The sequence below is a fragment of the Haemaphysalis longicornis genome, unplaced genomic scaffold, assembly GCF_048455015.1.
Source record: "Haemaphysalis longicornis isolate Haplotype H1 unplaced genomic scaffold, Haemaphysalis longicornis Haplotype H1 scaffold_3, whole genome shotgun sequence".
Lineage (NCBI taxonomy): Eukaryota > Metazoa > Arthropoda > Arachnida > Ixodida > Ixodidae > Haemaphysalis > Haemaphysalis longicornis.
The window spans coordinates 109543786-109687964 of NW_027526335.1; the positions used below are offsets into that span (position 1 = coordinate 109543786).

Genomic DNA, 144179 nt, shown 5'->3' on the forward strand with positions numbered 1-144179 from the left:
TCTGCTCGTCCACTGTGCATGCAATTCAAACAGTGCTTGTGCGGGCTGTTGAGTTAGATAACAAAGCTGTTTTTCTTTGTAATGAATTCCTTGCTCTGGCTTGTATTTTTTTTGTGTGCACTTTCATCCTTTCATGCTCTTTTATTACCTTTTTTGGCCCCAATCCTCCCCCGAAATGAAATCCTGGATACGTAACTGGTGGGTGGATGATGTTGCACCAAGAGATGTTTTTTTGCACCCCAACGCTCACGTGTCTTTCCCTTTGTGCTCCCATGCCACTATTAACTTGTAGTCCCTGTTTCGCAAACAATGCTGCGTGCATTTGCAGAATTCCAACCTTCAAAGGTCGTCATCAGTGGTACAACTGACAGCAGGGCATTTGGGCACATGTGGCAATTAAATTTGGGTTTTGTTGAATTTATTTTGAGTGTTTTCTCAAAATAAAGTTTTCTGAAGTTTTCTGAAATATGCCCAATTAGCAATTAGCTCGTGATATTTTGCAGCACTAAATTCACTTCAAGTAAATCCTATGGCTAGTTTAGAAAATGTTGAACTCCGATCGATCCGGAGGAGGAGGAAATAACTTTATGCGGTCGAAAGGGGAGGCCTATTTAGGCCTGTGGCATTCTAGACGACAGCCAAGATGCCTTAACACCTGGCGATGTCTTCCTTTGGATGGCCCACTGTTGGATTTCAGGCTTTTCGCTGTGCGGCACTGTTTCCCATTGCTCCTTACTAGTGATAATAAATGTTCCTTTTGAATTTTCGAACCCATGTCTCTGTATACTGGGGCGTTCCCATAGCATGCGAGCCAAGGTCGCAAGCTTTGGGCAGTGTTTACATCCAGCGTTGTCTATTTCCAAATGGAAGGGCCAGTACAGCCTTGGGTTTGGATAAGTGATCATCTTGAGACGTCTACACGCCACTTCTTGTTTCTTGGTGAGCGAGGGGCCAGCAGCCGGGTGGCTTCGTCTTTCCCCTTTGTAGTGAACAAGCACGTCTCGGCGAGAACAGACGCGATCTTTGGAGTTGTCTGGGGAATGTGTGCTGGGGCTCTTGGTGGGTGAGATCTCGGGCAGCCTCGTTGGCCCGTTCGTTGCCTTGTAGTGCCACATGTGCGGGGGTCTGGTGTTTTGGTTCGTCTCATGGCGGGTAAAGATCCTGCGCCTTCCACTGGAAATTCTTCCTTTAGCAGATCGCTTGATGGGAATCGCTAATCGTTTTCCGCACTTGGGTAGCTGCTATATAGGGCTAGGGCAAAGGCCAGTTCTTCGTCCTCCTTTAGTTGTTTGGGTGGAGCAGGGTTCAAGCACTTTTCTCGAGCAGTCGGTAGCGGCTGAAACCATAGCTCCGCGTGGCTGTGTCAATACAAACAACGTGCGGATTTCCTCAAGTTCCTGGACTCACAGCTCTCTCCGCAGGGGTGGAGATGTTGTCGCCGACGGTATTCTCGTATAAAATGCGCAGGCTGTCTAATAGGTGTCTGCTCGCGGCTGTCTTGGTGAGGTGCTCTAGGTGCGCATTGTGTTGCACGGCTTGCGCCTTGATTTGTTCTTCGAAAGTGTTGCGCACACCCAACGCGTCATATTTTTCGTTTGGAGCGTACATGGGTATTCCTAGGGCTTAGTCATGCTCATTTCTTGATGAGGCTGCTTAGTTTGCAGTCATTTTAAAATATTTACGGAATTGTGGAGTTGTTAGGGGTTTGTGTGAGGGAGAGGCTGGAAGATGGGTACTTGTTGTTAAGGGGGGGATATGGCGATCCACCCGCCCCAGTTGACTGAACAGTTCGCAAACTGGGGTAACTTAAAATCTAAGCTGAATAAACTTGCGCAAGCGCTGTTGGGTAATGAAATTGTAGGTTTAAAACTATATTATGACCCTTGATCTAAATTCCTGCGGAGGCTAAATAAGTGATGGGAAGCGGCAGCGTCTCGCGGTGTCCTACGGCTACGGGTCGAATATGACAAGCGGGAGGTCGGCGGGGGAGCGGGGGCGATGCTACGATATGAACTAGACACTTCTAGCTTCACTGTACCATCAGATCCGTTCGCCCCTAACGAGATCCGCGGTTTGTTTTGTTTTAATAATCAGTATCCTGGAGTAGCTGCCTAGCGATGATAAATAAGGGTATCTAAACAAATGGCGTAAACATGCACAGCAAACCGCGGTATGTACGTGCGTTGCTTAAAATCAGCTGCCGACAGTTTTTACCTACGATTGCCTTTGTGCAGTCGCGCGGGCGCCGGCTGGCAGCTTGTTATGTAGCTTTGTGGTTTACACAAATATTGACGCCCAGGTGCAACACACGACGCGGGGCGCTGCGAGTTTCTCGCGCAAGCACGACCATTACCCAGGTCAGGTTAGTTTTTCCAGACTGCTCTCACACTACTGAAGTTCGCGTAAATCCATATCGCGGCCTCTCAACGCCGAAAGTACACAACAAACGTCTTCGAATCGAGCACGCATTAATAAAAAAAAGTAAAAGCATTGCACGCACGTCATTGGACTCGCCGGCCAATAAGATGGCTCTAGCGGCGCCGGAGTGCGCGGTGTGACGGAGAGACCGTTTCAACCCCTTCCGCCATCCGCCGGGCGTTCCGGCCGCCGGAATGATTTTGGCCGGAACGGAACGACCTCGCCGGAGGTACCGTTTATAGGCCTTAACCGAATGCAGGCGGATCTCCCTACTCACTCTAGGCACGCAGGAATTGCTTCGTGCGCGTCTACGGATTGTGGCAAAACAGCGCGGCCGACAAGCTGGGCCAAGGAAGTGCGCGACTTGCTACCACAGCTATATCGGCAGCCTTCTCGTCTGGAAAAGCCGTCGTGAATGTCCTGCCCATACGAATCATGACCACTGCACAGGCGGAGGCATTTAATATTTTATGTTCTTTTTTACTTTGCCTCACAATATCCATGTGCCCGGCATTCCGAAAAGAAGATCGTTCCGGCTCCCTTCCTGAAGTTCTTTGCTATGGGCTACATTTCACGAAAATACAAAGACCACACTCTTCTGTGCACTGGTGGGTCGGTGTCATCCACATAACCCAATATCGGGATGTGGGTACCGTCATCATGCATCACGATCAGTGCCATGCTCAGCCACAGAACGCCAACTACGGCTACAGAACTTGCAGGTCTGCGGGTGAGTTTCGGAAACATCATTGAGCAGCCCAAACGAGAGTGTGCTATCTTCACAGACTCCAAGGCATCACTGCAGTATCTAGGGCCATTCTCAAAAGAACAGCTTGTGTTCTCCAAGCTATGCAAGCGCACCGTCACAGATACAGGGCATGCAAATTCCTGTAGACACCTACCCATTTCGAGGTAACAGGCAATGTGAAGGCAGACATTGCTGCATCTATCGCACATGAACATCGAGCACCGTAAATATCCATACGGTTCTCCAGGAGAGATGCGTCTGTCCTTGCATCTAGCGTGGCATGGAACATGCAGCATTCAACCTGAGCCGACGTATCACATAACTAAACGCCGCTATATTCGATTGATACAAACTGCACGTTCAAGATGCCACCTGGACTCTCCAGAAGCAATACTACATGGCAACCGGCTGAACGTCGCATACACGCGAAACTTCCTATTTAAGTTGAAACGGGCTACATCGCCATTGTGACCGCACTGTGATGTGCGAGAAAACCTGCCGCCCATGCTCTGTGAATTGGCTCTATGGGTGCACAAAGAGTGTTTGTTACTCGCAGTGTTCTTGGGACTGCCGCTTTCCAGTGAAGTTCAACTGAAGTACGTCTCAGTTCCGTGGTCATGTTCCAAACGTGCTTCACGGGTCACAAAAGCTTTGATCGCGTTTTGCAAGAAACAGATCTTGACCAGACTCACTAAAGGACTGGGCACATTCTTGCGCGTTAAATTCCTCTACATTATCCCCATCAACATTATCGCTGTCACCGCATTCATCTGGTCAAGCAAGTTAGCGTTTTAGCGCGGCTAACATCACTGTACTTCATTAAAAATTCAAAGATTCAAACATATTATTTCCTCAGAAGTACGAGAAGGCAGGCTGGGACTAAAGGCTGCAAAGCCTGACAGAGGCCCCAGCAACCTTTGGTACAGTACAATGAAGCAGCAAAATCAAACAATCTGGAAATTCTAATGTTTTAGTTATAAAATACAAGCAGCATATAGAGCAGAAGATATAAAAGAACAAAATGGGTAGGGCACAGTAAAGTACGTTAGAGTACAAAAGAGCAAATTAAAACAAAGTACAAGTGGACAATCAGGGTAGAACTATGCGTTTTAAAGATAGACACAACTACAAAACCAGGGCGTTAACAAGTCTAAACAACATCCACAGTTCTAGCTATTGAAGCACATATTCTGATTTAATGGGTGTTTATTGGCCTGTGTTTTAAATATGTTTCTACTGCATTTGAAATCAATGTGGTCTCCAACTTTGTTGTGTATGTCGGTGCGTTGAAACAGAAAAGGCTGCCTGCCTACAAAACCGCGCGGACCTATACACCTTCTGTCTTTGCGGACTACTTGGGTAGCCTTCACAGCGTTGCACTTGATGTATGAAACGGAGTATAGTGTCGTTACATTTGCCATGAATGTTAGATTTCTCTCTTTCTCTCTCTCTCTCTCTCTCTCTCTCTCTCTCTCTCTCTCTCTCTCTCTCTCTCTCTCTCTCTCTCTCTCTCTCTCTCTCTCTCTCTCTCTCTCTGAGCTGGCTTTTAGCATGATAGTCTTTCTTAAGCAACCTTAAAAAATTTGGTCTGTCTGTCTCTGTCTGTCTCTCGGTCGGTCGGTCGGTCGGTCGATTTCATCCACGACCCTTCTAAACTTCCGAAACTGTTGCCATGGCTATACAAACTAACATTGCTTAGCGCCGCAGAAACCTCAGCCATATTCGAGACAAAATGGATGTAACAACCTAGAGTGCCAGCGTTCTGTCAATAATCCATACACCTTAAGCTAGTTTTCATCATAGCAGATAAAAACAACAATGTCTTAAAGACAGTTTCAAAAAGACGAGACATAAAAGAAAACAATAAAATAATAAATATCCCCGTTGCTCATTCTGGCTCTGCATCCTCAGCGTCTTCTCAGAAAAAGTATAAAAGACGTTTTCCCAGCCTCCCCCGGCACACCACCGCGCCACGGTAAAAAAACATCGCCGCACCACTAAACAATTCTAGCCTATCCTACTTTTGTCGTCCAGTTACCCGCGTCCAGTAGGAGACAATTTTGCTGAATATGTGCACGCATAGCAATTCTTTTCTCCTAGAATGCGCAGTGTGCTTATCGTTTAAGTTTAACATAGACATTTTTACGCCGAAATGAGAACTGTTAGCATGAAGCCGGGCCTCAGGAAACGAAGAAATGGGTGCGAGAGCCGGATGGCTATATATGGCAGTGATCTCGCGGGTTGTGGCGCCGCTTACGACTCGAAAGGCTGAGCATGAAGCTGGGCAAACTGACGTACGGGTTGGCAAAGTTTCATTTCGATATGCAATTCTTCTGCATACGCATTTTGATACGCAATTCGTCTCCGGCTTTATTGTTTGGAAGCAGGTGTGAGTGACTATTGATATGACCAGTTTAATATGCCACATCTTAAGGGGGTCGTGAAGAGAAAATGCATTTGTCTTTGCTTAATTTTGTCTACTTGAACGACCTTTTAAGAACATAGGTCCCCAATATTTTCACAATTCATTGCTTCTGGAATTTAGGAGGCGCCTTTGAAATTCTCGTTTTGAGGCGCATCGCAAGCGACCATGCGCGCGTCGCCGGTCGGCAGCGCAACTAGCAGTGACGTCACGTCAAGTAACTTCGAGAATTCGACGAGTTCAACGTTCTTTGTGTATATTGTTCTGCAAAGCTGCAAACCCAATATTTTAAAAAATTGTGCATCCTTTATTCGTTGCCAAAAAACAGTTTTCTATTCACGTGAGCGGTGTCGTGACAGCTTCAGTGGTCTGGCAACCATTGTAGCAGAACTCAGACCTACTGGCTGTTTGTACAGTTTGTAGCCAGCATGCTGATTTTCACTTTGTTTTGCCGAATTCTCTTCGGAATCTTACCTTTTTTGCATGAAATCGCACAAAACCGCTCAAGCAAAAAAAAAATGAAGTGCCCCGTGTGCGACTCGAACTTGCGGCCGCCGTGCTAGCCAATCTTACGGCCAGTCTAGTCGGACACTTTATCCACTACAGTACCCACGTGAGGATCGCGCACGGCGAGAAACTGCTGCATAAAAGCCGCTTCGCATTTGTAACCCAGCACTCTGTCGTGTTTTCATAACTTCTAATCAACCCAGAGCTTTAACCGCCAACTTACTCCTGAACGCTTCTGCAGTAAGCCAAAAGTGAGCGTATACAATCAACGAAACAGCGTTAACAGCATTGTTTATTGGAGGAAAGAGGAAAGCAATCGAACTGCGTGATGGTGAGACTCGGCGACTCGGCGCTATATCGCTGCCTCCCGCTAGTTATTTTCGCGCTTGATGACTAAATGACGGATGGGTTTTAAGTTACGAATACTCGAAGATCCTTCGATAAACATGTTTATCTAATAAATTCTCATTTTAAGCCTCTGGTCATTTATCTCGTCTGGTCAGAAGTTTCACGTTCGCGCAACTCACATTACAGGCTACGTGAGACAGACGTCAGCAAACTTGTGCAAGAATATCGGCTAGCAGAACGACAGTTTAGACTCGTGCGAAACAGCGTATACAATTTACGAATACCCAGTTTACATTAAACGTGGTTACTCATGCCTGCGCCACTCGCCCGCGTTGTTGACTGAAAGTTCGACATTGTTGATCAGTCGTATCAGAGATCACACATCTCCCGTTCAGTTGTAGAGCGAGTTTCATCATGGCGCCTATGTTGTAGCTTTATCTGACCCTTTGCAAGCTAGCTCTATCCTGACATGTTGCGCAGACGAGGGGGAACTGTGATTGGCTTCCTACTGACTTACTGAAACGTCACTTCACGAGTTGAGGAGGAAAGCCTCGTGAAACCGTAACTGCATTTGTTTTCCTAGTTGCCGATATCGGGCAACGAAACGGGTATGCATTGTTTGTTTATCAAGGTTCCACGGTTGTAAGTGACCACACAACAATTTTTTTTTTAAATCTCTTCAGTCCCCTTTCAGCAATATGGACCACGCCCATTTAAAATCATTCGGATCGCTTGTGAGCCTGGGGAACACTTATTTTACATCTTTAACACTCAGGAGTCAGATCACTCTGCTGCATCTGTGACCATGGCTAAGGTGATCACCTGTTACGCACATGGTCACGGCTTCGATGGCTGGCCACAGCAAAAGCATTTCTCATGTCTCAATGGGAAGGGTCCCGTGTGACGAGGATTTTCGTCCGGGTAAAAAAACTTGGAGTACTCTGTATTAAGGCACAGCATTCAGCTGCACAGTGTTTCTTCTTTCACTCGTATATTAAATGTCTTCAACTCCTCATAGTCTTAAATTTTTATTTCATCCATAAACCGTACCGATGGCGCCTTGCTTGTCGCTTCTGTAACCCTGACGGTGAATGCTGACGGGCAGACATCAAAAGCGATGGACACGGCGCCGTCTAGAGTAAATGGCGGCGCGAACTGTTTATTTCGATCCTGGCCACGTCCAAGAGGAAGCCTTGTTGGTGCCCATACCAGCGCGTCATTTACGGCCGAACTTAGGCGCTATTGGATGCCGGTTCCATGTGAGAAGAGGGGAGGTACTGGGCTACGAGCGTTCGATCGGCGACCCGGGCAAGGTCACGCAGGTCAGGGATCAGCGCAGGTCGCGGGCGCAGCTTAACCACCCTGCTAACACACGTTTCGCCGGGCCTACTGTGAGGTCCTCGCCTAACAACCCGCGCTGAACTTCGAACTCGCACTCTCTTCAATTAGGCACACGGTGGACCCCCTCACGTTCGCCGCTTCTCGAGGCACGCTGGCCGCTTCTTGAGTCTGCCGCTGTTGGGCTGCTTACAATTTGCCACGCTAATGAGGGTCGGTGACCGGCGCCATGGTAGCATTAAAATTAATAATTCATGGGTGTGCGCGTTGAACGTTTACGTTGGAAATCTCGAGAACGGTATGCTAATTCATTAAAAACGAAAGGCGACCTAAGGGTTTCTCGGAGGGGTTGTTCCTCTGTAAGCGCGTGGGTTTGCGGAAACACCGAAACACGGTTGTGTGCCCAGAAGCGTGAGGCCTGTCTCACGGTGTGGGCACTCCCGCGGTGCGGCCGAGTCGTGATTGGGCCACTGGGTCAGTGAATCTGATTTGGTCACTTTTACGCCACCGGCTGATCGTATATAATTTTTGAAGATGTCGTGAAACTGGAGGCGTTTTGAGCGGCATACACTGAGAGGAAGCACTGACGCTGAGGGGTGTTGCACATGCGTATAGGGGATTTCGACTTTGACTTTGGATTTTATTGTTATTGCGATAGCGGGCTCTATGGCATAAAGCTTACATTACAAGTATATGTAAACTCCGGTTTCGCGGAGAAACGCAAGAAAGGAGGGTTGATGAGATCCCCATATCCACTGATGGAGGTCAGGTGGCCTGCCAGGGTGGAGGCCTGTGCTTCAAAGGTGTCGCATTCTCGCATCTTCCAATGAAGGGAACGTCTGCAGCAGGTGTTCTGTATCAGCACATTCGGCAGGAGATGTGCAGAAAGCGCAGTTCTCGGTGAACGGGGTATGATAGTGTGGTGGCCACTCCCTGGTCACAGCGGGAAAGAAGGCTGCACCAACACGAAGTCTTCGCAGCCAGACCTCCTCCCAGCCAGCTAGTCTACTGGAGAGGTCCGTACCACACGGTGGGATTAGAGCACGTGTGGCGCTACGGAAAACTCCTTTATGTTGGACAAATTGATCTGGGACGTCGATTGTTAGTAATGGCAACGGTCGTGGGACGAATGTTTGGAAGCAGGCACTATCCGCCGCAATGTGAACGGGGGGGCGTGTTGCGCCGGACGTATGGCAACCGGAGAGGGCAGGGGTACGTATCGAGCATCTCATGAATATCCCTCGATAGAGCAGAGTTGTTATTTGCTCGACGTAAATAACGCATGGCCGCCGTGTACTCTGTATAGAGTTGTAAAGTAGTACCTCCAGCGGCTCGAAGAATACTTTGGATTCGATCAATTGATTAAAGCGACGAGTTCACGTTTGCAGAGGCTGTGCTGTTCAATCACGGCGGTCCCTCAAGATGCTTAAGATTGAATGAAAGTTATCTCGACGAAACTCCAGATAAGCCAAATCCACTTCAGTTCTCTTATTTTAAATGTCGTAATACCTAAAGAACAGATTTGAAAGAGTTCTCAAAATGAATTTCAAAAATATAATACGTGACCGCGAGCATCACAGTCAGGGGTAATTTTGAATCTCTTGGATTAGTTATAGCTGCGGTTAATTTTGCGAGCGAGAAATACAGTTTAGCGCTAAGGTGGTTTTGTTATCTGAAACCACTACTCATCAAATGAGTTATTTTTCTTCTCGAAAATCTCGTTCACAGGGTGGCAGCTTCGTGCGCAGTGGTTTGTTGAGGGTTAACAAGAAGCGAATACTAGGCTCCACCTATGTTGTAAGGCTGGCCATGGTTCTACTCGGTATAAAATGGCGCGCTGCTGGACACCTTGCACTGGGTAGCATATGTAACGGCAATGCCTTTCATGACTTAAAAAAAAAACATATCGGGCTGCTTGGGAGCCAAAACAAGTGGTTGCGAAGCCTTGCATGGGTTACTTCATTCAAGCATAGAGCAGGACTACTGCAACCGTCGTTCCCTGTATCCGCTCTCGAATTAGATTTCACGGCGTTTCATTGTGTCGGACCAGTTTGGGACTTTTCAGTAAGACTTGAGTGCATAAGCATTGTACGTGAACTCGACACCTTCTGCTATCGCGAGTGTTTGCTTGTCGACGATCAGATTAAATGGGTTCCCTTCCGAAATTAGAGAGACAAAGGAAAGCAGACAACCGACCGTTATGGTGGACGGGAGCATACCGGTGCGACTGCGCATGCGCAGAGGTGGTGACATTGGTCGTGCGCGGGCGCAACTGCGCGGACCATAGCCCCGTTTACATTGACCCGACGAGGGCGCGTTGAGTTGAAATGAACAGGTTTTTTGGACTCTACGCACTCATGTATAAGCGGACGCGGTGAGTCGAAAAGCCGTCGGGGCGAGTCCGTTCGACTCGCAGGCAGGGGGTGGGTTGACGCGCTCGTCGGGCTGAGTCGGCGGGCGGTGGGGAGCTTAATACCGTATTTGCGCGATTATAACGCGCCACCGATTGTACCGCGCGGGTATGTTCGAGCAGGAAAATCCGAAAAAATATTTGGACGTCGGCTTTACCGCGCAGGTGTAAAATACATTACAATACTTACCTAGAAGAAGGAGATTTTATTTTGCGCGTGCAACTGTGGCAGCCAAAAATAAATTGTGCTTCGTAAACTTGCTTATCCAGCTCCTGCAGGGAATAAAACTATAGCGGGGAAACATTGAAGCTGTTTGCGATTTCAAGTGTCTTGAACTTCATAATTCTACGTGTGACGGGCTAATTGCAACTGTAGAAAAATGTGCAACAGCTGACCAAGGTATGTCATTCAGGAATGAGAGCGCCGAAATTCACTCACGTGATATTGACGGATTTTTGTATTGGATTGAGTTGGAGTTTGCGAGGAACTCGTGCCTATGGCAACGTTGCTGGCGGATTTAAAACCTGTTTCGGTTTTGAGCCCGATTTTAACGCGCACACAAATTTTAATGCTAGCTTTTAGCAAAAGAAGGAGCGCGCTAGAATCGTAAAAATACGGTAGCTCCTTCTTCGGCAATCCCCCGGCCCCCTTGCCTCGACTCTTTGAATGGAGCTTATGGATACGCGTGAGGGGTCGAGGTAGCTGAACCCGCCAGTCGACTCGACCCTCCCTTGCCGGGTCCATGTATCCAGGGCTCATGTGCCGGGCGCCATGCCGGGACCGGCAGGGCGCCCGGCACATGAGCCCCGGACCGGCCGGGACCTAAGCTATACCACGATTTCCCAATGCCCATTTCTCTAACTTTTGTAATCTAACATTAGGTAATGCTTAACATAGTAAAACAACTTACGCTTTCCTTGTGAAGGAGTGATAATTAACGACAGCTGCATTTTTAAATGAAACGGTATGGATGTCCAGCTTCACCGGCCTGCTATCACCGCACAGAGAAACGACTCCTAAATTCTTCCCCCGAAAGAAGCACATTAAAGTTTTCCATTCATATCATTCAAGCGTCACTCACCCCACCAGAGTCGGCCCAAGCGAAACTAGCTAACATTGAAAGCACGTCCAGCCGGACCTTCATGCGTTTCGCAACTTAGCGCAGCTAGGTGCGCAGACGGTTGGAAGGCAGATGCTTTAGGTTACATCGTACGTACAACGTTCTTATGGTACCCGCGACCCGGTGGGCTATTTCGGGAATCGGTAAGTACGCCCGTTCGGCGCCTTTTATTACAATCGTTGGCTGCGGCCTCTCGGGAGAAGGCGAGAGTGGAGCTGAAAGCGCAGTACGACCCGTGGGAAAGAATGCGTCAGCTTATGTGCGGGATGAGGCCGTGAAGAGCCTTCGTAAGAGAACCGTAAATGTTTCTGCGACTGACGAGTCGCCGCGCACTGGGAAGTTGGAACACAGAGCCGGAGACCGGAGAGAGCGCCTTCGTCCTACATGCTGCCGCAGCTTCGACATTCCCTTCCTAGATGGCGGCAGCATGCCGTGAATCGCTTTCATTTGGGACGCGTGCAATCGTGAAAGTGGTGGTAGCTTCACGGGCAGGGGGAGTTGCGGGGCTTGTTAGTTTCGAATTAAGCTCATCGTAACGCACCAAGTTGCAGTCTGGGCGAATTAAGGGTGGAGGGAGTTTGGTTCACTTTTCTTCCCTCCGCGGTACACGCTCGTGACTGGTACTCAATCACATTATCACAAAGCGCGCGCGAGACGTGGATGAGAGGCACAGAAACAGAACAAACAACCACTGGTAAAGAGTTTGTTTTTGTTTTTTCCGAGTGAAGTTTGTGTGTCTGCCGGTCCGTGAATTTTCAGATCTGTGGACAAAAATTTCCGAAGGTGCACGTGTCTTCGAAGCGCGAAGTGTTCTATAGAACGAGGCAGTGAAAAAAGAGCGTCGCGGTGTGTATCCTCTGCTAATGTCACTAGATGAGGTAACAGAGTACCGCCACTGTGGCAAGCAAGTCAGCAACGGCGGCCATTTTGTCGTTGATCAGTGTTGCGAGATTACCGCTTCTACGGCCTCGCCGCTATCTTTGAGCAGGCCGTTTGTTAACAACACTGCCGAAGAAGCACCAAAACTGCAGTTTCGGACACACTTCTGCTGCTGAATTGCTGCTACGCGCGTTATCTTTAATTGAGTCGCGTTCGGAACGACGTCAGTCCCGCGCAGCCGTTGAGCAGTGAGGATAAGCAAAGGCGACCCGAGTTGACTTACCAAAAACGCATAAACAACAAAATGGCGGTGCCTATAAACCTTCGCTGTATAAACAAAGTTCACATGATGCGAATTTACCAATGGTAGTGGCGGCTGCACGGAACAATAGGAGAAAAGACTGCCGATACTCTGTAAACCTATTTAGTGAAGCTATCCTCCGCTGTTTCAAACGGCCTATGATAGCAATGGTGGCGGCGCAGTAATGGAACTCACAAGGATATTCGTCCTCCCCACGAAAGGAGCTGTACACTGTAAAATTATCTACACCCTTTTTGTCTACACCTAACAACCTTACACACTATCAAAAAACAAAGAAAAGCACGATCATAAATGGGCTATTAACAATAAAACACCCTTTAGCGTGGTGTGTTCTTGTGTTTTTCCAAGGATGTAACCGCATTGTAAACGGCAAACACGCTAAAATGACTCTTCTTTTGTTCTAATGCTTGGGTTGGGTCGCTTTGCAGTGATTTACAGTGATTTACTTAGGAGTTAATTATTTTACCGTTAATTAATTACTCTGTACGGTCTTGGGCTCGAACGCGGCAGACGCCCGGAACGCCTAAAGTAAGCATTTATTTAACTGATGCTATTTAACTTACTTGCAGGATGAAATCGTCCGAGTACGGCACAGACGTAGACAGGCTAGGGTTTCGTGCATTCTTGCTCTGCGTTCACTGGAAGGACGCCTTCCGGCAATTGAGGCCGATTTTATCATCAATGCTCACCACAAAACGGCTGTAACTTATAGTGCCTTCTTTTAGAATGGGTGCCGTCAACGCTCAACAGAAATAAGTTGGCTCATGCCTGTAACCCAAACTGTGTCACCTGTATGCCGTTTTCTACAAAGACACATTCGCGGAGCAGAATGGCTGAAGATTTTTAGCTCCAGAAAACTCGGTAGCCACAGGGGCAGCTAAATGGCTGAGGCTCTGTGCTGCTGAGCCCACGGACGCGGGCTAGATTTTGAATGTGGCAGTCGCTGTTCTGGTGCAGACGAAAACGCTTGTGTGTAGCGATTTCAGCGCACATTAAAGTACTTGGGGGGTCAAAATAAATTCGAATTCCTAGACTACGGAACGCCTCACAGCCCGGTGTAGCGCCGCACAGTAAAAACCACCAACATTTAAAATTTTAAATATCGGGTTGGCCGGATAAGGGCGTGACTTTGCACATGCAACAAACTAGATTCAAACAAGAACAGCTGATTCGAAGGCTATAGGTCCCACCCACACGTGGTATCGCAACGAAACGGCAATACTCGTGCGGTATTCAAGTGGCTCATACGTTGTACTGCCGAACCCTCGAACGCGAGTTGGGTCTCATCCGCAGCGGCAGTTTTCCGGATGGATACGAAAATCGAGAACACTCGTTTTGTCGAGGTTTCGGGCGCACGTCAAAGATCTCCATTAGGTCAAAATTATTCCGTATTCATTTTTACGCTGCGCTTCGTAGCTCATGCGCAACTTGCTGGCATAAGGACATCAAAAATTGAAAAAAAAGGAGAGAAATCAAGAAGGAGGTAAACGAAATTGGAGGTGAAATAAAGAGAAAAGATATTCCGTTGTGGCATCCAACGCGCCAAAAGCAGTCTGCTTCTTTTCTTTTGACTTTTGTTCCTTGTTTGATGACTGTTCCTTGCAGTACTATGCGTTCGGCGGTCCTGGTTAGACATCTTTCCTTTCGCTTGGAATCTAGATTCTCTGGAAATGAAAGGCGCGGGAAGTGTTCTGCCGTCTTTACGTTGCTATCCCCCTGTCTGATTGGCGCTGTAAGCGGAAACGTTCCACGTGTAGAGCGGCTGGCTGCCGCGCCCCATTTTTTAAGGCGAAGGCTTTAACTGCCCCAATCTGCAATGAACAAGCGTCTTGACGCTGCTGCTTCTGCTGCTGTTGTTGCTGTTTTGCGTTATAGAGAATCGCGGACGCTTACAGCGTCCCCGATTAAACACACTATAGAGTAAATAAGAGTTGGTAGTAAATAGACTAAGAGTGTATAAAAATGGATGACGATTACTATACTGCCTAATGCGAGATTTGTGCGCAGCGCGAAATTCAGTCTTTTCGGTCACGGCGCATAGCTGCTGCAGCTCAGGAGGTGATCGCGTGATCAGAGAACGCACGGCGGCGCGCGCTACTCTGCCGTTATCTTGCAACGCGTCGCCGCCGCCGAGCATGTTGTTGTAAATTGTGTTTGAAGCTCCCGCGCTAATGTCACGTGGTTCGGATGAGCCACGCAGCGCGGAGGAGAGATAGAGAGTTGCTTTTTTGAAAAAGGCAGGAGCAACAAGAAGGACGCGGAAGGACTTATGCGCGCGCATCACGCAGCGCGGGCTGGGCTTCTGTGGCGCCGCCTCGGCATACCGCCCTCCTCCTCCTCACACTTTCGCCACACTTTCCTTCTCCGTTTTCCTTCTGTCGTCGGTGTTTTCATCGTTCACTTGGTTACGAGGCCGTCGAAGCCGCGAAACCACAGTAGCGGACGCTTTAGTGCTGCTCACTAAATACACTTGAGTTCATGTGGAAACTGCGTCCCAGGGTAGGTATCCAGAGTAGGAGCCTAGTGTGTTGTCGCAGTGCCCCCTCAACACGTCAATGGCGGAACAAGAGTTAACCTAGCTCGGACGGCCCTGACATCGTATTGCGTTACAGGTGAACGAGATGGCACGTGAGCAGAACAGGAGCACCCGAAGAGCCTTGATTATGGAGAAGCTGTGGCGTGAAAAGTGGCCAGACGAAGAAGCGGAGCCGAAGAAAGAGACGCAAATGCGATGTAGCATAAATACCGCTACTGGAAGCCCTTCTTCCTTTACCTTCAACGCACGTAGTAGACTTAAGTCCAGAGGGATTTTTTGTTAGTAAGCTTGGCTTATTGTTCTTATGGTTTACTGTTGTCAATTACAATGTTTGCTGAACAAACCGGACGGTCAGAGTTGTTAACCAGGTGTTAAAAGCAGCCCTTGCCCGATCGGTGAACCACGATTCATGACTCCGCCGCCTAAGTAAGCGTTTCCGACCTATTCAGGTCCCAATTAAAGTTGAAAGCGACAGGTATGCTTTAAAACTGTCACTCTTCAATTGCAGAAAACTGGGTAGGGTAAATGAGTACAGTAACCCAAGCGCGATTCAGTCAACTTGGTACATATACAGGAATGTCTGAAATTTGGTCGTAGCATGGGTGACGTCACGTAGAAGAGTCGGGAGCGCGTGCCTGGACAGAAAGCGAAAATGGGGGGGTGGGCGGGGGATATTTTCGCCTTTATGCATGCCTTTATTTCTTCGCTTGTTCGTCGTTTCCGTGTTTTAATGCGTAGCATTCTTTGCCGAGTACCCTCCCAGCCAGGACCGTGCAACGCCCTGCATTTCCGCAAGAAAAATGCAAATTTGGCGCGAGCAGCACATCTAAGAGTTATAACAGAGTGAATGAAGATAATTGGTCGGACAGGATTTTAAAAAAATTGCCTGTAAAAAACTCACACTCGAGACAAGCGGCATAAGAATGCTACGCAATGGTACAAATTTTTCCGAATTTCTGCAGATTTCTCTCTCTCTCTCTCTCTCTCTCTCTCTCTCTCTCTCTCTCTCTCTCTCTCTCTCTCTCTCTCTCTCTATCTATCTATCTATCTATCTATCTATCTATCTATCTATCTATCTATCTATCCATCCATCCATCCATCCATCCATCCATCCATCCACGTATCTATCTATCTATCTATCTATCTATCTATCTATCTATCTATCTATCTATCTATCTATCTATCTATCTATCTATCTATCTATCTATCTATCTATCTATCTATCTATCTATCTATCTATCTATCTACCTATCTATCTATCTATCTATCTATCTATCTATCTATCTATCTATCTATCTATCTATCTATCTATCTATCTATCTGTCTGTCTGTCTGTCTGTCTGTCTCTCTGTCTGTCTGTCTGTCTGTCCCTTTCTCCTTGTTCACATTTTTCCACAGCAAAGCTTGCAAAAACTTTTCAGGTCACTTAGGTCTGCTTACATGCTTTGGAGGCGAAGACCTGCCGATACTCCCGTCCGCCGTCGACGGGTGGTTCCGGTTCTGGTTGTACTATTGTAGGGCGGATTACAGTAGCTTTCATATATACCACCGCCCGTCGACACAGCGGACATGCTATTTACAACCTTAGTACCCATCATATCAGACCATAATTCCTATTAATCCACCTCAAAGTGGCCATGCAGACAAAATATACAAGTTAGTTTTATTCGAAAAATTTGATGTTTTATAGTGCCCCAGCAGTTTTTCAGCAGCAAACGATGATTCGCTAAGAAATAACACAATATAAATTAAAATTCGATTCTCCCTCAAAATTCCTTGTTTCGTGATGACTGCGAGGATGTGACCAGTACGGGTTTTCAAGCGAACGTTAGTGCGCTGTTTTGACTGCAGGAGACTGCGGAACGCCTTCTTTAGCGTCAGTCCTCCTAGATGACGCCACCATACGACGCAGGACCGCTGTTTGCCTTTGCATTGTTTCGGACAGTATTTGCACCTATCTTGCTTTTGTTACGGTAGGAAGTAATCGTTTCGTGAGCCATGGGGCATGCTCGACAAACAGGGTCACAAAAGACTATGTCCCTTACACCAATTGGCCCTTACACCAATTGTGAGACAACCCCAAAGTGCCGGACTGCTGTGCAGTTATAACAAGCACACTGTGCGCCTAGTAAGCAGTGCGCGCTGGTATTTCTTTGTTTACGCGTACGTACGTGACTTGAATTGTTTATCTTACCATTCTTACTTCTATAAAATGAAGCTACGTTGCATTTAAGCTAAAATAACTGGTTCTGCAAGCTTATAAGCCTTGCCTAACTTGCGTCTGATTTTGTCAGCCTCAGCCAATCGCAAAGCTGTGCAAAGTACGTAATATGTTTGAGTGCGGGACATGAGCTAGTGCATCGCTAGGCCATTCCCTTTTTTTCCTAATTATATAGCTTACATGAGCGAAGTTTGCCTTAAGCGTGGTATCAGTAATATTCTAACGAGGCAATCTTTCGAATAAATCGAACTTGTGTTTTATTTGCATGGCCCTTTTAAGCACACCCTACTGAGATGTAGCAGCAAGGCCTTCATTGGGTCGCGTAATATTTTTGTAGCAGAGTTTGTAGCGTTCGTTGTCGGCGCCAAGGTCATTCAAGGCGACATTCCAAAGAGACATATCACGCTTTCGCCTTAAAATAAAGCAGCACACTGTTAGTTGCGCCCAAACGTGTAGGTGTGAGTCTCCTCGATTGTCTGTCCCTTGTTTAACTATGCAGCGTTTTCCATTCCTATAAGTTGTTCAACATACTAGCGTTACGTCCATTGCCACATTAGCGTGGAATCCAACGCATTTATTGGTACGCCATTTTGTTGCGGTCTTGTGTGTCTACACTTCCTTTGAGAAGATTTCACGGAAGTTGTGAGCGATGCTTCTTTCAGTTGCATGCCAATTTTTTTAACAGCGGAACGTTTGTACAAACCGTAAGTTCGGTGTTGCACGAAAAAAAAACCCAAGAAAATGCGGAGCGCTCGTGAGCGCGTGCCCTGCCGCGATCACCGAAGCGTTGCCGGCTCGTGCAGTGACTTCAGCAAAAAGAAAAAAGAAAACAGAAACACAGTGTCCAGAGTGCCGTCCGACGGCACTCTATAGCGGATCCTTGCAGGCATAGCTAGCGTACCGTCCGACACCATTCGAACATTGATGACTAGGCTAGCACCTTCCGAAGCGCCTGGAACATGTTACCTTCACACAATTCTCAGTTCAGTACTCTGATATTACAGTGTTTCCGGATGTCATATTTCCCTGTTTGTTCTTTGTTGCCACCGCAGTCCCATTGTATGTGTACTTTGTGACTCAAGTGAAGGCACGCCTAAAGGTGGCTGGAGTTCCTGTGGCGATAGTATGTACGCGTACCAGCGTCGGTCACTGCCTCGAGCGTGCCAGTGCACTATGTATATATGTACATCTTTGTAAATAAAAGTTGTCCTTCGAAAAAAAAAAAGTCGTTGTAGTGTAGAGGATCCGTCTTAGCTTCTTGATCCCAAGGACGGTGGTTCGAGGCCGGCTGTTTTCCTCGGTTGTTCTTTTTTTTTTCATCTCTAAAAATAACCATAATTTTTCTGGCTTAGGTTGGTTTTGATGTTTTAAATAATTTTTTTGCGTACGTTAGGTTATGTTATGCTATGTATAGGTTAGGTTGCCATTCTTTACGTTATCTAGAGCGTTGTAGTGCCAGACGCGGGACGCGTTAGTGGAGTGCGTAAATACCGTCGGACGGCACTCTGACACGTCCAAAAAGAAAAGAAAAAGAACTCCAGCGCTGTCGCCAAGCGCTACTGCATTTATTGCTTGGCATGATGAACAAGGCGATATCGATGCATACGAACAATGACTACTACTAGCACAGTGGAAAACGACGACTGAACATGTGAATAAGCAATTTACAATTTGTACAAATGCGTGGTCGTGTGTCCGTAAGTGCTCGCGAATAAAGAAATCCTGCAGCTTCGCTATGAACCACGCCTCCCGCGACGTAGGGCAAGCTTAGCAAATTGAGCTCGTGGAAGTCTACAATGCTGAGGATGACTTTGCGTCCACCACTCGCTTCGAAGAAGGCGACGACCTCTTCGATGATTACGACGGCTATTATTAGCAACATCAATTGTGCAAATAACTAACGATAGGGAAACTTAACTATGTGCCCGGCAATGCTCACCTACAACAGCTTCGAAAGTCAAGTCTTGCGCGTAAGTGCAAGCTTCCCTAATTTTTTGTAATGTCTCTCTCTATGTATCTCTCTCTTTCTCTCTATGTGTGTGTGCGTGTTGGGGGAGGGGGGGGGGGGGGAGCGGATAATTTTGTCTTCATTATGCCTCAGCTGTCCTCTGAACTGAACAACCTTCCCACGTACGAGCCATGCGACCAGTTTCGGCAGTTTCGAAATGCCATGACCACGCTATTTTTTAAGGCAGAAATGGTTTTTGCAACGAGAGCTGGTAACATTTTCAACATAAAAATGGCCACGCATCTGCTTCTTTCGTTGCAAATGTCGACGAAAAGACGGTAGTCGACTGGCACCCCTGCCAAGTAAATGCCTCCTTTCGCTTTGCCGCTCACCTCTCATGCTGTTCCTCTCCCGCCTCGTTCTTTACAAGATAGCACGCTAGATGTCTGCTCAAGTCAATTTAAATTTACCGCGTTCCACTGCTCCGGGTCAGTTCTATGACAGCGCTGCCGGACGGCGGAGACGCGCGTGAATCGAGGCACTTTACTCCAACGTTTGTAGAACCACGTTGCCCTACCCCACGAGCGTCCCAGGAGGAACGTGAAACCTATCTAGTGGAACCTTTCGTTACTGTTGCCATTTGATTTCTTGAAAAGCCGCCAGGAGCTATAGTAGCGCGGGCAATAGCAGGTGACGGAGTAATTTTTTTTCTGCAGTTGACTTAGCTATCGCATAAGCCAAGCATCCATGAATTTTTTTATTTAATAAAGTAACACGGCAAATACCACTCATGTATTGATTTTATGCTTTAAATTTGCGTAATATCTTGTTCTTCTTAACAATGGTGACAAGTATGAATATTGCCACCTGAAGAAGACATTTAGATTTGGCTGTGGGTATAAAAAACGATTGTGCAGCTTCGGTTTCAGTTGGCTGGGTGGCTGAATCGAGTCACAGACAACCGATCTATAGTGATATCTCGCTGTAATAGTGGTTCTAGTAGTGTGTGTACTAGTGAACTGCGGAGAACTGTGGAGTGAATTCTTTGTATAGTGAGTGGTGTAATAGAGTTGTGAAGTGATACATGCAGTGTGTACGGTTTTTTGCTTGAGAGACCTTTTAGTATGTTCTATTTCGGCGACCCGTGTAGTTTATAGCACAGCGGGTCTTTGTATCGGTTATTATTAAAAACTTTTCAGACAGACAGACAGACAGACAGACAGGCAGACAGACCAAAATTTCTGCGTTTAAGTAGCCCAAGAAAGATTATGGTCTTTAATAATGACGTCAAAGAATAAGACACCGGAGTGGCAAAGCCAGAACTGTGACGCCGAAAGTAATTCATGCTAGATATCTGCCGAGGGTCTCCAGGATATCCTTCGCAACTAAAATATGCTCAGCCACGTACTCTCTGCTGGTGCTGTACGGGTTGGAGGCAGACGCCATTAAGGTATTCTTATTGTTTCTCAACTCCGGCTCGTGGGAGCGGGAAGTAGTGATTCAGCTTCCTCTGTTTTAAGTTCCGCGTACGCGATAAGGAAGCGATCGCCCGCTGCCTGCAGTGCGGCTGATGGGCCGGCTGCGTGCATCTCAAGTGGTGGCTATGGAAATGATTACATGCGAATGTTCCGACACGAGCCTGAGATCGCCACGACACTATGGCGCCCGCGGCAATTCCAAGGAAAGCAAAGGGCTGCCTATCCTTATTTCTGTATTCTTTCAACGAGCCCCTCATTCCCCATTCTTATTCGCTACATGAATAGCGAGGGTCTCTGTTCTGGCAGTCTTGGTGTTATAGCTAGCTTAAGAGGGCTCAACGCTGGTCGACCACTCTCGACATGTCGTAGGCACTCGAGTCACGGCCCGGGGGTAAAAAAGAAGGTCCCCTTCACCCCGAGTAGTCCGAGCGGCGCTGGTTATCACCCCAAAGCACAGGCAACAAATTCCTTAACTTAAACACCCGGGAAAGTGGAGGGGAAGACAGCCCCGCTGGTAGCGTAGTGGTCATCGCACCAGATGCGTATTCGGGAGGGCGGGAGTTCTGATCCCACCCGGCGGGCATTTTTTCTCAACTTTATTTATTCCAAAAATTCTTCATCTGTTTCTGTTTCAATGACCTACCGCATCCTCCCCTTTGCTTTCCTTGGCATTCTTGGCTGCCAGTCCTTATTTCTGTATTATATCAACGAGGCCTTCGTTTCCAATAAACGTAATCTGCCGAGATAACGGCAGTGATAACACATATCTGTTTGCCTCCCCCATATGTTCCTAGAAAGATAATCAGGTGGGGGACGATAGCAATATAGGATACCTTGTACATTTTTAAAAGCCAGATCTTGGAGTTAATACCCGTTTTTTTTTTAATTTGTATATTTCGAAACCGCCTGAAAGACTCCTCAGCTTCAAGCTGTGCGAATGAATTAACTGAAATAGTTCAGGCGACTTAATTACCGTTAGAGCTAGACCTAATGAAGTCACCGAGAACAGCGAATTATTTATTTCATTCGAGAACTTCGTGAAGTCGGGACTCACATTTTCCAAGCAGTTAATGCTGTAAATTCGATGTCTAAAGAGAGGCTCATCCAAGCACCTACCATGACATCGCAATGGCGACGGCCTCGGCGCTCGCCTTGCGATAAGTTAGCAATGCGGTAACAGTTCGCGGCTAAAATAATAGCAATAAAACGCTCCGGGTTCTGTGGGAAACGAATTCATTTTCCGGCAAAAACGCTTGGGATTTTCGCTTGCGTGCGCTTCGTTAGCAGTGGGCGGACAGACTTTTGGTAGCACGCAAGCGCGTTCAATGCGTCCTCGGTTCCTTCGTGAGCTCCAGCAAAGCGCCTGGGCAATTCTGTATCGTCCATCACCTGGCCTGGAGTGGGCACTGGAGCTCCAGGAGTTTCTACGTCGTCAGCATCCTCTACAACACCCCTTGTGCCACGTTAACTATATAACTGCACGACTTCGTTGTTCAATACCTCCGTCGTGTCGGCGTCTGCGCCTGCGTCGGCACTCAGGTACTCGTGGTAGCTCAGATCTGCTGTCATCTTGTTACACCGACGAAGCGGTTCCCACAAACTGGGCGGGATATCATTTTCTTGAGCGTACTTCCTTCTCAAAATACTTCGTTAAATCTGTAAACGCGCTGAATCTACTTCGTTAGTTCGACTTCTTACAAGCATTGAGCCGTATACTGTGGGGGAATCCGATTTTGTTCGTTAGATCGGGAAATTCGTAAGATTGGGTTTTCTAAGATCGAGTTCTCAGTATACACTGAAAACTATCTGTCGGAGATAAACTATCTGCTCGACAGTTAGCCCTTAACTACGGATGCGTATGCTGACGGTTTTATTTTTAGATTCTCCCGATAGTCAGGGAGGCCGCCATTTGCTAATATCACAGCGTCTTCCTTTGGGGACTACCGTACTTTTCAGCGCGTGTACGTTGCACGTGTGTTTTTCTGTCTTGTCGTTGGGCTGTGTTTTCTTTGAGTACTTCTCAAAAATAATTCTTTAGCGCAGCGCTTATTTCTATCCGCGCGGGGTGAAAGGAGCTTGGGTACACGTGCTGTAATTCCAGCGCGCACTTAAAGAGCCACATTCTCTACGGACAACCCGGAAACTTCCTGCTAAGGCATCATTATAATAATCCGCACATGCTCGAGAGTCGAAACCAAAGCTTGTAGCGCGGCATTTACCCGAAGCGACCTCACGTCTCATCAACAACCGCCGTACACAATTGTCCCGCATGCGCAAACTTTCCAGCCAGGATACAGCTCGGAGGATACAGCTCGGAGATCTTCATTTCAGGAAGGAGGACCGAGATGTCGCGTATGGTACGCGGACGGCAGCTGGCGTGTCGGCGATCCATTTCCCACGCGCCCAAAGACAATGCGCGGAAGACACTTCCGAAGACGACGAGAGATGCTTCTTAATGCCGTCACACGTATACGAACGTATGGATGCGAGCCACGGGTAAGCGCAGAGGCGGCTCTACAATCACGCGGTGAAGCGCTCAGACCGAGTCATGCGCACACGTCCGTCCACAAAAGCCCGGCGCCACTCCGCTGAGACAATAGCGACCAGGCTGTGTGTCCTTTGTAGCTGAGTCCGCGCCTTCGGATCGCCACCTTTCTCTCCTAGGAGAACATCAGCTGGCGACCGCGATGGCCCTTTTTTTTTGTTTTTGTTTTTCCCTTCGTAGGCCCTTTTGTTTCCCCGTCCAGTTCGTGAGAGATGGAAACGTGGTTTCTGGTTCGTCGCCTTTCTCTTCCTCTTGACCGATGGCCCTGCCAGCCTTATTCCTTTCCTGCACAGAGGAAACTCCAAGCAGGGAGGCACTGCGGACGCATCTTCGTCGCTGCGTTTCCAGCATCGCACACCATCCGAATACGTCATCGTTCCGGCTTGCCCCCGAGTCTTCGACCGCTCATTGTCGCCAAAATACGATTCCGATCTTTCTCCCCGGTGTCGACCCACTTCCTAGTCTTGTGTGGCGACAGTGCGTGGCCACCAGGGCGTTGGGCGTCGTCGCAAGCAGCGCCGGAAGGAAGCAAGCATGTACAGCGGTGACCTGAGCGACGTTTGGAAATTTGATTTGCGAGCGCTTGTGCAAGTTCGGCTGGCTTGCGACGCCGAGCCGCGGCTGCAATGCCCGTGCACGCGCTAAGGTATGCGTATGCACGCCCGCGAGCCTGGCTGGCCGCTTGCCATGCATAAGGGCCGAGCTGCAGCGACTCCGCTCTGCTGGTCTTCACACATCGGAGGGCGCTGTAATGGTTTATGATAGGCTGCGCACAAAAGCCTCTTGCGACAGCCGTAAACAGCAGCGGAGTCGGCGGCAGCGCCGCCGATGCGCCGTGGCTCTTGACCGCTGATGAAGACGGTGAAGACGCTGCTCGGAGGCGTTACGCACTGTGGACGTCGACGCGGCGGCGCCGCGATTGCGTCGCATGTACGACGCGTATGCGGTCAGCTCGGAGCGCCTGTGCTCCGCCGAGCGGATAGGGTCAGTTACGATTCGCGCGCGTCATCACAGATGCCGAATGTTTCAAGGTTCTGCGGCTTGCATGTATGAACACTTCGCAACGGCTACGCCTAACTGAGCATTGTTGCGTACTTGTATCGATTGCGCGGGAGGAGTAAGAAGTCGCGAGAGGTTTATCTACCGGACGAAAAGTCGAAGGCTGATAGCGAGCGTTTGACGGAACGGGTACGTGTTGGTGCAACACCCCAGACACCTTCAAGAGAATGCTGAATGCATAAATGTGCTTTGGGAAGGACAAATGCGGGAAAAAATGGCGAGCACAGTACAAACGACCTTCTGGCGTACGATGTTAGCGATAAAGTACAAAACACCCGCTGATTTTAAAAGGTCTTGCAAGTCCAACTTTTAAGGAGAAAGCCTGATATTCTCCTTGAGATTCTTTGGTGTTGTCAGCCATGAATGGAAGAAAAAAATTTTTGAAGGAAATGGAAGAAAAAATTAGAAGAAAAGAAAAGAAAAAAATAATTGCTCTATTACGTGACACAATCCTGTCTAGCTTTCAAACATAATCTGCAAACAGCGTATACGGCCAGCGACGATTGCAATATACTGGTGTCAAGATATGGAACCAGCTTCCTTCGTTGTCTTTAAATCAACATGCTTCCGATGTCACGGCCTATTTGAAAGCTTACTTTTTTTATGTTCACTGTCCTCAAATAACACTCTTTTTCACGGTACATATCGCTGATCATATTTATGTATCGCTACGCAAGCGATAATCCTGTTTTATTCCCTGTATTTCCTTCTATTGTTTCCATGGCTAGTCAAATATCTTGGTCAAGTGTTTTTGCATGGTCATACTTTAACTCTTGATTCTGAATTGTTTTCTGGTAATATTTTTGTCTTTCTTTTTGTGCTGTGCTGCTCACAGGCTGCTCACCACAGGCTGCTCACAGGCTGCTCACCACAGGCTGCTCACAGGATGCTCACAGGCTGCTCACCTTGTGCTGCTCACCTTTTTTGCCTTGAACTGTTGTACGCGTGCCGATACACCCCTATGTAAGTCTCTATGTTTTGAATAGGTCCAGAACTAGCCGAAGGCTAAGGACCCACACGTTGTTGTTTGTATTTTGTACCTGTTGAAGCTTTACAATAAACAAACTTCCATTGCAATTTCAAGAAAATCTTACCAGGAACACAATTGTGGAGGGTGGGGCGGGGGGGGGGGGGGTGGAGGGTATTATTGTATACAGGTGCCTTATCTTCCATAATGCGGTTTTGATGCTTGTTTTGGGGTTTTTTTAAGTGAATACTGAGCTCTATGCTGTATGCCTGATAAGCCTTACGTAGGCGCTCGGCGCCTTAGGCGAGTACTGCTTGGTCCTGCGTCGGTTTGTTGTTTACCACATGAAATTTTCCGACCAACTAGCGGTAACAGCCTCGCTGTAAAGCCGTGCCAGGAACACAAAACGAGAATGGGCCCCACAGGGCACTTTTCCGCGGTTTTACCAAAACTGCTACATTATGTCTGCGTTCCTTTGCGTTTCTTTCTTTGTGTCCATTGCGAACCAGACCACAGGCAATCAGTAAATGCGTACTGAGAAGCCGCGAAATATTGTTATGGCAGATTCATGACACCAGTACGAAACACACGCAGAACAGCAGTAACGAAATCTTTCATACGTATAGCCGAGAGGATGCTTTCGCTTTCAGAGCGCGGAAGCCGATCAAAGCACGTCGGGGAGTTTCTGGACGTTGTTTTGCCATTTTATCGAGTACTACTTCACCCGCTGTTCAACTGCTGGCATCCTATCTTACTGATTACATATTTATTTCATTATGTTGCCCACGTTAACAATTCGTTTTTAACTTGGCCGTTTGAATGAACAAACCACGGTATCATTGGTCTGTGTGGCGAGGTTTTAATTTCTGATTGATTGATTGATTGATTGATTGATTGATTGATTTATTGATTGATTGATTGATTGATTGATTGATTGATTGATTGATTGATTGATTGATTGATTGATTGATTGATTGATTGATTGATTGATTGATTGATTGATTGATTGTGGGGTTTAACGTGCCGATGCTTCACAGCCGATGAAGCGCGCCGTAGTGGAGGGCTCCGGATTATTTTCGACCACCTGGGGATCTTTAACGTGCGGCGAAATCTCGTACACACGGGCGGTTTTCCTTTTCGCCTCCATCAGAAAAGCGGCCGCCTGCCGGGAATCAAACCCGCGTCCTGATTCTAATCTCTGTTGGGCCACGAAGTTTCTCTCTTGTTCCACTGCATGTATAGTGTGTACACCTAGTGCACACATAGTGGGTTGTGAGTTTATGTACCGCTTTGTTATTCAGCGCAAACGGCTAACGGCAGTAGCGTGAAAACGCGTCACGGATGCATTGACTGCTGTCATTATTATTTATCGCTCCTTGGAGAGTGATGAATCGCCATTACGATTTAGCGCCACCTTTAGAATCACCGATCGATATTCACTAGGCGCACGAGGGAGAAAAGCGAGAAGAGGCAGGTAGAGAGTGAACTCGTTACGCCGTCCTACATGGTGACTACCGGGCCGCCAGCGAGCCGGCGGCCAGTCCGCGTAACCGCGCCAGTAATTTCTTCTTCCCCGAGGGCCTTAATTTTCGCCAGAGCAGCTGTCGGGTTTCGAGGCGGGAAAGAGAGCGGATGTTGTCGGGGCTGTGGGATCGTGTGTGAGCTTAGCGAATGCGCTTCCGTGAGTGTGGTGGACGCTTCGCGATCGCCGAGAGCGATACGCGTGCCCTGTACGAGCAAGTCTTCCAGTGGCACCTTGGCGGACGTTGCCGGAGGCGCTTCGGAACGACGGTTGAAAGATGATCCCGGAAACCGAGCCGCAGACGTACATACCTGTCACCGGCTCTGTGCGTGCAAAGGACGATCGTAGTTATCGTAGCTTGGTATGAAGAGTGTGTGGTGTCTTTCTTCTTTTATGTAGACTAATGAAATTGGAAAACCCGCGTGTCCGTATTTATTTATTTATTTATTTATTTATTTATTTATTTATTTATTTATTTATTTATTTATTTATTTATTTAATTTATTTATTTATTTATTTATTTATTTATTTATTTATTTATTTACATACTGCTGCCTTTCATAGGTACAAGCGGGGCAGTCGCTTTACAACAAGAAAACAACGAAAAATAACACCAAAAACCAAAAACTGCACAATAAACGTGACAACATCAAGTAAGGGAGTAAACACTACAGCATTGAATGTCAGCGTTTCAATCATTCGTCGCCGGGGGAAAAAAGAAAATTTGGATAGGTGGGAGCGAAATATAGCGTTAACTTCTCCGGGCGATCATGGCGTGTACACCCTCTTGACAGGGGGGTTAATTAATTGCTGGGGTCTAGCCAAAACTTTATATTGATAAGAAGAGAAAGGAATTCTAAACGGAGTGTCCTCCGACGTACCTGAAGTAAAGGAATCTTATTATCACGCAGTAAATCCGAGGGGCAGACATAGGGTGAAATTTTAGAATGTATAAACCTGACGGCTTTCCAGTGGATTTTTTCCAACTTACTCATGTTTGAAGATATAAACGGGCCCCAATTATACACGCGTACTCAAGCTTCGTTCTAATCAAGAAATAACAATTCAACAGCTTAGCACAGCTTATGAAATGCGGATGAACATGCGTTGTGAATGTGATCGTTCCATGATGAAGAATTTGCTAATGTCACACCAAAATATTTTACAGAAGTGACCTCTTTTAAGGGTGACTATCCCGACATGTAGTTGTAGCTCAACGGCATTTTCTTATGTTTGGTGCGCAATAGGACACTTTTATCCGTGTTTAAAACCATTCCCCAGCAGGAACACAAATCAGTTATGCTACTGAGATTTCTAGGAAGGTTGTCTTGGTCATTTGGACAGGTGACGTTAGAAAATAGTACAAAGTCGTCAGCAAATAACCGCAATTCCACACCGGCGCAAACTTCATGCAAAATACTATTAACAAGAAGTCCGAAAAGCAATGGTCCCAAGACAATTCCTTTGGGAACAACGGAGCGAACTTCAAGAAAGTCCAATTTTTCGTCGCCGAGCGAGACAAATTGCTTACGATTAGTTAGGTATAGTCCGCAGTCCATGAAACAATAACATAAGAAAGTCCAATATTTCCTAATCTTAGGATTAAACTGTGATGTGGGACCTTGTCGAAAGCTTTAACCGAAATCCAGAAATATTGCATCAATTTGACCATTGCTATGGAAGCGAAGAAGTGTAGAACGGACTAATTGTGTAGATGTTGAATATCCTTTCCTAAATCTGTTTTCTGATGCCTAATTAGTACGAGGTTACCTTCGAGGAAATCGTGTATGTGGTTAGCAATAATGCGCTCCATCATTTTCGGACACATTGATGGTAACGATATGGGTCGGTAGTTATCTATTGAAAACCGGCAGCCCGGGCACAACTCGGGCTATCTTCCACTCGCTTCGGAACTTCCCAGTTAACAAGAAAGCACGAAATATAATAACAAGAAAGTTAGCCAAATACTCGGCCTATCTGCGTAGGGCTACATTTGGAATATCTTCGGGACCTGGACTATGACTGTTTTCAAATCGAATGCTTGATGCGTGACAGTGCGATTGGGTGTTTGTTTTTTGCATTTTCTTGCTTTTCTTTGCGTTCAGTTGCTCATCAGTGTTTTGTTTATGTGTACGCTCTGACGATCTCCGTACGCTGCTCTTGTGTTTTTCTGTTATGCCTACCCCTGTGGGGCCTGACCAAAGCTCACAGTATCAATAAATAAACACTGTCGCTGCGTAAGCAAATTCTATCATAAAAAGGCGCTGCGGCCTTTTCCTTTGAAATGGGTTCGAATGTGTTTAAAAGCATTCCTACGCCTCTTAAAAAGTTCTTGGCAGAGCAATGTAGGTTTTTGTGCTGTTATTGCAACATGTCCAACTCATGTTATGCCGAAATATTCAGCGAACGAGTGAATTCGAGGACTGTGCACAGCGGGAGGCAGCGTCAAAAACAGGCCTTTATTAATAACGTTGTACAGACGATGTACACGATACTAACAAAAAGTATATTGCAATTTGCGCGCCGCGTGAATAAAAGTAAATAATTCGACCGATTTTAAACGACAGCGAATGAATTTATGCTCCGTTTGATTTAGAATAATTGGCCAGGGGTCGGCACTTCCGGTTTACCACGGGGCCCGGTAAACCGGAATACGGCAAGCGCTACTGGTGTGTTAAAACGTGTCCGCACCGCGAGGCCGTGGTTACCGCGATATTTCGTAAAGTTTAACCGTCTTCTGCTAATGTTGACACGGTAACTGTAGGATACAACTTCCTGTGTCCGTAACAGCATACCCACCCACGAGGTTGGACAAGTGACGCTGACAGCTGACAGCGAACGCTCACAGCCGATTCATCGATTACCTTTCCGCGGCGACGCCAACAGAATTTTAAAGCAAAGCTTTACCACTTTTGTCCAGCAGTTTAGCGGAGCATGCGCAAGTTGACCTTTTGACCGGAGACACACCCCCGGCGACACCCCCCTCGAAGCTCATCGCGTGATTCACCAGGCCCGCTATTGGCGCTGCGCACAAGGCCACATTTTAAGTCGTTCTGCTCACATCGCGGACGCTCCCGTTGGGACGGTGACGGAGCAGCCGCGCAGCTGATCGACAGCCGACCAAACCGGCAGCCTCCCAGGCATGCGCCGCTGGGGCATCTCGGGTGATGTGACTCATCTTGCGCCGCGTTCGCTGAGAATGAAAACGAGGACGGGCCTCCTTCTGTGAGCGTTGCACGGGACCGAACGTCTTTACGCCGTGTCTGGCAATGCAGCTACATCAAAGGTTAACCAAGCGAAACCAAGACTCAACCAGACTAAGGCAAGCTTTTGCTTTGCATATCCAAGGTTAGCTCAACTAAGTAGCTTCCATTTTTTTTTTACAATTCTCACTTACCCACTCAATGGGATCTGCGAAGACGGGGAAAAGTGACATCAGAAGCTTTCGGCCGATTCGCTTTCCGATGCCCATTTGGCTATACAATGCCAACATACTCATCCGCAGCCCTCACATACCCTGTCACGGCGATGCACTAGTGACGAAAGCAGGCGCCTCCGAAAGCCCAAGTCTGATTCCTCAGTTCCAAGTGACTGCAACGTGAGCGTGACTGCCTACAACGCTCACATACCCCCTCAAAATTATGGGCTAGGAAGGCTATCGCTTATAACGCATATAAGGTGTCTTATGTGTCTCTCTGCAGTTTTTCGGCCTTGATCCTGAATCTTGTCGACATGAAAATTAATTAATTAATTAATAAGTGCTATTAGTCCCACCCCAACCGAACTTTGGTGGGGTGTTTTTCTTTACATGTATTTATACAAATGCTATCGACTTCTAATAAGAGGTGTTTAATGGTTGTTACCGTTTCCCTTCCTGGGGCTTAGCAAGTCTCATTATTTGGCGCTCACTTCCTCGAAAGGCTCTTTATTCAATGCGCAAATCCCCCGTGACGCAAAGCCTGGTCTGCAAAGCACTTCCACTAGGACTGTGACCTTTTCTGAAGCCCTCCTTCGAAGGTCCCACAAGTTGCCCAGTAATCAGCCACTACTACTCTTTTTGCTTACCGCGATAGTGCTTCGGACACGGCACCAATCAAGGTCGACCCGCTGATACAAAGTGAATGTACGCCAAAGTAGTGAAGTCAACCAACGCAGCGATGGAACCCTGACTTCTCCGGAATAATTCCATCTAACTTCCTTCTAGTAGCCCCGACAATAAATCACGCTTTGTTGCTACTATTATTTGTCTCCATCATGCTTTCGGCACGGCACTAATCTGTACCCACCCGCTGGTGGGAAGCGCAATACATATACGCCGAGTGAAGAAGTCAAGGAACGAGGGGATGAGCTTACGCGCGCGATGTTGTGTTTCTTGGTGCTGCGACGCAAATCCGATCACCCATTACTCGCAGCTTCCATTCCGCATTATCGGTCAGTAGTGGTCTTATCACCCGTGACACAAGAAACCCCGTTGGGGTCGCAAACGCCAGTCAGCTTACGCTTCACCCAAACCTCAACCTAATTACCTCGGGAATGTCCTGGTTGTATAAAGTGCGCGTTCAGTGCGGTCATGGCTGGTACGACGGATACAACTCACAAGCATAAACTTGAGCGCACACTTTATTAGTACGCCAAACTCAAATCCAAAACGCGAAAACAAATGGTCAAGATCATGAAATTTGTTAGAAGCAGGTCGTAAATTGAGGTGTCAATTTTTAAAGGCTCTTTTGCTGTATTTTTCATCACTGGCAATCGTTTCTGACTCAAAATAGTGGCTGCCCATTGCGGAACGAACACTTCAGCCATACAGCATCTATGAAAAGCCTTAAGCTGCAATTTTGTGCAAGTCGTCTACAGTTCGTACAGTTATACCGTCGCTTCCCATGTTACTCGTATTACAGCTTGCGACCCAAATTACGTCTCTAACGATTGTTAGGGCTAAGGGAGCACCTCGCACTTGTACTTAACAGAGCAGTCCGCTCTTATTCTATTCCATAACTGTGTGTGATGCTTCTTTTTTTTTTTTCCCTTCGTATTAGTAGTAACACATTTTAGGGTGATGTTGGAAGTGGGAGAGGTCATCTATTCCATGAACCCATGAATTGAGCGGGCAGCCTCCGCTCTGGAGGCCAGGAATTGCTGGAAATCCAGATGGGCGCTGGCCACCAGGTTTTCCCACAGCTAAGAAGTCGGAAAGGGGAGTGAGAGCAGGGGAACATTGGAGTTGAGTTCGCACTCTATTATGATATCAAGTCGAGTGGCGAATGGAAAACAACTTGCATTCAGCGGTGGACTGAATGCGACACATGCTATTTGGGCGGACTGGCTGAGGAAAGGTACGTATTGCTTTGTAGTCCGCAGTCTGGTGAGTCTTCAGCCTTGGACAGTTTGGGGTGACGTAATTTTTTTTTTTTTAGAGTTACAGCTGGCTATTGGTTTGCCGCTTACCCTGTATATTATGCTGTTCATGTTAGGGACTTCCCGATCTTGCCTTTGTTATGTTTGTGCACGTTAAGGTTTCGTGGTGTCCATTTAAACCTTTGTCTGTAGGCACTTAACGTTCTTAATTGCCTTCTTGGTGAAATTGTGTTTTCTTTTTTGTTTTATGATTTCAGCTTTGCTCGTTTCACTGTGCGTTTTCATATTAACGTTTTCACACTATGATTTTTGTGACACAACTAATATTATTAAAATTAGTAGTACTAGTACCACTAGACTGCCTATGCAACGTTAGAAGTTGCATTCCCCACACCTTCGGGGGAGCTGAATCAGGTATACTAACGGTTTCATAGCTGACTTAACCTTAGCGCTTCTAATAGCAGCAACAGCAAAACTATTTTTTTAATTTTGTCTAATTTCAGCCACCATACAATATAATTCAATCTCTTTTTCCTCTTTCCTTACTGTAATCTTTCTTTGTCACGTGCAGCGCCTTGCACTTTGCGTGCTACTTGTCCTCTTAAATCCCCGGGCTTCAGGAAGTCAGGCGTTTTCCTTACATGGGTTTATACAAACGCTTGCGCGTTCTAATAAAAGGTGTCTAATAGTTGTTTCCATTTCCTTCTCTCGAACTTAGCACGTCCCAGTATTTTGCGCTTACTTCCTCTAAAGGCTAATATTCACAAACAGCCTAATCCAGGCTTAACAGGAGGGCCGCCACCCTCATGTTTATCTTCGAAGGTTTCCTTCTTGATATCGCCGTCCCTGGCCCGGCCCAACAACAATGAGCTGTCCTGTTCATTTTCACTTCTCTGACAAGGCTTCCTCGTCCTGTTTACTTCCCGTGCAGCGAAGCTGTCTATGCCAGGGTCCAGCAGATCGTCTCCGGCGAAAGACTGATCGTAGATCAAGCATTATCAGTGTATGTAAACAAAAATCTGCAGAAATTGAGAGAATTCTCTATTACTGCGTATCATTATTATGACGCTTGTCTTGAGTGCGAGTTCTTTACAGCCAATTTTTTGGTTTTTCGAAATAATGTCCGACCAATCATTTCCATTGACGCTATTATAGCGATTACAGGTGTTAATTTCGCCGAATCTGCATTATTGTGGAAATGCAGGTCGTTACAGGGTTCGCCATTTTCCGCCATTTTTTCTATTTTTTCTCATTTTTTAGCCTTTGAAAACTTAATTCGGCCAATTACCTCCGTTTACGCTATTTTAAGTATTACTGGCGGAAATTTCGCGATATCAGCAATATTCAGGGAATGCATGGTGTTATAGTGTTCGCCATTTCAATTATTTCTTGTTTTTCTTATTTTTTAGTTTTTGAAAAATTTGTTCGACGAATTGTCTATATTTACGCTATTCTAACGATTACAGGTGGAAGGTCCGCGATACATGCTTTATTGTGGAAATGCAGGGAGCTACACTGTCCTTGCTGGGGGGGGTATTCGGCGAAGAATGCTACGCATTAAAATCATAAAAATGCAGAAAGGGGTCCCATGACACCACATTTTCATATAATGCGGATGATGATGATGACGAAGATTATGATGATGATTGACAGTGGTATCCCCTTTGAAGTGGGGTGATATTACTGATGAAAGAATGCCTTCTCCACAATGCATTTGAGTTTAAGGTGAACCCGACTTGAGGGAGACCCGTATAAGCGTGGTCTTTGTAAGCGGGCTTTCCCACAATTCCGTGCTGCACTGTGAAGCGTCGCCATCTCCGGAGAGGGTAAGGCTACAGTCCCACTTTATATTCCTCTCCATCTCTGCCGCCTGTTTCTCCCTACTTCTCTTCCCTTACCTCCCCTGAGCCCTGGGAGAGAGCACTGACAAGCTCGTACCCTGAGGACCGGCTTTGGCTGATAGAAGGCCCAAGGCGCGGATGGTCTCAACGGGTCGTGTAATGAGGACTCTTCTTTAAGGCGAACTGCTTTACAGAGACGTTCACTCCTCCGCTGCCTCCCTAGTTGGGCATACTTCTCGCCACAAGCGGTGTCTCCCTCCCACTCCCCCTCCGCCCCCCCCCCCTCCTCCACACACACACACACTGCGCCTTGCCGCGCGCTGTTCTACAGCCACATGTGCGGCGCGCTAGAACCAGCGCCGTGCTTGGCGTAGCCCCGCTACAACAAAATGTCATTACAGCTTTAGAATAGGGGGCCCCAACGCTGTGGGTTCCCCAAGCGGCTTGGGGCGCCGTACTGCGCATGCGCAGATCCCAAGCCGTCCTTGGGGCTTTGGGTTTCCGTTTAGCGCGCAGGCTATTTTGCCGAAACCATAGCGGGTGCCCCATAGCTGGTCCGAAGAGGTGCTTGCGTTTCTTGCGTAGCTCTCGCAGACAGCGAGACGGTGCGGGACCACGGCTGAAGCGCAACCTGCGGCTCGTTTCCCGATCAACTGCGAAGATCGTTGAGCTAAATTTGTAGATTCCGCGCATCGTTCGCAGGCAATGGATAAAACCATTTTCTGCTCTCAGAAACGGCCTGCGCACACCCCGACCGCGCCTGCCCGCACCGCCCACGAAGCGGCTCGAACAGGCGCGCATACCACGGTAGCAACAGCTTGTCGCCGCTCTTTCAAATCAATCTGATCGCTAAAAAGAAGTTGCACATGCGAGAAAGTAGGTGTTGGTGTGGTGGCAAATTATGCTAGAAATTGTTATCAGCGCTGAGTTTTAAAGCGGCGATCAGATATCTGCCGCGATGCTAAACCTACGCTGACCAGCCGCGGATGTTCGACGGTCCGAGCAGGCACCGCGGTTCGGCGAGCGGCAGAAGGATGGCGCTACCTGCGGGAAGAATCAACACAGGTCACGGTAGATGCCTTGGTCACCGATCGCTCAAATGGCAATTATCGCGAAAATAAAATTCCACATGATAGCTTTAAAGCTGTGCCGCCGAAAAGCAAATCGGCCGTTCCGGTAAGCACTGTACTCTACCCGGGTACAAGCTAAGAACGGCAATAGCGCATGTAGTGTGTATCACTCAGTTGAACCGACGAAGTAATGTCTATGCGCGCGAGCTCTGAAGGGCGTTTGAGCTCACTGCGTGAAATCATCAGCTATTCGTACTAATTTTGCCTGTAATGTTTACGCTCGGCGGATGCTAGTTTTCTTTTTGCACCTGATTTCATTTTGTGCTAACCAAAGTACTCGCAGTAACGCACTACTTGCCCGGTGCAGTCGAACAGCCGGTTGTAGCGACTAGGCGCATGCAAGAGAAACTTCCGTTGTCGTTTTTAACTTGTAACCGAGTACAGGGGAATCCGAAGTGGGGTGGCGAAGAAGCCAATCGTTCGCTCGGGCCCGCGGGCGGTTCGACAGGCGTCGGTGAGCGGACGGCGGAGGCGGCGGCCTCTTTGGGCGTCCCGGCGTGGCGCCGGTCAACTGACCGGAAAGCGCTGGTGGCGCGCTAATGCTTACGACTGGATGCACGCACGCGCTGTGCCACGCAGCCCCGCGAGCACGACCCCGTGCCTCGCGCACGCGAGCGGTTTTGTGCGTGCATGCGCGCAGTGGCGTGTTATGCAACCGGAGCAAAGCTGCACACTCTTCCTGCAGGCTGCGTAAACGGCGTCTCCCTTTCTCCCCCTAGGCGTGAGCAGCGCCGAGACTTTCTTGAAGGATTCCCCGCTGGTTAGCGCGGGGTAGTCTCCCGCAGCTATCATTTAAGGCTTGCCATTTACGCTATTATAGCGATTTAATTCCATTCCATATTCCAAGTTTAATTCCATATTCAATATGCATTGCTTAAATTATGTGCACATTTCGTGGCATGGTTGCGGGACATGGGGTAGTTTTGTAAAACAAACGGAGCGAAAGGCTGCCTTATGAACCTCGTAGGGATGAAGCGCGGTGCGGCGGAAGACGCGATTGTCCTAAAATAATGGGGTTACAGCAGGGCCTCTCAACCCGGCAGGGGATACTCAACCCACTTCGCATCTTATAGCTACTAAAAAAGTAGGAAGTTTGCAATTGCACTCGCAACGCAGCTTTAAGAAATGCACCGCCAGTCACACCAGGGTGACTCCGTATACATCGACAGCTCCTGGCTGGCATGCGATAGTGTTGAAATAGAATTCTGCAAGGGTGTTCGCGCGCCTAAAAATATACCGGTTCAGAAACCAGAAAAGGTCATGTGTGACTGTATTTGTACTGGCCATTGACATCGTCCTCCATATGCGCTTCCAAATATATGCAGATTACACGCACGTGACGTGTAACCACACAACGGATTCGTCATTGCATTTCTAGCCCATTCGATGTGTGGATATGTGTCACGTGTGCGTAGACACGTTCCCTGGGCAGCAGGGCATGTATTTCTCGTGCACGGTCTTTAAAAAACGCATTAAACATCCATTAAACAAAAAAGCAGGCATCTGCGGCGTACGCTGCCTGCAGATACCTGCTTTTTTAAAATTATTAAAACCGTTAAAATTATTAAAACCGTAAAAAAAATTAAAACCGTTCCACTCAATGTGAAAGCTGTCGGAAGTGCAGAGCAGTGATTCGCCATAACATGCTGCAGCGCCGTTATCCGCTCACTGCTGCCGCCCAATGAACTTCAAATTTCCCGCCTTCGCAGGGCCCGCGCGCCCCTGCCCTGAAACTGCGCCAGCGGAAGTTCTGTTCTTTTTGTGCTTGCTTTAATTTCGTATGCTGGAGCTGTTTTGCGTCATTTCGAACGCGTAATTTATTTCTTGCGCGGCTGGAGCCTTTCTGCGGCATTTGGAACGCGCCATTGTTTTTCTTGCGTGGCTGGAGCCTATCTGCGTCATTTCCAATGCGGCATTTTTTTTTCTTGTGTGGCCGCTTTTTTCGCTTACCACCGTAAAAAACAACCCAACGAGTATTTTCAACTAAAGGAACGTGGGCACTGCCGGTTAATTACGTATATTTTGAAATGCACCTACAGTTTTCTTTGTGCTAAACAACGGGGAGATGTATGACAAGCGCCAGTGGTTTACGAGGTTCGAACTGTTATGACTATTTAAACCGCGTGGTTTTGGAAGCCTCGGCGTGAAACCCTGACGACGGCACAAGAGGCTATACTTGGGTCCGTTATCTCGCTGCACCGCCTGATTCCGGCAGTCGCATCGACCGTTAGCGAGCTACGACGACAATACGAGCCCATGTAGTGCTTTGCACACACAAAAAAAGAAAAAAAATAGAGCGCGCCCATTGGCTGGGACGTGTTCCATAGCGCGTGTTGCAAGAAAAAAGAACAAATAAAAGCACCCCTCTGGCATGCGCATCGTCATGGAAAGACGTAGGAATATCATCCTTAACAGAGTGGGAGGCTGCCCACTCTGTTAAGGATGAAGGCTGCCCAGCTCCCCATGTGCAAGAAGCCCTCGCCCAGTTGGCTGAAGACACCGAGCTCCCAAAACACCGGGAGCCCCGCTGTCTAGATGACTGAGCGAACAGCTCAGTGGTGCAATCACCACAACTTTTGGGCAAAATAAAGTTATTACTACTACTACTACTACGTAGGAATGGGTGGAGGGGGGGCACCTGGTTAAACCGGTTTTATTCCAGCACGCGTCGCCAAGAGCTTTTTACTACGCACAGTAACGGCCTTCACTTGAATGCTGAACAGCATTCAGTTGAACATGGACGCTTTCTCATTTGCAACTCATAAGTGCTTGGGTGTGTTCGAAGTTGTTAAAGGGACAGACAACCGATTTTTGTCGAGTGATAAATCTTGCCCTTTCATTTATCATCTTTATGATAAATGAAAGGGCATCGCAAAAAACACCTTAGCCCGATTCGGGTATGCTGATGGCGCCCTTGAAATTTCAAATTTGGAATTTATAGATCTACCAGCCACGCGCGGCCGGCCCGGTTAAAGTAATGCTGGCAACCATGACAGTGAGCCGTCGGCAACATACTTTTAACTGCACGTAAGAATAAAAGAGGTACCGTACTTACCCGATTCTAACGCGCCCCCGATTCTAACGCGCCCCCCATTTTCCTGGCAAAAAAAACAAAAAAACTTGCACCTCCGATTGTAACGCGCACGAAACTTTATAACCCAGACAAACGAATGCGGGAGAAATGGGCGATTTAGTTGCCGAAGTATCTCACTCATCTCACTCCTTGTCGCCTTCCGCTGACCACAACATCTCGTCCTCGGTGCCGCCAAGAGCGTTCGCGATGCCACACTTCTGAACGAACATTCAACCATGGTCAATGGGATCGTGGCCCACGCCTCGCACGCCCATCCCGCGAGCTTCTCCAGAGGTGCACGCTTCAGCCGACCGCTCGTTTTGAACGCGTCAGAGCCGCTGCTGCCATTGCTGTCATCAAGTGCGCAAGTGGAACGATTTGACGATTTTTGTGAACGCTGATAGAAAACCATAGGCGCTCATGCTTCCTCCGTTCAAAAAATTGTTGCTAAACATGGAGGAAGTCTTCTCCATGTTGCTAAAGGCTTTGGCGCCATCTTGAGATGGCGATGGCGATGGGTGGGACGAAATTTCCGCTTTTTCGGAAGTTCCGGTTTCGTATCCGATTCTAACGCGCATGCGATTTTTCGGCATATTTTTCTGGAAAAAAGGTGCGCGTTAGAATCGGGTAATTACGGTAGTTAAAACTTATTCCCGCCTACAGCAACAATAATGTGCAGCCTTTCGTATTTTTTTTTTTGCAGTTTTTGAAGCACACGTTGAGACCGAAGGAGTTGTTTGGGCCCTTACGGTAGCGTACCATTTAGACACTACCTGGCACCACCTCTCATACTGCAGAAGTTTTAGTGCAAAACTAAAATTATTTCATCCGGTTTACTTAGAAATTCCTTGCGGTTACCTTACCTTATAAAACGGTGCCTTCTTCCATGTGAGCTAGAGGACGTGCACTCTACAAAAATTAATTGTCTGTCTCTTTAGGCGAAAGCCTTAAGTGCAACATTCTGTAAAAAAACGTGTTATTGCTCGGTCGAGAAAATTGACCCCGCAGTTTTAAAACGTAAATACATAAAAACAGGCGTGATCTGATTGTATTTGAGCCCGGGTCTGCATGACAGCAGCCCAGTGCTCTACCAACGGTTTCCACCATCTTTTTTTTCTTTATTACATGGGCGAATGCGCTCAGACATGACAGTATGAGGACTACATAGTCAAGCAAACAAAATATTACACTGAATTTAGGCGAAGCGCATATATATCAAAATCCAGGCAAACACACACACAAGCGTTGTTCAATAGAGGGAACCAGTCGGGTGGCTGGTCAAGCGAATTATACACACTGTGTACAAATGCCACAGTTTCCCGCAAATATGACTTTGTTGATCTTGGTGGCTCAGCATGCCTATCACATAAGCGACATCGCCACACACTGTACAAGCCAATCAACACAAACATGTCATAGGGTGGCTCACCAGGACAGCCGAATGGCAGAAGTCGGATTGAGAAAGGCGTAATATCCGTGCCTTTTCTGAGCGTTCGCTGCAAAATGTCCCAGAAAAAGACAGCATTTCTTCAATCTACAAAACAGACATCAATTGTCTCGGGTCGAGAACAGAGCCTACTGTCTGTCGACCAAGCCATATACAGACCCCGGTCTTTCGTTCAAGTTTTGACGTTAATGAGATGTTGCAGCAAATACGTTGTTAATAAGTATCACCGGGCTTTCACCTTCGAAGCACGTAAGCAGAGTTGGGTTTCCCGAGCAATTTTTTCTTATCGTCGATATCTATGATGAATGCAGACTATCTTTCATCTCTTAAACCCTAAAACAAACCGCAAAGCTTGAATATAAAAGTGGACGCCATCCCGCCCTTCCAAAGTGGATGTCCAGCGCAGCTGTACAGTAAACCCCTACACATGCTCATGGGGGAGGGTACGAAATGTTCCTCGTTATCTCGGCGGGCTTGTCGCTTGCACTCTGCTTCTCTGGCGGCAAATGCTGGGTCCTGACGCATGCGCTCGGAGTCTTGGGCGAGAACTGCTGGGTTCGGCCTGGGTTTTTAAAGCAAAGCTTTCTACCTCTACCAGCCAACGGTTCTTTCGTGGCGTGCGCGACAGAAACTCACAACGCGGCTGCGGAGGGAAGGGCGGCTTTCCCTTACGAAATGACAAAGATGGTGCGGTCACTTTACCCAGCGTTCCCCGCTCGCTAACGCCGGCGGGCGTGTCAGCGCGACCAGGCTTTGTCGTCTGCTTTAGCGACGGTTGTTCTGGGCCTGTTTAGGCGCAGATTTGCGTCAATTGCGTGCTTCCTTCGCACTGCTTGATTAAATTGTTCGACAGCACCTTCTGGGTAACCCGGACACGACGGAATTAAATGGTCCTACGGCAAAGATACGTTAAAGATAGGTTTTCAGGGCACAAAAACAACATGCAGAAACCACATAAAGACATCTGGCCGCTAAACAAACACTACCTTTTGCGCCCTGCTTGCCACGAATGGGACTCCGTTTTCTAAATTGGTTTTCTAACTCCATTTTCTAAAACTGCCCAATACTCAAGCATAACAACTACCCAGGGGCGGTGGGGCGAAGTGCCCCCTTTCTTCGCCGATTTCAGTCCTTTTTGGTAATGTAAGAAGTGTCATGCGCAAGCGGGATGAATTTAATTCTGTCGTAAGTTCATGCGACGCCCACTTAATCTTTTTAACTGAGACATGGCTCAGTGCAAAAGTGCGCAGCAGCGAGATTTTTCAGGGGAATAAAAAATATGAAGTTTACCGCTGCGACAGGGAGGGTAGGACTGGTGGCGGTACGCTGATAGCAGTCTCTAAGAGCATTCCGTCTACTCATATAAACGTGACTTCCAACTTGGAAAGTGTATGGGTCTGTGCTACATTTAAAAGCAAAAAAATAATTTTTGGTGCCTGTTACTGTCCTCCAGATGCTTCCTCAGCCTTTGTTGATGATCTTCATGACCTTGTTAATAGTATTGTGTGCCGTTGTAATTCTTTGCCAATTGTTTTGTTGGGAGATTTCAATTTTTCGAACATCTGTTGGTCCGGTTTATACCCTGTGCTTGATCCGTTTCCGTCCGCCGGCCAAAACTTCCTAAATTTATGCACGTGTTTTAACTTTACTCAAGTAGTTAAACAACCCACACGATGTACTGGTACCTGCTCTAACACATTAGATTTAATTTTGTCAACGCACCCAGAACTTGTAACTAGTCTTTCGTACCTGTCCGGGTTGAGTGATCACAACATGTTGCATTTTTTTCTTGATGTCACCATCTCGCGTAGTGTTGACGCCATAAAAAAAATCCGCGATTACGGTAAGGCAGATTTCGAGAAAACAAACCAGAATATGTGTAGTTATTTTGATACATATTTAATAGAATTTGAACAGCGCAGTGTACAGGAGAATTGGGACCTCTTTCAGAACAAGGTGAATGAATTAACCGATGCGCATGTCCCTATAAAATTTATTCGCTCGAACCCGGGAGCACCTTGGTTTAACAGCACCTTGAAACGCCTATGCAATAAAAAGAAACGGTTGTTCCGCTCCGCAAAGCTACGTAACACGATCGATCGATGGGAGGTATACCGCAAAGCGGAACTGGAATATAACAAGGCCGTTTGTGAAGCTAAAAACCATTATATAACTGCTACTTTACCAAACTTGTTATCAAATGACCCCAAAAAGTTCTGGAATACCGTAAACCCAAAAAAAGACAACACAATTTCCTTGCTGAACGATGATGGTGAGCCTCTTCTGCCCGCAGAGGGTGCTTTATTGTTAAATGAAGTTTTCTCCCGTGCATTTTGCCCGCCATTGAATGTCCCTGTAGTTCGTGATGCTTTTGAGTATGAATTTCCTCTTCTGTTTCCTGTGGTTATTCAGCCCTGTGGTATTATGAAGATAATCGAGTCCCTCAAAATATCAACGTCCTGCGGTATTGATAATATAAATTCTAAATTTCTGAAGCAGACTAAAGTGTACTCTTCTCTCTTTCTAAGTAAGCTATTTGAACAATCTCTTCACCATGGCATCTTACCACGGCAGTGGAAAGTAGGAAAAGTAGTCCCGCAGTATAAATCTGGAAATAGGCACTCGCCACAGAATTATAGACCAATTTCATTGACCTGTATACCATGTAAAATTATGGAACACGTACTGTACACTGAAATTTTCAACTTTTTAGAATCAAACGGCTTTTTTTCTTCCGCTCAACATGGTTTCCGTCGTTCATTCTCATGTGAAACCCAGTTAATCCTTTTCACTAATTCCTTGCACGGCATACTTGATAAAGGTTCACAAGCAGATTGCATTTTTCTTGATTTCCGGAAGGCGTTTGACAAGGTTAACCACACATTACTAATGATAAAACTCCGTAGATTAAATTTAGACACCAAGATATTAACATGGCTTGAATGCTTTCTTACTAACCGTAAACAGTATGTAACTCTTGATGACCATGATTCCCCTCTAATTGAAGTGATATCTGGTGTACCGCAAGGTTCTGTATTAAGTCCATTACTCTTCCTTGTTTACATTAATGATTTACCCTGCTGTGTCTCTTCTCACATGCATTTATATGCAGACGACTGCGTCATTTATCGCGAAATCCATAATGACCATGACAAGTTGAATCTACAGCAAGATTTAGACAATATTATGTCATGGTGCGAAAATTGGAAGATGGAGCTAAATTCAGATAAATGTAAATTAATGCGTGTCTCACGTCTAAAGGAGGACCCCCCAATATATAAGCTAAACAATATTCACTTAGAAACCGTAAAATCTTACCGTTATCTTGGCGTGCACCTAACTTCCACATTATCGTGGAAACCACATATCGAGACCATAACAAGCAGTGCGAACCGCATGCTAGGTTTCCTGCGAAGGAATTTTAGCAGAGCCCCCGTTTCATTAAAACTACTTTTGTACAAAACGTTAGTTCGACCCAAACTTGAGTATGCCGCCGCCGTATGGGATCCATGTCACGCTAATCTTCATCAAACCATTGAACTTGTACAAAACAACGCATGTCGTTTCATCCTATCAAATTATAACCGCACTGCCAGTGTCTCATCCATGAAATCTACACTGTCTTTACCTTGTCTATCGCTTCGTCGGAAAGTTTTTCGCCTTAGTCTCTTTTTCAAGATATATAATCATGCCTCACTTAAACACAATCTTATCTCGCTGCCTGCGTACCGCTCTGCTCGTATAGATCACCAACATAAAGTCGCGATAACACAATGTCGCACGAATATCTACTTTTATTCATTTCTTCCAAATACGGCAAATGACTGGAATCGTCTACCTAGCGACATTGCGCAGATATCTGACTTTACTCTTTTTCGTCAGACTTTATGTGCTTTTTTCTTGGGCGACGATGCGGCATGACTAATTTTCATACTATTATGTTACGTGTGCGGATTAGCATGGCTTATGCTATCTTTTGGGTTGTTTTTGCAGTGCTGCTGTTCTGTCAATTTTTTGTATTACCAGTGCAACATGTCAGCCCACGTGTTTTTTGTGTGAGTGTTTTGTTAGTGCCGCAGTTGTGTTCCTTTACATTTTCTGTTTTTTTCTGTACCCCACTCCCCTCTACAATGCGTAAGCGATTGAGGGTATGTGAAATAAATAAATAAATAAATAAATAAATAAATAAATAAATAAATAAATAAATACCAATTGGGTCATGTTTTAACAGGTATTAAAAAAGGTGAAAGGAGCAACTGGTTTTGATAAATAGCGATTATAAGAGCTCACTCAGCCTTCTCGCAATTCCCGAACTTACTAGACTAACTAGTTTAAATCAATATAAATGGGAATCACTACGCTCACATGCAGAATTATTTCGGTATCCGCGCGCGTGTTGCACGGTGATGTAGCCCCGAGCTAGCACATCAGGATGGCTAGGTTCCGCTGTCTCACTCTTCGAATGACGCTCCTCGCCGTTGTCTTTCTGGTGACGCACGTCCGGGCTACAGCGGTGGCGTCCGCCGCTCTAGCCCGGCCATGGCCGACACTTTTGCGTTCGGAACGCCGCCCCTGCGAATTTTGGGTAACAGCAGGCAGAATCTCTGGTTTCACTACTTGTAGAGCCACGTGCTTGAATTCAAGTGACGTCGCATGGGCAATTGTTGTTCGTCTCGTTTAAAGCTTTGCTTTCCAACCACCTGCACAGCGTGGATTGGAGCCAATTTTTTTGTTTTCGACGCGACATTTTCCGACCAACAGCTTCGCTGTAAAAGCTGTAATTATACGTTGTGATACGTTGTTACACGTTGTTATAAAGAAAGACTCGTGGAAAGACACGTCCCACTTAATTACAGAAACGAGGGCTCGGACTGTAACCCACGATCCAAACCAGCAACCACGGCTTTTGTCCAGGTTTTTTTTCCTTGGAGGGGAGGCAGGAGGGAAACCGACGATTCAATAAAACGTTCAGCGATTTTCATCACTTCTTCAACGCTGCGGGATTGTGTTAACATCCCTATGCAGCATCAAATGTACACGAATTATACCTGTGGGTAAAAAACAAAACTAAATATCTAGAGAGCCCTTTATAAAGTGTAGTGGTTTCTGATAGAGCGCAAGAGAGAGCCTCAAAAGAGTGAAGCTGGCTGCACCCAGGATAATGAGTGCATTCTTACAGTGTTGGCGATTGATAATAAGTTTAGTTGTGCTCTGCTTGTTATAGAAACTAATGCCCTCGCGCAAAAAACTCTCCTGCGTTAGCACGTGGGCCGTGGCAGTAGTTTAAACAAGAATCCGTGATTATCCCGGTGAAAGGCATTACAGAGATCGATTTCCAAAAAATTACATTATTTATGGTAGCCACCACGGTTTAAGAAATTGACCTCCGAATACGAATGCAGGCCTGAATACTTCGCCCGCGAATACCGCGCGTTGGATGTTCACTCAAAAAAGAAAAATAACAAATATTAATCTCTTATAATTCGTGAGCACATATTCCATCTCCCTCGCCAACGTGAGTCCAGAGTCTAACCCACGACAAGTAGTTTCTGGAACGCCCCTCATGAAACGCGCTAAGTGCTTTGCGTTCAAACCGTTGCAGCGCAAATATTTTCCCATGTCGCCCACCCATGGCTCACCTAGTAATAAATGGGTCTATAACTCTCAATTCTGTTCTAATTGTTGCTATCTGGGGCATTTGTTTTAAAAACTGTATAACCCTTATAGAGTGTGAAATCTGCATGCCATTATTTAAACTCCCTTGAACACAATCAAGGAAAGTGACGCCGGAAGATTCGAAAGTGAATATGGAATTTTAATGTCAACCCATCTGGTCCACGAGTCTTTTTCGGCGAAAGGAATCCGATGGCGTAAAGAATCTTTGTTGACGTTAGTGGCGCGTCGACCATGGATTCTTTTTTTAACAGATGCGTTTCTTGGCAAGTTGAAATAAATGCATCGTAATAAAGGTAAAGGCTCAGACGGAGACGTTGTCAAAATTGGACAGGAATGGCTCCTGTTTTGTCTCTTCTTGTGAATCTGCACCTTCGCCTTTGTTGCAGTCTCTCCTCATCACTAAAATGCGGAAGTAGGCGCCTAGGCCTGCCTAATGGGGCAATTAAGATTGCTCGCATTCGTTGGATTTCTGCTGCCAAGCCCGTGCGTCTTAGAACAACAAAATAGCAAAGGCGCGAGCGGTAAGTTGTCGCTAGTGAAGAAAGGTACCCCATTGTATTCTTTAGGAGCTGCTGTCTGTTCTCCAGGTTATGCATTGTTCTCGTGTCACGACTCACGTCATGCAAGGCGCTTTACTCGTTATATGAGGCACCCTCGTGGAAGATTATGAAGAGGCGTAATTGATTTTTGTCGCACGGTAATGGAGAGCTCGTCTTGGTTCGACTTTTTCTTCCACAATTAGTGTGTTTCGCTCTTTCTATTTGGAAGGCACGCTACATACCTTCCTATCGTCTGTGGTAGAGAAAGAGTTGCTGATTACGGCGCACGGAGTCTGTTTTCAGTCTGTTTTCTCCTGTTTAAGCCAGGGAAGCAATCGTCATATAGCTTGATTATTATGATAACACTCCGTTTCCTGAGGAGGCACCGCATGAATAATAGGCATGGGAAGCCACTTCGGGCACAAATTTGTTTCTCTCTAAGCTAGCTGCACATGTACCCAGGGTTGTGCGCTTCCAATGTAACTGTTGGGTGGATATGCCGACTTGATCCGCCGAAGTGGGGTTTTCCCTAAATATTTTATTTGCGAAAACATTAAATGTAACGTCGAGCGAAAAAGCTGGTATTGCGGCAGAAGCGCGAAGCTGCTCCTTGGGAAGCTTTCCATAGCATGAGGCGCTCCACAGCGCGAGCTTCAACTTGGCTGTAGTGAGAGCCCTCTTCTACGTCATTGCACCGCGGATGAAGGCAGCGTAAGAACGAAGCCAAACGAGCGAACAGGCAAGCGGCGAAACTCGTAAAGCACTCTCCCATTGCACGGCGGATGGAACGAACCGCGGCGCAACGCGTTAGAGAGAGGTCGAAGCCACGAAAGCGTTATTAAGGCGCATCGCAAAGCAAAGCGTCTCAAGCGGCAATATTAAGAAGCAGTATAAGACAACGCAAGACGAAAGCAAAGCTTTTCACGGGTTCAATTGAGCATACTTGTTTTGGCACGCACGAGCCATCAGAAAAACTTGTGGGTCCTCGCAGATCGTAGGTTAGTTATTCCGGTGTTTTGTTATTACAGCACCTCTTGAATTGTCTGATTGGCTAAAAATAGTGTTTGGAAACGTTCCCTAAGCAGGAAAGAAGACACGTTGCCGAATGGTTACGATTACTTCTTCAGCAGCAGATGGTTCGATCATCTGAGCTTACGAACTGCGGAAGCATTTCCAGCTAACTGCTCGGCGGTACGCATATGCAGTGATATACCGTCGGTGAAAACGCGCCAAGTTAAACCGAGAGGGCATCCATCGGCGGGAACACGCCCCTAGCTGTGCCAAAACCTAAAGCATGTGTCCCCCTTCCAGATATATGTGAAAAATTATTTCCTGCTGGGGTGCAGCGTACGCTTGTCGACACAAAGTACGGTTAATACATGTTTTTCAAGCCTGAGTGACATATTCGTGGAAAATGTTAGAAAAATTGGTTCGGTTTAAAATTTCTAGGCCTTGTCGCCATGAGCGAAAGGTCTCTTTGGCTTGGTTTTGCAAAGACTGTGTTCACAGTGTTTTATGAAAGTTACGCTATTGGATGATGGGATTCAGTCTGTCCCTTGCACCCAAACGCACGCGCAGACGATCTAGCCTGCACGGCGTCTATGGCGGGACTGAGAGACGAAGGACTGGCGAATCAGCTATTAAAGGGCAGACAATCGACCTTTGTGGAGTATACGCTCTCCATACCGAACGTAATGGCATCACTAGAAACACCTTGGACCGAAACTGTTAAGTGCGAATGCACTTCTTAAGCGAGCCTGAATCGTCCGCCGCCGTAGTCCGCATAGCAACAGCTGCGGGTGCGCGCGCTCCTCGTCTTCCTTAGCAACGGGGGGAGATGGGCGCGCGCTGCCTGGACGCTGACATGGCACATACCCACGTGGGGGATTGGCCAGGAATATTCTCGTCTTCCTTAGCAACGGGGGGAGATGGGCGCGCGCTGCCTGGACGCTGACATGGCACATACCCACGTGGGGGATTGGCAAGGAATCGGGCGTGAGAAGGGCTAATGTACCCGCTTAAAGGAGTACTGACACGAAATTTCAAAGCTTAGATCCGCTCTAGCAATCAAGTACAAGGACAACACAAATAGGTGTCTGTGAATAAATGCATCTTTCTTTCTTTGTAGTTGTGTGTGTGTGTGTGATCTCTCTTTCGCGAACATTACCGAACCGCGCAAATTCAACTCGTGCATTCGCACTTTCACATTCTTCCCCTCGGGGAAATGCGGGGAATTTTTTTTCCTGGTACGGACCCAGAACGTTTGAAAGCGGAATTCTCAGATCCACCACTCTTACATAGGCTGCTAGAAATAATGCTGGCAACCATGACAGCGATCCGAGCGGCAACGTAATTTTGACAGTACGTGAGGTGAAAATGGGCATTTAAAAACTTGTCCCCCAGCTAAAACAACAATAAACAGAACTATTTCCCATTACTTTATCAAGTTTTTCCATCACGCATTGAAATAAACAGTGGTGGTAGGGGTAACACGCATTTTGACTTACAAAGGCTACGCAGACACTTTGAAACGCTTTGGGGAATTTTGGTGTCTAAGGGAAAGGGGGCAGGTTATGGAAATTGGTACAAATAGAATAATGGCTGTAATGGCGTAGCAAGCTCCCGCCTAGTCACGCCTAGTCACGTGGCACCCAAGCGACGAGGCTGCTCCCGTCACGTAGCCCCGGTCGAAGGTGACCGTCCCTGTCGAGGCGCAGCAAACTTAGGGTTTTGGTGACGATGAACGATACGATGCAATGAACAGCCACATAGTCTTTAACGCCGTAGATGACGAGGATAGGACAGGTGAACCCCAGCCCTCCTTATCAGTGATGTCGCCAAGGCGACGAAGAGAAGTCGAAGGCGCACTGGTTTATTGGGCTGGGGTGAAGTCGGTGTCATCGGCTGTTCAGATCGCCGCGGGTTACACCTCGGCTGCGCTCGGTGGTTCAACGGCTGGAGACATCGGCCTATGGGCATGGATGTGGCCATGGAGCTCCGGGGCTGGGGCTAGCCGGCATGATCAAAGCACCTTCACAGCAAATCTTCGTTTGCTCAGACGAGGCGACGCTGCAGGGCGGCGACGAAGATAACCCAGCACCACACCAAGCATGTTACGTGGCGGAAGGACAACTGAGGAGAACCATGGTAGATGAGACAATGATTTACGGTGTAGCCATGATAATGAGAGAACGAGCAGGGCTACTAGCCAGGCTACGACCCGGTCTTTATTCCTTCGTTTTCGGACGGTACTGCCTGGAGTGCGGCGCTACCCGCTTCTGCCGCTTCTCGCTACACATTACTCGCAGGGAAAAATTTGGAGGGGGGCTCAGCGTGGTTCAATCCGACACTATTGGGTTCGTATTCACAATCCATAAGTACTTAGGAGTACCCGACGTTTTTGTTTTTAATTTTACCGGACGAAGCTGTTTCTTTAAACAGATACCAGCGCCGTGTCCCTACTCGCTTCCCTCCCCCCCTCCCCTGCCATTAGCCTTGAGCACTAATCTTGAGCACTAGCCTTGAGCACTAAGCACTAATTCACGCGCTACAGAACCGTCAGCCATACTCGTCCAAATGCGCCTTCTCATACCTCGGCCCTCACGCATTAGACCCTTCCAGGCTGACTCTTATTACCCACTACTCTATAGACATATTTCTAGCGCGAGAAGTTTAGAGCCTTGAGGCTGCTCTCGTCACATTACGCACACATACCGCCTTCTAAACGGACCCACATGTCTCACTGTTAGAGTTTCAATAGACCTTCAAGATGTCCTAAGCATCAAACACCCTGTACCTTCTATTCCCGCTTCCCTTACTTCGTCTAGAGTCATCCAGTCTAAATAAAACATCTCTCACTCAGTTCTTTACCTGTGCACTATATGCTTTTTGAAGCTTCGGAATAAGATGAAGGAGGGTTCAGTGCGCTAAGTCATTTATCGTCGTTTAATTGAGCCTTTTAAAGCGAAGGTGGTGTCCGCCTTCGTCGACATGTCCGGCGTAGCAGGAGCGCCCCATTTGAGGTCGGTAAAGCGGCCAGTTTCCGGCAGGTGAAATCATGTCAGCGATATAGGCAACCAGGTCCGCACGAAGCGCCCTCATCACTTCTTGGCGGGAAGGACGCGTTAATGGCGCACGCCAGCACGGGACTCCAAGACGTCGAGCTTGCGCTTGGTTTCCCACCCCGAGACAAAGCTTAGTCGGAGCTACAAATAGAGCACGCGCTTAACTTGGCTGGATTTTTAAAGCGAAACCTTTCGTAGTGGGACCGATGGTGTACTGACAAAAAAAAATTAGCAGTGGCTTAGCTCGGCAATGCCAGGATATACGTAGCGTGAGCTAAGTTTCAGCTTGTTATACTTAGCTTTCCTGGTTATCTAGGGTTAGCTTGATTGTCATGCTTAGTGCTGCTTCAATGGCACACACGCGGTATACGCATTATATGACACATGTATATTTAACAAGCGGCTCCGGCGCAGAGTCACCAATCGCCCCAGAGCTAAGCTGGTTCCACAGGCGCACCAGGTGTTGCTGCGACGAACGAGCCATCGGTTCCACGCGGCCGCCTCTCGCATGATCATGAAGTGGACCGGGCTGCCACTTTTGGAACGGAGGTCGGCGAAGACGCTGGGCGTGTGGGGTATGTGAGACACGCCGGGCAGCGAGCAACGTTCTGTGCGCCATGTGACGTCACTGCTCCTCGCGCATGCGCACCACGGCTCTCCAGGAGCCACGCGAAACTGGTCAACTTCGGCCAGTGTAGCTCACACTACAAAATCTAATGCATTTCCCCATGTACCGGTTGGTCGACCGAAAAGCGCTGCTAAGATCTCTCGACACACCGAACGTGCGTGTAACCGGGCGTCCATTGCATCAAAATGGTTACTTCAAAATCGCGAAAAAGAACGTTTCGAGATAAGACAATGCACGCATCGATCATGAAGGAGGAATACAAGACTATTCTTTTGTCTCATAAACCCCGTAGCAGCATACATTTAGGTCGTTCGTAGCTGCGTTTACTTAGGGCGCGAAAAATCGTCACATGAGTTTGTTCTTCATTTGTGAGTTGGGTCTTTGAAGGTGTGACGATCGATTGGAACAACTATGAGCCTAGGTAGGATGCACTTTCTTCTTTCGCGCGTCTGTGAACTTTCTTTGGAAGGGATAACAAATTTTTCTTCGTTTTACCCAGAATTTAATTAAAAGTGGTTTCGGTTTATGGGTTGCACTATTAAGTGCATTTTTTAGGGAGGAAATTACACGACAAAGCAAGCGCCATAATGAGTCACCGTACTAGAAAAATTGTATTACTGCCTCACCACTTTGCAGGCCATATTGATTTATTGATCGGAAAACGCTTATTTGATCGAATTACTAATCGGTTGTGATCTTAATATGCAGAGACGACCCTGCAACTCTCAGCAATGTTGTAGAGCCGACCTATATAATACTGATAAGTATTTCTTGCTTAAACGGGTAAACGTCTTTCAAACGGTTTAAACGTCTTTAAACGTGCAATACAACGGCGGCCGCTTTTCTGATGGAGGCGAAAAGCAAAAACGCCCCTGTGTACGAGGTTTTGGTGCACGTTAAAGATCCACAGGTGGTCGAAATTTATCCGGAGCCCTCCACTACGGCGCGCCTCATCGCCTGCGTTGCGTCGGTGCGTTAAACCCTACAATCAATTAATCAATCAAACGTCACCTACATTAAACGCTACCGAACTCGAATGAAGCCGCCCCATATTCAGTGTGGAATACAGGAAAACGTGTTACTTCCGACAGGTACCCCGCGCCACGGGAAAAATTGCTTACCTTCGTCGGGCAGCTTAGGTATCGGGTCGTCTTTTCCGGCAGTGGTGTAGGAGGAAGGGGCAGTATCGAACCGGAACAAAAGGTGTGCTGTACTGTAGGGGCCCTAGCGGTAACCCTTACAGCTGAGCTGCTGTAAGCGGCACACGCATTTCAAGTAGGTTAGAAGGAAAAGCTTACAACTGATTGGTTCTTTGCATTTTCCTATAACATTTATGTTATTTAAACACGGGTAAAAAAAATTTGCTTACCGTGTTAACGCATTATAACCGGTAACAAAATTCCTTGCAGTAAAAGGCTGACGTATAGAAAGTGCGAAGAATGATTTAAAATTTAAGGTGCTCATTAAAATGAGGTATCGAGCGCTCATGGGTGGTGTGAGTTTTAGCGGCCGATGAAGCTAATAAAAAACAAATGATTCTGATCAATGATTACTTACGTTGATGATATTTTCTGATTGATTGGTTGATTAATTAATTGATTGATCGATCTATCGATTGATTGATTGATTGATTGATTGATTGATTGATTGATTGATTGATTGATTGATTGATTGATTGATTGATTGATTGATTGATTGATTGATTGATTGATTGATTGATTGATTGATTGATTGATATTTCAAGCGATTCGTCAATTGATGCTTATGCATTGAAATTGTTCTCGAAGGAAATGGTCGCATATGCTGCACGAAACTCCGAACGCGTTGCCAAGAAGGCTCTGCTTGAGCTATCGCTCAGCACTGGCGTATACTTCACTCACGGCTGTGAGTTTGAAGCGTTGTGTTTTATCCTCTGTTGCTTAGAGAGAGCGAAGCTCGAAACGTCAGTGAGGCAATCAACTCCAATTTCGCCGCTGAGAACCTGGTAACAACAGCCGACCTCGCTTTTTATCACGGGCTGTTCATCACAAGCACTCTTCTTCCCCGTAAGCTTAAGCTCTTCGTCGGGAGATCGAACAATCTTCGACCACTACATAACCGTTTCGCTTCTTGACCCTTCCTCCATCGGCACTGACTATTCGACGGCAATGGTTATGGTGTTTTGTGTGCGCCAGACAATGCCACGACCCGACAACTTCCTAATCACTGCAGCCGAGGCTTTGAAAAGGCAGCAGACCCTGTTTGTTCTTTTTTTTTTTTTTTTTTTTCCTGTCGTTGTGTCAAAGGGTTTCCACGCACTGTAGGGGGAAATATGCCAGCACAAACTGCAGCGCTTGGTGGGGGAATTTTTATTCTGCCACTGCGATAAGCTTTTCCAGCGCAAAATTCCCGCACTCGTCGCAGTGCAACACGGCGGGAACGGACAAATCTGCCCGTCCATGAGATTCCCCGAGTGGTCCGGCTGATGCCCCGTCCGAAGTCCATTCTAACGTACAAGAAGGAAAACATCGCTTCCGCCGGTGAAAACGTCGGACGGTGGCTTTCGATATCAGCGGTGCGAATTAGGGAGAGGACGAAAACGCGCCGAGACAGGCCGAGTGCCGCCGCCACTGCACGAAGCCCCGGCGCAGTGCGTACTACGCGGCGCGGCATATCGGCCGGCCCCTTCTTCCTGGAGTGTGGTCCTCCGCGGCCGCTGACCCACATGAGCGGGGAAATGGCGGGTCGTTCCTCCTGTGCAGGAAACTCGGCCGGGACGCCCAAGGGGCCGGCGCTGTCTAATTCGGACGGCCATTGTTGCTCGGACGCCGCCGCCGACGACGACGGCCGCTATGGCTCGCGGCGGCGGCGAGTGACTCCAAAAGAGGATATACGTACCCGCCGCGGTGGTTTAGTAGCTAAGGACTTGTGTTCATGAGCCCAAAGACGCCGGTTCGATCCCCACAATCATCATCAACAATACGTTAAGGCACAATCGCCATTCTTGAAGCAAGAACAATGCCTTGACGTTAGTTTTGTGTATTGAAGTAGTCCCCCGTAGCATCTCTAAGAAGACAGCATTCGCAAATGATGTGACAACAACTTCTTCGAATGGCCTTTTCTACGAGGGGATAACAATAAATTTTTTGCTGTATGAAATAGCCAGGCTATACATATTCTCTACTGGATTTCTTTCTCGTGGTTGGTATTAGCACTAGCAAACTGTTCAAGGTAGTTACATTCTCCTCCTTTTTTTAGGGTTTGGTTGTCTATGCTGGACAGGGCGAATTAGGCACGTGTAAAAATTGTTAGTTAAAATTTATTCATATTCATGCATTTCTGATGGAGGCGAAAAGCGAAAGCGCACGTGTGTAGAGATTTCGGCGTACGTCAAAGATCCACAGGAGGTCGTAATTAATCCGGAAACCAGCACTACAGTGCACCTCTTAGCCCAGGTGCAACTTGGGTGCGTTAAACACCCCAAGTTTTTTTTTTTTTTCTGTAGGCTATACGTGTGCCCAAAAATGGCGACTGCCCGCGGTTGCACATCGGTAACCTATTTATACATCTCTACCGCTCACTACAACACTATAGGTGGGGAGGACGGAGACGAACAGGCGTCCATTAGCGGCTATTTAAGGCGAGGCACCGGAGCGCTAGCTGACGCGACGAAGAGGTTGCAGGTGACACTGAAGCTATTTTAAACCAGTTCTGTTTCAAAGAGATGCTGTTCCTTCTGCCTCTTTAGTGAGCACCCCAGCCGTGGTGGACGTTATTTTAAGCAAGTGAAAAACTAAAGCTCTCATGTGCTCAATACTTTAATGGATCGTAAAGAGCCCCAATGAGTGTAAATTAAATCTGCACCCCCCACTTCACGTAGCTGATGCGTACATTGAACATCGCATTGAACATCGAGTCAAGAAACACACGCGCGTGCTCTGCTACTGGACTCCATCCGACTCCTTGGTGGTAGCGGCCGCGTGTACGAAAGTACCATCTTCATCATTTGCAGATCTAATGTTGCCCCATTTAGCAGGAAACTCATTTTCAACCAGCCTCTTCGCACCCTGGTAATTTCATTTAGTGTCTAGATTCGAATACTAGGTCTTTTTACCTCCGTTACCTTGCCACGGCCCTGGCACCTCGGTGTCCGGTATACTCGAGCAAGAGGAACCCCCAACGTGCCTCCGAAGAGTAACCTCCATTCAACATTTCGCCTTTCACGTGTTCTGAAGAACATGTTAAGTGTCTTTTCATCCGCACGTTTCGCGAATGTGCAGTAATATATGCGCAGACAAGCCTGCCACCATAGGCGGCTTGGCAGCGAATTTCACGTTATTGGCTAGACTATAAGACTATACACTGTAGCTTCTTTTCTGGCGCTATTGGAATTTCCGGTAGCCTCTAGCGATTCCAAAACCGCTTTCTTCTAAAGGTAACCTGCACTCATCGACCCCATGCACAAAACAGTTATCCCTACATTGGTGTCGACCAACACGAGTTTTTTTACAACGTGGGCTCAACTTCCTCCTGGATCCTCACCGCACGGGATCTAAAACTGAGACGATGTCCTAGCAGGTCGAAGTCATTTCGCAAAGACTTGGCGACCGCACAGCTAGACCGCGGAGCGCCTCGAGAATAGGATGAGAGCGACAATAGGATGAGTATAATGCGTGAGCATATAATCTCTCAATAGCGAACTTGAGACTCGGCCCGATGCGCTCACCTTCCTTCCGCTTGAGAAGCCCGCAACACGGCGTTTCTCGCACGCCCCTTGCACACTTTGTCACCCGCGCTTTGCCTCCTAACCGTTTCAGTTGTGACGTTTCCTCCATTTAGGGGCGAAACTGGCTACCGGCCATTCGTTCTGTTGTCCCGCAGAATCGGCATTTTGTCGCAGTCATCCCATTCGATCCTGTTTTCCCGCCTACTTGGCCCAGCACTCACTGCACAGCCCATTTTACAACGCGTACGATTAATGACGGGACGCTTCGAAGCACCGTGCGACCAGCGCGTCGGCAGAGAAAAGGCCCGGCCCCGCTTCGACTTGACGTGTCCTTACCAGGGCGAACGCCGCGCCACCGCAGTAGCGCTCCAGCCGGTGGGGGTGATGTTACCACTGCTGTGGCCGCTGCTGTTCTGTCCTTTTCTGTTCTGTCGTTTTGTGTCCGTGGACTGCTGGCGAAGATCTATGCCGAAATGCCCTGGATGCTGGCTATTTGGTTCATGATCATTGAAGACACTAATACTGCGCAAAAAAACGAGGACAGGGACAGGAGGGCGTCCTTCGTTCTTTCAGTATCTGTTCTCGTTCATTCGAGCAGTATTTGTTTCTTCGAGCATTGTGCGGCTTCGGATCCGGAAATGGCTGTCAAACCTCTCGAGCCGTTAGCCGATAAAGAAGCGAACCCGTGGAAGGGCGTTAATTCTGCATCAGTCCGTCACGAGGACTTGTAAGGACAAGGCGGAAAAACGGGGGAAGGCAGCGCACTCCTTTCATGCGGCAGTGGACTGCCCATTCAAACAGCCCTCACGGTTCCGACGCACTGCTAAACATACACGCCAGCGGAGAAAGCGACGACGTGGGCGTGTGTACGCACGGACGATGAGCGAGAGAGTGGACAAGGGGCGCCCAATTTGGGCCTTGTCTTACGCACGCGGATGCAAAGCACTTGTCCGTTCCACCCCTTTGCGGCCCGGCATGCGGCGGCCGGCTGGTGCAGCGTGGACGTGCACTGGAAGGCATAACAATGAGGTCGCCGCCTCGCTGATCGCACCGATGCACTCAATGGGAGCCCCACAGCGTGCGACCTCGCGACTCTCTCTTCTCGAGGCACTGTTTTGCTCCAAGCCCCGCTGTGGGTCGAGGGGACCCGCGTGTGTGTGTATGTGTCCCTTTTGTGAGCGGGCGCTCTGCTCGGAGAAACTAATGGGGGCGGCCGATGGGAGACAGGTTAGAGAAAGAAAGGAAAAGACGGTGGGGTGTTAATCGAAAGAGCTGTCTAACGTGTCGACTGCGAACAGCAGCGGCGCTAAGGAAAGGCGTTGCGGAGTTTTGAGGTTAAGTCGCGTCATTACTAGCAGCCGTCAAGAAGTCATACGGCGAGAAAGTCGTGCGTGACTATACGCTTCGCGAGAGGGCAAAAATGTTTGGCACGCATGCGAAAGAGCGCTTCGGGGAGGCTGGCGCGCCTTCGATCTTCAAGCATCGCGGTATAAATTTGTGTGAAGCACTCCGAATTCTGACTCTCGTTCATTGACAGCGAATTGTAGTTTACAGAAATAAGATTTAGCGCAGAAAAGACAAGGTTGGCGAACGGATAGGAGGGTCCCGCCCTTTCCGTTCGCCGTCCTGTCCATTCGCCATCCTTGCCTTTTGTTGCGCTAAATCTTATTTCTGTGTGTCGTCCACTCTTCTTTTTGTCCCTGTGTTCCTTGCGCTGCTTTTTCACCATGAATATTAATCTTATTTCTGTAATGTGAACCAGGTTCAACAACACGCGTTACTGTAGTTTACAGGATCTAACATACCCCGACATCGTGCTCTGATTGCTCGTCCCTCGGCACTGCGATTCTTGCCAAAAGTGTTCGATGTTCCTCTGTTTAGATAAAAATATCGTGTTTCTATCATGACGTGCAACTAACGTTATCAATAAAAGGGGAAACTCCGAAATAAGTGGCGGCATCGATGTGCAACTGATTTATTGGGTTTCTTTTTGGGATCTGTTCGGGATGCTGGGAGTTCCACTTGAAATTTCAGTTGTTTTGTCGCGCGCTATTGAAGCAAACCTGACCGCACGTTCTTGTGCTTAACCAATGTTTTACTTAGCGTCAGTATTTCCGGCATCATTGTCAGGTACATGGTCTTCGTTCCTCGACCCTTCCCCAGTTATCCGAAATGTGCTGGAAAGAAATCGAGTGCACGGCACTAGCCATTATCGGTATTGTACTTGCGTGTTCGGTCGTGATGTGCGCTCGTGATAACTCTTGGTGCCTAAAACGTTAGCATGCCCGGAACGCTCAGTATGGTTCACAGTTACCAACATAAGTTTGCCCTTGCGCTTAGCTACCGGAAAGAAAAGTTTGAAGTTTGTGGCACGTTCAAGCGACAAACTTCAACCAACCTTTTCAAAATGTACCAGGCACATAGGATATACATTATTCACGAGGGCATAGTCAAGCCCAAGTTGTAGTCATGCAGAATGTCTTTGCTATCACAAATGACTACTACTTCTCTTTGTCTCTCATTCTGTACTACTTTTGTGATTAGCATGGTCAGATTGCGCCTGTAGGCCTACAGTGGAGCGATTGCGTCCTCTCATTGCAATTGTCTTGATCCTTGTCCCTTTCCCTTGTTTTCTCCATCTCCCTTGTTTTTTTTATTTCTTCGCCCTTGTTTGCTAGCGTAAACGTGTGCTACTACTTGCACAATTAGTATGGTCAAGAGAGCTCCTCCAGGCTTCAATACATATCCGAAACACACGTTTCTAAATCGAAATCCAAAACGCATTCAATTTTGCAGGACGTCTGTGCATCTTTTAACCATTTCAGTCACAAATTATTATATTCACTGCAGAAAAATTCCATACTTGGAGGTTTAGCAGTGTCAAGGGTCTAGAGGCAAGAAAAAAAAGTTCAGTCTCTCTAGAATACTTATTACGCAAATGGCATCGCGTCGTCATACGAAGACACCATTACTCAATCCTGCTTTTCCCTATAAAAAATAATAAATATCCTGAGACAGTTTACAAACAAGGAGGTTAAAAATTTCTGCACATGAAAGAGGTGTTTTTATCCTTTATAAATGATTTACGCCGCAGTAAAAGAGAACTTAGGACGGCAACGCACCGGAGCTCCCACAAAACTTGCGGGCGTCCATTCTGAAACGATGTTTATGAGTGCGGTTCCGCCATTTCACATCAACTTTCACTTCGGTAGGTTTCGAACATCAGCCGCACCGCTCTGCAGCATGAACGGTTTCCCGATTCGCGAGTTACGGCATGAGCCTAAAAACAAAATAGTACCAACAATACGGACGAGCCTTCGGACTCTCCCGCAGCTTCAAAAACTGGGGTTAGGCTCGGTGTCACGATGACGGCAGTGGTCCTACCGAACCCACTATCATGCAAGCGTAATCGTCATCTAAAGCAATAGAAAATACTACTTAAAGGGTCATTATCGGTGCTCAGCCTATGAACTTTAAAAATATGATCTGTGTTTGCATGTGGGTTGTCATCTTACTCGCCAACAAGTGACCGACCTGCGAACGGCGGAGTGTGCTGCACTCGGACCCCCGATGTTCTGATGTTCTGGCGTATACAATAACATACACGCTACTTTCCTGCGTATGCTTTTCTTGCGTTTCCTCATATTAGGCAGCTTTAACACTCCGTATGCTTCCGTGGTTAACGCGTTGACCGGGACCCGACTGCGCCTGCGCGCGCAGGCTTGGCGAGGAAGGCGCACCCCACCGAAAGGAATGCGCGGCCAAGTCGAGGGCCGGCCGCGGTGCTAATCCCCCTTATCGAAACAATTGCGCAAGTGCCTAGACGGCTCCCGGTCAACACGGTGACCACGGAACAGACGGAGCATACAGAGTGCTAAAACTCTCTAATATCTTCTAAAAACCATAGCACTGATGTCTGCAACAACAGTGAAAGTTAAGTTAGTTTTCAGCGGTTACATGGTTTAGCAGCGATGAAGGGCAAGGCTCATGAAGGCGAAAAGGTGGAACTTTACCACGTAGAAGCTGTCGTCTTATGGTTTTTTTTCATTTTAGCTGCCTTATATTATTCTTTAGTGTTGCACGAGCCTATCTGACAATTAGCAGCCTCGTATTGCAGGCTAGGATATCTGGTCAATAGTGTAATCATGAAAAAAAGCAACGTAACACACCACTGTTCGTTCCACTTTGTGTAAAATTGTTAATCACAGGGTCCACGCAGTCTCGTTTCCTTTTCAGTGCGACCATCTCAACTCTAGAGCCCACTTCATCTTACCTGATCGTGTAACCCGCTTTCCCCAAAAAGCCTAGACCCACCCTTGCCTCTAATAAAAGCCTTTCTCCCTCTTTCCCCTTTTAAGGGTATTCCTGGATTTCGCGGATGTAAGCTCGAGGATTAGCATGGCGCCAGCCTTGGCAAGGAGCCAGCCGAACTGCTTGCGGGGCAGCAAAAGGGTGAAGACGCGGCTACGCCCACCGGCGGTCGTTAGGCGTAATGTTATGCTCTGAAGTATAACGTCATCATGCGGCACTCGCACCTCGACGTAGCCGAGTTTGACGTTGTTTGAAAAATAGTTTAAAGGTAGGGCTGCCACTTGTTAAGCCTAAACATATACCTAACAAGGCCAACTGGCCGATGCTCTTAAGCATAGCGACGGAAACAAGGAAAGGCCACAAATTGAAAAAGAGATGTTGATGGCGCTTTAACCCTGGCACGTTAGTCCACACAAAGGTTCACTTTCTCCGCAACTTAGAATCAAGAACTCCGGTGGTACACGCCTGCAGAGGTTAACTTATTGCGCAGAAGTTTATAAAACGGCTAACGGTCTGTCAAAAAGTTCAGTGAATAAATCGCTTACTGCTTAAGCACCACAATAAATTTTTCTGTGTACTTTAATTCCTGTGGTCGTAGTCTAAAACCTAACGGGATAGGTACAAACGAGGCACTTCTGGTGCGATGCCGGAAGTTAATTTAAACTTGATATGCCGCGCCCCACACCTAAACACACCGAAAGATACCAAACCACAGTTGTTTACGAGAATAATGTGCACAGTTGAGTTAAGGGAACCTTTTATAGTAAAAAGAATCACGGGTCTTGCAAAACGTTTGCCACTGCTGAGGCTCTAACCCTGATCGTTTACGTCAAAACCCATGATTCTACCCCCCCGGCCACAGAGGCCGTACAAGAAGTATCGGTCTTGTACCCACGAGGGAAGGGAAACTCGCTTCTACTGCTGTAAAAATGATAAATGCTGCCCAGTAAGCCGTGTACGCATCGGAGTGCCGGCGAGCAAGGGCGTCAGTAAATAATAACCTTCCATTTTCGTTCTCTGTTATACCCCAGCTACACTGGCGTCCGAATGTCATTCGAAGCGAATGTCATTCGACTCAAATGAGGGCTTTGAATGCCATTCAAAATCCACCGTGATCCACAACTATTTCGATGGCATTTGAAAGCTTTAACAATCGCGCGCCGTGCTGCGTGGCCCTGCTGCTGCCTAGATCTGTTCTTACACAGCAATGCAACAATCAAATTCAGCAGCAGTCTTTGGCATTAAAATGATAACAAATTATAAATGATGTAGGTTGTGACACAGTTTTCGCATAATTTTGAATCGCAATCAAGGTTTTTTGTGCTGTTTTGTGCTGTCTGGCCACACTGGTTTGTCGCTTCCTCGCCCTGGTGCTGAGAGTATAGAATGATTAAATCTTTATATCATGATTGAAGTGAACGACAAGTAAACAAAGTCCCGCAATTAAGAATATTTTGTTAGTTTTAAGTACGCCGGTAATGTATTTGTTTATGCTGACTGGGAACCCTGCGCATGAGAGTGCCAGAAATAGCATTCGGGAGCCCTAAATGTATCTCTGGGCGCTCGTTTGGCTCGAATGTCATCTGATCCCTATAGAATTTCAAAACTCAATGGAGCAGCACAACCTCGTATTTGAGTCAAATGACATTTGGTTAAAATGAAATTTGGACGCTAGTGTAACAGGGGTATTATAGTCCATGTGCGCCTATAAGCAGTGCCGTAGGCCGTGTATTTCAGCTCTCTGCACACAAACTAGCAATTACAAACGTCGACATCTTCGGTTACCACGCGCTGCAAACGGGGAAGTCGATGTAATGATACAGAATACTTTTTTTTTAAATACAACAACGTTTTCTTTATTCGACATAGTTGGTCACAAAAAATTCAAAAAAACAAGAGTCAAAAATGAATTACATATATACACAGCTAAGAGGAATGAAAGGAGCAGGGCAGGCAAGCACACACACACATGCACACACGTCTTTGCCTAATCGAGTATTCGAACTTCACAGAACTCCTCCTACAGTTTGGGCTGCGGACAAAGTAAGGTTTCTCCAAACTTTGTTTCAGCGGTATTATTATACACAGACCGTGGTTGTTGGTGATCCGAAAGAGGCAACGAACGGTTGTTTGGTATATCTTTCTCCCCAGTTTCGGGTGTTTGTTGACCACATCAAACTCGCGCGGCGCCGTACGTACAAAGCGAAGGTATAGGCAGCGCTAAAAGCGTAGGGCCGAGTGTTGCGTGAAGTGTTTCGAGGATTGCACGTGCTCCTATGACGAAAACTGGAATAACAGAGGTGGTGAAAAAAAAATAGAACCAAGGGGGGAGGTCGCGAAATAAAACACGAGAGCCTAAAGAGTCTTTTTACAGAAGCATCAACATTGTATAAAGGATCGAGAAAACGAGGACTGGGGGAGGGTGATATGAGAAGGAGGAGGAGAACAATAGGACTGACTGGCCGCCTTTCAGTTTTGATCAAGAACCCGTCGTGGCGAGGAGGGGAATTGAAGCGGACGCTACAACGCAGAGACAGAACGATACGGGAAATAGGGAGGCTTGAAAGGATTCACAACTCGGGTAGGAAGAGAGAGAGAGTTTGAAGTACTAGTGTACAAAACGTAACGACATCGTCATCGCGATACTGCGTTCCTTCCTACGGAAGACAAGAGCTGGCTTTCACTCGTGGTTTTTTTTTTTTTATCAGTCAGCGCCCAGTTCAAAGATAAACAACGCAACGAACTTTGACTGTTTCTGTGACCCGCCATTTGTTCTGCTAAACCACTGTAATTCTTGCTCCCGCATTTGTCCCTGGCTTCCTCCAAAGTTTTCAATATTCTTTTGTTTTTGCAAATGGGTATTGGGGCATACGTTTCTTTGTTTAGGCTTGGATGGGTAGAATCAGTTTCCGCTCGCATCCTCGACGAAGAGCTTTGAGGACAAAGTCTCGCAGGTTGCGGGAACGGTCAGCTGGAAACACGAACGAAATTCAATGGCACGTCCCGATCGTATGCATTTTGGTAACGAGGTCACGAATTTCGATGCGGCCAGGAAAGTAAAGCTGGCCCTCTTAAATGCGACGGCGAATGTCGTTGTTGCTAGTGCGTTCGGCGACTTTTGCTATCGAAAGGCCACTTCCCATTCGAAAAAAGGGGAGCGGCCGAGTCCCTCTCAGTTTCTTCATACCCCGTCCCCTCTTTCCCATCACTGCGTCCACGAAGCCGACCTTTCCTGGCGTTGAAAATCTGGCGTGGCGTGGAAGGGTCCAAACAGGGCCTCGACACAGGGCCGCAGCAGTTGGAAAGGGGGAACAAAGCGTCAGTCCCGTCTTCTGTCTTCGTCCTAGGATGCCTCTGACGAGGGCGACAGACTACTGGAAAGGTCGTGGCACTTGATGGACTGTCTTGCTTCCTTAGTGCCAGCCGTGGCCGCCGCCGCCTCCGTAGCCGCCGCCACCGAAGCCGCCGCCGCCGAAGCCGCCACCTCCGTAGCCGCCACCTCCGTGGCCACCACCGAAGCCGCCGCCGAAGCCTCCGCCTCCGAAGCCTCCACCTCCGAAGCCTCCACCGCCGAAGCCTCCGCCTCCGCCGTAGCCTCCGTGGCCGTAGTGCACTTGCTTCTTAATGTAGACTCTGCAGTGTAAAGAAACAAAAGAAAATTAAGTGTCAAATGCACCCTCTACCACATGGTATGGGAGTGCCGCCACACGCCATCCCTTGCCCCAAATCTGATTCCCTCATTTGAGCAGTGGGAGGGTCAGTTGACCAGCTCCAACCCGGATCACCAGCAATATCTGGTAGACGGGGAGAGATGGGCCGCCAAGACCAACGGCTTCCTGGACTAAGGAGGTCCCCCGCCTGGCGGTCAGCCCAAGAACATTGGCTGCTCCATGAAATGTTTACCCCTCCTCCTGTCAACAACTATGTGGCGCTTCGAAACTTTTAACGTATGTCGCAATGGCTGAATGCCACAATCAGGTCAGTGCTGAAGCACGTCCGCGCAACATCAATCCGACCCTCTGCTCATTTTTGGAACCCGCCACCTCGACAGTATATTATTCTCAGTGCACCTTTAAGACTTGCTTGAAAAGAAAAAAAAACTGTAGAAGTTGCGAGAGTGCGAATGCTGGGCAGTCATTTTCAAGTTCCCGGATCTCAAATGTCTCACTCGCCTCCCATCACCTAAACTCTGCTATCCGGAAACTATTCGTCAACGGGGCGATCTCTTATACAACACGATAACCCCTTCTGGTGAAGTCACCAGAGATTTCTCTCCACTCAAACTCACCCGGTATACATTCGCGTTCCATCCCGTAACTTAGCCGATTGGGCTGATTGATTGCGATATGACCGACACAGTTAACTCAATCTACCGCGGACAATAGTTAAATATTCCGTTTTCCATCTAGTGAAACAAACGCTCTGAAGAGATGGGCGGAGACAACTCAGAACGTGAGGAAACACGTTGATGTAACAACATAGGCCAGTGGACCGCCCGTTCGCTTCTTTGAGCGTAACCTTGAGTTCAATTTCGCACTTTAAATACGTTCCCTAAAACCAACGATCAAAATAATAAACAAATAATAACGAATAAATAACAATAAATCAGTAATAATGAAGAATAATAAAGTGGAGAAAATAAGCCCTCGGTATAAAAGAGGCAGTACAGGCACTAAAATGTGGGACTCGGCAAAAGTTCCAGTGCCGGAAACACAGAGACGATAAAGGGGACGTTCGAACACGGACGCGGAAGTGACAAGCACCAAGCGGGGTCTCACTCACGTGTATATCTCGGGGTCAAGAAATTTCAACCGAGAAAACTCGGAATAACTGAAGAGAAAAAAAAAAAAAAAACAGGGAGAAGAAAGAAGAACCCGGCGACGACTTTCCTTTCTCCGTCGTGGTCGCGTATGACTCGTTTTAGTGTCATTTCTTTACGTTTTTTTTTTTTAATTTTATGCCTGCTCTTTCCACGAAATCTCGGCTGCCAGGAAAGCCCGGCTGCCACGCTTGCAACAGCGCAACGAATATATTGTCACGCTATGGCGGAAATACCCCTATGAACCCGGTTGCAGGAAACACGGAGCCTTTTTTTTTCTTTTTCTTTAGTTTTGTTTTCAACGCATTTTGATAATTCCCACCTCCTGTCCTTGTGCCTATCGCTTCCGCCTGTGAGATGAGGCGAGTTCAAATGATCCCCCGTTCTTTTTTCTTTCTTTTTTCGCAGGCTTTGGAATTAAATTAAGTCACGGCAGGGAAGACGCGTCGGACCGTCAAAGAACAATCGGATAGTCAATGAAACCTTTAGTACATATATTTAATGTCACTAACTCCCTGAATTGGCATTGCCGTGGGAGAAAGAGAAAAAATAGCGTCTATTTCGTTTTTCGGTGGTGCGGCCACGATCCCCAATGACGACTGTACAAGGGCGCTGTATGGAAACGGTAACGATCCCGGAAGTGACGCCCCCGGTAGCGTTCGAGCTGTCCCAAGTTGGACTTGGTAGCCGAGAGGGGCATGGCTAGTGGATAGGCGCGACGGTTATCCTTTCCGTCACATGAAAAGCGTGCTCGAACTTGTGACTAAGTACTCATTTGCAGCTTAATCATTTCCACTCCTCTTTGAAAAAGTTATGCCCCTTTCAATTTCGAAAGCCGTTTTCTCAGCTCCTAAACTTGCTAGCCTGTCACCGTAAGTATTACTTCACGCGTTCACAGAGATTCGTTTTGTGAGAATTCGCTTTGATTGCGTTTAGGCTTGATACCGTGGAAGCGTGCGTTCAGTCGAGGGAAAATGAGCAGGAAAAGGCGTTAAGCACATGGATGTTATCCTGCTGAGATGTATTCATTCAAGCAATCCGTAATGTGCATGGCATAAAGCCAGTCGTGATCATTGGACGCCCTGCTTAAATCGCGTATTGACGGGACAGCGAGGAACCTCTCCCTGCACCTGACAACAGAGGAACGTGATTCCGTTCGCGTAAATAACCACTAGGCTCAAAAACTGGACTGAATAAAAAGGGCTGAGAAACCATTGGGCTGAGCAGTATGGGCTGAAAAAAAAAAATTGAAGCATTCACTTGGGGCGTCGGTATCCACTGCTGTCCATATACCCGGTAGAAAGCTGCCGCAATATGGGCGGGATGGGCCTGCCCAGTTTGCTTAGAAACATGAACTGGACCGACTTCAGCATGCCACACACAATGGGTGCAGCATGCGGACGCGAAGACCGTAATTGGCATGTACAACAAAGGCGGTTCACCGGTGGGACTCGTGTAGAGCAAACAGAAGTGTTGCCAGCGGAAATAAAAATGAAAAACCGAAGGCCGCGACCTTCAAGTCTGCAGTACACTGCTTACGCTGCATAAATACGTTGAAGGCCTCATCTTGAGCAATCGCGAGGCTTCCTTCTAGTTTATGCCCTCAATGTTTCCTTGCTCTCCGCAACTCAGTCTAGGGCGCACGAGATATACCTGGAGAAGCTGAGATGAAATTACGCGTGTGTTTTAAGATAAAACAAGGTTGAGGTGAGAAGGGCTCTAGAAGCAGTTATCTAGATAGCGAAGAGAGGCCCAATTACTCCTGCCCAAAGAGTTAATGGTACTTAGAAACGTATCAGATATAACAGTGAGTGAGTGAGTGAGTGAGTGAGTGAGTGAGTGAGTGAGTGAGTGAGTGAGTGAGTGAGTGAGTGAGTGAGTGAGTGAGTGAGTGAGTGAGTGAGTGCATTAATAAGACAAGTGTTAGGAGTTCGCAGATGAAATTAACGAATAAGTGAGTAAATCAGCGATCTCCATGCTGTGTGAGTTCGAAATGACCGCGGAAGAGAATGACGCGACAAATGCTTGACTGAAGTATCTGATAGTTCTTTACTCATGTGAAAATAAATTTAGAGAAAAGCAGGCTATCACTTTCCATCTTGGTGTGCAAAAGTAAATATAAAAAACTAATAAAGGACGTAGAAGAGATGTGGTAAGGGAGTACGAGCAATTTACAGATAACTGAGAGCCATTTGGGAAAGGAACAATTGGGAGAGTAATCTACTGGCATGACAGATTCAAGAAACAAGCCAAGATCCTACAACACAGAAAACAAGCGGTAAAAACTCATCATGCGTAGTCAAATGAACGGTGAGGGAAACCGGCGAGGTTGTCGAATCCACTAGCCACGTCACCGCCCGCACACCCACCGTTCGCTCTTGCAGAATCACATTAGCCTATGCGATCGCGGATCGAGTAGTCTAGACACGCAAGCGGTAAGAATATGACACGTTCCGGTCTCTTATGGGGCAACACGTCCCAATTCGTTTCCCTCTCACCGCTTTTCGTTTTTACTCCCTCTCTCTCTCTCCGTACGGGCTCCGAACACTGGGTATTAACCATCCTCTTCCTGCTCACTTCCGGAGCTAGTTCCTCATAATATTCAGGAAGTGAGTGCCGTGGCTCGCGCTGGCCTCATTGGTGTCTCAGAGAGCACTCGGGGTGAGTTTCCGCTACACCACTCGGCCGCATCGACGGAGAGGGGCACATAAGAGGCGCTCTAAACACCGGGATCTGCATGGTCAGCTTCGGAATGCGGACAAACAGCCTCAAACAACAACCTCGCTGCCCGCTCTGGAGAAGAGAGGAGGAGAGCGACTGCAACATCCCTCTCTTCCTCTCTTCGCCTAGTTTCCTCTCTAAGCGCTGAAGTCCGGCGAGCGGAACCTTAGCCCGTGGAAGAGCATGCCCCGGCGCTCGAATTTGCCGGTGTTGGGGAGATTAAACGAAGTATCTCGGAATGTGGGACGTCGGCGCGACGCGCGTTCGATATGTCTCAAGAGGGTTTTCCTTGCAGGATGGAAACGGGACTTATAAACGGAGCGGTCCGCCCTTCTCGTCGTTTTCTTTTGATTTTTTTTTTCCTGAATGCTAAGCGGAAGGCGACAGAGCTATTCTAGGGAGAAGGAACCTCCGCGTTCGAAAACACGTGTCTTGTATGTGGTTAGCATGGTGCAATAAAAAGTAATGTTTCCTGCCGTTAGCCTGAGACCACGAAATCTTTTTCCACAATTGGTATTTTTTTTTACGTTCCAAAGTATAGTTTGGAATAAAATGAGTCGTATCCTTTGATTGGAATATACCAGGTAAGCGAATAGAAAAATGACGCCTACATTTACTTAACGTGATGACAAGAACAAAACGCTCCTTCCTTCATCGCTTATCCATATCAGAATTGGGTGACTGAGCAACCACGAAAACATAACTTTCGACCACGTTTTGTTCCAACTCGTAGGTTGAATATTTTTCGTAAACTAGGCAAACAATTGCAACAAGATCGACCTAAATATCATGCTTAATCTCGCAAGGATGGAGTGCCTCGCACTGAAGCCGTGGCCTGAAATTACATTTTTCGTCGCTCTCCGCCGAAAATTTGCACGAAAATTGCAACGAGGTAGAATCCCCTGCTTTCTCTTTAGAAGGAACGTAGACAATTAACCCCTAGTTATAACGAAATCACGTGATTCTAAGTTTTAACGGCCCCAAGTGTAGTGTTGGAAGAGCAAATCATCCCCGTTTTTAACAAAGTGTCACCTACAACGAAGTATCCATTATAACAAATATTGTTTATAACCAAGTTATGTTTGCTGTCCTCAGGACTTCATTATAACAAGATTTTGCTGTATCCGCAAAGTTTGCGATGCCACTGAATTTAGCTTCTGATGTACTGTTATAACAAATGTAAGCTCCACTTCCTTAGTTACCCAGAGACAATTACAGCAGCACTGCTCGCACAGTGTAAAAGACGTAGTCATGTTTACAAGTATTTCGTAAACAAATCTGGCTTGCTATCAAAAATAAATTACTTTTTATAAATACTCTACGAAGGGTGTTTTTCATGATGCTTTGTTACGCCGAGCTAAGGCGAACCGGAGGGAATAAGTCTAGCTAGCCGATATTTCACGAACACCAACAACAAATGGCGCCTGTCACCCGCCGATACATAGAGGCTTGTACGGCAAACCCCCACAAAAAACATCGATGTCATAAACGAATTAGTCGCGATGGTTATAACCATAACCAGTAGTAATTGAAGAGAGAGCGAGTGAGAGCATAAACATGTATTTGAAATATAACTGGTTATGTCCACTTCTTCGACTGTTTTCAGAGAAACTTAATATCACGGACAATACTGGAATACCGGTTGTCCGAAACTGTGGCATTGAGAGTTCTTGGGTGAACGATATAACCACCACCAGAGAAGAGTCAAAGAGTGTTTGCACACGTTTAGCCGTAGTAAATTATCGGGCGCCTTGATAATTTTTGCACAGTTTTTCATATAGCTCTGACTTCTATTAGACAATCAGTCGCCGAATCGCATACAAATTTACCACAGGTAATAAGCCAGCATTTCCCGAATAGCGGCTGTTTACACTTCAAACGTACAATGTTTATTTTCGTGTCAACGGTTTATATAGGAGATACTAGATAAAGACGGGCATAAACGGCTTCCCTACAATTCTCTAAATAAAGCAAAGGGTGTTACTTTTAGTCACCGCAGAAGAATGCAGTTGCAACTGAGGGAAAAACAAAAGTGTACTGCGATAGAAATGATAATAAAACCGCAAAGCGGCGAAGACGATCGGCACCCAGATCTACAAAATGTGCGAAACAATGCCCGAGTGGCTATCGCGAACGAAATCGAGATATATTATTAGTCGGCGAACTTCTATGGCGAAGAATACGTGCGTGTCGGGTATCTCGTTAAGGTGTACACTTAACGACAAGAAAAGCTGCAAAGTCCTCGCCACCGTCCAGTGGACATCGATCGAGAAAAAGAAAAAAGACGTCTCCATGGACCGAGACACGCTGATATTTTTGTGTCCTCGTACATACTACTGAGATTTTCGCGGCTTCGGCTTCAAAGAAATGTGGAGTGAATAAAGAAAAAAAGTCGCCGAATGGTGGGGTGGTCGAGAGGGAGCGCGATCATCGCCCGAAATGAGAGAAAATGGAATTGGGACACAACTCTTGGGGGGTCCGTTCTCTTTCTGTTCACCTACAGACACCGAAGAGAGGGGGTGATGAATGAATAAAACTAAAACCCACCTCCGTACCCCCTCAACTCTTTCCCACTCCGTCATGAATCCGCCGCCGGAGTCCGAAAGATGGTGAACGAAAATGGTCGTGCTCAGGCAACATCGTTGCTGCCATTAATGTTCCCCAGGGTTTTCCACTATGCCCGCTTACTTTTATATCTCATTCTTCCTTGTATGGGTTGCGTTTACGAGGAAAGCGACCAAGGAGATGGAGGAGGGGGGAGGGAGGCCAGACGTCCCCGCGGCGGCGCCTTCAGATTTCTTTTACGAGGAAGCTCGCTGGCGCCATTATTTCGGCCATTGAATCCGTGCATGCAGCGCGTTCGAGCAGAACGAGCGATAGGCCCCGGGCCATCTGGCACGATCGGCCTGGACAAACGGCAGAAGAGACGACGACGACGACGAGCAGTATGAGGTAGAAATCGTGGGGCGAAAGAAAAGAAAAAGAGGAAAAGTACGCGAGACAGAACAGGGTCGTTCTGGTGCAAACTAACGAACTCAAGTGAGCGAAACAGGGGCTTTATAGAACGTTTTTGCATTCCTGTCCACTTTTTTTTCCCCTCCTATGCCACATTTATTCATATCCTCTTTCTTTCTAGCGAGACCTATAAACGCGAACGTGCTCTTTCTTCAGGGCTATTCTTCGCAGACGTCTTCTGCCTTCATTTTCCTTTCACACTTTTTGTTTTGCTCTACAACAGTCTTCTGTTCTTTCCCTATTCGGCAGCGCTTTTGAATTCGCCGATCCACTTGTGAGCAAAGAGGTGTAGCGAAAGAAACTGGCAAAATAAAAAAAAAGCAGAGAATCGCGCTGAGAAAAAAGAAAAGGAGTGGTGATAGTTACCTGCCCTGTGGAACGGCGCGGCTTGGCTAACGGCGCGTGATCCGAGGGTTGGCTGAAAGCGCACGAGCCAGCTACATCTTACGCCTCCGGAGAAGCCGTTGCGTGTAAGAGTCGTCGGCGGAGTCATCAGTCCCTTTTAAAGCACTCCACTGAGCGCGTGAGAGAGTTGAATACAAAGGGGGGGACCCCGTATTACGTCGCCGTGGACGTTATTTCGAGGCTCATTTTTCATTGTGACTCGGTTTTGTGTCCGCGCTTGGAACGCGGCAACATGCGATGTACGTGGTAGCTCGTACGGTGCGTTGCGCGGTCTTCTGTGGCCCTTAGTATGACATAAACGTGTTTCTCTGTGGCTTAGCTTCACACGAAGCTATGCTTTGAATGAGGTGTTTGCTTCACCCATTAGGTGAAACCAACGTAAAGTTAAAAAATATCTCAATTAAGGGCATCTCGTCCGGCGTATCCACAGTGTCCGATGCGGCGAAATGTATTCATAGAAAGTAAGTTAGCAGCTGCCGTTTTCTGCTGGCTGTAGTAATTAGTGGAAATGCGCGTAGCACATAAGTGAGTGAAGGAAGTGAATGCGCGACAATAGACAGCTCACTGGATAAGAGAACGTCTTCCCTTTCAATGACCCTCCGCTACTGGCCAAGCGACACATGTAAAAAGATCTCCGCAAAGTCTGTTCTCATTCAAAAGTAGCGTTGAGGACGTTTAGTCGTATTGTACTATCGCTTTGATTAGCGACCTGAAGTGCCCAATGATTTTATTTTAGCAGCGACGTCACCAAAAATGAGTTTTATAGCGGCTGGGGTTACTTGTTGACGGCAACTTCAACGCCGGAAGTATTACAACAAAGGGTGGCAATCGTGGTAGGAGATGCACCTATTTCGCGAAAAACCTCGCCAAACCAGAATGCGCGCAAGTACTGAACCGCCTCGGAGCCACTGAGAAACTGGAAAAGATGGCGGCTAAGTTGCTTGAGTGGACTTGGTTAGCGTGTGCGCACAGCGTCGCCGAACTGAAACACTCTGCTGTGGTCATTCTAATAGCTCTGGTGATGAGAAAATATTGCCGTTTAAACGATACCGATACCAAACTCTACCTGTTTACTTTAGCATGTCACCTATGCGTGAGACATGTGTTCGGTGTTCGTCGTCCGCTTTTTTTCCGCATGGCTCAGTTGTTTGATAAGACGGACTTAGCCTCGCATAAAACTACCCGCGCTCGCAGTTTTTCTCCGCAGCAGCTGGTTCGTCCGTTCCATTCTGAGAAGCGCGAAGACGCCTTGCCACTAAAATTGTCACACTGATAAATACAAAAATATCCGCAAATCAGGGTAAACGAAACCGATTTGTACGCTCCCGGAAGTATTATCCACGTAGCCAAGACAATTATCAACGACCCGAGATTAGCTAGTCGAGTTTACACCTCAAGTGTGTTTACTTTCATTCTTAACCGCGACTTCGTTCTGGGACATTTTGCACCATTAGCCTATTTCTTCCTTGCACGTTCCCTGATCCTGAGCGTCCTCCCGCGCGAAAGCGGGGAAATAAACTATCGAAGAAATTCCCGTGAATAGCCGCGACGTTGCGATTTTTCCTCGTTCGAGTCGAACGCTTATACATTACCGTCCCTAACAAAGCGCAGATCGTTGCACCTCCGCTCCATGGTATAAAACTCCACTCGCATCGTCGTTCCGAAGACGAGAAAGGTCGGAGGCGCCTTTGTTTCGAGGTCACTTCTAAGTCGCCCCTGCACTGCGGGCCTTGCTCCCTCGGGCGAGTGCGTACGACGGCGCGCCGAGAGCAGTTCAAGGACAAGGCCGATCGCTCGGAGAGCTGTCGTGTCGGTCGCCGTCGGCAGCGTCAGCGACGGACATTCACGACGACAGATCACCACGACCGAGGACGCGACAGGGCTCGCACTCGTGTGTGGAAAGAAGACGGAGGATCTTCAGAACGCCGCTGCTGGTCGAAGAAAGCCCGCTAGGCTGCCGGCCTGCCCGCGCGACGACGCCGTTTTGCTCTCCTGGGAAACGAGGTCGCCGGTCTTCCCGCCGCTAGCCTCCCGCCGTCGGTTGTGCACGCTCTGCTGCTGAGAGACACGGATCGACACACGCCAAGATGGCGGAACGGGCCCTTCTACTGTTTTCGCACGGGCGGCCGAAGGAACAAGCGACTCCGCTATGTCGCCGCCGTCCCGGGCCAGCTAATGCGAAGAAAGCTGCCTCTCCCTTCTCTTCGGCGCCTACCACCCCCGCCGTCCCTCCGAAATCTTCTACGCGCTCCTCTCTCGGCTGCCGAGACGCGTTTGTCGGTCAAGGACTTGGCTGACCCTTTCTGGCCGCCGGCTAGCGACCGCTGCCGCGTTCTGCGCGTCTTGACTCTCAGCGGCGGCGGTGTCCGCTCGTCCCAGCTGGATGCTGCAGTCCGCGCGGCCGCTGGACCGTCAGCATCCGCGTGCTTGGGAGCAGACCACCGAACGCGTTTCCCTTCAAGGGAACGCGAATAAGGAGAGAACAAGTTCAGGCGGGTCGAAATGGAAAAGACACGACGCGGTCGTTGCCGAAGCCGCCGCCGCCGCCTGCTCCGACTGACCTACAACGAACGACCGCATCGCCTCTGCCGCCGCCGACACTCCTCAGAAGCACGGACGACTCTGTGTGCAGAAAAGATGAACAAGAAGGACCCTCCTCCCCTCCGAAATATGTTCGAGGAGGGCTCGTCGTTGGAAACGGACTTGCTCGAGAGAACTTTCCCAAACGGGGCCGCACGAAAGCCGAACTAGACGTCGAGGACCTCGTCGTTGAATGACGGGGCGGGCTTAGCGTGGCAGTTTGGAAGAGCGGATCGAGCGTGTTGTCGTCTGACAGCGAACAAGGCCCCTCGACGTTTCGCTGCCCGCTAGTCGCTCCGATGACAGGATGATGCCAGAGTGGCCAGAGGGGCTTTCGAGAAGTGACAGACCAGTACGGGAATAACGGTGCATGCGGGGTGGGGGTCTCCGACTCGGCCGCCGGTCGAAAGCGGCCTAAGTGGAACGCGGATAGAGCTCACTGCTTGATTCGTCACACCCAGTTGCGATTGGAGAATGAAGAAGAAAAAAAAAACGCGTTGATGTCATCCAGCCTAATAAAGAAGCCGCGTTTTAACCCGCACAAGACATGGCGCGTTCGATTTTGCTTTCAGAGGAACTAGCCCTGGCAATTGCGAAAAAACAGAGCAAAACCTGCCGAGTTTCGAATCGAAGTGGAGTCACCTACCTCTCCAACAGAAGTGATCCACAAGCTCTGCCTAGTCTGGACGTGGAGCAATTTCGTGAGTGAAGTGGCCAGTCCAAGGAGGAAGAGGTGAAATTGGCGGTTGCTGACAGCGGACGAACCGGGGGGCCAGACATTTCATTTTATAAGGCTTTGATTTGTTACGCGTGCTGTCAACACCAAAAGGTGTCAAAGCCTAAGGATAGGCGGAAGACGTTGCTGAGGGGAAAAGTTAAACTTCTGACCGCAGCTAACAAGTGACAAAAGCAGAAAAGGAAGTTCAATGTCCCGCCCTGTCTCACGTGAAAGACTCTGACTGCCTTATGAATTCCAGCGAAATCTTTGTGAAATGCTAACATACTTAAAAAGTGTTGTTCATTATCACTTTGTAACGTATTGGTATTAAATGCGGCAAAGCTTCGCATACCTACGTGAGTACGAGTACCTGAGTGTCTATTTTGTACTAACACGAGCGAGGGTCGCGAGCAAAAATGGATGGAAAGAGAAGCAAATCGTTTTGAGCTAGTTGTAACACGCCTGAAATGAGGACCCCTTAGCGATAGAAATACTGAGGGCTTGGAATACTATTTCACAAGGCTAACCTCGGCCCAAAGTTATGGCAACAGGTGTATTTTTTTTTCTTTGGAAGAGGAAGAGGGTGGAAGAGGAAGAGGAAGAATGTGGAATGGAAGAGGAAGAATGTGGAAGAGAGAGGGTGGGATGGAGAGATGGAGATGAGGAAGAAGAAAGGTGGGGAGGAGGAAGGAGGGAAGAGAGGGCGGGAGAGGGAGGCAAAGGAGGCAGAAGGAGAGAGAAGGAACATAATTGTCGAGATGGAAAGGCGGGGTACGACAGTTGTTAATCCGTATCATTTGGGTGTTTTTCCGGGTCAAACGGTGAGATGGAACGAGACGGGGGGGGGGGGGGGGAGGTGCACCGAAGACATCACTCTGGAGCCTCTGATTGGAACCCATGATTATATCGCTGAGTAACTAAAAGAGGAGAGCACGACAGAAGCTGAATGGTTTCATTAGAGTTCCGGAAGGGTGGGGGGGGGGAGGGGGGGAGGGGGTGATTTGCCATTAGCTTCCGCAGGTATCTTAGCTAAAGTCCCCTATCTCCGGCTTCATAAAAGCAGAAATTAAATAAAGTGGTAGGTATACCACAGTGCTATAACAGCCAGCAAAGTTCCACGGCTGAGCTGCCTTGGTGTTCCTGACAGGACCAGCCTCCACCGGCTCCTGCTTCACCACCGGCAGACGTTTCTGATTAGCTACGTCTCCAACGAACTATACCGTTTGGATCCCACCCCCTTTTCACCCCCGCCCGTAGATATAGGGTGAATGCTATAGGACACATTAACACCGAAACTGTCAACTCATAGCCATGCAATTCAGCATAAGTAAAGACACCTCGGCATCTAATACCTTAAATAAGTTTGTGCCTACGTGACCTGTCTCTATGAGTTCTGCACCGTGCTTCGCGCATAGAAAATTAAGACGGACAGTCCACAGATTTTTGCAGATAACTAATCAATGCACAATCATCAGAATAGACATTGCGTAGGTGGACTCTGCACGAGTTTGTCAAGTTCGTCAGCTGTAAAGCGGTTCTGTGCGTTGAATTCCGAACGTACGTATATCAGTTGGTAAAGGCTACGCGACCTTCTAACATGCGGCGAAGGGGAGATCGAAAGCCGCTTTTGAAGCCCGGTTTGAAGAGCCAATCCGAAAATGGGGCGCCAAGCCAGAGATCCAGATTCAACAAAAAAGGCAAGGGGGATGTAGAGGAGAGTACACAGGAGAAGCAGTTCGCTTCGGTGCCTACGGTGTCAATGAGCACTGTAAGAATAAAGAGTCGCGGCCCCCACGTCACCCAAAGAAACGAAATACTTTCGAGTTCATTGGACCGATCGCTGTTGCACCGTTCGCGTCTCCATTGCCTTCTCCGCTACCTGCCGACCGACTTTCTCTTACTGTCTCCTCAACAGGGCGCCGCGAGGGCGGAAAAATAAAACAAGCGCCAAAAGCCAGGCTAAGAAAAAAGCGCGAAAGGAGTAGAAAGTTGGCGTCACGCGTTATGGTCATACGTTCCACTCTATTGGCTGCACGCATATGGAACCGCTATGGGAGACAGCCAGAGTCATTGACCCACTGACAGTGAAGACACCACCTACGGTCTCTGTGGTGTCCCCGTAGCGGCCTAAAACGGTGCTTCGGTCGAGGTTGTATGCGATCTGTTTCACTTCCTCGTAGAACCGCTACGCCGCAAGAAAGAAAGAAAGAAAGAAAGAAAGAAAGAAAGAAAGAAAGAAAGAAAGAAAGAAAGAAAGAAAGAAAGAAAGAAAGAAAGTGTATCGACTGTCAAGATTCCGCTATTCACCCTAAGTTGCATCTGTATGAAGAGCTCAATCGAGACACCAAACTGGTTCACTCTCCTGCGCACGTTTGGCCGTTTGGCAGGCCCCCCCAAAAAAGTAAAAAGCCGATGCAAGAACGTACTATGCGCGCCGAGGACTGCTTGGTAAGCAGGCGGACTGGTTTTGGCTGACGTAACTATAGCCACGCGTGGGGCTTTATGTAAAAAGATTCCCGACGGGGGTGCACTTCCCTCTTGCAAGTGCTTCGCTTTTTTGTTGTCTTAACTAAACCTCACGCGCGCGTGTGTACGTGCAAGGTGCGGAAGCAGGACTGGTATGCGGAGAGGAGCCGGCGAAAACAAGTTTCCGTGGCTGCTGATATTATTTATTTCCTAGACGCTACCTTTCCTTTGCCGACGTGACAGGCGTTTCTTCCTACTTTCTTTACTTAACTTTTAACCGGCATCGCACAAGCACGCTGAGAAAACCCGCCGCATCAACAAGAACACGAACGCCGTGACCCAGAGAAGTTGAATCGGCATACACTATGTATACAGGTTAAGGTGAAAGCGGCTAGCCGCGCCCTTTGCTCCTCACGTCAGGAAGATTGATATGCTCTCGCTTTGCTATTCTGAATGTTAAGTACTTCCTCGTTCAACCGCCCTTAAGAGGAAAAAAAACGGATAAATAGAGTGAAAAGTGGGAGCATCTAAGAGTTGCCGCCGAGTATCTTGTTTAAACGCTATTCATGAGACAGGGACAGTATGTACGATGCGCCTCAGTGATATTTGCGTCTCTCTTGTTACGATTTTTATCTTGCTTCACTTTGAAGTCTCAGACCCCGCACGGCAACCCGAAGCCCCGCTTCCCATTTGGTTTACAGTCAGATGGGCTGACAGAGACAGCAAGTGAAATTGGTTTGCGTCGCTGCGTCCTTACCTTTTCAAACTAGGTTACACCCATCCCGATGCACGGAAGAGCGCAGAAGGAAGGTGGTTTGGGGGGGGGGGGGGGGGGAGGAGGAGGAGGAGAAGAGAGAGTCTGGAAAAAGGAAAAGAATGGGCGAAATTTCGGAACGGCGACGTCTGCCGCAGTGAAGTTTGGAACGACGGCTGCGGGGCGGCCAACGAGTTGATGGAGGGTTTCCCCCTCACGAACGCCAGTTGTCTGGCTCGTTCAATTACCGTCATTAGAGGCCGCGAAGACGGAGGAGAAGAGAAGGAGAAGATTGACGTCGCGGAGGCGCGGGAACCAGAAGACGCCTTTTCAGCGCGCCTGCCTCGGCGCGACATTCGCTGCGGTCACCGGGGTCGTCAACGCTTTCTCTAGTCCGTTGCCGAGCGAGTCATTCTAGCCGCATAAGTGAATCCGCGCCACGCTGTCAGGAGGTCAGGCAATCAAGGGGACCACAGCGTTCGGGACGGGAAAATAACCGCCGCAGTTCGGTGATCGCTCGCTTTCTCGCCCCTCGCTTGGCGACGGCGCAGTTCGAAGGCCAAGCAACGGCGATGAACGTACGCTAGGCTCGAGAGGGAAGATGGAGGTCGGCGATGTTTGCGGCGGTCGTGTAGCTAAGACGATAAGTAAGACGGGTAAGTCACGCGCCCACGGTCACGGGCTGGGAGCATTTGCATTACGGTGCATCGCGTGTCAAAGACCCTTTGGCGCGTTTCTCTCAGGTCATCTGTCCCACCCGCCTGTCTGTTTTTAGCAGCACGACGTCAGTCGACCACCAACCAAGTCGATATGCCTTTTCGTCTGTATTCGCCCCTTCCACGTCTGAGATGTTCATATTACCAACAGCCTCCCCCCCCTCTCCCTCTCCCTCTCTCTCGAAAGCAGTCGACCCTGCCGTGATTTTCGTAGTGGTGCTTGTCCGCGGTACCCTGCTGATCTGACGTACCACGGACGACGTCTCACACTCGTTAAAACATAACGCAGCACCCCTTCGGCCGGCCCACGCAGGGTTACACGGTTTCGCCGCGGTTCCTGTAATCAAGAAACAAATAAACAGAAGCAAGACAACAGATAAAACACGCGACTTGGGTAGAGAAATTTAAATCGCTTCGACATTGACCGCGCGGCCGCAAACCGACGGTGAGTGCGGCTTCCTGATTGACCATCGGAGTCGGGGCCTCATTAGTTTTCGAACCCCACAGGAGACGCCGTTTACACTTCGGGGTGAACGATTTCCCTGTCGCTGCGACCGAGCTTCCTGCCAATGGTCAAAGTCGCCGCATAGTTTGGTGAAAGTGTCACTAGTGGTGCCTGTGAGAAATGCATTCCTGCGTGATTTCCTTTTTAACGAGTGCCGCACTCCACCTTCTAGACTATGAGATTACCCTAAGTTGCCGAATCCAGATGTGCTATTTCTGGAGTTGGTGGAAACAAGTTGCGTAAATAGACGGCGGCGAACGAATCGTATTGTGCCGGAACAATTATTTAGAGAGTTTCTGTCACCATATTTGAAAATGGGCGTTACACGTGCAATTCGCATCTCTTTAGGGAACACACCAGAACAGAGGATTAAATTATAGATGTGAGCGATCACAGGGCATAATTCAGGCGTTGAAGCGCGTCAAAGGGCCTGGGTTCGCAGGCGATGCGTCACAACCGCTATAGCAGATAGGATTCAGTACAAAACAGTTCCTGCTAATGTTGAAGCTGATCCGCTAATTTCCCTAGTGAAAGAACAGATTTGATACGCCAACAAGTAAATCTCTCTCTGTTTCAGGAAAGACGCACGAAGCAAACGCAGGCAGTGCCCGATTCAGTTCTGTTTGAGGTCAAGATCTCAAGGATCTCTCCAATCACCCTACCACCAAAGGAAGGAAGAACAACATGCAGAATTATACGGCCTGCAGCTTTACGCTGGTCGCGAATAACCTTAGGCTCAGCCGTTGTGTGCAAGTGCTTCAAAGCTTACTGCGATATGGCAAACAATGGTACTGGCTTCCGAAGCTTCGCTTGCCAGAATAGTGGTTTGAGCGCGAATTAATTTTTAGTGATACAGAGGACGTGTTGAGAATTGCGCACGCACTAAGCAAACTAAGTTTGTTATAGATACGTATCGATGAAAAGTGCGACACGTTAAGTTGTAATGAATTATCTTCGTTAGTGACACATTTTTGCTTAAATTTATTCAATAGACGATTTCTTCAAATTAATTGTAGTAACGCTCCAAGCGTGCATGGATCGGTCTACGACGCGCGCTCTATCAGGTACGTTAATTTTTTGTTATTGCATTAAGATACGTTAAATAACACACGCCATTGTGCTCATGCATTTGCTAGAAAAGAAAAGCCTCCTACTTTGAGTTGACTGTAGCTAATTGTTAATATCACTTGGTATAATTTAATGAGGCGTGTGCCATAGATATGACGGGAATTCCGGCCCGTGTTGCTGTTGATCGATAATACCCCTACATACCAGAACAAGCGCGCCAGCTTTACGTATTCGATATTACCTAATATTCCCCTGGTGTCCATACACCCGCACACTTATTTTAACTTCCGCATTACATCCCAAAGGCGCTGTTATATGGATTGCGTGATTGTTAGGTCTGATGAGAAAACTGCACCAGGAAGAGCATTGATTGCGTGCCAGTAGCTGGCGAGAGTGCGTGCGTTGGCTACTCACGGGACGGGCACTTCGACGGGCTTCTTGACGATGATCTCCTTGAAGACGGGCACCTTGACTGGCACGGCGACGGGCTTGGGCACGTGGATGACTTTGTGCACGGGGACGGGCACGAACTTGGGCACCTTGACGGGCACGGGCACGTGGACGACGCGCGGGACGGGCACGTGCTTGTAGATGGGCACCGGCTGGTGCTTGATGACCGGAACGGGCACGCCGACGCTCACGTAGTGGGGCACCGGCACGGGCTTGGGGATCGGGATGTGCTTGTACACGGGCACCAGCTTGGGGATCTTCTTGTAGACGGGCACCTTGACGGGCACGGGCACCGGGTGCGGCACGTGCACCACGTGCGGCACGTGGATCACCTTTGGCACCGGGAAGGGCTTGGGCACGGGCACCGGGTGCGGGTACGGGACCACCTTGTGCACCAGCTTCACGATCTCGTCCGGCTTCCAGGGCTGGTGGTAGCCGGCCATGGCCGCGCCCAGCAGGCAGGCCAGCACGCCCAGGCATGCGCTGCTCCCCCTCATCTTCTCAGCTCCTGCACGAGACACACGCGCACTGCTTCAAGCCCCGGCTGCTGATGTGACACACTCTCCCCGCCCGCCCAACTCCCTGTCTACGGCACGGGGTCGGGACCCCGTGCGGGCCTATGGGGGCCCTCACGAGGTCCGAGCCTCGGGCTCGCGCCCCCCTCGGCTGCCCCCCCCCCCCCTCCCATTTCCTCAAAGCGCCCCGCTACCCCCCGCTCGGCGTTCACTTTCGCTGCGTCGACGTCGTCCCGACGTGCTCGTAAATCCAAGGGTGCGCTGGGAACTCCGGGTGCTGGTCCGGCGGTGGGCACTCACCGTCGCTTGTGTGACGCTGGGAAGGAACTGTTTTTGTGTGGCGCGCGCGTTCTGCTGCGGTCGGCGAGCCAAGGCGTGAGTGCTCTGAGCGGGGCCTTTGCCTTTAAGTAGTCCCCCCTCCGCGCGCGGCCACTCGGCGCTGACCTACATCGGGATCACTGCTCTAATCCCGATAGGGCAGCCACGGGCGAGGGGCCCCCCAGGAGAAGGGCCCCCTCGCCCGCCCTCGGCGGCCCCCCTCGGCGCATGCGCACACCGGTCAGCGGCCGCACGAGGGGGCCAGTCGGCCCGGGGTGAGGGTGGGGGGTGTTCGCGCCGGAGAAAATATTTTTGGCCATACGCGTCAGCCGCCGGCCGCGGCGGCAGCGGTCCTAATTCCTGGAAGCGCGCTGTCCGCTGGTTGGCTCCTGCAAAGCCGTGGCGAGAAGCCCTCGGCTGACCCAGTTGCCCAGCGCTGGAAGCTTAGCAGTCGCCGTGCGACTACGCTGTGGCTGCCAGCGCTTCCCCCACCGTCCAAATACCTGCCGCCCCCACCCTGCTGCTCGCTTGGAGGGGGCTGCGAAAAAGCGCGCGACGGCGAAAGTGGCTTTCCATCTCGGCGGCTTCCGCCGGATCTCGTTCGGCCGGCTGGCCGGTCCGGGCGGCGCGAGTCGGGCTGCGGTGCACTGCTCCACGCGCTGCCAAGATGGCGGCCCGGCTACGAAGGAAGCGGTCATTGCGGGGACGTCGCCACACGTCCGGGCGTTCGTTTTCACTAGCATGGCGCTCAACCATTGTGTGTGGTCGTCTGGGATCTCGTGCCCGTTCGATCACACACGCCGCTAGCACATACCGGACGCATCATAGGCCTTGGCAACATTTTCTTCTCAATAACTACCATTCACTGTCTGATAGTGCATCTAACACCGGGCTCTTTCATCCCTAAGTAGAAACACCCCCACGCCCTTAAAAGACCGTAGTTGAAATCGGCCGACTACTGCGAAATCCCGGCGCTGCATGTCTCAGGGATTTACGAAGGAGATAACGTTGCTCGTGAAGCCACACCGGATATATTGCAAGAACAGTTCCTACCAAACAGCTAATACGTTTTATAATGCTGACACAGCTGGCTCGTGGATTCGAGAAGACGGTTTCTTTCGTTTGCACTGCCTTATCAGTAATCAGCAGGCAGTGGTCGTGGAGAGTCTGGAAACTAATGGTACAGCGTGTACGAAGGGTAGCGTAATACAATGATTGCCATAAAAAATGACTACGTAACAATTCTGTAATGGATAATCGAGAACTGCATCACTTTCAGAAGATAATGGGACGGAAAGACGATTACGCAGGGCTCTTTTTGTCTGCCGCAATGTGTTATCATCCCGACTTCCACGGGCTCCCCAGATAGCATTGCGAGTTTTTAGAGTTCCAGCAGTCAACTCGTCTGACAATGCCCATTTTTAAAGGAAGAAGCTGAGACTTTGTACAGCAAACAGTCTACTGCTGGATGATGTACGCCCTTCAAAGACACCTTGAATATCGGGGCTTTTTTAAAAGTTGTTCCTAGCACAACTATACTGTTCGGCTCACTCAAACACTTTTTCCAATACGTAACAGGTGAAATGGCATCGAAATTATGCAAGTGCACTTGTTATGCTTTTCTGTTATAAAAAATGCTTCACCTTGTACCGCCTCTACTATTTAATAAAATTACCAAGGCACGGGGAAGGCGTAATTTTTGAGTAATCCAAGATTATTCGTTACCTCTACATCTCTGGTCTAGCTGTTTAGAAGACATTTGCCGAGTGCTTCTTAGTGGTGCGGTCATTCAAAATATACTGTTCACATGAATCCAGTGTATGGTGCTCCTACAACTAAGCACCTTAAAAACCCATGGTTGTGCATTGTAACATGCCACATGCGACATAATCAGCCGAACCATTTTCACTTTGTTGCCAGATGTATGCTAACACAAGGTGCTTCCTCGGTTTTGTAAATGTCGGAGAATTTTGTTGATTGTGCCGACCTGTAGTTGCTCAGTTTACGTTGCATCCATGACATACACAGGACGGTATCTGCACTGGTTGAATTCATTTTAAAATTTCGCCTGCGGAGTTCTTACGAGATAGTCGGTTGAATTCATTTTAAAATTTCGCCTGCGGAGTTCTTACGAAATAGTCGGTTGAATTCATTTTAAAATTTCACCTCCGGAGTTCTTACGAGATAGTCGGTTGAATTCATTTTAAAATTTCGCCTGCGGAGTGCTTACGAGATAGTCTGCTTTTCAGGTAATTTACCGCAAGCTTGTTAACTTAGTGAACAAGGCAGTATATTTCCTTCAATGAAAAAAAAAAAAAAAACTAGCCTCTACTGAACGAAATGGATCCCAGAAAATAAAGGCTCGCTCCTCTGATAAGAACAGTTATAGGTATTAGAGTAGTGGGTTGATCCTATGGAAACGCACCGCGCAGGTCAGGTCACCACAGATAAAGGAGAAACTCGTAAAATGGTACTAAGCTACTCTACTTCCCTGCGAAAATCGCTGAATAAGCGTTTGACCCAGGAAACAGGAAACTTGCTGGAGGTACGCAGGTAGTGGGTTGAGAATGTATGGTCACTGTGTTCCGTCTTAACATTAGTGATAAATTTCCTATTATGAAGGGTGTGAGATGTGGTTGGAAAAATTAAGAATAGATGAACCAGGGAAATATTTTAGCAGATTTAAATTTGTCAGCAACCACATCTGCCAAACTAGTTCTAGAGATGACCCGCGAAATAAATTTAATGAATTGCGAAGACCATGTTTTCTACAATGCTTAGAAATGAAAGGATCAAGGTTAAAGTAACTTGTAAAGCACATGCGCAGTAAAATATTCTTTGCGCGTAGGTATGTTGTCAGAGACGGATGAGTGTAATCCGACTGGTGGGTTTCAAACCGCAAGAAATAAATGAAGAAATAAAGTCACGTCAAGTTTTGTGGCTGTGGGAAGTCACCAGTCGTCACCACCTCCACCTCCCGTCACCACCCCACATGTAATACCCCTCACGCGGGCCGGTAGCGGTAGGGCGAATAAATAAATGCATAAATTAGCAGCAAAGCGCGTTTCGTGCTCCGTTGAGGAATTGTGCTTAGAACGTTGCAAAGGGGCAGCCAACCGTTTTTTGTGGAGTGCAGGCCCTCGAGCTGTTATGAAAGCCAGTGTCTTATACAGCGGGTTACGCACAAAAAATTTCTGAATAATTTGGCAAAATACTTTTAATTCGGCTCAAGGCATTCTTAAATCTAAAAGGTGGCGCCGTGTAGTGTGATGATTGATTGTGGGGTTTAACGCGCCGACGCAACGCAGGCGATGAGGCGCGCCGTAGTGGACGGCTCCGGGTTAATTTTGACCACCTGGGGATCTTTATCGGGCGCCGAAATCTCGTACACAGGGGCGTTTTTGCTTTTCGCCTCCATCAGAAAAGCGGCCGCCGCGGCCGGGAATTTTTCACCTGACGTAGAGTTCAATGTATGTTGACCCGTAGCCCATTGGCATGGTTTCCAAAGTTCGTTTTAGCAGAATAGCTAAGTCTGGCAGGACTAAAAATTCCGTTTTCGAAGTTCCGCGGCAGTTTTCGGTTCGGTTTCGGTTCGGTACATTTCAAGTGATGCTGTTTCATTTGGTATAGAGAGCACATATTCCACACAAATCAGTTGGCTCTTGCCTTTAAGCATCAGCATAAATGCGTTACATCAGCAAGTGTCTACACTTAGCAAAAAAAAAAGCCAGCAAACAACCGCTGACCGTCGCAAGTTACAAAAAACTCAGTTTTACAGCTTCTATAGTTCCTTCCATGCAACGCTGCCGTTTTTGCTCAACTCGCGCTGAAATTTCGTTGCATGTGATGGCATCGCGAAGGAATTTCGGAGCGTCCTGATAAACAGGCAATCATTTTTCAAAGATTGGTATATTTGCCGAAATGTGAGTACGCGTGAAGGACTAAACACAGATCCGTGATAACCATTCGTTTGCGCGGTTTATCATATCATGAGTGACAAAGTCGTCAGATTACTCCGTTGCCTGAGCTGCTGTATGGCAGTTCCTTCCAGCACTGCTCGCACAGGAAGTTTGATCCCAGCGTAACCTTATAGGAACCACGTGGCGTTGTAACCAGATAAACCACGCCGAAGTTACAACTGACCTGTGCGGCGTGCTGTTTGACAGTGACGTACTGATTTTGCCCACCTGGGGCTCTTAATTACCGTCGGCTGAAATCTAAGAACGGACGCTCTTGTATTTCCCAGGCTCCATCAGGAATACAGCCTCTGTGACTGGGAACCGAGCCAAATATTTGCTGCAGCCCATGGTGTCTTGGCCATGCGTTCAACGCAGATAGTTACGACAAAAGTGATACTGAAATCCCTATGCTTAAAAATGCTCTGGAAGAAGCCTTTCAACCGAACATGTACCAAGAAAAAATATCGCCGCAAATAAATATCCCCGGAAGAGAGCTTTGTTGCGCAAATGGAACCGTATTTACTATTTTTGGTTAAAGAAATAGTTGATGAATCAACTCATTACTTGGGGGCTCTGGAAGTTTTATACCAATTAAGAACATTTAAAGCGCCAACCAGCTCGAAAGAGCGCGCATTTTGTTGAAACAGCTCTATTGCATAACATTTTTTTTTATTTAATGGCGTGTGAAAAGAATGCGCGGTACGCATGAGAAACTTGACGAGAGTCTGGACAAGTGCGGCTTTTTGCTAGCTCCAAGTAATCAACGTGGCAAATTCTAATTCCTGCTCGAGCGGTCAAAACGAGCAGTCTTTGATGGCGGGTAATTCTTAAAAAAAGTGTCAAAACATTGCGGAAATACTCCTTTAACCTTTAGGAAGCTTCTGAGTTCCTTATGGTTATAAACACAAAAAAAAAGGGTTATTAGATAATAAATTGCAACTTAACGCTACAAAGACAACTTACATGATATTTAGGCTGTACAATAGAAATGTCGTGAAAGAAATCCCGATTATATTCAACGGAACGAAGTTAAACCGAGTGACAGAACAGAAGTTCTTAGGTGTTTGGTTTCAAGAACAACTTTCGCGGAATACGCATATTGCTCACCTGTCCACCGAACTCTCTAAAAGTATAGGTCTCAATCGGCCATTTGATACCACTATGGTTGAAACAAAACTTATATAATGCTCTCATTTATTCGAAAGTATGTTACGGGATTTCGGTGTGGAGGACCGCAACTAAAACTAATTATAACAGGCTCATTGTATTGCAAAAAAAAAAAAATTCGCACATATATTTAGATTATCATGGCTGTTACGCAGATTTGAGGAGAAGTCCTTTATTTACTGAATATTCAATGCTTCGAGCTGACCAAGTCTATTACCTGAAGGTTCTGCACACCATTTATAAGCCAAAATTCCACTATCAAGTTAACAATAAATCTTCTGGCTGCCATCTCAGGCATACAATACGGCACACTCCAAAAGTGAGAACGAACTATGGTGAGCTTGATTGATTGATTGATTGATTGTGGGGTTTAACGCGCCGACGCAACGCAGGCGATGAGGCGCGCCGTAGTGGAGGGCTCCGGATTAATTTTGACCACCTGGGGATCTTTATCGTGCACCGAAATCTCGTACACACGGGCGTTTTTGCTTTTCGCCTCCATCAGAAAAGCGGCCGCCGCGGCCGGGAATCGAACCCGCGACCTCGTGCTCAGCAGCGCAACGCCTTAGCCACTGAGCCACCGTGGCGGGTAACTATGGTGAGCAATCTTTGCTGTACCAGTCAACTGAAATATTAAATAAATTGGGAGAAAAATTAAACTTCGACGCCAGTGAACTTACGTTTAAAAAACAGATGAAAGAAGTGTTATTTAAGCAAACCGCTTGCAATAGTGATATATAATGAAGGGTTTGAAATATATGTCTGCATGTTCCCCTAAAGGTAGAAATTATTAACAATTACAAACAAAAATACATTCATACGTAATTATGACATAGTAGTGTAACTGATGAAACTTCATGCGTACGAGTTACTGCGTTTATGTGTACACTGTGATCCTTCTGTAAATTTTAGACCTATGCTTTGTATAATGCATAGGAAATGTAGTAATGACTTTGCTTTGTGCAATTTCTCTATTACGGTTTTGCTATTATGCTTAAATTTGTGTTTAAATCGGGTGGCTGAGGCCCTTGTCAGGCCACGTCCGCCTTTAGTTTCAGCATCCCTTTGGTTTTGCCAGAGAAATAAAAATCAAATACTCAAATATTCAAAATTCCAACACCGAAAAAAAGAAATGCCCCGCATACATTATCGTATTGAACGATTTTCCATAGCTTTATGGCGTGGTGCCGTTGATTTCGTCCTTTGTAAACTTTCAGCGAACCTCACTAGTGTGTCGGCAAGGTCCCGGGAGTTTTAAATTACGAGACGTAAGCACTCATAATGATACAGTGAACGCATAATCGTTAGTGGCCAGTTGCAAGCATGTCCTCATATCATCACCGCCATTCTTTCCCTTTGTGTGTATTTTTTCTCACCCTTACGACGCATCGTAGCGTACACGCGTTCGCATCAACAAACACAGGGCATTTTGTGGGAGCACGCTTTGCTGCTACCTTAACTGCTACATATACAAGTAGCAAGCTCCAATTACTGACGCCGGCTGAGCATATGCCTCTAAATCACGTATCTATGCAGAAGGCCACAGCGCATTCACTAGGTTCACCTTAAGTCACATGGAAGCACTGAGCAGACCCGGATGCGCCCCATTTTCTCTTCGTCTTAATTGCTTTAATTTTATTTATTGCGTCTGGGCCCTATTTGTGTGCTATTTCTAATGATGACCTAACGAGTCTTACCCTTCGTGGGTCGATCTCACTAATATTAAGACATCAAGCTAAGACATCAGGCTAATAATTTTGTATTAAAACCGCTCCTCCAAGAAGTCCTAACACAATGAATATGCAGTTCAGCGCGCTGAACACCGGAACGCTGAACGCCTGAACGCCGAATGCCTGAACGGATGAACGCCTGAACACTGAACGAGGAAACACGCATTGGATGCCTGCACGTACCGCAGGTGCGAATAGCTTCAAAGGTATGATTTCCTGCTATATGGAAAAGCTGGGTCAGAAAATATGCTCCGTTTGAAGTATGGTTAGCTTCCCCACGAGGCCTCGGTGTACGATGGCGGAGCGGCTTATTTTAAAATTGAATGGTGTGTTTGAAGCGAGAACTACGGAAACAGCTTGTATGTAAAGGGGAGGAGGAGGCGACAGAAGTACCCGCCGCGGTGGCTCAGTGGCTAAGGCGTTGCGCTGCTGAGCACAAGGTCGCGGGCTCGATTCCCGGCCGCGGCGGCCGCCTTTTTGATGGGGGCGGTAAGCAAAAACGCCCGTGTGTACGAGTTTTCGGCGCACGTTAAAGATCCGCAGGTGGTCAAAATTAATCCGGAGCCCTCCACTACGGCGCGCATCATCGCCTGCATTGCGTTGGCGCGTTAAACCCTACAATCAATCAATCAGGCGGGAGAAGTGCGTTACCCATGGTACTTCGTAGCTCTACTGTCCAAGCGTGTTATAAGCCTAGCAGGAAAGCGGGCCTTATGCGATGGAAAACTGTTTCGTGAGAAAGAAGGACACACTTCTTGGTAGGGAAGCGAAACTAAATTGTTGTAGTACGTTTGGAATCGATGGATTACTGAATTTTACGCCTGTTTTTTAATCTTTGTGGTACTGCCAGACCACTTGTCATTTAAGAGGACTGCACTGCTACCGAGCAGCCTCAAGGTCGAGTTTTGCGTTTGCTCGTACACTTTTTTCCCCTTCGAAGAAAATTAAGTTGCGCAATTTGATTTGAAATGTGATTCCAGTGGTACTCGTGCGTTCTACGGTTTTTTAAGTGCAATGCACTTCTTAAGCGACCCTGAACCTGCGTCTACCGGCGATGTCCGCGCACGTGGAGATGGGCGCGCGCAGCCTGGCCGCTGACATGGCACATACCCACGTGGGGGATTGGCCAGGAATCTCCTCGTCTTCCTCGGCAACGGGGGGAGATGGGCGCGCGCTGCCTGGCCGCTGACATGGCACATACCCACGTGGGGGATTGGCCAAGAATCGGGCGTGAGAAGGGCTAATGCACCTGCTTAATTAAAGGAGCACTGACACGAAATTTTAAAGCTGAGATCCGCTCTAGCAATCAAGCAATCAAGTACAACGACAACACAAATAGGTGTCTGTGAATAAATGCATCTTTCTTTCTTTGTAGTTGTGTGTGTGTGTGTGTGATCTCTCTTTCGCGAACATTACCGAACCGCGCAAATTCAACTCGTGCATTCGCACTTTCACATTCTTCCCCTCGGGGAAATGCGGGGAATTTTATGTGCCAGTCATGTGGTAGACAATATAAAAAAAAACGATCGGTTAACATTTGGTGAATTCTCGGTAATCTGACAAGCTTAGAGTTTGGGCACGTTCGGTAAAGGTAAAAAAGGTAGAGGGAAATAAGAGACGCCATGGCAAAAATAAACACTACTAGTTGATTGCAATAACACGACATTTGGGAACCGCCCGTGGAAATTTGTTGCCGCTATGGCTCTACAATACATCATACGTACTGTAAACGTTAGACTTCCAGAAACAAATGTTCACTCTTGCTCTGCAACTGATAAATGGTATATTTTTGCTAACCCAGCGTACAGGGCCTCTCTGGGCCAGTAAGCAAGCAGAAGATTACAACCAAGTGGCCAGATGTTCCTGTGGGCTGCACAGCATTGCAACACATCGTGGAATTAAGTACGACCGAATGTGCATGCTCAAGACCTTCTCTCCCCTTTTGGCATACTTGGGATCTCCTCACTGTTCTCGTGTCCAAAGTTGAAAGTAAACCGTGCCATCATATTGGTAAAGTTGCGAACACACGATTTGTAAGCTACACTAGAGGTATCCAGAATGCAAACTAGTGGCAATTTTAGCATTCGTTGTTTGTTTTAATCTGACTGTCTTCAATCCGTAGAACGAAATGACGATAAAGATATAAAAAATAAACATCGGAATTATGCGTTCACAAAAGCTGCCCAAAACAAAATCATTACTTGTGTGCGCAGTCCTGGAGAACCAGCGTGGTCTGGTGACCCGAGCTCTCCGTGCTCCGGCAGGACATGGCATCCCGGACTAGGGACGCCAATCGAAGGGGACGATCACCTCAAGACCAACGCAGGAGCTCATCCTCCGCTCCTTTATCGTTTGTCGCAAATAAAAGTTTATACTACTACTACTACTCGTGTGTTTTTTGGTTGCGTGGGTATTGGGTGGCGGTATTCGCCGATAAATTCCCGCAGCGCCTAAGGCGCATGCGACAGGACGGAATCCTAGTAGTGAAGTGTAGTCTTGCTTACCTTGTGTGATTTTGTATCTCCGTATTATGCGCGACATATTCGCCATTTTGCTCAAAACGCCATTATCTGCACTTAATGACGGAAACTGAGCCGTAGCACCACTTTTCTTGCACTGTTTTTTATTAACCATAACCTTTGCCCTAAGGGGTCAAACCAATTTATATACATGAACAAAGCTGCCATTAAGCATATATTCGATTGTTACGACAACGGCAAATGTCCAGAAAAACACACTTTGCAAGCTTGGAATGGCTATTGTTTCTCTTAAGCAATAAAACAATTAAAGCGTATTTTTATTAAATTTAGTACTATGTCCAAGCACAAACGCCGCTATATTGTAACAGGTTTATTCAATGGCAAACGTCCTATGTCAGACCATTTACACCGCCGAATTCGTTTGTAGAAAGGCCTAACGGTGCGCAAGGCTGAGGATGATGCTACAGCATACTTGTAAACAACTGGATTCTGAGTTCGCCTCAGCACCTTAAGAGAGGGGCATGGTTTGTAGACGTGCATATATTGCAGGCAGCTAGTTAACGACCTGTAAGATATTTACTGCCCAATTCTGGCAAGGCACCAAAAGTAAAGGCATTTTAATAAAAGCAGGAATAATAAGTGGAAAATGTTTTTACACTGAAAAAAAAAATGCACTAACAACCCTATAAATCGAGATACAAACAAGAAAAACGCCTCAAAACGTCAATCTGACCTTCAAGATCAGTCAAGGTCAAGCAAGCGCCTTGTGCGACTGCGCAGTGAAAGCGTCTAATGGGTGATTCGTTCAGAGATTTGGTGAGGACGCGGAAAGAGGACAGGGCGAAATAGTAGAGGCACGTTTGACATGGAAGCGACCCATTGTTAAATACACGGAAGGAGGAACCACTACTGTTTCCCAAATATGGGTCAGGGAGTGCTCGTGGAGAAAATGCATGTGGGTGAATGCTGGTTAATAGGGGAGAACGATAAATATAAGAAACAAGGAACCAAAGTTGACACAGAGGAAAAAGAACAGAAATGAAAGCTGCGTAGTTCCCGTACTCTCTAGGCGCTGACCTGTGCTGTGCAGGAAAGCCCGGGTAAGTTTCAAAGCGAGAGCCTGAAATCTCCTCCATCTCGGCGGAGACAGGAGGTGATCAACCGCGGAAGAAGAAGGTATCCACAAAGCACGCAGAAACGACCTCCCGAAATCAATAAAGGGAAGTAACACAAAAATTATGGACCAGATTCTCACTAGGATTACACTCAATGCAGTCTTAGAAAAGGAGCACTGTTCCTAAGCTTTAAAATATGAATTAGAGTTCCCGTTCTCTAATGATTTAGAAAGCACGACCGGGTTACAACCAGGCTGCAGGAAGCAGTAAACGTGAGAAAGATTTTAGGCTCCGGACGGTTAAATGTGGTCCCAGTGGACAAGAGTTGCATGATCTATTTCAATATCCGCTAACACGTATTAGAGCAAACTTTGCGGCCGCCTTCAAGATGCTCATTTCCGGCACAGGTGCTTATGTATTCGGAAATTGCCGTTGTATGAGAATTTGCAATAGCTTTTTCAACTTTCCTATGAAATTCAATTCGGCAGCTTTAAGCCATTTTGAAGCAGAAACGAGGTATACCTTGGTTTACCATACGTCTATTTTAAGGCCAGCTACAGCTTTGTCGTGGAACAGTACGGCTGAAACATGGATACCACCGGGATTAAGCTTTCAGTGTTTGAAAGGCCAGCTCACAACCGTACTGAAACTACCGCAGTGCGTATCACGCAGGTGTGAAACTGTTTATAGATTTTAATTTTGTTCATGTACGTTTTGCACGAAAATATACAACACCTGGTGAAAGGACGCTTGTAAAGTTTAAAATGCTTTCAATTAAACATTCAATCTAGCAGAAATTAACAAGTGTTCCTAGAAGAAGTTTTTGTAATCAAATATTTTCACTTTATACATCCCCAAGCGAGCGATACTATCACACTCACTTATCTGCCAATCTGCGCCGAAGATGCGAGCCTATTTCTGGCGTACAGTAACAAAGAAACACTGTCATGGCAGAAATCAGCCACAAAATAGCAACGCGGGTGTCATGTGACGAATTAACGAGTAACATATAAAACTACGGTGCTTATATTTTGCGAAAAGGTCACGGAAACACTAAAAGGGCAAGAAAAAGCACATAGTCAACTTTTGCCACTGAACGACCGTGGCTGGAGATGGCAAGCAGCATTGAAACGCCAGGAACAAGTTTTTTCATACAGACAATATGGGCTGAGATCTGAAAACTGAGCTGGTTAAAACCAACGCAGTACGAGTATTGAACCTAATGCGTCGTAACTATCAGCTGATAACTACTAATACAAGATCTGTAATTTATCACCCATTGCTTCTGTAATATGCGCACAGCTGCTTCCTTGAATGAAGCACTGTTGCCAACACAAATATGTCGAAGCAAAACAGTCTTCAAAGGAGGTTAAATTTATTTATCTCAAATCAAGTGTACATCAGATTACCATGCAGGCTGCTAAGAAGGGTGACTTAATCAACTTGTTTCTTTTGTTTTAAATTGTTATGTTGCATATGTAGTATAATGATTAGATATGGAGACAGAAAAATACAAATTTTTAGTAAGATAAAAAAATTCACAGAAGCTGGAACTCACACGCAAGACTTGACTGGCGAAGCTGTTGTAGGTGAGCATTGCCGGACACACAGTTTAGTTTCAGTACTATTATTTATTTGCATAGTTGCGGTGCTAGTAATCGTCATCATATGCATCGAAGAGTGCGTCGTCTTCTTCACGGCGAGTGGTGGATGCAAAGTCATCTCCAGCATTCCAGGCTTTCACCAGCTCGTCGTCATCGACTCGAGGCAGCGGTGGCGGGATCTGCAAGTCGTCTCGGGAAGGATTGGCGCACTCTTGGCCATGTCTCCAATTATCCATAATGGCTTCTAGAGAACGCGGAGGCCGTGGTGACCCCTCCCAAGCAGGGTGGCTTTTCGTCTTTAGCATTAGCGCTATTTTTTATGCGCGGTAGTGCTTGACGCAGCGCTTGAGCTTTTTTTTTTTTTTTTTTTTTTTGATAAAGCCACTGCCCGAGATGGGGACTGGGCTGTCTCCGCGAGGCGCGCGGTCGTGAGCGCTCGCCATTTTCTTGCTCCTTGGTGTTTTTGCCGGTTTTTTTTAAAGCCATTGAGCATGCCGAGTACACTCGGCCAAAGCCGCAAACCACGCGCTCACGAGCACTAGGCATATTCTTGGTATTTTTTCCTGGAACGCCTTGAAGAACAGCTACGCTCTTAAAAACATGACAGAGACTAACACTTCTACCGAATACAATGTCCAGAGCTCGTAAGAGGACCAATTACGGAAATTAAATGTTGCGAATACCCTTGCCTAAATCATTTTTATGTCCCGAGTATGAACATGCAGAATCCAACAACGAAAGAACTAAATTGAATATTTGTATGTCTCATTCTCTGGTGATGTTTAATTGTTTGCACAGAGATATATTTTTGTTTTTTATCTCTTGTTCAGGGACGTTACCGTTACCCAGTGTTGTACGGAACGGCGTTCCTGAAACTAGTTCAACGGAGGAACGCCACCGTTCCATAATGGGTCGGTGGAACTGTAACGGTAAATCGTTAGCTTTTCGAAGGAATGGAAAGAGCGACGTTCCTCCTGCAAACGTTACATCGCTAGGCGTTGGCTGTTTTTGATGCCAAGGCTCGAGTACAAAAGTCCAAGTCGCTACTGTGTATCTGTTCCTTTAAGCTGGCCAATTTGCCACCCTTCAGCGGAACGTGGTTCCTCTAAGGTCAAAGGCAGAAGAGTAACCACGCAGCGGGCCGCAGCTTGTGCTTGCTTTCATGCCGGTTGAGCTTACGCGGCGTTCGAAAGACAGCCGCGAGGATGCTTTTCACCTTTTATCGTTTGTCTGGGGAGGCCAGGATGCGTGTCTGGTCGATTGAAAGGCGTAACTAAATAAAGCTTATTTAGTGACGCTACGATATAATTGTTCCCTGCCGGGGAAAGGTTGTCGAAGTCTGAGCGGTGCTGCGCGGTCCCTTGTGAAACCAGGGTATCTATACATTGTCAGGGGTAATTACCGCATTAGTGCACGGGAGGCGCGGGAGCGTTGTTGTCCGGGAAGTTAAGCTTGCTGTGAGGTCATTCAAAGGGTCTCTGGCTATCGATAGAGGTGGGCGCACCGCAGTGTCTCCGGATGTTGTCCTGAAGTTACTGAGTACGCGCTGTTCGTCACGGTGCGGAATAGGCCGACGGGAGTGCCAGGTCCTTCTGTGTTGCACGCGTCGTGTTGACAAAGGACAGGAATTTCGCCATTGTTGGCCATAATTTCGTCGCGCACCGTATGGACAGTACCTGGGAGAGGCCGCCCGAAGGTCGGCGGGCAGCATTCAGAGTTGCTGTAGTTGGTCGGTTTCAACCTGTGTTATACTTTTACTTTGATGAGTACCTGGGAGTTTGAGTGAGAGGGAGAGTGTGGATCACGTGATTGTTTGTGTATAAACCTTCGAGTTTTGTAATGTAATGCAACGTTAATGTAACGACACGTTCAATGTTCGAAGTGGAACTGGAACGCGTTCGTTCGCAATAAAGAAACTTGCAACGGGAACTCGTTTCAATATTTAGGAGGAACGAGGAACGAGCTTTCGTTCCTGTTTTAGAGGAACGTGTACAACACTGCATTGCACCAATCGAGGTAGGCAATTATTTTGACGCAAAACTACTCGTTCCTGTTATCATTGTATTCCTCACGGAAGCGGAATAGGTACGCGTCACTGGCTTGTTTTTTTTTATTGTTAATCAATGAATATTAGTGTTGAGTAATTATTTTCTGGCTGCGGTTGCGTTTATAATTAGGGGTTTGAAGAAGATAAGCCACAGTTCTGTGCGAAGATTATTCAACACTTTGGTTGTGGTGATTTGAAGACAATTAGAACCTGGACCGCGGTCCTATGGACAATAAAGTTTCTTCCCTCCCTCCCTCCCTCCTGCGCAAAAAGTCAAAGTAGACCCCATTCTAAATTTCAAATTTTGAGCACTGTTAGAAAATAGCGGTGCATGCGTTATTTCTCTCCGCAAAGATATTTTCGGACAAAGCGATGTGTATGAATAATGTGAAAGAGTGATTCCAATAAAGTTCGCGTGAGGCACATTTAAAGGATTGCATGCCGAACAGGAATAAAATACATGCTGAGATTTTGTGGGAACGCCATTTATCCTTGATCGAGTTATGATAAATCTACTGTTAGCGCTTCGGTTGGCAATAACCTGTTGGCCAAAAAGTTCCGTAATGCTTCCAGCAGTGGACAACCATATCGTTTTAAATTATGCAATGACCGAAGAAGAGTAAAGACAGCGGTGTCGTTGCGCTCTTCGTATGATTAGTAAGCTTTCGATAACGAATGTTACACTACAAGCATGCGCACAATGAAAAAAGTCCCAGTTACAACGATTAGAAAACGACGAAGGTTTAGTCCGAGTTACAAAAACCACAAATATTTTATAAAAGGAAAGTAATGCATCGTTGTTCACGAGCAATGCTCTCCAATTACGCAAAAAACCCCACGGAATCAGCAAGATCTGCATATCTGCAAGGGGAATCTGCGTCTGAATGTAAAGACACAGCAAGTTCAGAACAAGAATATTCGCCAACAAGCTCTCCTTCTTTGTAACAAGGCGTCCATCTTTCCCAGAGAAAGCCGTGGAATACATAAATTTCCCAAATGGCTCAAATGACTGTGAAAGCAAGCAAGCAAGAAAGCGAGAAATAAAGCAAAGCTGAGAAGCCGGAATTGTTAGCACAGTGCGCGCTGGAGCCGTCATTCATGTTAATCAATGAATATCAGTGTACAGCAATTATTTTCCGGCTGCTGTTGCGTTTGTAATTGGGGGTTTGAAGAGGATAAGCCACAGTTCTTCGTTTGGTGTATACCTTGTGTTGGTGCGCCGCAACTTTATTTTTTTTACAGCTTAGCAAAAAAAGCAGTTCCTTTTTAGGGGGCTTTACTTCTGGGCGCCACAGAATCCTGCAAATTTTCTTAGCTGCAGGTTCTATTTGGTGAGTTTTGTTGGCCAATTCCCCGCATTGATATCTATCATAAGTAAGCATACATGAACCTATTTTTACCCAGGAGATGAACTTCTAGATGTATGTATGTTTGCCATTCCTTGTTTCGCATGAGGCGAATTACACGCACCTGTGGGGAATATTCTTCAGGCTTCTTTACTTTAAATTAACCGAAAACTTGTAGAGAACCCTAGATGTTATCCTGGTTACCGAAAAAGCTGTGGCTGTGCGGATGCGGGTTCAAGCGAAGATTTCAGCCTCTCTCTAATGTAACCTGAAGTCCACTCAAAGCGCACCGCAGGAAAGCCAGCTTTTTAATGATGATGATTGTGGGTGAAGCGAAGAAAAATTAAAACGCTTCCCGCGGTCGCAATTGAACCCGGGTACTTCGCCTTATGAAGCCGACGTACGTCTATCCACTTGCGCCGTTCCGGCATGGTCGAAGCAGTTTGGATTTGGAGAGGAGTGCACGGGCGTAAAAAATGCATCCCTCCGCGGCCTAACGACGGTGATTGTCGCGCGCTAGGGAAAGCCATGGAATGTTCGTATCAGTAAAGCACCAGAGAGGACGATCGCAGCGGAGTAAATCGTCCCGATAAGGAACAGGTGCTCGATTCACGGTTGGTTCGTTTGGTGTTGGAAAGCTTCGCGTTCCATTATCGTTGTCGTTTCCACGAAGGGGTAGCTGATTTTTTGTTTGGGTGTTTTAAAGAGTAGCTTTAGTGGTCTCACTGATGCCGCTGTACACCATTGCGCTTTGCAGAACATGAAACTTTCTCTGACGATGAGGATGAATGATCGTAGGTGAAGTGAAACGCCAAAACGCTTCCAGTGGCCGGAATCCATGCTGGGTCCCTCGCGTTATGAAGTCGACGTCAACCCGATTGCCCGATTTCGACATGGTCTGAGGGAACGCCAAGCAGCGGGTACCGATTTGCGCCGTACACCCCAAACGCAAACGTTAGGCCTACGGACTGCACACCCTAGAGTTGCTGTGGGTACTCTACAAAAGTGGTGCGTACCTCCAGAGCAGCACATACTCGCAGTGTGCGATTGGCCAACCGAAGAACCCATCACGAGAAAGCTTCCCGTTTAAACATCGTCCTCGTTAGACGGAGGGGTGCACGGTTTTTTAGGCATAAGTCTACCGCTACGGTTGGTCATTTCTCTGAGTGTTTATCCCAACAGAAAGGCCTGCTTAATAGAGCGTTCGAAACTACTTCCTACTTTTCATTCTCCCACCCTTCTGGAAAGTGCCTGGTAAACGCCAGAGTTTTGCCCAGCGGTGAATAATTGGAAGTGGTCCGGATTATTCCCCAGATTTCGAAAGTGGTGCGCCTGCGAGGAATTGCTTTTTAAAACCTATGATTAGGTGCTCCCCTAGGTGGTGCAAATAATTAATACTGACGTGATTTTACTGCTGAAGTCCTTCAATCTGATCTATCCACGTGGCCATACGACGAATTAAGAACTAAACAATCAACCTGAAACAACTTCAGTTCGTATTAGGACCTCATTTAGCGGCTTAATGTTGGGACCAACTACTGCCACGAGGAAAACTCTTTCTGTTAATTGTAGCTTTGAAACAAACAACGAGAACAGTGATAGCGCTTTCGTGTCTCGTCTTATACAGGTTAGTCACCTGATAACCTCGTCATACCTCCGGCATTTTAAGTTACATTCGCGCCATTTCTCCCAAAGACTAACATTTATTCTTGGCTCTGCTTAGCCGCAACTCACCTCAGGCACAAATATCCGAGTCCTTGAATAACAAAGGGCGATGCGCGAATAGACGTAAACGTCGTATCTACGATCTGATATTGGGCACAAGGAAATGCCATGCGCGCACAGCTTATAACGCCCCATGGTTGACAACACATTTTTCCTTTCTTTCACAGCCAAGCTGTTAGGGCTGCCCCAGCCATATTATTTGGCGTGCTTCGCTGGCGCGGACAAAAAAGAAAAAAAAGGAACTCTACGTGAGGTGAGGTAGTCTCGTGAGAATACTTGTCAATGCTTGAACTTGGGCTACTTTGTTGGAGCAATGAAACATGGTAAGACAGCGCGGCTAGAGGCAGGACACAAAGTAAACACGACATAAGACTAGCGCTGGATTCCCTAACCTTTCAACAAATACCGGCAAACCTACTTGCCAAATGCAAGTCCAATGCAGAGCTAGTATCACATCCTTCTTTCTTTGCGCCCTGTCTCTATAGCCGTGCTGTTTTACCATGTTTGATTGGTCTCGTAACATTCTGTCGCAAAATCGTATTCTCGGTCTTGTGATTGGCATGTTTTGCTCACTTCATCACAATTAGGGATCTTTAGGGCCTGCTGCAGGAGGGAGATTAGATGTGTTCTTGCAAAGCGCACTTCAAAAATTCTATAAGATTACTTCTTCATTATTTATTCCCATTGTGTTTGCGGACGATGGGGTGGGAGGAGCTAAAGTACTTTTAAAGCTACTAGGGTCTCCAGTGGCCCTTGTTTTCTAGAGACGCAATGCCATGCCAGGTAGTTGTTAGCGCCACACTGTTATGCCGATGTTGACAAAGCTTACGCACGCTTGCCTAATTGAGTACATTACAAAGGAACGTGTTATAAACTTCTTCCCGCACTCGCGTTCTTCTTTGTGCGCAATGTAAGACATGTCAAGGTAATTTTCGAAAATGACTTTTTTTTTTCAGAGCACGCAACGGAAGCTGCAGTGTGTTAACAACTCGACTTCCTCAAACGTCCTCTAGATTCAAAAAAAAAACTTGATTAGCCACGTTTTTAGTTGGCAATTCATTTTACCTCAGATTACCTCAGTGAACGCCAACAGACTGTAATAATGAACAACGTTTCATCTTCATCGCAGTATCTCAAAGCAGGGGTCCCGCAGGGATCAGTGCTCGGGCCTTTGCTATTCTCATTATACGTCAATGATTTACCATCAGCGCTTCACACTGCTGAAGTACTGATGTATGCTGACGACACCTGTATAGTAATTACTGCCGACACCCTTAATGAACTTGAAACCATGGCAAACAAAGAATTGGACTCAGTGTTTAAGTGGATGATAACTAATAGGTTGACTATTAATACCAAGAAAACCAAGTTCATCACCTTTCACTCCCGAAAAATACCTGTTGCCGCCAATTGTATTAATATGTATATAAATAACCAAAAGCTAGAACAAGCTGTATCATTTAAATATCTTGGAGTTACTCTTGATAATCATTTACACTGGCAGGATCACATTCATATCATCTGTCAGAAACTCGCTTCAGGTTGCCACGCCCTGCTACAGGCTCGAGATTATTTTGACCAAAATATACTGCGTACGTTGTACTTCGCCTTTATCCAGAGCCATATTTCTTATTGTATTGAATCTTGGGGAAGAACGTACAAAACATATTTGGATCCCATAACTTCAGAAACGTTCACTGAAAATTATAAACCATTCCGATTATTACGAATCCTGCAGACCACTCTTCCGAAAAATGAATGTTCTGCCTTTCGACCGCTTGTTGTGTTTGAAAATATCTATCTGTGTGCACAATGTTTTAAGGTACAATCGGCCCTTTGATATGTCTATTTTTCATCACCCGTTGCGTAACACCAGAAGTCTCTCGCTGGAGAACTTGAACCTTGCGCCAGTTTTCAATGTGTATGGAGAGCGGCTACTGCAGTTTAGCGGCGTTAAGACATGGAATGATGTACCGTACTTTGTCAAGCAGTCTCCCAATTTTTCTCGAACCCTGAAAAAACATTTATTAGATCAAGACTAAGGACTGTTTGAATGTCATTGTGTGTTTCTCTGCAATTTCATATATAAGTGTGTTAATGCCTAAGCAACATGTTGTGAATTTGTGAACGTGTTGGCATTGCTCCATACGTATTCCCAAGCATGTGTACCACGTATAATGCTGTACTATCTTAAGTTATATATTAATAATATTTCAATATTCAGCATTATTTTTGTGTTAAAAACCCAGCTCTATGTATTTACTTCGTTCGGACCCGAGACTAGCCTTTGGCTATGGGTCCGCGCAGTGTTATGCAAATGTTGTCGTTACTTTTTGCTGAATAAAAGTGAATTGAATTGAATTGAATATTAAGCTTGCTCCGAGTTTGGATTTCGCATTTTTGTATTTAAAGGAGCCATGAAGGCAAAATAAAAAAAATCAGTTTAAAAAATAACCAGCCCTTGGCAATTCACCCAGGTCCATTCCAGCCGCAAGAGGGTTAAAAAAAACGAAAAAAAAAAAACAAATATTGCACAGATTTCAAATTTTCCGCTGCAGCGACGCAATGGGGGCAAGGGTGACGTAATATGGGCCGGCACTAAAAGCATAGTTCTCAGCATGTTAACTGTACGTTAGCTTTCAAGTGACACGATCGAACGGAAGTAGATGCCCCCCCCCCCAACCGCCTAATCGCGTTTCTTGAGTTAGGTCAGCGGCCGCCAAAAGCACCAAGGAGATTCCATGATGTCATAGAGAAATCACCGCCAAATGGACTGGGAAGCCGCCACAGCTTTCTTCGCTTTCTTTTCTTTGATATCTAGCATAGCCGGCAGTTTTCCATAAAATTGATATCATCGTTATCATGACCAAGGAGTCGTTAACGAACGAAGCGTGTACTTCGTCTTCGTCGCCACTTTCTCTTTTGTATTTTCTCAAGTACACTCAGGCTGCTAAAGTAAAAAAAAAAAGACCCGGAAACTTAGGAGAAGAAGAAAGCAAGGAGACAGGAAGAAGGCAGGAATGTTAAGCAGGCGAAAGCCCAGTTAAGAATCCTGCAAGCGGGGAAGCGGAGAGGCGACACAAAAAGAGAAAACAGGAAGAGGAAACTCAAAAAGAAGTGGAGAGGATAAGCGCAGCATTTAGTCGTGGGATATAAAGCGCACTGAGCACCACTACGGAAACCTAACATTACCTACAGTCTCACGGCCATTACTAGTCTCTATCGAGCAATTGTTACCGCGCCGCGGAAAAGAGAAAATAGCACGCCTAGCCCATTTATATTGGCTGGGTTACAAAGGCATTGGATCAGAGAAAAAGCAAAAAAGCAAAAAAAAAAAAAGGAGCAGGAGTCAAGTTAGAAAAGGGTGTCCAAATGTTACTATATTTGGCAGAAAAATTATGGCGCGTTAAGGAAAGAGTATAGCTTGTTGTGCGATTCCAGGAACCTGACGTAGTGCCTCACAACGACACACGAGAAAATTCCTCGGAGCAAATAAATCTGCTTACGGGCTTTGAAGGCGAAAGCATGGCGACACTTATTAAGAACTTCTTTAGGGCTACATCGTATGTGGGTCTTTATTCGCGGTTACGTTTTTTTATTCTTTTGTCGCAAAGTGCTTCGACCTGCTTTTTTTAATGCGGAGTATTCTTTTGCTGTTTTTGAGCAGCTGTACCTTTCTGTTTTTTGAGCAGCTGTACAAAGTCTACATAAATACCTCCTCGCTCGAAAGCAATTCTCTGCACAGTTGTCCCACGCTGCCATCATATAGACAAACGTTAGACATGATGGTCTGACCCAAACTGTTGAAATATCTATGCACTGTGTTAGCACACAAATATGGTGTTGAAAGCACCGGTATTACGGCAATAAATTCTGTAGATCTCCTTACTTATTCCTCTCCACCCACTCCAAGAGCTCAGATTTTCTCATACCTTTTTCTGACCTGCCTTTACGAACTCGCTTTATATTTATATCATTCGCCTTGTTAGCTTCATCCTGCTTCCAGGCAATGTGTAGGTAGTACTTATATAGCACGTTAGAAAGCGCAGGCAAAACGTCCCTTGCCAGTTAAACCCAGCTGATTGATAAGCTATAACGGTAATTCTAGCGGTATCTGCCGCCGTGGCTCAGTGACTAAGGTGTTGTGCTACTAAGCCCAAGGACGCTGTTTTGATCCCGGCCGCGGTGGATGCTTTTTGTTAATCAGCCGAAAAGCGAAAATGCCAGTTTGTTGAAATTTCGAAGCACTTTAAAGATCCCCAGCTGGTCAAAATTATTCCGGAACCCTCCACTCCGTATTAATTAGTCTTCATAGTCCTGGTGTAGCTTCGGCACGTTAAACACCACAATCTTCGATATTTCCACCGGTCCTGCTGCTGTGTTTTATGTACATGCTTCTCCGGCTCTTTCTACTCCAAAGTTCTACAGAAACGTTTTACCTGTGCGTCTGTTCATTGGTAATTCTGTATGAGGTGAATAAACCCCAGTCGTTTATCCCAGAATACTGGTGTGACCCCTTGCAAGTGCATTAAGTCACCGTTTCCGATGAATAAATTAGGGTCATCATCCTAGCTGTTTTCAAGTCTGAATTTCCTTATTTGATGTTCCGAATGCCTTCACATTATTTCTGGGGGTTTTGTTGCAATTTTATCATTTTATCCTTTACCTTCGTTTTTTCCCCTCACATTAAATTTTCGCTTGTATGAGCTTTCAAGCTTCCAGTTTCTTTTGCCGGTAACGGTTCCCCTTAATCTGCCCGTCTCCTTCCAACTGTCCAAGTTTATTTTAGCTTCACTGTGCGTTTTAGGTGCCTCTTGTATAGCCACTAATTGTTGCCCTTGTCTCGACGTCGTCTTCACCAACAGGTTTCTTTCCGTATTTGATCCTTTGACGATCCCTGCTCCATTTGTGGATATCAAACAAAGACGTGCGTCGTGTACTGATCAAAAGCACAAGCCTATCTTGTTATCTTGGTTGCTCTATTTTAATGGGTAGCATTCTTCGCCAACTAGCCCACAGCCAGGGCCATGTAGCGTCCAGCATTCCCACAAAGATACAGAATTGGCGGAGGGAACATCTTTATTCGTTATAGCAGCGTAGATGGAAATAAGCGCTCTAACAGAATTTTGAAAAACCAAGAAGAAAAATTCAAGAAATATTATTTTCACATAAAAGATCTGACAAAATAAAAATATGTATCTTATAAATCTCGCCCCAAAACCGAAGGCTAAGCGAAGACTCCGCAAAAGAATGTTAAAAAAATATCGAAATTCGGCAAACCGCTTCCACAAAAATGTAAATTCAGCATTTCCACAAAAATGCACATTTGTCAAAAGTAACACCTTTAGTCGTTAAAATAGCCTAAATGGAGATAATTAGTAGAACAGAGTTTTGAATGACCCGAAAAAAAGAAAAAAAGAAATAATATTTTCACAATAATGCTCGTATCAAAAATGCATCTTATTCATCTCTGAAAAACGAAAACTAAACGCAGAAGCCCGCGAGTGAATGACCGTAATGCGAATAAAATTCCAGAAATGGGCAAACCGTGTAACCGTGTAACGCCCTTCATTTCCACAAAAATGCATATCTTGCGAAAGCAACACATTTAATCATTATAATTGCGTAAATGGAGATCATTGGTAGAATATAAATTGAAAAAAAACAAAAGGTAAGAAAAATGTAAAAAAACAAAAATTTCACAAGACTGGTCGGACGAAATCAAAAATACCCATCTGATACACATCCTCCAAAAAAAAAAAAACGATTGCTAAACCAAAAAAGTGCGAAGAATAACGTTAGAAATACGAAAAAAAAAAAATAGAGCGAAAGCGGACCAACCCTGCACTATTGTTCAATCTTCGGAAAAATCAGCAGCGAAGTGAAGTCACTTTCTTGCACTAATGGTACAAATTTACATCATTTACAGAAAGAAACAAAAAAAACTTAAAAAAAAAACAATCTAACGTCTTTTGCTACTCATAGCTATATTTGCCTCTAAAGAACCTACACTACAGACAACCGGCATAAGAATGCTACGGATTAGTGGACGATTCTCTAAATTTTTGCTGATTTTTTTCAGAAAGTATTGGGTTTATTGGACAATCTACGAAGCGAAAACAAATCCTTCCTTGCCTTAAAGCTTTTTCAGACGACCAATACATGAACTCTCGTTCCTGTGGGTAAATGGGCGACACACATTGAGATTTCTTTTCTACTGCGTCTGGGTGAGCGTGCGTGTGTACTGCAGTACGGCTATTTTGTGTAATTTATACATAAATGTACAGCCTCCCAAATTTTTAATATAGCGGGAGCGACGACCGATCGGTCTGTCAGCGCCTTATCACAGTGTTCACCGGCAAAATAGACGAGGGTACGCGCACGCGCATGGGACTATCAGTTGTGGGAGCGTCGTCTGCTTCGCTGTTCTTCTAAAGGCAATACACCCCCTGTTTTTTTTATATATATATATTGCAAGGCCGTTTCGCTATAGCCACAGGTAGCTAAGCAGCGTGGGGCACAAAGTCATTCAGATGCAGGGGAGGGGGTGTGGCACTCTCAAAGAAACAGCGTAGCAGACGACACCCACACAGCAGATAGCCCAACGCGCGTGCGCGTACTCTCGCCTATTTCGCTGCTGAACACCGTGATAAGGCGCTGACGTGCCGGTCGGTCGTCGCTCCCGCTATATTATTAAAGGTTTGGGAGGCTGTACGTACGTTTACTGCTTTTCATTCCGGTGTTGTAATAAATGTTAGAAAATGTGATTACGTACTGAATATGGGTGCATATGGTGTGTACTTTCCATATCCCATTGTTCACTGAATGTACAGGTGCCGTAAAAGGTAATTGGAACACGGTCTTGCAAATTTATAGGAATTTCGTTCTTCCGTAAACTTCCTGAATGCATTGGTGTGCGTTTAAAGGAGTCCTCCCTAACAGAAAAAGCTTCGTGTAAACCGGCAATGGCTCTCATAAAGGCTGTGAGGCTATTTGGTAATATTCACAAATACTTGTTCGAATTGCTTAAAGCGGTACCTGTATATAGGGTCGTTCATTGGTTATCCTTCAACGTATTTTTACCTAATAGTTTTTAAGGCTTCCAGCGCATATACTCCAGTGCCAGGGGTTTCGGCTGGAGCTTAAGCTCTCTCTACATTTCTCTCTCTCTCTCTCTCTCTCTCTCTCTCTTATATACTTAACACATCCGTTCCTTGGATTTCCTTTTCCCCTCCAGCTGTTTTTATACGTTGCTTTACTTCTTTATACTAGCATGCAACCTATTTGTTACACATAATTTCGTACTCTTCGACGGAGTTCAGGGCTCTGTCTCCCTCGGGGTTCTTGACGCAGCCTCCCTCTAACCATAGCTTAGTTTATGGTATTCTACTGGGTTGCTCTGTGTCTCTGTGGTTGCTCAATACAGGCGGCATAAGATGCTACTCATTGGTAGATAATTCTCTGAATTTCTGCAAAATTTTCGCTGTCCTGTGTTCGTTTTGGTAATAGTATTCAGCCTACACTTGCAACCAAATTGTCCACCGCCTGTCACACGCATCGACGGTAGTTTTTATCGCCAAGTTATTCACTTGTTAAAATTTGCGAAGTTTAGCGCGCCGAAGCTATACCTGGGATATGATGCGCACAGCAGCGGATCTCTAACGAGCGCAGAAATATCGCCGCACGAGCTTCGTGTTCTTCTCCTCCAGCAGAAAATACTGCGGGCACTTCCACTAGGTGAAAGTGAATGACCAGCGGAGCATTTGGCCCACGACATAGATGTGACAACAGTATTTAAGCGAATTGCAGTAGCAAAATTTAATTTATCTCGAGCGTGAACAGTGGTCATCTCTAAGAAAGGGTACTGCGTCTTAACATGATTCGTATATGCAACCGTAGCCCTTCATTTTTCCGCAGTTGAAGTGGTTGGGCCCTGTTTGTCGAGCAAAATATCGGTTTCCGGGCTAGACAACGCACTGAAAGCGAACACAATTTCAAGGCAAGGCAAACCACAGGCCCATCTCGGCGTAGTACCACTGTAGAACCGAACGCACAGTGAAGTTTAATGCAGCCTGCATCTTCTTGTACTATTTTCTGAGGGCAAGCGCCCTTATGCTTTCCCCCTGTCCCCTTCTTCGCACCCCTCCCCTCGTAATGCACTAGCGATTGGACGCTTTCACTGTGGAAGCGCAAGAAGCGCTGGCTTGACTGCGCCAGAGCTTGCCCTTAATTTTTCCTCGAACCGCTTCTCCGCACCCCTCCCTCTGTAAGGAACCAGCCATTAACCCGCCGCGGTGGCTCAGTGGCTAAGGCGTTGCGCTGCTGAGCACGAGGTCGCGGGTTCGATTCCCGGCCGCGGCGGCCGCTTTTCTGATGGAGGCGAAAAGCAAAAACGCCCGTGTGTACGAGATTTCGCCGCACGTTAAAGATCCCCAGGTGGTCAAAATTAATCCGGAGCCCTCCACTACGGCGCGCCTCATCGCCTGCGTTGCGTCGGTGCGTTAAACCCTATAATCAATCAATCAGAACCAGCCATAAGACGCTTTCACTGTGGAAGCCGTCGGCGCCGCAAATTGCTTCCGTTGGTGGCGCTTCTATCAAGGCCGCGAAAACGCACGAGGCCCATGCTTGACCTTGAGAGCACGAGGCGCTCAAGGTCAAGCTTTGTAAATATAGTTTAAGCTTGGCTTATAACAGTCGTGGGGCTCGGGTTTGAATGCTCTGCGAAATGAAAGGGTTTCGTTTTGGTCGATCGATGGCTTTGCGTTTTCATTTTGGTCTTAGTGTTGTGATTTTGGCAGGAGTGCTTTCATTTTGCGACCATTCCGTTCCGATTTTAGTCGTTTTCATTTTCGCTGAGCTTAAGCTTGGCGTGCACCCTTGTTTCCGAGGGAAGGGGTACATTAATTTTTTTAATGAGAAACATTAGGTAAATGACAAATTTGGGGGTGAATGATGTTTAACGCGATATCTATAAACGCGTTATTGCCCCTATCGTACCGCCTTCGGAATAATGCAGGTCGATACAAGCACGCGAAAACTTGCTTAAGTGAAGAGATTTGTTTTGCGAAACAAATCGACCAAAATGGACAGACGGCTTTGCGGACAATTTTTTTCCGTAGCAGACACAGCGCCAGTACACTAACTTTATTTCATAGAAAAAAGGGACGCGTTGCATGGTTTTACGGGAAAGTTTCTTCACGTTAACCGCCCGACCATTTGTTCCGGGACCATTGTTTCCGGCACCCCTATCGTCCCAAACAGCGTGAACCGGCCAACCGCACTAAAATTTCACCTCGGCCAGATTTACTTCGAACGTACAGTACGTACCACCAATCCAACTGGGACATGTCTGGTAGCCTCGTTAAATGCGTTGTTAATCATTTATGAACGTTTAAAATAGCTGCATCGCAGGTGACGCTGCACCTGCCGGCGCTACGCGCAAACAGCCATGAAGCGGAAGTGAGATTACGGCCTGCCGGACGCTTTTTCCTTCGGTCAGCCAGGAGAACCGGTAGAGCTCCGCTGGGCGCCCGTCTCCCGCTAACCATGGTTAGCGACGTAACCGCAGTTTCGCCTGTCGTGTAACGCAGCAAACTGCGGTTTTGTCTAACCGCGGTTCGCTTAACCATGGTTAACTGTGCTCGTGTAACTAGGGCATTAAGAAGGGACAAATGGGCTCCATACCCATACAGCAGGCTCTGCAGTGACCACTTTACTGGCAACTGTTTTGACAGAACGGGCGCACGAACTCGGCTACAGCCTGACGCCGTGCCCACGTTGTTTTCTTTCTAGCATAAATCCCTAGCATAATATTCTAGCATAAATCCCGTTCGAGCTTCGTCGTCTCCTATAAAACCAAGAGCCAAGTGACACTTCGTTCTCCTTCGCAATTAAATTCTGCTTCATATTAACGTCGCATGTTTCGGAATAGCATAAGTTGCGATCTGAACGCGATGTGTATAGGCAAAATGCAATAAAGTGAGAACAAAATGCCAAAATGCGCCAAAGGGGACGCTTATCAGCGGTTGAGAAGCGTAGCAGACGCGCGACTTCCGGGACGAGCCGTTGAACTTCCGGTGACCGTGCGTGCGCCCGGACGCGACAGCGGCGAAGCGCCATCCAGCAACTAAGTGGAGATCAGTGGGTTCTCCACATGCGTGGCTGGCCTGAGGAGGAAGCCCCCCCCCCCCCCCCCTTGGCTGGAACGTCACAGGCGCGTCATTGCTGTTTACGCGATCCGCCGGCAGGTGCAGCGTGTTCTGCGGCGGAGGTCTTTTAAACGCTTCTGACTGATTAACGAGGCGTTTTACGGGGCTACCACTTGTGTCCCAGCTGATTTTGGCGTACTTACTACTGTAGCGACCGAGACCGACAACAACACTTCGGAGCCTTCATGTGCTGCTTCGCAAGTGTATTTCGCGCGGCTCGTGGAATCGTCCCCAAAGCGCCCAGCAACCATTTCCACCGGGTCGGAGAGCTCCCGGGAAGCCAAGCAAGCGTCTTTCCTCGAAGCACCGGTCGAACGCTGAGAAAACACCAAGAATACTGCAAAGCAGTAAAACAACGAAAAGGAATGCGCCCTTCTGGAGAGCCTGGCAGTCAAGGTCGGCACCCCTCTCCTGCGTCCTTCGCCGTGACCGGAACGTGGGCCCACTTTTGCAGACCCCGGAGAACCCCGGACCGACAGCCTGGAGACACGGAGCCTGCGCTGTGATTGGTTCGTGTGTCCCCAGTGAAAGGCTCCGGAGGGCCCAATGACAGGGGCCCTGGTAACACGGTGCCCGTGCTGTGATTGGTTCGTGCGGTTAGAGCCAGAGACCCCGTACAAGGACCTGAAACTCTATTTAAGGCCATGCAGGCCCTTTGTTTGGCACTCGACCCTGTATCCTGACCATGTAACCCTACTTGTATATAAACCTTCCTGCTTCTCCTTGTCGCCCTGGCCCCTCAATCCTGGTCCGATGCGGTGAGCCCCCGAGACCCCGGCTACGACACTACCCATTACAAATAAATTTGGTCGAGGTAAAATTTGAGTGCAGTTGGCCCTTAATCCCTACCTTAAATGAGCACTGACACCAATTTTCGGCGTTAATATTATTGCACAGTTCGCTTCCTTCACTCAACAGAATTCCCTGGCTGAAATATGAGTGGCCTGCGACGCGAAAAACATAATTCAAATGGATCTCATTTATCGCGCCGACGGAGCAGTGCGCAGAGCGGCACTCAGCAAATGGACATCAGCGTGACATCACTCCAGGAGAGGAAAAAGAAGTGACGTGACAGCGCTCGTCAAAAACTCGTGACGTCACTTCACACACGCGGCCCCACGAGCGGCGAGCGGACGCAACACCCTCTCAAGCGGGCGACGGTGACGTCCGCACAAAGCGGTGAGGTCAAACCGGGACTCTGTCATATGCGCCGTTCGGGATGAAAGCGCGGGAATTTGAAACAAACGATTTTCAGGCCGTTCAATGTAATTAACTATCGCGCGCTGAAGTATTTGAAGTGCTGTTTCAGGTTCGCCAGACCATTAAGCATCGATAAAAGCAATAAAAGTGTAACATGAAATTTTCGTGTCAGTGCTCCTTTAATTCACTCGAAACCACCGAAACTAATTCACCGCCCTAATTTACCCTAATCTAGCTTACTGATCTTTATTATTAACAGGTAATACGTATTACACCTTCATTAATTCAATCCCCCTTAATTCACTTTAATTCCCCTCCCTGATCACTGCAATCAATTGCTAATCAAGCAATAATGATATTTTAAACAAGGATGGTATGCTTTGTTTCGCTTCTGGCCTTCCTTTGTTCACTTGGGTTATCATTCTTAAAAAAAGGTGGTTGCATTTACTAACAGAACCCTAACCAGTGACCGGTCACACCACCCAGTAGATACTCAGAAACTGGAGGTAATATACGTAAGACTAGTGAGTATTTTAAATGAAGCAGGTAGTGCGCACCCCTACCTTCTGCAGGAATGCCCTAGCGAATAACACTGTCCCTAACTAAAGGACTTTACTAACTGGTCACGCAGAACCTAGTAAAGCGCGGGAGCTTAATCTAGTTTGTACGCACTCTAAACTATTTGCACACTTTTAGGCAGAAAAGGGTGTAAAAATCTGGTCCCATCGAGCACACCTTTCAAATGTGTTTCACCAAAACAAGAGTGTAAGGAAGAAAAATGGGGTTGCTTGTGAACACCCTAAAGTAAAGGTGCGGGCAGCGCAGCTTCGCGTGAAAATGTGGATCGGCTGGTCGCGCAACACAACACAGACATATTCAGCACGCACATATCACACTCAGACCACAAATAAATTGAGGAAGAAAATAAACGGGATGCACGGCGAGAACGAGTATAACTTTACATATACATCTGCTCTTTCTGTTTTTATAGCCAGCAGCACCAATACCTTCGATAAAGTCGGTGGGCTTGTCGCAAAAATCAAATATTTTAGCGATAATTTTAGAACTAAGCATTTTAATGGGAGCATATACAAGACAGCATGTGGATTTGCAAAAACATTTTAATCGTGAGGTGGAGTGGGAAAAGTGGTTTAATTATTTTGTTCAATAAGTAATCGAATTTTGTTAGTATGAATGCGTGTTAGTGTCAGAGAAGCAGCAGTTACTAAGGGCGAGGTCTAGAGTAATAACGACAGCATTTAGGGTCCATACATAGTGGTAGTACCCACGTACCGTTCTGCTAGGTAGTAAATTTCGCGAGGAGTTAGTAAATACAACCCTTCACTACATTTTTACTAGCCTTCTAATTAAGAGTGTCTAACATTCGTGTTGACGCGGAGTCATTCGAGGTGCACCTTCCAATGAGACAGGCAAGGCTTTCGCTCTAATGAACTCGCAGTGGTCACATCCCAGATACATTTGATATCAAATGACTAACTATTTACCGAAAAGCTTGTAGGCAATCGATTATTTATTGTTATATACTGAGTAACTCTGGAATGATTCTCGTTTATTTTCATTCCTTCATCCCTTGTTATTTGAGCTATCCGTGTTCTCTTGCCCTATGCAGTGATCTATGCAGAAATGCCACACGGCCATATACCTACCTGTCGTATTTTGTTTTGTGGGGAACTACCACAACGTTCTACCCTTCGAGTGTCTAAAGCACGAGAGGTGCACTAATATTCCGATCCATCCGATTCCCCACGTAAGCATTCATGCCACCAATATCAACTCGCCTAATTTTTGGAAGCCCAATATATCGCTTAAGACAAAGGCTGCGAGATCTTTTCTCGCCTTCTAACATAATTATAGACATAAGTCTATAAGTCGCCTTCTAACATAAGTAGCCCACCCCTACACTACATAGTCATCCGTATGAGGTGACTAGTTTTATTGCCTGTGGCTGTCCTGAGTCAACTATCTAAGAAATCGCCCCAGGTGGGCTTCACCACAGCGCCCCAAAACGACCAAGCTGCATAAAGACCAACTGCGTGGCACTTGCGCTGTTGCCCCAATGCAGATTCCATTTTTTTTACTCTAATCGCATTCTCGGCCTCGTCATTCACCAAATTCTTGCAATTTGTCGCTCTGATTGGTCGTTTTACCGGGTTGTGAAGCCCTCTTGGAGCGACTTTTTTTAGGGCAGCGCCTTAAAATACATTTTACAATAACAAACTGATTAATTTGATTGACTGTAGCGTTTAACGCGCCGACACAACGCAGGCGATGAGGCGCGCCATAGCGGAGGGCTCTGTATTGCTTTTGACCCCTTGGGGATCTTTAAACTGCGCCGAAATGTCGTACACACGGGCGTTTTTGCTTTTCGCCTCCATCAGAAAAGCGGCCGCTGCGGCCGGGAATCGCACCCGCGTCCTTGTGCTCAGCAGCACAACGCGTTAGCCGCTGGGCCACCACGGTGGGTCAATAACAAATTGAACGCTATCTCTATTGTATCTTGTGATAAAAGCGACCAATTTCCCACTTCAGTGGTGCCGGCAAAATTACATTTACCCAAATATAAATTCGCCTTACAAAGGGCAATACATTTATGTTAATAAGACTGTCCGGCGTGCCTTTATGTAAGCAAGCAAAAAATATTACGAGGTAATTGAAAAAAGTGAACACGTATATATATATATATATATATATATATATATATAGACTGAAAAGATAAAAACTCACACAGAGCGCGAAAAAAATAAGGTTAGTAGAGACAGAGACAAACGAGAAAGACTTAGAAAATAAAAATAAGTTTACTGACGTTTCAGGGAGAGGACTCCCTTTCTTCAGAGTACAAAATAAGTTCGTTTCAGAGCTATATATACAGAAAATGTAGCAAGCGCGAGGGCAAGGTAAGAGGAGGGAGAGTTTGTACAAATGGATTCATGGTTGGTGGGTAGCAAAAGAATGAAGGGAGAGCGGGAAAATTAATTACAACAAGGATAATAAGAACACACAGTCACGCGGTACGAACTTGGAAAAAAAGAGAGAGAGAAGAACCAAACACAGAGAAAAAATAATACATAATTAAAAAATAAAAATAATAATAAATAACAAGGTAATTTTCCTCCCCCGTGGCAACGGGGGTGAAAGAGGGGTCAAAACAAGATAGGCCCATGCCCGTGTTTGACATGGGCAAAAAGATTAGTCACGCGGAAGACGTTCCAAAGAAGATATGCACACAAAGGGCGAACATCTGCCCATTCACACCCGTTCTAGGAATCCAAGTAAGGTCATTGAAACAAGAGATACGTGGCTTCTGTTGGTGGGAGGCGGGGGTCGCGCCCAAAAGCAGTAGGACAGGCAGTTTCGACAGGAAAGAGTGTACATTGGTATACAAAGAGCGAAAAAAATAATAAATAAATAAAAAAAAATAACCAGGTAATTTTCCCCTCCCTTGTGGCAACAGGGGTGAAAGAGGGGCCAAAACAAGATATGCCCATGCACGTGTTTGACATGGGCAAAAAGATTAGTCACGCGGAACAAGGAAACGAAGATATGCAAATGCACACAAAGGATGAACACCTGCCCATACACACCCGTTCTAAGAATCCTGGTAAGGTAATTGAAACGTGAGACACGTGGCTTCTGTTGGTGGGAGGCGGGGGTCGCGCCCAAAAGCAGTAGGATAGGTTGTTTCGACTCGAAATGAGTTTACATTGATAGGGGAAAAAAGACAAGGTCAAACAAGTCACTAAAAAAAAAAAAAAAACAGGCAGGTGCACGCGTATGACGCGGCAGCAAGTGGTATTCATCTGCCCGGCGCATGGTGCCAGTTCAGGGAATGCCGAGGCGGTCAGCAACGAATATTAGAAAACAACAATACAAAAAAAAAAAAAGAAACAGGACACGAAAACAATCACACACGCTCGCGTTCACAAATTAATTGCAAGGTGAGAATATCAAAGCTAAAAATGGTACTGCAGCCTTCTACCCAGAACACAATGTCCAGACTTGTTCATCGAATTTGCTTCAGTGAAGCCATTGTGCTAAAAAACGTCGTGCTAGCACGAAATTATACCCAACTACGAGAGCTCGCCAACTAATGGGAGAATATTATTGAGGGAAAGAAATGAACAGGCATAACACTAGCCTGAGAAATGCAGCCGAAATTTTAATCGGAGGAAAGACAGGTTAATTTCCCATAACTTTCATTTATGCCAAACGACGCTGATTTAAACTTATAGATAAGGTAAGACTCACGAACCTCGCGATCGTGATGCGTTTTAAAACTAGATTCAAGAATTGTGGCCTTCAGTTGTTCAAAAGAATGACCAGGAGTGTTAACATGCTTTGATAGAGGCAAAGAAGGGCAGGTTTTTGCATGGGAGCGGTGATTGTTAAACCTCAAACGAAAGGGTGTTTCAGTCTGGCCAATGTATTGTTTGCCGCAGAGGGTGCATTCCAGCAGGTATACGACGTTGGCGGAATCACAGTTAAAGTTCCCTTTTACATTAACATAATAGTTTGAAGCTGTGCTGGCGGCGCGCTGTGTGGTGGTCATTTGTGGGCATACCTTACACCGTGGTTTGTTACAGGGCATGCAACCAGTAGTCTGTGGTCGGCTGATGCTGGATTTAGTGAGAACGTCGCCCAAATTTTTGCTGCGTCTATAAACGACACGTGGTGGCTCGGGGAATATTCTCTTTAGGCGTTCACTTTGAGCGAGGATATTGTGATGTTTCCTTAGTATGGAAGCAACTTTCGGAGAAGAGGCCGAATGGGTCAAAACGAGGTTGGTTTGTTGATTGGGTTTTGGAGCTTTTTTTCGGAGAATTTCGGTGCGGTTCAACTGGTTAGCTCGTGTAATCGCGTCATCGATGACCTGCTCTGGGTATTTTTGATTTAAGAGTGCGGTTTTAAGTTCTCTGCAGTTAGAATCGAAATCCGCCTGGCTTGTGCAGATTCGCCTAAAACGGTGAGATTGGCTGTAAGGTATTGCAGTCTTGCAGTGCCTGACATGGCTGCTGTGGAAGTGCAAATACTGGCGCGTATCCGTAGGTTTCCAGTAGAGATTAGTCTGAAGTCTGCCCTGAGAAACTGTGACAGTAACATCCAGGAAATTTATGCTGTGCTTAGAGTAGGAATGAGAGAGGGAGATGGTAGGATGCGCAAGGTTAAAAGCCTCAATAAACGCAAGAAGTTCCATTTCACCGTGCTGCCAAATCATGAATATATCATCTATATACCTTTTGTAGTACAATGGCTTCAAACTTTGGGTTGCGAGGAAGTTTGTCTCTAGACATCCCATAAAGATGTTCGCATAGTTGGGCCCGATTTTGGTTCCCATTGATGTTCCGCTGACTTGCACGTAATTGACACCATCAAACTCAAAATTGTTAAGTTCAAGGATAAGGTGAAGGAAAGTTTCAAGGGTGAGAGAATCGATAGGTTTGTCACCCGCCGACCCCTCATACGCACATGATACAGCGGTGATCCCATCGGCATGCGGAATGTTAGTGTACAGCGACACGACATCTAGGGTAACAAGTAAACAGTTGTTGGGAATTTCCATCTTCATGATATCTGAGAGAAAATCATTTGTATCCTTAATGAAGGATGGAAAGCTGGGGGGAATGACGCGAATGAGAGAGTCGACATACCGCGAGAGGTTCTCGGTGACAGTACCAATGCCAGAGACAATGGGGCGACCTGGGTTGTTATTTTTATGAATCTTAGGAAGAAGGTAGAATCTACCGGCTACTGGGCTTAAAGGGATAAGAGAACGAGCAGTTGTTTCAGTTATTTCCTGATTTTGAACAAGTTCAGTGAGTTTTTCTTTTACAATTAGCTTATACTCATTAGTGGGATCGCTAGGGAGTACTTTGTAGAACGCAGTTTCTGATAGTTGTCTATGAGCCTCGTTGACATAGTCAACTTTGTCGAGGATCACGATGGCGCCTCCTTTATCGGCCGGTTTGATTACTATTTCGGGGCAACCTGCGAGTTCCTCCAAGGCTTTCTTTTCCTTGTTGGTGATGTTACAGCGGAAAGGAATTTGCTTTTGGTATGCTGCTCGTACATCGCGATGAACTGCTTTAATATACATGTCGAGGCATGTATCGCGCTGCGTGGGAGGGGTCCAGTGCTTATGGCTAGGTAATGCGGTTCGGGCTTCGTCGGTTGGAGGACGGTCATGGAAGTACTCTCTCAGTCTCATATTTCTGGCGAAGTTGTCTAAGTCCTTAAAAAGTTGAAATTCGTTGAAATTCGTTGAAAAAAGTTGAAATTCGTTGAAATTTTGTACTCTGAAGAAAGGGAGTCCTCTCCCTGAAACGTCAGTAAACTTATTTTTATTTTCTAAGTCTTTCTCGTTTGTCTCTGTCTCTACTAACCTTATATATATATATATATATATATATATATATATATATATATATATATATATATATATATATATATTGTGTGAGCGGCCCTGTCGTTGCTGGCGTCATGGTTTATCCAATTACCCGTTGTTTCTCTAATTCTGTGCAACTCTTGGAGGTTTCCCGCGCTTTGTGTTAAAAAGTTGCTGATCGGGCGGAGCAGTTACAGACACACCATGCTAGGCTAGGTCCCCCCGTTAATGAACAAAAAAAAAAATCAAAGCCCCTTTGATGTTTAAAACGCAAAGCTTTCTCACATGCAACCTGAGTCAAAGTACAAAATCAAAACTGCTTCGACCGTGTCAAAATGGCGCAGTCGGTAGACGTCGGCTTCACAAAGGGTCGAACACATGTGCGGAAAAAGCACGCGCTCCCGCGCCGAGAACCGGTTTGCCTGCCGGATGACCAGCCGCGTAGCCTAAAGTCACTAAATAAAGGCATTTAGAGTATCGGCACTCTTTTCTCTCATTGTTATGTGCCGCCAGGATTTTCATTGGTCGGTCGGCACCACGTGATATTTGTTTACATATAGGGGCAGCCATTTTTTCTGAGCGCCTCTCCTTTCTCTCTCTCTGATGCGCGTACGCTAGAGCCGCCAGTCACACTCTGCCCGTCACAACCGGCGGCGGTTTCGTTTGGAGAGATGGCAACACTGCAAGCCAGACGCCAGATCCGGATTTCCCGTCGATCACCCGTTTAAAAGGGAATGGAAACAGTATATCTATCATCTCAATGGCCCCCAGATGCTTCCGGGTGCCCAAAGTGGCGGTACTCTTAAGCGCAGCTTATTTAGGCCCAAATTTTAAAACCTTCCTTACCTTACCCCATTTCCTCACCTTACTGAAGGAGCCCTTCATGCTCCCTTACAGTGAGGCGACCTTGCAGCTCCGATTCTCATTTTTAAAGCCTCCCTCAACCTTCCTTACCAAAGGGCGCCCTTACTCCCGTCAAGGAAGACATTCGTGCACATGGGTGCGAGGGTAAGCGCAATTTGTTCTTAAAATGTGCCTTCATTAGCCGTGATAGGCATGTAATTTGTCGTGTTTTACATTTATACGGGCATATATATTTAATGTTTGCTTATTGCGCAGTTCTTGAAACAAGTTGTACCGGTCGGTTACTGCAGTTGCTTGTAAGTCAAATCTAGTCTGGCAACAGTCTCACGTTGATTTTTGTCAACATCGCATTTAGCGTCGAAACGTGCGAGCCAACGTTTTGTGCGAGCGTAGCGCCAGTGCAACCATGCCCGGGAAAGTGTATTACACAGAAGAAAAAAAAAAGAACTTCTCCAAGAACTGGTACGAAAATACAAAAACTTTGTAGAGTGCAACAAGAGCAACGCCATGTCGCTGCACGCGAAACCTAAAGTGTGGAAGCGACTTTGCGACGAATACAACAGCATGCCCAACGTGTGCCCGCGTGATGTAAAACAACTCCGCGTCATGAGCGTTTCCTCTTCGTTGCGTTTGGTAGCCGACGTACTTTGGGAACAGGCGCAAGCACACCGCCTGCGTAACTACCCAGAGCCCATTGCTGACTGTGGGCTGCGGAACGTTGACGAGGTTGCTTCTCAAAATCACGCGATTCCCAAATTGGATGCGCAAACCATACCCTCTAAACAACCGCTCACACACACACACACACACACACACGCAAAAAAAAAAAAAAAAAAAACTCACCCCGCCGGGAATTGAACCCCCAACTTCAGCGCACGGGCGCGACGCGCGAGAGCACTGCGCCACTGCCCAAGTGGTGCTTCTTTGCGAAATAGCCTGAGTAATAGATGGAGGCCCATCCTTCCGTGTCATACGTCGGTGTTTACTAGCTGGTTTACACAATTCCTGGCTGGTAAACTGAAATTTCTTAAATAGCGCTTGCACAGCAACGTTCCCCGAAGCCCCCACAATAGCTTATCGCCATCAACTCCGCTGCTTCGCGAAAGCGCTCGCAATAATGTGTGTGCACGGCTGCCCGCTGCGACTGCGATTTCCCACTGTGGGGATAGTGCTTGCTGTACTTTGGTTTTACGTTTCACATGAAAAACCTTGGCCGATGTTGATGCCTTATTACCCAAATTACCCTACGTAACTCTTCTTCTGCACGAAACTGACCTTACATTTTCTACAGGCGAGCCGATCGCACACGCATTTGCAGGTTGCAGCTCCGGGGTAGCGGCGTCGCCGAAGAGCACGGCCGAAGCCTCGAACGCCAAAATACGGATTGCATTAGCGCTAGTGTTGAGTTGTATGAGCTTCGTGGACGTTACTGAGTTTATTACACTCCAGAAACTATCAAAATAGAGCCGCATTCATTGCGGCACGAATGTTGTCGGGGAGCAGTTTTCGCTTCTCGGTCGATTCCCGACGACGCGTCCGGCGACCGGTCGGACGACCGGTCGCCGGACGCGTCGGTCAACTCGGTCAACCCGGCGCGGTCGGTCAACTCGGCAGTTGGCCGATGGTTTGGCGACTCGCCGGCGTCGCCGTCGCGTCGTCGTCGCCGTCGTGTCGGCCTAGTGGGAACGCGCCTTAACGAGGCGTGTGCCAAGTGCTGCGGAGAAGTGTGCGTCCAGTTGAAAGAGCGGGGTAAGGTCGCACCAAGGTAGCCCGCGAGCGACCTTGCAGTAAGGAGACATCAAGGGAGCGTTTCGTAAGGAAGCCTCAGTAGGGAACGTTCCAAAATTGAACTAAGGCCTCCTTGCGAGTTCTAAGGCGACCTTAGTAAGGTAAGGACGGTTTTAAAATTTGGGCCTTAGTGACGCTAGCGTAGCCCTCTCTCGGGGCATTCCAATCAGCTAGATATTTTGACGCACCGCGTTGGAAACCGGATTGCTCGGACCGACCAAGGTTCGATTCCGACCACCGGAAGCGTCTTTTTTTTCTAGAGGAGCTTCGTGTGTCTTTGTGATAACCAATTACCATCATAATCGTATTATAACACCCATTGCGTAAAGTTTGCTTTCCTGCTCAGCGCTTCCCTAGACGAACGACGCCATCCGTGAGGCATCGAAAGTGTCGCTTTAGCAATTGTTTTGGTGATTGTTTGTCTTATGTTTAGCGCACATTAAAGCAGCACTATTCCGCCGGAACAGCAGCACCGCTGCTGACCTCATTGTTAGCGCTGCGGCAACATTTATCAACGGGATTTTTACACACGCGCAGAGAGTCTTCGGTGTTACACATGTTCACGCGTGTATATTGAGAGATGCTTTGCTAAGGTAAATAAATGTGAGTGGTAGCGATCGAGGGAGGAGTGCTGTTCGATTAGGCGTGGTATTTAACGACTCGTTTCGACGGCTTTCGCCTGCAGCGCCACGCAGCCACAGTGTCCTGTGTTTCGCCTAGCAGCACGCTTTCTAGCTCGCGCGGCATTTGTTCTTTGCTATGACTTTGATTGAGAGGCTTCACATTCCGACAGAACAAAATTTCAAAGCAACGATTCGTCTTTGCTGCCAAAGAAGCGTGCCGATGGCTCGAAACACCGGTATCTTGATTTTCGAATGGCGTGCCCACACACGTACAAAAAAGAAACGCCGTCGTCGTCGCCTCCCGCGCTACTTGAAAATGCTAGTACATCTCACGGTAAACAATTCCTAACTCTGAAAAAGCGATTCATTTCTTGGAACTGTTGATTTCCACCAGACAGTAAGTGGTATTTTTTTAAAAGGGCGGAATGGAAAGACCGGCACGAAACAGTGAAAATACAAACGAAAAGGTAACACTAGGCACGTACTAGTCTAAAAGCATGGAAAAACACAACGTCATGAAAAATTCTGTATACGTAGGCACACACGCGCAAGCGTTCATCTGTCCATTGCATCGATCTTGGGCGTGCATCAAGGAATCAATGAAATGCTAGCACTCCCTCCCATGCAGACACAGCGCCTCACCTAAAAAACAAGTGCTTGAATTGTCGCGATAACAACAAATATTCAGACTTGGCTCAAGTTACAGCGCTTAGCAATAGAGCTTACAATGTGGCGAGGCCATAGTAATGGCTATGCACCACAGAAGAACGCCAGCATCAACTCAGTCGTGCAAATACCGGCTGGCCACATTTGTCATCTCACTACAATGCATCAAATACCAAACAACTACACCCGAAAGCTCAGTAAAACAAAGGTGGGCTCCCACCTTCTTTCACGACAACAACAGAGGCCCTCAGTTCCAGCAGGTACGATGGACATCCACTCCGTCGGAAACTCGACGATCAGGTGCTGTCCGGGCGTTCTGGGCACCCTCCACTTTGCTCTCCCCTCGCGCGCAGTGCATGTTTCGGGGGCGGCAAAAATTCACGTGACTCAAGTTCACGCCCTCTGCACTTGTAGGCTCCCCCCGACGTCAGCGGAAGGACAGCTGCAGGCCCTGCGGGCATTCTTGAGAACAAAGCGTGGTCCTCGGCGCCTCGTGAGCGTCCCCCTCGCCTCCTTCTCACCCACCCCTTCGGTTTGTCGCGCAGATCATAGCCATGAAAAGAAGCTTTTGTGTATCTGCTTCTGGGCTGGGGACAAACAACAATATACCGCATTCCTTGCTGCCTCCTTTCGTGTATGGACGTTAAAATAAGAAGAGGCGGCGTGCCTTGAAGAGGAGCATTCTAGACGGGGCGAGCGACGAATACGAAATTAATAAACACTTTAATGGTTGTTTACAGTAAAAGAAAACAACGGCGATTGCCACGCACCTAGTTCTCGAAACAACAAAAAAACATACCTCCGGTTCAGCAGCTCGTGTGCTTGGACGTCCACTCCTTCTAAATAACAGATGATGGTGCCTACCTTGCGGTTATCTTTTGAATGGAAGGATACGGATGGAGACAAGTAAAAATGCCACAATACCTACACTCTGCCGCTTAACTTGCGTCCTTTCTGCGAAGATTTTCTTTTCTTTTTTTCTTTTTGAGAACAGGTATTTCGTCTGCGAAGAGCGCAGCTACCGCCAGTTGAGTTATTTTAAAAATGGAGACAACGCCTCATGATTAGGGCTCTTAGAAGAGACGAGGGTGCATGATGGTGTTTTATTATAAATACCATTCTCGGCTGCTAACGAAGTAGGCCCTTGCTTCGACAGATTTCATCAGTTAAATAGCTGTGAGTATTTCAGCCTGATTTCGGCAATTTACCTGGCGACCAGGGGCACTGCGAAAGCAAGACGGTCCTGGCGGTCTCTTCTATGCCTCAGGAGCTTTCACAAAATGCATTTCGATCCCTCTTTTCAACTTGCTGTGCCATCGAATAGCAGAAACATGGCAGGAGCGTGGAGTACGCGAACGCAGGTCGCTTCCACGAGACAGAAATGAAAAATAAAGCTTCAGTTCTTCTTCCCGGCTTACTTCAGTTTTTCCCCTGGTGGAAATGAGCACGCTACAAAGTGCACTGTTTTTCCTCTCTTGAGCTGAAGAACGCTTAGCGTGCACTCCAAGCCCTGCCCGAGCAAGCAACAGACTCTGTGTGGTGCTGCCACCTAGGAGAACGTGCAGAAAACACCCAGCGAAAGATCCCACGGCCAGCGATGGATCGCGTAAGCGATTTCGCTAATAACATCTTACGTTCGCCGCTACATTTCGAATAATTTACAATCTCTAGCAATAAGAAGGCACTAAAGCTTTTGGGTCCACCCGCATCGTATGGCAACACTCATGCACGAAAGCCCCAAACATTCTGACGCAAATCAAAACATAAGTTTGGTTTAGCACCTGGAGAAAGTGGGTTTGGCAATATCGACTAGCCAAAATGAACGCAGATTAATAAACGGGGATTCCGCACAAAGTCGCCAGGTAAACCTATTTTGTACCTATTACCTCTGCCACACTGATCTTGAAGAGGAGGTGCCATGAAGCGCTTGAAGGTGCCATGAAGGCAAAATGCAAATTTGGTTCATTAAATTTGCTTTGTCGCGACAACAATGAATCAAATTTTAACGGGAACTTCACGCAAATAATCTAGATAATAACCCAACCAGGCGGAGCCGTGACGAATTGCCAGCCAGTGCCCCGTAAATTACGTAACAAGGTCTTGCTTTGTTCATGCGATTGGAGGCCGCAGAGAGAAGCCAGTGTGGTGTCTTTAGCTTCATTTGAATCGGTCCACGTAATTAACCAACCGATAACTTTGTCGTAGCATTCCCCCTGTTACGCCATTGCTGATGTCGTGTAGCGAACAATGTGAAAGTATTCTTTTAATGTGCAGTACCTTTTTCGGTTAAACAACATTTTTTGTGTCTGGAAAGCAGTGGAGGGAGTCAACAAAAACTAGTTCTTTCGAATGTGTCAATATAGGATTGTGTTCATGGCACCTTTACACTTTTAAGCAATCTTTTCCAACCAGGCTTCCCCATTCTGTATTTTTGACTAACAGACCGTAGAGGGGAAAATGTACAGATAGCGACACTGGCTTTCGCACTTTCGGGAAACAGGTCGAATGGCGCTTTAAATTAAAGAGGAACAAATGGTAACAAATTTGTGAGCCGGAGAAGGCAGAGCCGCATTTAAGCGGACTGCAGGCGAAGGCGCGTGAAATAAGGGTGACGAACTAATTCAGACGCGCGGCCCTTCGAGATCGTTAACACAAAAGGTTTTTTTTTTTTTTTTTTCAATGTGACGGGTATACCCTGCAATGGCGGCTTTGAATGCAACCTTTCATTTTGCGCACTTTCAAATATTTCCGTTAGCGTGCTTTTCAGAGCAGCCAACTTGATGAGAAATCGATGCATGTCAAAAAAGAGCAAACTATGGTTATTACGATGCGAAAATACGAATAAGGTAAAAATATTTTCTGCAGTGTGACTTAACGGAATGCAATGCGTGATGTCTGATGTCGCTGGACCGACCACGTTTTAAGACTCAAATAGGATTCTGGGCTCTTCATCAGCCTGAATTTCTACACTAATCGCAATGGCTAATCGCAGCGGGCGTTGGCACACAGGAGATCCAAGATTGTCAGTAGCAGCAAGAAGCCTTTGGCAATCCGCAAGAGACCCTCCTCTTCTTTCCTTGTACTTCGCTTCCAGATGTCCTGAACCCCCAACAGTAGCGACTGCACCAAACCAGTTCCCAAAGCGCGGGAACAGACATGTTTTATTGTCTCCTCGAAAAGTGAGTCACGCCCGTCCCTTTGCAACCTGAGGCAAAATATGGCTACAAAGCGCGTCGCACGGCAGGATGACTCTGCAGTGCTGGGCAAGTAAGATACAACAAATGGAAGAGAAAGTGGCATTTCATCTTGGGGCTCCAAGCAATGCGCTTACTTTGGGCGTAAACTTCGCCTTTTCAGGCTGATGACGTTAATTCCATGGCGTGGAAACGAGCAGTATTGGTCACGAAGAGCTGTAAGTAGAAAGATGTCAAAGGCGCTTTCCGTAATGCCATCATGCCCGCCACATTTTGTGTGCAGTCACTCCGCGACTCCCCGACTGCCCTTCAGTGGGAGAAAGGGGTTCCTACCCGACGTGTGCCAGGTGTTAACAATTCAACAAGCGGAAGGATCTAACGCGTGAAGAGAGTCGCTTTGAATCGCGCGGGCGGGGTTACACCGCGGTCCTCAGTCCTGTTTCCAGGAAAATGCGCAAGGAGATGGACCGGACTGAAGATGGCTTACGCAGAGGCGTCGCTCGTTTCGCATTCTTTCGCGTTTCGTAGGCAGTTGTTTGCCCTTCCCATGCGTGTTGCTCAACGACAGGCAAAGCTTTGCTTGGTACAACAGCCCTTTAGCATTTTTCGCATTGCGGTAAGGCTGAGCGGACAGATGCATTCGATGGCTTGAATATGGAATAGACATTTCTCAAGTAGCGTAGCCCTCTTGCGGTGGGCACCCGAACCACATGCGGGGGGTCATGGCCTCCACGAGCAAACCGCGATTATGGAGGGATTATAGAAGAGGGAGGGAGGGAGAGGACATGGGGGGATTATAGAAGAACGCGCCCCCTCTTTTTTTTTTTTTCCGCCTGCCCTGCGCAGTTGGGGAAGCCGTCCCAGGCGCCACGCGTGGTTTTTGTGCCAGAGAAATTTTTCGATGGCAGCCGTAGCGCCTGGCCGCTTTCAGGTCTGAGAAAACGAAGCAGCACTTAGCTGGCTCGGCGTTCGCAACCTGCTATTCGAATATGGCGTCGTTTTGTTTACACTTTGCCTCCCAATAATGGCAAATCGGTCGCTGGGAGCGAGAGTAGCGCATGCGCTGAGCGCTACTGGAAAGAGGTCCATTCGGTTGAAAACTCCCAACATAAAATTAAAACAGAAAATAGGCAGTTTTAGCATATCGATACCGCGTTTGCGTTACCGTTTACCGCGTTACCGGAAGCGCTGGTGACGGTGAAGCCTGTGCCGGTAAGTTACCGTTCGCGGTAACTCTCGCGCTGCGCAGTCTACTCCCGCAAACACGGTAAACAGTACGCAAACACCGTAACGATATGCTAAAACTGCCTAATGAAATAGAAGAAAGTTTGTGAGTGATTAGGCAGTTTTAGCATATCGTTACCGTGTTTGCGTTACCGTTTACCGTGTTTGCGGGAGCCGACTGCGCAGCGCGAGAGTTACGGCGAACGGTAACTTAGCGGCACAGGCTTCACCATCGCCAGCGGCTTCCGGTAACACGATAAACGGTAACGCAAACAGTATAACGATATGCTAAAACTGCCTATTCTAAGCGCTAAGTGTTGCATAATTCCGTGAGCAAAATGTAGTCTACGTGAGCTGTTTTGTCTTGTACATGGTTCTGAAACCCGGGCTTTCGCTAGGGATCTAAAATGGGGCACCGGACGTGCTTAGCAGCACAACGCTGTGATCAGGAACTGCAGTAGGTAACTTCTGTTGGCTATTTTACTAACCTGGGAAAAACGCGCAAATGCTCAAGGCCTATGACTGTCACCTAGCGCAGTTCTTTCGCCATTTCGTGAAGCTCTCGTCGTAGTAGACATGGCTAACAACCGAAATGCGCACACTCCAACAGCGTGTGCATGAAACTACTGAAAATGTGACTAAATGACTGTTTTGACAACGAAGAGAATCACAAGATAATCTAGGTGTTCCCTCCGCACCCCTCGGTATTATAGAATGCTCGTGTCATTCGGCCGATAGACAAAAAGATCGAATTAAAAAAAAAAGCGCAGCTGCGATGCTGCAGTGAATAAATTGTTAAGCATCGCCAGGCGTTCGCCTTCAAAGCACTTAAGCAGACTAAGTACCGCGCGGAATTCTTTTGTTCAGTTCCAACTTAATTAATGTTCAGCGGTTTCATGGGTTTTAATCATCACCAAATGAAAAAAAAATGTTTGTGGGCAATTTTTTCTTATTTGTAGCCATAATTTTGTGTCTCTAGCCATTGCTTGTAGCCAATATCTTCAGTTTTAAATTTGCTTTTTGGAATGGACGCGACTTCTTCGGTCTTTGACCGACGATAGTCGCTATTGTTCTTGCAATAATGACGACGGCAACAACGCGGGAACATGTTTTAAAAATGCATATTTATATGGAACGCGCACACAGCAGTTACAGAACTGAACAAGAAAAAAATTAATGAAACGCGTAAGTTGTAAAAACTCCCACCTCCCCTCGCGGGAACCCCTGTGTAGATGCGATGCATAGGGGGTTCACGTTGCAGCGTTGGACAGCGGAGGAACGGCGCTGGAACGATGGAGCGGAGCGGCGCAGGCACCGCGTTTTATAGCGCGCATAACGGTGAGGGGACGCGCCGGCGCCAGCGCGCCTGCCGCGGCTATGACGCAACACAATCCACTTTATTCCAATCCAATCCAATCCAAATCCAATCCAATCCAAGCCAAGCCAATCCATTCGAATCTAATCCAATCATAGAGTTTCTTAGTAAGTATATTGTAAGAAACTCTATGAATCCAATGCCCCTCGCGAGAGAGTGTTCGCTATGGGAGAGGAGAGGGGGTGAGCGGCGGAGAGCGGCGGAGAGCGCAGCTCACGCGGCGACGAGAATGGAGGAGGGGCGGACGCCGACAACAACGCCGACGCCGGATGCAGGGACAAGGCGAGTGAATGAGATGCAGTCGCATCTAAAAGGAATTTCGCCTGCCTGCTCATTTGATGCACAGCATCACCCCCGTGAGAGACCAGCCTGACGCGACGTCGAGTAACTGCTTGCCATTCCGTTTTACTGCATGCCACGCCGCCGCCCCTCAAACCCGAATGAGCTTTTCTTACCCTTTGGGCTTCTCGCGTTCCTTTCAGCCCACACTTCCTCCTATTACCGCCTTTCCCCTTCGTAGCAAAAAGGATTAACAACAACCTGCGGTCCCCCTTTCTTAAGCCCCGTTTACAATAGCCCGGGATACATGAGCCCCGTGTACACTGACCCGGCGACGGACAGTTGAGTTGAGAGAAACAGGTTTCTTCGACTCAACGGACGCGGGGAGTCGAAAAGCCGTCGGGGCGAGTCCGTTCGACTCGCAGGCAGTGGGTGGGTTGACTGGTTCGTCGGGCTGAGTCGGCGGGCCGCGAGGAGCTGAATACCGTATTTGCACGATTCTAGTGCACCGCGATTGTAACGCGAGGGTAAGTCGAAAAAAATAATTTGACACCGTCTCTACCGCGCACATGCAAATATATGACACCACGTTCCTGCAAGAAAGAGATTTTATTTGCTGAATGCAACTGTGGAAGCGAAATATGACTTTTGCTTCATAAACTTGCTGATCCAGCTCCTGCAGTAAATAAAGCTATAGCGGGGAACATTGAAGCTGTTTGCGATTTTGAGTGCCATGACCATAATTCTAGGCGTGGCGGGCTCATTCCAGCAGCAGAAAAATATGCAACAGGTGAGAAAGTTACGTCATTATAGAATGAGTGCGCCGAAATTGACTCACGTGGTGTTGACGGATTGTTTTTGTTGGATTATGTTGGATTTGGGGGACTTCGTGTCTATGGCAATAGACAGTTTCAGTATATCGTTACCGTGTTTGCATTACCGTTTACCGTGTTGCTAATATAACGGTTCGAAGTGGGACATTCGCGAAATCTACATCACTGGGGAAATGCAGGGCGTTATACGGATTGCCATTTTCTGTACTTTCTTAAAACGTTTCTTGTTTTTAGTTTTTCAAAATTTTGTTCCACCAACTACCTCCATCTACACTGTTATAACGACTACATTTGGAAGTTTCGGGATATCTGCATTATATCGGAAATGCAGGGCTTTGCACGGTTAGCCAATTTCCGTAATTTTGTTTATATTATTCTTATTTTTTTCAAAATTTCTTTATACCAATTATCTAATTTACGCTAATATAAAGATTAGAGGTGGGAAATCGCAAAATCTGCATTATTGTTGAAATGCAGGTCGTTTTAATGTTTGCCAATTTGCGTTTTTTTCATATTTTTTTAAGTTATTCCATCAAAATTTCGTTCAACCAATTATCTCAATTTACGCTATTATAACGCTTGCACGTGTAACTTTCTCGAATCTGCATTATTGCGAAAATGCTGGGCTTTACACGGTTCGCCATTTTCCGAAATTATTTTACATTTTTTCTCAATATTTAGTTTTTTAAAAACTGCGTTTGACCAATTATCTCCAATTATCTCCATACCGGGGGAAACTTTCGCGAAATTGGCATTATTGTGGAAATAAACTGCGTCATACATTTTGCAATTTTCCGTCATTTTTCAATATTTTTCTGAATTTTTAGTTTCTTAAAATTTAGTCCGCGCAATTATCTCCATTTATGTGATTATAGCGATTACATTTGCAAATTTTGCAGAACCTGCATTATTGTGGAAATGCAGGGCGTTCCGCGGTTCGCCAGTTCTCGCAATTATTTTTTATTTGTCCGATTTTTTAGTTTTTAAAATTTTGTTCGACCAATTATCTCTATTTACGCTATTATAACGATTACAGATGGAACTTTCGCAATATCTGCATTATTGTGGGAATGCCATGCCTTATACGTTTTGACATTTTCCGTAATTGTGTCATATTTTTCTTAATTTTTTGTTTTTGAAGATTTCGTTGCACAAATTATCTCCATTTACGCTCCAAACGTGATCGTTATAATAAGTTCCAAACGTGATCGTTATAATACGATCACGTTTGGAACTTTCCCGAAATCGGCATTATTGTGGAATTGCAGGGCATTACACGCTTCGCCATTTTTCGTTTTTTTTTTTGTATTTTCCTTTATTTTTATTTTTCTTCAAAATTTACGCGATTATGGTGATTATATGTGGAACTTCCTTGACCTCTGCATTTTTGTGGAAATGCAGGGCGTTGCGCGGTCCTGGGTGCGGGTCTACTCGACAAAGAATGTTACGCATTAAAATTACGTCGCTCAGCGTATTCTGGATACATTGGTCCCTACACCGCCACTTCAGGCAACCACTGACGTGGCGTCTGAAACATTTCGCCGCAGGGTCTCGGACACTTCGGTGCAGGACGTTTCGGTGCGGACACTTCGCGGGCACATTTTTTCGAGTCAGTCCAAGATACGCGTTCATTTTGGCTCCTTTCCTAATTTTATTCAATCCTAAGCAAAAAAGCCCGACAGAAAAACAAATTAAACAAACAAGCCGCTTTTGTAAAAGAAAGTAGCGCGCGGAAGCCTCGACTAAATCGTGCACACGTTTCTCGAGAAACAACCTGATGATGATTGATGATGATGATTTCTATTGGTTTCCCCTTTGTACCGGGGTGATGGCATCTCATCTTACCAAAAGGGCTAATATACCTATGTTTTACACTCTTGGTTTAATACTAGCGCTGCTTAGGGCAGGCACAAAAAGCTTATTAGGCACAAAATACTTTTTTTTTTTCCTGTTACAGGTGGTAACGGTCCTAGGCAATATTCCCCTCTCTGCTTTTCGTCCACCAGCATTCTAATCTTCTTTTCGTCGCCTCGACAGCCTTGAAGTTAACTTCCCCTGTGATACCCTTAAATCCTAGGGCTTCTGGAAGCCCAACATTCCCTTCATGTAGATTTGAATGGATACACTCACATTCTAACACTATGCGCCGCATAGTTTCTGTTTCTTTTCCGCAGACCACGCATACCCCATCATTTTATGAATACTCCCCACAAAACTCTTAGTTCGCAGGCAACGTGCTCTAGCCTCAAAAAGCAAAGCACTGCCCTGGGAATTATCGTAGAAATTTTCCTTTCTTATGTTCAATTTCTCAGCCCTGTACATAACTAACGACGCTTTAGCTTCCATTTTTTCCCTCCATTTATTCGTTTCAATCTGCCTTGCCTCTTTTTTGGTTACCTTGGCTGTTTTGGATACACCACTGTTCTTTCCGTATTTCATCGTTAACGTTCTAGTCTTTCTTAACCACTGCGTGTCCACCATTTTCCCAGTAGCGAAGCCCTCTAGCGGTGGCCGCCCGAACTACATTTGGGGGTTAAGAACACGCCCCATATTTTTCCGCCTTCCCGAGAAGTTGAGGAAGTCGTACCAGGCACCACGAATGGTTTCGGTGGAAGAGAAATTTCTCGGTGGAAGCCTTAGCGCCTACCTGCTGGTCGCTTTCGAGCGGTGTAATTAAGCGACGTGGGGTGGCAAACCGGCTCTAAAGGCTTGCCAGCCATCGCCGCTAGGAGGTGGAGCGCATTACGACCGCCGCGCAAGCTGGCTCGCCGTGCGCAGATGTGGCGTGGGTGGAACTTTGTCAAATGTCTCAAGCCACAGCCGCCATTCGAGCGGTTTCGGCAGTCTATCGGACCACAAGAGCAGGGCATCGTGCAACAGGTGCTCTTCCTGAAACACTACACACTAAACTTCTTTACACTCTTTTTGGCCGAATAGGGTGTAAAAATCTTGACCCAAGGCGCACACCTTTAAAGGGTGTTTTGGCTAGAAAAGGTGTGATGAAAAAACAGTGTTCTTGTGAACAGCCTAAAAAAGGGTGTGGGACGCGCAGCTATGCGTGACAATGTGGATCGGCTGAGCGTGCATCATTATACACAGACACATTCAACGCACACAAGTCACACTTAAACCACAAATGAACTGAGCAAGGAAACCAACTGGATGCACAAGGAGAGTGAGTACACGCTTTCTTAGAAATACATCTGCTCTTCTGGCTTTTATAGCCAGTAGAGGAAAGTCTTCTGATAGAGTCGGTGGGTTCGTCACAAGAATCAGATATTTTTGCGCTAATTTTGGAAGTATGCATTTTAATGTGAGCATATACGGATTTGGCAAAAAAATTTTAATCGTGATGTGGTTATTATGTTCACTAAGTCAGGAAATTTGATTAAATACCAACAACTAATCCACACTGTTTCAACCCGAAAAGGTGTAAAGCTACAAATTAGAGTGCTGCAAACTAAGAAAAAGGGTGTAAAACTTTGGAGGTATTTTATAACCCTCTATACGGGCGGACAGAATATTTTCAGCAAGAGGCGCGATATTTTGCACTTAACAATATTTAAAACAACCTGAATGGACATAATTTATTACCAGAGGAGCTTTGCAAGCTTGAGCGTAGGTTCGGTAGCGTTAGCAAAAAAAATACCAACGAACTGCGCCGTCTGTAATGGGTGCACCACGCCAGATAGGGTATTATAAAAGTGAAGCCGGCTTTCGTGCCCGTTCGAGTGGAAGCACAAGGGGCGCGTGCGCATGCGCAACTCTTACTTCCCCATTTTATGGGTGATAGTCTTTTGGGATGCTAAAACGCAAAAAACAAAAAAACAAAATTCGCAGCTTGCACTAGTAGTGCAAGGCTGGAGGAACAGAGGAGCTGGAGTCGACCTAGCTTCTTTCCCCCTTGGATCCGCTCGCTGTCAGTGAGGGGGACGCACTGGAACAGCCTTGTAAAATCCGGCTAAACTTGACCTCACCCCTCAGCACTTAGCCTAGCCTAGCAAGAACTTCGCAAATCTAAAAAAACCTGGCAAAACCTAGCAACGCCGGAAGGAGATAGATAGACCCCCAGCTCGGCCGTTTACTTTTACAACAGTGCACCTATTTCACACCCTTCCAACACCCGTAAGTAAACCAACGGTGTGGCAGTCGGTCAACGCCTTTTTCGCCATACAAAAAGAGTGTACAGCTACAAATTAAGGTCTTGGACCCTAAGAAAAAGGGCGTAATGACATCGCAACACCCTTAGTATCCTTATACGACAGCTTTTTTAGGCACTAAGGGTGTAAGAAAGGTGTGTGTATATATAGTCTTTTTAATTTTAAAAAGTTCAACTTGAAGTTTCACGTGCCAAAGCTATACTTGGGCCATGAGGCGCTCCGTATATGTAAACGAGCCATCATTGCAGACGAACCGTTTTTTTTTTGGGGGGGGGGGGTTTAACATTACTTGGTGGGAAAGAGGGTACGAAGGGTTGTGTTGTACTTCGTAGATCAATTATACGCATGAGCGGCCTTATTCAATGAAGAGCTGAACACCGCTTCTGCACCCTTTTAACACCATACCAAAAATCACCTGTGTTGAAATTGGTCAACACCCTTTTTTCACATAAAATGGGTGTAGAGCTGTGAATCAGGGTGTTAAGATTCAAGAAAAGTGGAATATCCTCCCAACCCCCTTTGGCCACTTACACTACACATTTTTTGGCCAAAAAGGGTCTATAAAAGTTCAGTTTGTACGCGCATGCGTTGCCTCTCGAGCGATACAGACAGCACACAATAAACTACACGAACAAAGGCAAAAGCGAACAACGTTAATCTGAAAAGGCTCAAACAAGAAATAGTGAAAATAGAGACAAAAAACAACAATAGTACAGCTCAGAAGAGGAGCAATTAAGGCTTAGCTGGAGTCGGCACTCGCAACTGGCTAATTCAATAAGGCGTCGTTTTGCTCACGTGTTGACCTTATAATAGAGGCGGATTGGTCACTGGCAGCGAGAGTAGTGCATGCGCAGAGTGCTACCGGGAAAACGTACATTCGACTGATTCGTGATAACTTGTCTCTATCTGTAGGCTGTGCTTTTCTTAAATTTCGTCGGGGATCCGTTGCAATCCACGTGAGAAGTGCTTGCGATAATGTATAGTGCGTTTTTTAACGCGATAGCGTTATTAGGCTCATTTTTCGATTCCCCCGTGACTCCTAGCCGTCCGCTATCTGCCGTGCACATCAGGCGTCCATGGAAATACGTCACCGCCGCCACCCGGAAGGTACGACTGAAGGAGAAAGATTCTACCGCTTTGCTGAGTCTGTAATGTGGCGCTACGGCAACATAAGGTTGGAAAGGATCACAATGGTACAGCGTCGGATACGAAAGAAAGGACACGCGTTTTCACCAAGTGCCACGCCTGCGCTGTGAAGTATCTTCTAGGCCCAATCGGTGGTACCATGCTCGGCAGACACGGTTTCCAGCCGTGCCCGACACTTACATCATCACACCAAAGGAGGATTGACATCAGAATGTCAGACATTTAAATTTCCCGTAATTCATGCCCCAATCCTACTAGCGGGCTAAGAGACATGTCGTATATGGAATGCTCCGCGAGAATTTGGACCACTTAAGGATCTTCAACGAGAGGTCGGCGAACTCACTCATGAGTCCACTCACTCAGACTCATTTCGACTCAAACTCACGCGTGAGTTTGAGTTTGAGTGAGCGCGAGGCTAGTGTGGCATGGTGAGTTTGAGCTTGAGTGAGTTTGATCCGAGTGATTCCGACTGAGTTTGAGTCCGATTGAGTTTGAGTACGCCTGAGACCTAGTGAATTCTGAGTCCATTTTGAGTTCCGAGTTCATTTTGATTTTGAGTCCATTTTGAGTTCTGAGTACATTTTGAGTTTGAGTCCATTTTGAGTTCTGAGTACATTTTGAGTTTGTGTACATTTTGAGTTCTGAGTACATTTTGAGTTTGAGTCCATTTTGAGTTTGAGTCCAATTTGAGTTTGAGTCCATTTTGAGTTCTGAGTACAATTTGAGTTTGAGTCCATTTTGAGTTTGAGTTCATTTTAAGTTCTGAGTACATTTTGAGTTTGAGTACATTTTGAGTTTGAGTACATATTGAGTTTTGAGTACATGTTGAGTTCTGAGTACATATGAGTTTTGAGTCCATTTTGAGTTTGAGTACATATGAGTAGCCTAGCAGGCAGCTATGGTTGGCTGTTAAATTTCATGCGTCACTGTGGGCTCAGAATTCAGGCTACCTGCGGGTACGGCACCCTTCGCGATCTGCATGTTCGGTTGGGAGGGAGGGGGTGTCTGATTTTTTTTAGTTTCTTGTTGAATTTTCATGGCCGTCAGCACTTGCTGCATACCTAATTTTCGCGGCTGGGCGCGTGAGTGATAATTGACTGGTGAGGTCATAAAAAAGGGTTGTCTTAACTTTTCCTCCTGACGGATTCACCAAGAGCGTGGGAAAGGGTGGTTGCAAAGCACACGGCGGCGCTGGCGTGCTGGTTGTTCGCCTGCTACTGTTAACGGCTTGATATGCTAGTGGTCACAAAGGAAGAGGTGAGAGCCGGGGGGAAATGGGGCCGGGGGCTGTCCTTTCTGCTGTTTCAAATGAATTAGCTGAATTGACTGGGCAGCGCCCCTTAAGACAGAATAATGACCACATTAGATTGGGTGAAAAGTGAAACTGATGACGCTAAGGCGTGTAAGGTATCAAATGAAAGGTCCGGATTAACGGAATCACGCGGGGTAAATAAAAAAATGCTTCCTGATTGTAGTCATCAGGCAGTCGTAATGAGTCATAGATTGGGTTAAAATTCAAAAAGACGCTGCGAGGGCATGTGGGGAATCAAATTCAAGGTCTCGATGGGGGGAATCATTCGGGACGAAAATACGCTATGGATATATCATGACGTAGTCATGGTAAGTCATAGATTCGGTTAAAATTCAAATTCATGACGCTAGGGCGTGTGGCGTGTCAAATTAAAGGTCTCGATTAGGGTAATCACGTACTTCCTGATTATTATCATGGCATAGCCAAAATGGGTCATAAATTAAGTTAAAATTCACAATGATGCCACTGGGTGTCCGGGGCATCAATTGAAGGCTCCGATGAGGGAAATCACGCGGGACAAAAATGTGGTATGGCTATATCATGAGATAGTCATGGCTAGTCATTGATTGGTTTAACATTCAAATTGATTCCGCTAGGATGTGATGGGTATCAAATTAATGGTCTTGGTGGAATCACGTGGGATAAATACAAAAATGTTTCCTGGTCATAACCATGAGATTGTCATGGCGAGTCTTATATTGGGGTAAAATTCGAAGTAACCCCGTTACGGCGTGTAGGGTATCAAATTTACGGTCTTGACGAGGGGAATCATGTGGTACAAATAAAAAAAGGCTTCGTAGTTCTAATCATGAGATAGTCATTATGAGTCATAGATTGGGTTAAATTCAATGTGAGGCCGCTGAAGCACGTGGCGCGTCAAATTGAAGGTTCCAGTTAGGGGAATCACGTCGGACACAAATAATGCGTCCTGGTTACAGTCATGAGAGTCATGGTTAGTTTGACTGGTATGAATTCCATATGGCCCTGCTAGGGAGTGTGGGGTATCAAATTAAAGGTCTCGTCGAGGGGGATCACGTGGGACAAAGGTACACACTCACTCATACTCGCACTCGCACTCGCACTCACTCGCACTCACTCACACTCACACTCACTCTCACTCTCACTCACACTCACACTCACACTTTCACTCTCACTCTCACTCTCACTCACACTCACTCTCACACTCACACTCACACTCTCACTCAACTCTCACTCTCACTCTCACACTCACACTCACACTCACACTCACACTCTCAATCTCACTCTCACTCTCACACTCTCACTCTCACACTCACACTCACACTCACACTCACACTCACACTCTCACTTTCACTCTCACTCTCTCACTCTCACGCTATCTCTCTCTCATACCCACACTCTCACACTCTCACTCTCTCACTCTCACGCTATCTCACTCTCACACTCACACTCACACTCTCACTTTCACTCTCACTCTCACGCTATCTCTCTCTCATACTCACACTCTCACACTCTCACTCTCTCACTCTCACGCTATCTCACTCTCACACTCTCTCACTGTCTCACACTCTCACACTTTCACTCTCTCACACTCTCACACTCTCTCACTCTCACACTCTCTCACTCTCTCACTCTCACACACTCTCACTCTCACACTCTCACACACTCTCTCACACTCTCACTCTCACTCTCTCACACTCTCACACCCTCACACTCTCTCACTCTCTCTCTCTCACTCTCACTATCACACTCTCACGCTCTCTCACTCTCTCACTCTCATTCTCTCACTCTCACACACTCACTCTCTTTTACTCTCTCTCTCTCTCAATCTCTCTCTCACACACTCTCTCAAACACACAGAAACACACTCACACACGCGTGCACGCTGGAAGTTAAGAGCTGGGTACGGTGGCGGTCATTGCTTACGACAGCGTGGTGTTTTTCCGAGCTACGAGAGCTCATCCCACCTAGCAAATGCTAATAAAAACTAATACAAGTGCCTCAGCAAATAACGACGCACTTTTTTGTTTATCCCACGTGATTTCCCTCCTCGAGACCCTCAATTTGATACCCCACATTCTTTAGCGCCACACCTCTCTGCATTTTCACCCAATCTGAGATGATCTATGACTCCCGTGTTACACGGTTCGCCATTTTTGATATTTTTCTTATTTCTTTTTTAGATTTTTAACATTTAGTTTTATCAATTCTCTACATTTACGCTTTTATAACGATTACAGGTTGAACTTCCGTGATATCTGCATTTTTGTGTATATGCAGGGCGTTACAAGATCATGGCGGGGATAGGGGGAGGGGTGTACTCGGCAAAGAATGCTACGCAATAAAACAGCAAAGGTATATCCATGAACGCCTCGCGCTTCAGAGATTTGCGGGGACAGTTCGCTTTGACACAAGGCGTTTTTTTGAGGATGCAGAGCAAGAATGCACGGAATCGTAACCCTAAACAGCTTCGACATAAATGAACGGAGCAGTGAGCGCACGTCCCCTCACCCAATCTTGCTTGTTTCGACCTGGGGACCCAGCACACCATCGAGCCTGGACCGCCTCTGTCATGAACACGAACACGGAGCCTACATCAAGAGTTTGGTATCCAATATATACGTACAATTGCTTCCAACCAGTGCTAATCTTCATGAGCAGCAGGTATAGCTGTATTAAATCTGCAACGAAAATTGTTTCCGACCTCACAGCAGCTACTGTGTCATGTCGTGGCGAATGCAAGAGTTTGAGCTCATGAATTTGCACCCGTAATATTTTTACCACGCGTGAATTTGAAAACACTGACGGCTAATGAAATCAGAGTCCATCTGACCCCGAGTAAATTTCTAGCACGAGAGAGTTGTGAGGCCATTTGAGTTCTGAATTTATTTTGATTTCTAAGCCCATTTTGAGTTCTGAGTTTATTTTGAGTTTTGAGTACATTTTGAGTTTTGAGTCCATTTCGAGCTTGAGTACATTTTGAGTTTTGAGTACATTTTGAGTTTGAGTACATTTTGAGTTTTGAGTACATTTTGAGTTTTGAGTTCACTTTGAGTTTGAGTACATTTTGAGTTTTGAGTACATTTTGAGTTTGAGTACACTTTGAGTTTGAGTACATTTTGAGTTTTGAGTACATTTTGAGTTTGGAGTTCATATTGAGTTTGAGTACATTTTGAGTTTTGATTACATTTTGAGTTTGAGTACATTTTAAGTTCTGAGTACATTTTGAATTTTGAGTCCGAGTGAGTTCTGAGTTTTGCGCTCAATGTGAGTTTGAGTTTGAGTGAGCGTAGATGTGCTGCTCAGCATTGAGTCTGAGTTTGAGTGAGTGGTGATTCGAAAAAAAAAATTGTGAGTGCGTTTGAGTGAGCCGCGCCAACTTTTCCGAAGTATACAACGTGCGCCGGAATCACGATACACTGGCGTTTTTGTCTCCTGCTTCCATCACAAAAACGACCGCCACGGCCAAGAATTCAAACAGTGGCCTTGGGCTCAGCAGCGCAACGCCTTACACACCGCGCCACCACACTGTAAAAAATTTCTGTAAATTTACAGAGTTTTCACATACAATGTCTGTTGCCGTACAGAAGTTTTCTGTTATGGTTAGTAAACAGAAACCTGTTAGCAGAAAAAACACAAATTTTCTGTTATTTCCTCATCTTGACCAATAACAGGCTTGAAATCGTGAAAATATTGTACTATTAATTTGCATAAAATAGAATAAAATATGAATACTTTTTTTAACGTTTCACAAGAATTTTCTTAATCGTCAAACAGCGCCCGGCCGACGTCATTTTGTTGCGCTCCTGCAATTTTGAAATGCGGCCCTTTGCAAATGGCCGCCCTGTAGGCAGCAGCATAACGATACAGCGGCGGGCTTCTTTCTTCAATTTTTCATCTTCCCAGGGTGAGTACTAAATTTTAACTATGATTTTAACTATGTCGTGTGGAGGCGGCGCCTAGTTCCTATTTATGCCTCTCTTTTTCGTGCCTGCACTGTTGTTTGTTGGCTTGTTGGATGGAAATAGATTGTTACGAAGTGCCACCCAATACCATAACGACAAGTCGCCTCGTGGGACAAGAGCGTTGTGCCGTGCCTATGTAGTGACGCTCGCCTTAATATGAGTTTCTTTTTGTTTTTGTTTTTTATGAATGTTGTACGCAGACGCGGCCGCCGTACTCTCCGTTTCCTCTCTATTTACCTGCTGATGACCACGAATCAACACCACCTCGCGCGTTGTCTGTGGTTATACATAGGCATTGTCTAGCATGGGTTGCTAAAAGTTCTGTACAGACGAAATGAAATTCGGCGCATCAGATGTCGTTTTCCGTCGTGGAGTTTAGTGCGAAGGTTACGTCTCTGCTTACGGATGTTATAATTACGGGTTCGAGTCCTCCCAAGCTTTCCTCTTTCTTTTTTTCTTTATGTGGCCGTGGCTTACAGCTGTAGATATACTTCACGCCCCGTATGAACAGATCGCTACTGGAAAAAGTTCCATTGGACCTTTTTCCAGTGGCAATCTGCACATGCGCGGGCTGCCGGTCCACCATTCTTGGCAGTTGCCTCGGGTGAAATAAACAAAAGGGTGCCCCCTCAGCTTGCTGCTTGGAGAGCGGCTATGCTTCTTAGGGCTGCGCGTTTTTATTTTCTCTTTTCGGACAGTTCGCAGTGAGTTCGTACATGCATACAAAAAAGGCTTTCAAAAAAGGGAAAAAATGTTTGAGGCTGACCACTCGGCGAGCACTTGGCTACCTGTGAGGGAGCAAGGAAAATTTTAAAAAAATGAAGGAAAGGGGGTGCTTCGGCCACTGCAGATTAGTCACGCGAGCGTGCGCCTGCTACCGTGGCATTAATGTGAGAGGCACTGGTGACAGCTGGGTGTCGGAGGGAGTGCAGGACCAGGATATTTCGCGCAGGGGTTCCCCGAAAGCCAAACATTTTTGGGGACGTGCCTTACAGCCAGTTTGATTCGCCGTGGCGGCCGCCTGGAGGGCCGGTACTGGACAAAGGTCCATTCACTCCGTGAGGGCGGTCGGTCTTAATTTTTATTCAGCCGGCCAAACCGCTGCCGCTTAGGCTGAAGCCAAGGCTGATGTAGCCATGGATTTGAATTTGATAGAGCTACGTAGGATAATCTGCGAATATTAAGAGTGATTAATAATTAACACTAACTGGCTACTCAGTGAGCGGGAGCAGTTTGGCCGTTTGGAAAAAAATCGAGGTTGACTGCTCCCGCTGTGTACAGTGAAGCGGGTAGTGAAGAAATAGAGTGAACTGTATTTATTCATCCCCTTGCAATGTTGGTAGCCTGCTATATATATTTCTTGCATTTGCTCAGGTGGTACGTTTGGATCGCCTCAGTAGCACAAGAAAACGGAATGCAGTTATCAAACACCTGAGTCTAGCTTAACACTTGATTTAAAAAAACTGGCAGCTATTATTACATCATGATACCATCCCAAAAACCCTGCAAACGATGTTGTTATGTTGGTGCACATGTATTTTATATTCGGAACGTATGCTGTTCTTGTTGCAGGGTTATTGCAGCCATCAACCCTGACATGGGAGCAAAGAAGGAGAAGTCAAAGCAAAAGCAGCATTTCCTGTTTCCAAATGTCGCATCCCTGATCACTGTGGTGGAAGACCACGAAATCTACTAGGCTCTCCAATTTCCCTGGGCAGCAATGAAGATGTCTCTGATGGACGCGCCTTGCACCAAACGTGCCGCATCCTTGGTTACTTTGCTATTGTATGAATTGACATTTATATGTTCTCTGCTTTTTTGTGATTTCATTAATATGGAAAAGATGTTATGTTCCCTGTCTCACAACACTTCCTCCCTCATTTTTCATTACCGTGGTATTTGCGTTATGTTGCATCCTTCTGCTTCCAGAAAGCGGCAAAAATGTCGGGTTTTATTTTATTGATGTTCTTTTTTTTTTTTGGAAGTAGAAGAAAATGTGTCCCTAGTCCTATCGGAGCTCTCACCGTAGTAGTATTGTACTGTAGTAATACGAGATGTGAACATTTCGTAGCTTAATGTCACTGTAGAAAAAGTGTTGTCAGTTTAACGTCACTGATTAAGTTCTGTAAATAGTTCGTTTTGCCTCAGTGGCGTGTTTGTGGGCATTTCTGAAAGTTGAATAAAAGGTGATCTTCCTAGTCTAAAACCACCTCTGTCACGGAAAGTCTCCTTTTGTTCACTGTGCCACAATATCGTGAATTGTGTTTTTGTTTTCATACTCATAGATCCTTATATTTGAAATTTTTGATACGTTGTTCGTAACTGAGTTAATTCTTGTTAGCAACAGCCTTAAATTTTATCAGAAAAATAAATAATGTCAATGATACTTTAACCCTGCTTTCTTGTGTGCCTGAGTGGTCACTTTATGCTGTGTACTGTACACCAGTAATTGTGTTGGCAGTTTCAAACAATATGCTACAGGGTGATATTTTATTTTCAAGGTATGATTATTCTCACCCATGAAGCATAAAGCCGCGAAATCAACTGCAGTACTTCCCATAACCGAAATTGTGTCAAGGTGCTGAATTCTTTTGCTCTGACTTATTTTGCCAGAGATTCATGTCAAAATAAGTCAGAGCAAAACAATTTAACCTTACTTGTTAAATGAGCAAAACAATTTAACCAGAAACGTGAAACAGTACATTATTACAATTTTCGTAAGAAAAAACGATGTATGCACAACACAAATAGTCTATAAAAAAGGTGCCAGTGAAAAACAGAAGGTTCACAGATTTTCTGTGGAGGAAAACACAACCTTAAAAAACAGAAAAAGTATAAAAAAGCAGAAAACTAAAAACGGAAAACAAGGAATTCACATAAATTTTCTGTAGTGAGAAACAGAAAATGCTTGTAAAGTAACAGAAACATGAAAAACCGAAAACAGGGAATTGACATAAATTCTCTGTAGTGAGAAACAGAAAATGCTTGTAAAATAACAGAAACATTAAAAACAGAAAACACAACTTTACAGAAAATTTCTGGCAGGACAGCTGCCAGAAAATTTCTGTTTTTTCGAGCAAAAATTTTTTACAGTGCACGCTGTATTTTTCACCGGGACTTAAGCCTGGTATATTGGGGCAGGCTCGAGGCTGCGTCGTACAGCAAAGTGGGAGTGGCGGCCTCATCAGAGGCGTGTAGTTGGACGGCATGCTGGCGGGGATTAACAAAGAAGCAAGATTTTCCAACGCTGGCACTACAGCAGCTAACTCTCATTTATTTACAGGAGCGGTACAGTGACCACACCCATATTTACACCAATGGCTTTGTAACAACATCTGGTTCTGCCGGTGCCGTTGTTATACCAAGAATGTCCATGTCCACAGAATTTGAAATAGCCCATCTTACCACTTCCACGGCTGAAGAACTTACCGCAATCCGTTGTGCCCTTCACACCATTGAACAAACTTCATGCCGAAGATGAGCGATCTTCTGCGACTCAAAGCCTGCGCTTCAATCGTTGCAGTCAACCCTTTGCCGTGGACCTCATGAACAGCTGCTGGCCGAGATAAGACTACTATACGATTATTCCACCCAAGCGGGTCAGGGGCTTCCCAGTCATTGCGGCATTGTAGGAAAACGAAAGTGCGGACGCTGCCGCCCTCTTGGCACACCAAAAAACGGAGACCATATCCATTCCGTTATCCAGGACCGACGCAGCTAGGACTCTCCGCAAACTCGCTCGGGAGACCACGCTATCGAAATGGACTACCAAAGAGTTCACGAACGCTCGTACTCAAGCCCTGGACTCGCATCTTCAGCGCCCCCTTCCGTTAGGCCTTCCACACTCTGATGCAACCAGTCTTTGTCGTCTCTGGCTTGGAGCCGCACTCACAAATGCTTACTCCTATTTGATTGCAATGGCAGCCAGAGAGGCGTGCGAAGTCTCGACACACCAGAGACCATACGACATTTCCTATGCGAGTGTCCACAATTTTTATCGGAAAGAAGCCAACTCTCTTCGACTCTACAGAAGCTAGACTATCGGCGCCCGTGCTCTGAGGAGGCAATATTGGGCCACTGACCTTCTCCGTCATCTACGGACAAGGCGACAAAAGCAGTACTGTGTTTTCTAAAACGACGGAATTACACAGAAGACTAGCGCAAAAGACTACTATCTATGAACTCACTGAACTTGTTTGTATATAGTGTTCTACCGGTGGGCACACCACTCTACGCTATGTCTCTACCTTTCCCCTTCTTTTTGTTTTCCTCTGTTTCATCATTGTTCCCCTTTACCCCGTGCAGGAAAGCATACTAGGCCGCAGCCTGGTTAACATTCCTGCCTTTTCTTTACCTTTTCTCTCTCTCTCTCTCTCTCTCTCACTGGGACTTATGCTAGCACCAACTGTGGGTAACCTAACTAAAACAGGGGACAAAGCATTAATGCCGGTCTCTCGGAAATCCAGGAAGGCATCGATTATAAGCCGAAAAAAAGCTAATATAAAGCTTACTATATAGCGTCTAATCACAAAAGTTTTCAAAATAATTTTCAATATTCCCACGGTTATGTCTCCGCTGAAGCTCGGTTTGAAAAACGACAGATGGCGCCACGCGGCCAAGTTAAAAATCGCCCTTAAAATGGGTACGAATATCCCGCCAGAGAAAAGCCACGTAAGAATGCTCGGCGGGTTTCTAGACAAGAAGGTAGTTCCCAAATCACAATCACCAAAAACCGAAACCCTCTAACCAATTATGGCCCACACGCAAAACGTCCAACCAAGAGAAGAGCAAGACAGAGATGAGAAACCACAAGATTGATGAAACCACTGATCATGACCAGAATATTGCAGAGCCTGCCGTACCACGAATATACCCGCACCAAAAAAAGTAAAAGAAACTCCATCATTAGCACAGCATATAAGGCAGTTCTCAAACTCGCAATTTTGACCATGAGACGAAGTTACACAGGCTGGCCCACAAGGGCAACAGAATGAACATGCATAGGCGGGCCCGGGGGCGGCCATTTACTCGATGGAGGGATGAAATACCAGCATTAAGAGCAAATAATGAACTCGGCAGGCGCAGGACAACAGGGGGGGGGGGGGTGAATAGGAGAGGCCTTCACGATGCAGTCGTCCTAAATAGGTTGTTGGTGATAATGACAATGAATAGTTCCCCAACTTGTGCCTTCGTAACACATTTCAGGAAATCAGGGATACAATGAACTTTCCTAGCACCAAGAAAGCGAATGTAAAAACAAAATCTGCAGGGGCCATCATACTCCCTTTCAAAAAAATGGCATAACCAAGCATGCTCCCCCAAACAGAAAAGAAAAGACACACGCCCCCACCCCTTTGGAAGGAAACCACTGCACGCCTCCGTGTTGGGTGCGTGCGGACACAAGCACATCGGGCCAGAAGGAGCGGAACTCTGATTGGCCGGTTAAGTTGACGTCATATAGCAGAAAACAGGATGTGACGTGGCATGAGATCTTTTTTTTTAGTTTAAGTTTATTATGTTGGTGTAGTGTTCATGCACGTTCAGGTGCACGTGTCAATCTGTCTCGAAAATTGTCATTGTACGGTGTTTTAGTAGGTGATGTCCTGCTGAAAATTGTGTCAGTTTCGACGCCGCTTCGTGTGATTTGTAGCATGGGCACAGTTCGCTTTCGACGACGTATCAGGGCTGGCAGACGACGACGTGTGCTCGCAACGTTTGCGTGCCCGCGGAATATTTCCCCCTGATGATCTAGCTTTAGCACGGCGTGGTTCTTAGGTTCAAGGTACTGCCCGCTACCTCGGCTCTGCGGATGCGTGTTCGAAGTGCCGTTTTCTCAGGAAGAAGCACCCGATGGCGCTGAAGCGTACACCTTCGCACACTGAACACAGAGGTAACAAAGGACGCGCTCGTATGTGTACAGTTAGTAACAGCTCTTAACTTTTTTTACTGTGCCTGGAAGGAGCAGAAAACCGCAGAAATTGTGCCAGTGTTTTTTGTGCACTGCACTGCCGCAAAATATTTTAGGATATGTGAATGCAGGCAGAACAAAACAATGAATGCTTGTTCTGCTTTGTGTGAAATTTGACCTGCAAAGAAAAAAGGGATAAGTTTTTTATCAGTTTTCTGTCTACATTTCTATCAAAGAAAAAATATTTGGCCCTGGCAGTTAGGATACCGCTATAGATCTGTGCATATATTAATAAAAACTTTGTGAGTCTGTCCTTGATATTGTTTCTTTCCTGTGTGGCTGGTCTCTCTTACTAATCTCATCATTTACTGTCATTAGCGACCTGAACTCTCAATCGCGCTTTGCTCATTTGTGCATATACTTGCTCCCACAGACTGTTAGCTTTGTTCCTGAATTTATGCAAACACTACTTGCAATTGCCCAGAAAACTGAAGCACTCTTCGTTCGTTAGATTCAGCCTGCACCTGAATCAGTTCATTGCAAACAATCCTGCGTAAGCAGCAGAACTAGACTCGCACTCTTGGTCTGTTTCTGCGCACCCTTGTCTGGGAGTGCAGACAAAGACATACACTTGTCTTGCACTCATCTGCGCAGCCATTGAATCTAATGGTGCCGTTTGGGTGCCACAATCTGCACTACCAAAAGGAATGGCGAAGTGCTGCAGGCAAATCGAATGTACCCTCGTTTGCTTCGGGCAACTCGTGAAATCACAAGGTAGGCAGCACGGGCAAAGCATACTGTATCCCAGACACACTGTACAAGGTTCAAAGTATGCGGCCTAAGGCAATACTAGTATAAAGGCCTAACGTTGACGGTGCAGTCATTGTAGCTCAAAATAAATGTAAAAACCAACATGCACTAAGACAATTTGCTAAGCCGTAACTCCAGTTCCCATGCACCTTCAGCCGAGTATAGTTTTCCAAACAAGTGCATAGTTCACCTCATGCCTTCGGTTCAGTTGGCTTGTCGTTGCAGTGCTGCACAAAACACTGCATGAAGAATTAACAAGTGCCCAAGCGGGGTACTGACAGGTGCTTTTGATTGTTGGCCGTGTCATCTTGTGCTATTTTTCAGCATGCACCTTACCCTAATTGTTCGCATTTCCCAACCTGCTTAAGATTGCATAGGGGTAGTAAAGACAGCATGAGGCAAAACGTCCAGGTAAAAGTTGTTTATTTGGAGTAGTAGAAACACAGAGTGGCGACCAT

General features: G+C 46.8%; 1 protein-coding gene across 2 annotated transcripts; it reads right to left on the reverse strand.

Annotated features, from left to right (window-relative positions):
- Window positions 1-61409: 61409 nt before the first annotated feature.
- On the reverse strand, window positions 61410-120009 carry LOC144175012 (uncharacterized). 2 transcript variants are annotated; one of them, XM_077704019.1, is made up of 3 exons: window positions 119757-120009; window positions 79743-80286; window positions 61410-63194 (listed from the first exon to the last, which is right to left on the reverse strand). In XM_077704019.1, exons 2-3 carry the CDS (start codon window positions 80273-80275, stop codon window positions 62975-62977), a joined length of 753 nt encoding a protein of 250 aa, XP_077560145.1. In that variant the 5' UTR covers window positions 80276-80286; window positions 119757-120009; the 3' UTR covers window positions 61410-62974. The 2 variants fall into 2 exon arrangements, with proteins under 2 accessions (XP_077560145.1, XP_077560146.1); XM_077704020.1 differs by lacking the exon at window positions 119757-120009 and adding an exon at window positions 80594-80666.
- Between the last annotated feature and the right edge of the window lie 24170 nt (window positions 120010-144179).

Bases quoted from the DNA above. Each gene is read 5' to 3' on its own strand.
- LOC144175012 (XM_077704019.1), bottom strand. From the start codon at position 80,275: ATGAGGGGGAGCAGCGCATGCCTGGGCGTGCTGGCCTGCCTGCTGGGC. The intron at 63,195-79,742 runs GTGAGTAGCCAA...TTTACACTGCAG, and splicing joins CCCGTCGAAGTGCCCGTCCC to AGTCTACATTAAGAAGCAAG.